We start from the raw sequence: 112520 nt of genomic DNA, 5'->3' as shown, positions 1-112520 counted from the left end.
TTCTAAGTTCTACTAGTCTGTTTATCGATCAATTAAATATAGTTTTACCACAGGAATATAAAGTATTGAATTGAAGAAGCTGGATCTTTAACAGTAGACAAGTATATTATTCTGGTTTCCACCTTTGGATATTAACTATGATACATTATATATTGTATTTGGCTTCATATCACGGGAAATTTTAATGACATGCCTAGCATGCAAAGTGTTTCTTAGTAGTTTCCATGTTTGTTTTCACATCAATTATGCTGTCTATGAACAGTAACTGAGATGGTCTGAATCTCAACCAATTTTCACATTGTAAAAAGCCTCTAAAACCACACTCCTCTATCGATGTCTACGCACAGCTGCATGGTGGTGATGTCCTTCAGTGTGAACATACAGCTCTTTCACGACCAACCCCAGCCCCTCTGTGCCCAGCTCTCGCTCTCTGCCAGATGCCCAGGGAAGGATGTGGTTCCCACGGGGCTGCCAGGACCATCCCAACAGGCCCTGTCTCCTTTGTCCCCTCAGGGACCAGATTCCACCTGCGGAGGTCCCTCCCGTGGGTGCCAGCTGCATGAGCCCTACCCATCCCACCGAGCTCTGCCCATAGCATGGGACCTCCACATCCCTGGTTGAAACCAGCACGGACTCCAGCCCTCAATTACTGAAATTCTTGTCATTCTCGCAAATCACAAATCTGTTTTCTGGACTCCTCTGCCATCCACCATCTCGTGTCAGTGAGGTTTTGTTTCCCAGATAGGTTCTCTGGTATGCAGGAGGGTTTCACAGCCTAGGTAAGCTAAGTGCGACTCTTGACAAATTCACGGACCACACCATGGGAAAGCAAAGCTCAGTGGGAGGGGAAAGCAGCACGAGCCACCACGACGGCATGAGGAGAGTGGGAGGTGCTCAGCACCTGCGGGGTTGGACCATTGGGGAAAGGAATTCTGTTTGCACCCTTGCACCATAATATCACCTAAAGTACATTTATATCCATTAAGATGAATCTGAACCAGTTGCTTCAGTTTGTAAACAGTAAACATTATCACAAAAATGAAACAAAAACGCTGCTCAAAAGTATGAAGAAGCTGGAAAAAGTACAAACATATAAAAAAGAATTAGGACAGCCACAGCCTTTAAAAAAAGTTGCAGGTAAAATGATACTGTTTAATTTAAAAAAAAAAAAAAAAAGAACAACAAAAAAAGAAGAAAACAAAAAATTGAAAAAACAAAACAAGAAACAAACATAAAGAGTACAGAATATATTGGACAAACAAAACTATATAAATTATTGTGACCAAATGTGACACTGGTAGTTTACGAAGTGGATATGTACAGTCAAATTAATCAGTGTTTACCCTTCTGTTCTAATAGTGTTAACATGAAAAATCTATTGCCGTTTTACTATACATTGCATTGATTGAATCTTTAAAAGTCAGGAAAGGTTACCCAAAACAGCACATCCACCGATTGTGTGGGTTCTCGGCCCTCTTCTCCTTGCCAAGTTCATCTCGAGTCCTCGACTCGCTTGCAACAACACTCGACCTCTGGTCCTTGGCTCAATGAAAAGCAAATGCAAACGTCACCTCTCATTTCAGTGAGCTCAGGACTGGGCCTGCATTTCCACGGCTCCCTTTGAACATTTGCTCATACCATACACAAGTACTTTCAGAAAACACATATGCAAAATCCAAAGAATTTCTGAGCGTGTGTGTTGTTGTTGTTGTTGTTTAGCCAGGGAAGGGGTGAGGGGAGAGGGGGCTGGCGTGGAGCCAGAATTAAAGTAGTAGTCCTGTCTCGATCACACTCCAAAGCTTTCCGCCACGCGGGATATGACGGCATCCTGGCTGACAGCGATACAGATCTACAAGACATCATCGCAGGGGGAGGAATGTCACTAACTGAACTGTTCTCCTCAGACTTTTTCTTTTTGTGAGGGGATTTACAGTTTTGTGCTGGGATGTACAGAGGACAGCTGGGAAGGTGGGAATGCAGCTTGAGGGTTTATAGCAGCTAACGGATAAATGCTGTTATGCAAAAGGTCACCGTACGAACTTCCTACAGGTGTTGCTGCGGCTAAGTGTCTATACAGTTGCTGAGAATTTGCAGGGGACGTGAGGAATTGTCTCTGCACCATGAGGGAATGGAGAGCCAAAGGTTGCATTAGTGGGGAGAGCACGGTCTGGTTTTTCAAGTACTGTAAAGGATGGGAATACCCAGGCGGGAGGCGATTGTTCAGCCCTGTGCACAGGGCTCCCGGATACAAGCCTGGGAAGATTGGGGCTGAGAGGGGAAATTTGTGGCTCTCCAGCACGCTGCCCGAATGCAGGCCATGCAGAGACTTGCTGCCTTCCCCCTCTGCATCGGGAACCTTTTCTTTCACCGAGGTCTCCTTTGGTAAGTGCAGAGGAGAGACAGCTCGGACTTTTTTTTCGGAAATGACTTTGTCCAATTCCTCCAGGCCCCGCTTCAACGGCCGAGCAGCCCCGATGTTTTGAGGGCTCATTCTGCGGCCAACGATAGGATGCACCATCCCCTCCATCTTCCTCAGGTTCTCCAGTCTCTGTGCCTGCTGCTTCCCAGACCTGTGGAGCAACTCGCTGTGTTTTTTAGGAGCAGTCATGGCCATGGGGGAGACGCGGCAAGCTTTGGGGTTACAGTCTAGGCTCACTGCCTGGCTGCTTGCAGCCTGGAACAGGGAGATTCCTTTGCCTTCTTGCTGGGCCATAGATGAATGAGAGAGACTGGAGCCAGGGGCCTTTGCAGTCTGTTTGTGTATGCTCTTTGGAAGACTCAAATCTGTTGGCTGATCATCTGAAGAAGCTTCCACTGCTGCCTTTTTTTCGTGCTGATGCAAAGATGGGTGATAATTTAAACTTAGTTTTTCTTGGTGTTTGTGTTGAGTAAAAGTCGAAATATTTTCAGACTCTCTGAACATGTCCCGGGGGAGGTACTTTGATGTCTGTTCATTATTAAGGTGGTGTTCTGTGTGCCTATAAAGGTTGTGCAGATGAGGTGATGAATAAAAATCTGCCAAGAAAGTGGGCACACGGGAGTGCTGCAGTGCCCTTTTCTCACTCATTTTATCTTTGCAGTCCTGGATATCCGTCTTCGGTACGTACGACTCAGCAAGAGAACTGAGGTGGTGTTGTGAAAAATCACAGCGCTGAGGATCTGCTTTGCTTAGCATGTCATGTTTAAAAACATCATTAATTGATTTCCTTTCTTCCTTGGATTTAAAACTCTGCACGTGCTGTATGACCGACGGCCTATTAATTGCTATGGGATCAGAATTAGGGACGTGGGGACCTTGTGACAGGCTTGATGACAGTTCATCTCTACTGTTCAATTTCTTTTTGCTAATCAAAGGTGGAGGAGAACCGTAAGGATAGCTACATGATAAGGTTGCACCACTGACCTGCGACAGCAGCTTTTTCTTTGCCAGGGGTGACATAATGCCTGGATTACCCTTTGAGTAGAGAAGCGGTGTGTAACCAAAAGAGGAATCGTCGCTCATGGACCCGGGCAGCTCCTTTTCTTTGAACATGTCAAAGTTCTGGACCACTAGTACTTTGGGCGTTTGCTTCAGTGCGTTGTGGATATCTTCGTTTCCCAGCTGATCTACTTTCACTGTGCAGTTCGCAATGTAATCCGCCATCTCTGGCAATTTATCGTCCTCCATATCGCTTTGAGTGGGCAGCTGGACTGGGAAAGTCGAGAAGGGCATTTCTGGAGGTTCATTTTCTAAGCTCTCAGTAAAAGCTTTGTGTATCCTTCGTTCTGGCTTTGTGTCTTCCAGGGTATCTGCTGAGGAGTGCAATCGTTTTGTGACAGTGGCATCGAGCATGGCATCTTCATCCGGGGGCACGGGTATACTTGAGAAAGAAGATGAATGAGGAACTTCCTCTTTGGCTTTCTCACTGCTTGAGCTGTTTTCTGTCATGTCTGTCTTTTCCGTAGGCAGTGGCCGAGCTGCCTCTGGCAACAGAGAGGGAGGGCCTTGACTGGGTTGTTTCGTCTCTCCTGCTGTAGGATGTTCTGCGAAATTTTTCTGGTCTGCTGATTCTTGATCCTTCTCTTGTTCTGATGAAACCTAATAAAATGATTCAGCAGGCAGTTAGGAGAGTGCCGTGCATTTTGGCAGACTGTTCAGAACATACACAGTACACTGTTTGCTACTGCTAGAGATATACCTGTCAATCACCTTGTTGGAATGCAAGAGCTCTAATACCAGGTAATGGAGTCAAACAAAGAAACGTACCTCCTAGAAATACACCTTCCCTGCCAGTGTCATATAAAGCATCTCAAAGCAGCAGATGTTTGTAGCCTGACTAGAGGCACCAGTGGCTACACCAGATAGCTAAACACTGAGCTTATAGTCTTTTAAAAATAATTAGGCGAAGGCAGAGGAGCAGATTTCATAACACAAACAATAAGGCTACAAAAATTGTTCTCACTAGCCAACTTCACCTGTGAGAAGTGCACACGCATCCAAATCCTTTTTCTTACATGAAATTGAAAACACATTGTTCTTAAAATTCAGTGAGCACAGAGGAGATCATTCACACCCAGTTCTGCATTAAAGTGTGAAAATGACAGAAATGGCATACCAGGAATCCCCATTGTAGGCAGCAAATCACTGCTGCAGCTTAACTAGGACACACATTTTTTTATTAACGGATTAAAATGAAGTTGTCAACATTCCGTTAAGTGCGTGTGCACGCTATTACAAACATAGCTTTTATACGTTACCGTCAACGGGACTGCAGCTCTTTCTGCTCCACCATTAATACAGCTCGTGAGCACAATTCACACTATTCATCCCATTATGTTGCTGGCTGAACTGTGACCCGCAGAGGTCATCAGAGCGTCCCATCTGCGATCCAGCTGACTGACAGCCTTTCTCAAAGCTGCCGTCGTTCTCTGCTGACATGTCATGGTATAAGGCAGTCATAAAACAGCAGCATTGTGTGAGCCCTTTATTATTATTGTTTTCTTTCTTCCTTAGTTGTAAGGATAAGACACATCAAGAAAGTTATTATCTAAATGCTGCTCTACAGTCTATCACAGGAGTGAAAGACTGGAGAAGGTCTTAACGAATATAATCACCTAAGAGATTTACTTCTTCACAGCTGCTTTTAAATATTCCTGTGTGTTTAGCTGGCCTATTAGTTACAGTGTCCATTAGTCATTGTAACTTCTTCTTTTTAAACTAATAGCTGTCTTCTGCAGTCCAAATACCATCATTAGGTCCTTTACAAAGTACTATCCCTAGTCTCTAGAGCTTATAAAATTACAGGAAAATACCAGACAGATGAGCAAAGCAAAGATGAAAAAAAAAAAAGAAGAGAGAAATGATATTTAATAACTGTACATTCTGCTCTTTGTTTCTGTTAAGCAACATTTTGATTGAAGTTTCAGCTATTGTGGGGAAATGTGTGTTCTAAGGCTAATAGAATTTTGTCTGGTATCTTGTTACAGAGACAATGTCATTGTGATGGCAGGAAAAGAGGGAAGAGCACAAAGGCAATTGCAATCCTAATAAATTTAAGTTATATTCTCTCCCTGCATAGTTCTTGTACAGCATGAGTTGAATGTGCAATGGAGAAGACTGCTATTTTGTAGCTTGGTTATCCTTTAGCCCACAGCTATGGCCTGCTCTGAAGCCACATGCAGGAGTGGTGTAAATGGTGGCTTGGCTGGGGCCATGCCTACACATGGAACCTGTGCTGGGTGAGAGGGACCTGAGGCCTTCAGCCTGCCTGCAGCAGATTGGAGGCTGCTCCACCCTGAAGGACTGGATGGTGCCTTGGGCACAGAGCCCCTTCTGCAGAAGAACACGCACCCAGGGGGGAAGCATCCACCCCTGTGGGCCTCCTCGGCTCTCCAGCTTCATGTAACCATCCTTGCAGTGACATGTGCGAAGGATGCAGCTTTTAACTGCCCACCCTGATGAAACGGGCAGGACACCATCATCCATCCCAGAGATGAGAGATCCATTCTTCTTTAAAAGGTACAATTTTACAGTGGAAAACTGCCACATTTGTGTACTTTTATTGTCTCAGCTCGGCTCCTAGTGCTTCCGATAAGTGCAGCTTTAAGAACTCTTCCTGCAAACCACGTACAAAAATAACTGCAGTTTAAGCAGCAGGAAGTTTGAGATAGGGAACAACAAAAGCAAGGAAATTCAAAGTTAAGGCTGATGCTCTGTTGCTGGCTTGTTATGCTGTACTTAGCTGTGGCAGTACCAACAGTATGTAAGGTATCTTCCTGATCTAAGACCCTACAGTAAACAAGCGGGCACAAAGGAGTGACAGGGGAAGGGAGCACAAGCCTTAGCTTCACATATCCTTGCTTTGGGCAATTTGTGTTGCAATGTTCCAGTGACTTAAGGAGGTTATATGCACTTTAGGTATTTGCAATCAGAAGCAGAAGAGTTTTCCCACAACAGGGTTCTCTGCTTTAAAATTACAGTGCAAGAGAAAATAAAAAATCCCTCTCCGTAGAGTGCTCTTGAATTGACATTAAAAGTGCTGTTGATCAAGGCAATTGAAAACAAATTCTGGTTTGGACAGGAGATGACATTTTTCATTCTAAGCACAACTTAAAGTGGTAGTGGGACATGAAAATCAGAATATTCTGTTCTTGAAACAGTATGCAAAGTCTTGGATGGATCCATGCTTACTGGTTCTGTGATTTTTTTTAAGCAACAGGGAGGAGGGTTGTTGGCAGCTGACTCAATACCAATTTCAAACTGGTTTAGGAACAGGACTTATGTACCTGCCAGACAGCAATGAAGGCAAGGGAGCAGCCACAGTCTGCTGGGCATGCCATGTGTTTCAACATTCTTTAAATACTTACTTTCACTGCAATGCCTTGAAGGCTGCTGTGATCTATTAGACTGAGACAGGAAAGGTAACATCTTGTGTACTGGTTGTGTGTAAGGGGTTTCAATGCCTCACACAAGGTGCAAGGAAGATGCAGTACAGAGTGGCTCAGATGACCAAAAGACATGCTTAAGGATCACTGGAGCAAAATACCCATTGGTTTTATAGCACTGAGCAATGTATGAAACTTACCCTTAATCTGCAGACAAGTATGAATTCCACTGATCTATCACATCATGTGCTGTGAACACAAAACTGGAGCTGTCCTATGAGCACACATAACGTGATTCTAGGTGGAAACCAGGACCTGCCCACGTGAAGCAGGTCAGCAGCATCTCAGCTGAAAACCATCTGTGAGAGACTTCAGTCTCAGTTAAAGCTTGGAAGTAGTTTGCTCAAAAATTGACCTTTGTGTCTAAAGAGAAATTTAGTGTAACATGACACAAATCCTGAGGAGTGATGCTTACTGATGGACACGTGAATACATCTGTAAGAGCAGAAGGGCTGATCCAGAGGTCACCACCATAAAAACCAGCTAAACACAACAGTTACCACAACATTATCAGCAGTATCAGAGGCTCCCGCACCCTATTCTTAAGATTAGGAAATAACTGGGTTATTGTGTGGTTTCCTTTTGGCAGATGCTGATCTTTTCGTGGTGACCACTGCATAACACAATGAGCAGAAATGATACTTGCTTGGTCTTCTGCCATCAGTCCTAAGCAATATGGAGCTACACAGACAGTACCACACCAATTGAATTTCCGCTGCTGAGCGAACTCAAAGGCCAACTGTTTGGAGCTCTCCAGTTTAAATTATGTATTTTATCACTGAATTTTGATTGATTGAAACTGCACATTTTTAATTGGAAAGTTAAAAAGCAGGGAAGCAACCAACCTCAGATGCATCTTGGGGTTTCTGTGCATTATCTTTCTCCTTCTTGCTCCTTTGGTTTTCATTTTTGATGCGTTTTGTTCCAGACACTTTTGTTTTTGCTTCGCCCTCCTGGGAACTGTTATCCTGTTTTCGAGGTTTCACTGGAGGCAGTGGCTTATCTTCCTCTCCTTTAATAAATCTTTCATAGGGTAGGATTAATCTAGGGGATTAAGGAACAAATAATTGATCAGTTTTTGCTTTTCTAGCAAAGAATAAAATGTATCTACTATGAGCAGTTAACTTAATGAATCCATTTTCTTCAGTGGCATAAAAGCACCACTGTAAACCCGGTATCTACAAATCCAACTATGATAAATCAATTTATTTGGCAAGATTACCGTGTGGCACAAATTGAGTGGAGCTGGCACCTATCGGTTGTCAGTTAGGCAGCAGTGGTTCACACGGCCACACCAGTTTGTACAGATGAGGATACGAGCCACTGTGTTTTAGACTGATTAAAAAAAACCCAACACAACCATTTACTTTTATTTTTTCTCCCTACCCTCAAAAGCAAACCCCAGGGAAACACCTCCAAAGCCACAGCCAACCTGATAACAGCTATACAATTTCCAGGCTGGAGGTTCCCCTGGGTGCAAGGATAAATGCCAGAAACTGGGTGGAAGACATCCGAGTGTGGAAACCTGCAACAGCGGGCACAGCACACAGCATGGTGTGCTGCCAGCCCGCCCTGAACCCTCCAAACACACCCACAAAGGGTGACAGGCACTGTGGTCCCTGCCTTCCCAAACAGGTCTTCTCTTTTAAAGAGTTAAAAGAGAGAATTTTGAGCAGTGGAACCTTCCTCCACGAAGCATACAAAATTGCTTTAAAAAAAGAAAGAAACAGAAAATATCCTCCCCCGAAAGCATCAAACACTCTGAGTTTTAATCTGTCTGTTTTCCCTTTGCTATTCTTGATCTGAAAGGAAAAATAACTGATATAATTAAAAGGGATGGATTGCATTACAATCTCAGTTTCAACTTCAGTGATTAAAGTTTTTATAATGCATTTGGTATGATTAATGACTCACTGTGGGATTAATACAAGACTGAGACTTTAAAAATATGAACTTTAATACAGCAAACATAATTTGTTTTTTTTAAAAAAGACAAGTTGACTCTATGAAGAAAATGTACTTTGCTTATAAACAACATAAATCTGTTCAAATACCAGGAATCCTTAATTATCTTTAATCTAGGACTCCAAGGCAGAAACCTCTTTGGTTCAGATATTCGTTTGTTATCCTAGAATCAGCTCCTAAGCATGCAATTTTGATTTACATACTTAGATGTTCAAACACAGTTTGGGCTTAAGAGAGCAGAAATTAGATTGCTTGTGATCATAATATTTTACATTTTAATAAAATACAACATAAATTATGTTAAAATATAAACCTAATTTATGCTATATTAGAAACAAAATTCATTAACTGAGCATGCTCTGACATGGTATGTGCAAAGAGGCGTGAATAATACTTTCTAGCCCTGAATTTGGCAGGGCTCCAGTAATGAAGCTAAGCAGAGCCCACAGGGAATATTCATCTTCAGATCCCATTACAAACTGAGTTTAAACATGTTACAGCTGCTAAAACTGGAAACTGCTCCCTCTATGCAAACTTAGCAAAATAATATGTAGTTGCCAAATACCTGTTTCCCACTGCAATATTACAGTTAATGTTTATATAATAAAAAGCATAACTAAGCAGAATCAGAAAAAAATAATCTTGTTCATACTTGAGGCTGCTGAATTTCACTCACAAAGCACAAATATTCGTGCAAGCACCGGATACCTCCCTGAGCTGCACCCAGCGCTTCGGACTTCACTCGAGGCGAGGCTGGGCTTCACACAGGGCAACACTGATGTCGCTCTGCCATGTGTTAAATATTTAAACTCGCTTTTAATAAAAACACATTTTATGACAATACTTGTTAGCGCTGCGAGGGGACTGTTTGGCTTTGTTTTGTTTCCATAGGAACATGTTGCCCGTTACAAATCCCCACCTCCCCTCAACAGGCCCTCGGAGCGCCCGAGTGCCGTGCAAGCAGGCTGCCATGGCCTGCTGGTGGGCCTTGCTGCAAGGAGGACGCGTGGTCGTGGCTCGCTGGTGGGCCTTGCTGCAAAGATGGCACATGGGGGGGCCCCAGGCACAGGCGAGCACTTGCTTGCCTCCCAGCCCGCCTCCCGGAGCTCCTCCTCCTTGTGGTGCACCTCACCAGAACTCATTAGCTTTGGTGCTAATTAGCAACCGTGGCTTAAAGTTTCCTTTTCTGATCCTGAGTTCATGTGGGAGTACAACATTTTCATTTTAGTTATTTTTCACTGAGCTCAGCAGTTGGCAGTACGACAGCAGTAAAAATACATTTCACATCGCCGGTCAAAGGCCTGGAGCCAGCAGCAGGAAATCTGGAATTAAATGTTTCTTGTATCTGGAAGGAGGCATGACTAAGGTAAAACGGAACCAAAACACAAGGATGGCTTGTTGGAGGAGCTCTCTGCCTCGCTCCCAGCACACCGCCTGGCACTGCAGGTGTGGGGGGCACGTGGGATCCCACGCGGGGCGGCACACGGAGCCCAACCGCACAAGAACGCTCTGCGTGTTGAGACTTCCGCTGGTTACAATTTTCACTGAGTGTTTTTTCAGTTATCCTGTCATGGTACAACACAATTACCCACAGGATATGATCTTATCGTTTGATTATTAGAAGTTTTTATGGCGCAGGAGTAATAAAGCTAAGGCAGCTCTCAGGACGGTTAGAGCTCCGGCTCACATGCCGTTACCGCTCGCTGCACAGCCAAGTTAAGGTCAATATTGCCCAACGCAGGAAGAATGCGATCTGCTATTATCCAAATAGTTTAGCAGAATGTGACATGTCTGAAACGAACACGAGATTTTTGTCAAATATTTGCAGCGCAGGTAAGATTTAATCAATCTTTGCACAGGGAAAGGCAGAGACGGGGCTCACAATAATGCGCCTCAACACCTCGAATGTGCTCCGCTCGGAAACAACACCTGCACTGTCAGCGCTTTGAACGGGGCTGTCTTCAGTGAACGGGGCTGTCTTCAGTGGTGGGGGGGAGTATCAAAGTATTCACGGGGCAGGAAGGGAGGAGGGGGGGGTTCTGCGGTCTGAAGGATATTTACTTGTAAAGCCTGCGAGGAGACCAAATAAAAGGGTCTTTATCACGATCAAGACTCCAATATTAAGATTAATAAAATGTATTATTTATAAGTCAATTAACATAAATAGAATATGTAAGCACTGGTGTATTAAAAAATCTTTCCACAGGCAGCAGATTTTTAGCAGCATGAGGGTTTTTTTTTTTTTTTTTTTTTTCCTTTCCTGGAATAATACAAGAATAACATTTTCCAGCCAAGAGCAGAAACAGTAGGGGAGTCTTTGCTATCACAGAGCTTCTTATTAAATTCAGTCACTGTGAAAAGCGAGTCTTTTTTTTTTTTTTTTAAATAAAGACAACTTAAAATCAATACAAGTTAGATTAACAAATCAGTACTATACTAATCCTGATTTATTACAATCGGCAATATTAAGTTTAATCACGTATAAACTGCTACTCAAAAAAAGATTTTGCTTTACTAAGTACTGAATTAAATAATGGCGCAGAGTGTACTGAGTTCTCAGATCTGCATCATCTGATATTATGAAAAATTCAATGTACTTCTCTGCAGCAGATGTCAGAGGTCAGCAAATCTATTACAGTAATGTAAGTAATCTGGCTTTCTGCCAGCGTTTTTTTAAAAAACACTGAAGCAGATAATTTTATATTTACAAATTCTACAATCCTCCGGGGACTGAATATCTTTCCCAACAAAAAGCAGAAACTTCACATTAGAGAAATGTATTTCACAGTATATCAAACATGTCTTCATCATTAGCATTTCATAAAAAGAAAAAAAAAAGTCCTTAATCTTTATTAGTCAACTTTTTTTTTTTCCCCCAGCTACAGAAATAACAATACAAGGTCTAATCTGAGCCGATAACCACTACATTTTCATGTATCGATTATATAAAATGAATGACTTTTTTGGCCTAACTCGGCTTCACGTAACGCATGAGAGCACGTCTATTTATAGACATGATAAAAAAAAGTAGTTACAATAATGCAAAGGATCTGACCAACCCAGAAAGAGGAAGGAAATTAAATGTTAAGGCTGCCAGTTTCCTCTCTAATTCTCCCCACTGTGCGTGGATATTACGGGGTGCTCAGGCCAGGGAGGAACCATATGCCCACGACACAGCGCTCTGTTCACGGGCTGCATGGGGGGAAGGAGGGCAGGAGGCAGTTCAGCACAACCTCTTCACTATTTTTGTATCGTTTGTCTCAGTGTTTATTTTTGTTTTCTTTCTGGCAGAATAAAATATTCCAACATGCCTCCCATTGACATCATCTTGCTTTCTCAAGGGCTCCGAGCCCAACACAAAACAGTGCGCAAGGGCGCCTCTCAGCCACAGGAATAATCTTGGAAGGACATAAAATACCAGAACCCATTACTTGGGAGAAGCTGCCCCTTTTCCATTCTTGGCAAGAAGGTTAAGGAAGTTGTTTGCAATGGGAATGGAAAAAGACTTAAATCTGTTCTACCGAATGAAGACAACCGTTGGTTAACCCATGGAACTCACTGCCAGTGGTTATCTGGGGGCCAAGGGATTAGTGAGATTACGCAAGGCTTGGATGCTAATGTAAATCATGAGAACAGTAAATGCTCAGATTCAAAAACACTGCGAAGGGACAGGCAACAAATCACCTTGCTGGTAGGAGTTTGGAAAACACTTCCCTCCAGGGCATACTATGCCACAGGTGAGTGGGTCTTGGCTCCTTCCCCTGAAGGCACTGCTGGTGCTGGGGACGAGGTGGCTGTTCTGCCAGGTTCGCTAAGGGACCTCTCCGTCAGGTTCTTAAGAGCAGCAGGGCAGAGCCAGCATCAGCCCTGTGAGCATGGGGCCAGGACAAGCAGCACTGAGCCGGGGCGACTCCAGCGACAGTCCTCATGCTGTCCCCAAGGCAAGGGGCCCCAGACCGATAACCTCAGTTGCAGAAGCTTCATTCTCTCCCTGGAAACCCCAAGGCAAAGCATTTGGTTGTTTTAAGGGACCAGCAGGAACGCCCTAGCTCTGATCCCAAGAGAAGGCTTGTCTTTTTTACACTGATGTTCTTTAAAAGGGACAAATCTTGGAGCAACGCTGTCACAGGAAACAAGTCACCTTCAGCAGCAATCAGCTGGTGGAGACTGGCAGGAGTGTTAGGCAGCTCTCCTGGGCACCAGTGACCAGTTTCCAGCAGAGAAGAGGTAGAAGGAATAACCCAGACTCTAAGATCTCAGCCTGTTTTCTGAAATGGGAATATAAAACACAATGAGGAAATCAAGCCTGATTTCCCTGTGCTGCACTGTACAATCCAGGGGTTATGAAAGCAAGCCTCGCATGCTTTCGTACAGAATACAATAGCAAAAGGATTATTTGCATATGTCTGAAGTATGAAACTGGCATGTATTTTATCAGCAAAGGCAAAATATGTTTGAGTTCGATTTTGTTCCCAAAGAACTTTCCTTCCTTAAAGAAATGGCTCTTTCATCCTTTCATCAACAACTTTCCTCACAGCCCACTGGGAGTGCTGGTGGGTAATGAGAACAGCTCGCTGCTGAAAGGTGGGAACTGCACTGCTGTGAGAGAATTCAAAGACACTTTGTTTTAGGTAAACTAGAAATTAGTGACGTTACAAACACAGCTGTTGATTTAACTGCACTGACAGGCGATGCAAGCTCAGACACTCTCCACCCTATGGCTCAGCGAGGGGAAACAAGCAACCATCCCAGATTTAGTGCACAGGAAAGGGTGACCAGGACACAGAAGCTTCCCTAGGTCACCCCAGAAAAATCCCAAGCCCTGCTGGGGCAGGACCCTGGGTGGAAAGGAAGATACGGCCAGGGAAACAGTTCCCCACAAGGAAGAGAGACCATCAGCCTGCAGCCCCTGGAAAGAGAATACCTGATCGTCTGGTGCGCTCACCCTATGACTGTAGTGCTGGCCACTACGTCTCCTAGGTTGGAAACCCAGACCTGAAGAAATTTTGAAAACACAGTGTGCTCTCAGAAGTTCTGAATGGACAGTTAGGGATCTGTTTTTTAATGGTAAACAATTACATTCCTCTGTCATCTGATACTTTTTAAATTTTGGGGAGGGGGGAAGCTCTCTGAATTTTCAATAGTTCCTTTGTTAAAGCATCTGTTACTCACATAATTGAAAAGATGTTTGTTCAGTGGCATGCTTGAGAGTGCAGTTATTTAATCTTAATGATAAAGCCCTCAGGGCAGAAAATCTCAAGTAGAAACCTCTTGTTATTTATTAAAAAAAAAAAATCCTAGAAAAAAAAAAAACAGGAGAAGAAAAAGAGGACGACGACACCTCATCTATCTTCAGGCTTAAATTCATGTTTGATGGAAAACTATTAAGACAATTTGAAACTTGAAAAGTTTTCTGGGAGTCTCTGAGTAGCTGAAGTGGGAGGGGGGGGGCAGGAAAGTGGGGTGAAGACAAAAAATAAACAATAAAGGCGGTAAAACAAGAAAAAACTACTGCTTGGCAAGTTTTTTGGGTCAAACAAAGAGGTAGCTGTAGTTTACAGGATGACATAACACTTGATTAACTTTTGCCTGAGGATGTTTTCACACTTAGCAATGTAAACCAAAACCTCCTATAAAGTAAAACATATATTAGAAGACTAACAGAAGCATTTTCATGTATATACTCTAAAAGGCTCCTATTTTTTCTCTCAACCTAAAAAAACGGATGCCATTTCCTACAAAACTCCACCAAAATGCTTACACTTTACCAAAATTATCCAAACACTTTAACAAAACCAAGCAGCATTTGTAAGAAATGCAGGACTCTCCTTGCATATTGAATTACTTGACAATATCCTTAGGGTAGAGAAACTTTACGGTTGTTAAAGGGAAACCATATAAGGGACTTATTTTGACCTGCCTTGTGTTTCTGATAATATATAATATTTATGTGAGCGATTAAGACTGAAAACCATCAGAATGGGCTCCAAGCTGGACGCTGCATTTCACTGTTTTCAGTCTGCTGGAAGGGGTCAGATGTGCAGCATCTACTGCAGGTGCCCAGGGGCCACAGACCCTGGGAATCTGTCTCCAAAGCACGGCACAACCACCCTGCAGGGCTGCAAAGCCCCACTGCCCACTGAGTCCCCCCCTCTTAACCACCTGATCCCCACGATGCCCTGGCAGCCATGGCTTTGGAGCACACTGCCCATTTGGCTACCTGAATTTGCAGTGAGGTGAGACCACTTGGGTCTGACCAGAGTAGCCTCAGGGTGGCTGAGGCTCTGGTGGCTCACAAGGGTCACGCTGTGAGCTACCCCAGGGTACAGCAGGGCACAGCACAGCCCAGCTCCTGCACGGCTCTGCAGCGCCCAGAGAAGCCACAGTCCTCAGGGACTCCCCAGCTGCTGGCCGTGGTACCTTCCAACAAAACACACTTGGCCATCGCACAGCTGTGGGGCAACTCACCACACACCAGGTGCCCCAGCCCTGAACATCTGTGTGTAGCTGCTGGACAGGGCTTGCTTCAGAGGAAACCGAGATGAAAAGAAGCCAGGCTCTGCGGCACAAAAAGGCCCCAACATGCAATTGCTCACGTTTCATTTGGAACTTTTTATACCTTGTGAAATAGCAAGTTGTTGGTTTTTTGTGTGGGTTTTTTTTTTTTTTTTTGAGGGGGTGGAGGTGTAATATTTATGAAAAATCCCTAACAGTGACGTCTTCAGCGCTGCAGAAACGCAGCCTATCGTTTACACTGGGTAGTTAAAGCTGACGATCATGTATTCTGTGTAAAAGCGAAAGAAACCTCAACCCCTGCATGTGAAACCCACGTCTGCATTAGGAGGGGAAGGCGGAGGGGAGCAGAGCACTTCGCAGAAGAGCAGCTGCTTCTGAGGGCTTGCTGATAACAGGGAGATGGGGCACTGACAAGGGCTCACACTCCCCAGGAAGGCCCGGGTGAATGCAGCTGACACAGACTGCAAGGGAACCGTCTGCACGGAGCACAAACACTGATGACCAAAACAACAACTCCTCAGCTCTGCACAGCCCGAACCGCGGAGAGAGCAACAGCCCCACGATGGGAAAACATTAATGCTTTTTATATTGGTAATCATCTGTAACATGAGCAATTAAGTACAGTACTAATGGACTATAGCCAAGAGCCTGGTGCTAATATTAAAAACTGAAAGAGATGGATAGGTTTGGAAGGCAAACCAGGCTGACAAAGACATTTTATGAAGTGCTTGGGCCTACCTGAAACAACCCAATCGGAGGCAGGTTCAGACCAGCCATGCCTACAGTGACAATAACACATTCACTGGCATTACGTGATACCTGCTATGCTTTAAATAAAAACACCCATTACTTCTACTCAGCAACCTGCACTTTCATTATTACACTCATTAATAAAACAAAAGTTGCCTAACTAATGCACAAATAATACTGAAACGCAACCTCGCCTCGTTTTGAAATGAAAACAGTTATGGGAAACGCAAACAGTACTGCTTGAAATGAATCAGTTGATAAGACACAGGATCTCCTCTTAGCAGGAAGAACAAGGCCATCACCTCCCCAAGCTGCCTGCCACCCAGGGCCCGGTAGGGGCAGGCGTCACAGCCTCTCCTGCCGTGATGCGTGCCGAGGAGCAGAGTGCTGCATGCCCTCAGACGCACCAGCGCTCCTACACTTCAGCTTGGTTTTAGTGCTTGCCACCTTGGTACAGTTTCTGTCTCTTCTCCCCTCTTTCCTTTGGATCAGATGCCCAGCCTGCAGCGGGGTGCCGGAAGGGGCTGCTGGGCAGCCACGTGGGAGTCACATGCATTATGTTTTTCAGCATCCTAATGCTGTCACTGGAAGGTCACTGCCACTTATGCTCAAGCTTAGTATGCTCAAGCCAGTGCTAACAGCTGGTAGCTTCTCCATCAACTTGAAAAAACCTATTTCCCACAGCACGGCGCCCTTGGCATCTAGTTGTGGAGACGGATGGCAGGGCTGAGGCAAACAGCAGCACCAGTGAGCTGCATGTTCTGCCTCCAGTAAGCAAGGAAAGGCCACTGGGATCCAGAAAGGAAAAATCATGAGGTTTGTTCAACATTTACTTCCCAGCTTAATTCAATTTCCAGTTTAGCTTTACAGCTCACCTTCAAGTTAGAAAATGTATGTGCGCCCTGAATCATTAATGCGTATTCCTGCGCTGCAGTTCTAGCTTTAGATTAAATGTCATCTGAGCACTTTGGCTATAAATGAACATTACATTTACAGGTGCTGTAGTTAGAACTACCAGCTGAAACAAACCATGACAATTTCATTTACTTTTTTCTAAGTCTGAGGCTTAATACAGCTTTCCCGTGGTGGAAAAAGAGGGTCTAATACCAGAAATCTGGAGATGGGACTGGTCACTGAGGTTTTTTCTATATGAGTTTCAGTTTTTCAGACCAGATTTGGTAAAGCAGATTTTATGCCGGCTCAGAACTGATCCTACAAGACCTCCTCTCCAACTGTCATCTTTCAGCAGAGACCTGAACAATAGGTCCTGCCTCGTGTCAGAATTATGTCCTGTCACTGGAACCCAAAGGCTCACACCTGAGCTCTTTGATATCTTTAGACTCATCTCAACCACCTGCTAAAGCTGTCTCCTCCCTCAGACTGGCTCAGGGAAAGCAGAATTGTTTTTGGATAGCCATAAAAGCCTGCTGTATCTTGAAGGCATGGTGAATCTGCTCAGCTTTTCTAGGGAGCACAACAGGCTGTGGTACTTTGTAGTGTATCCCTAAGTAACTGCTGAGTAAGTCACACCAAGGAGTCTCTGTGCATCAACGAGAAAAGCACAATTGCAGGGTTTAGCATGTAGAATGATAAACCTCTGGCATGAAAGAAGGAGAGTGGGGCTCATCATGTATTTGTGAATGGCTCATCTATTTTTCCATAGCTAGAGAGGACCTAGAGGATCTAGTCACTGAGGAATGCTTGTTTCCTGTGTGCCCCAAACCCACTGATCAAACTCTCAGCATGCTTGGATCTCCTCTGACAAGAAAACAGGGCTCTGCAAGGTACGCACGGCCAGGGAAATCCCAGGCTGCCAGCTTCAACCCAACCAGCTGCCCTGGGTGCAAGAGGAAACCCTGAGCCTCTTGGAGCTGTAACGACGGAAGGGGAGAGCTGAGTCCAGACAATCTGATGAGTCAATTAGAGCAATCTATAACATTTGTCAGCAACGCAATGGCACAGAAAAGCCCATCTGACATGTACAGCAACTCACACGATCTGCCCTGCTGCCTGGCTCAGAACTCTGTTACAGTGCATCGGATGGAACTTCTTGGTGCACACAGGCCCTCACGCCAGAGCTGCCTCCTGTACAAGATGGCGGCGAGCCTTTTTCTCCATGGTGAGGGCAGCATCTCCCTCGGCGTGGCCAACACACAAAGCATGAAAAGAGAGTGACAAAATGCCCAGCACGCACAGCCCTGTGCACAGCGAGTCCAGCCTTTTCCTGAGCCCAGAGCTGTAACTTGTTTACACCCAGGAACAAGAGATTGGACTTTCCTTAATTGAGTCTGAAATTACAAAGCCTGTACTAAAATTTTCTTGTCTCCAGAAAAAAAAGTAAAAAAATAAAAAGTAATAAAAAAGAAAAGAGTTGTTTCTAAAAATCTAAGTAAACCAAAAAAACATTCCAGCTCCAGTATTTTATTCAGTGCATGCTGGCTTCACAAGCCCTGGAAGTTATTATCTACATGGGAAGAATAAGAAATCAACAGTTCTGACCAGCAACAATGGCTGCAGAGAAAAGAGTGTTTGGCAGCAGCTCGCAGGCAGGGAGGAGGGAAGGAATGCAGTGAAGAAGAGGAATGCAATGCTCTGCATGACCTACAACATTAACAGCACCCTGCATTGTGGGCCGCCCCATTATTTTGATCACAACCACAATTTGCTTAATTGGTATTCCTAAAAAACAACAGAAGACAAGTGTCTGCATCAATTAGCTGTCGTTTCTCATTTTAACTTGAGTATGTTTTGCTCAATTTTTCAGCTTCTTTACCCGGAAAGCTGTTGTAAAAATTAAGATATGTACCAAAGAAAAACAGATGCTTGTTTTATTTATTTAATCACTGGAGACATTACATTCTGGTTTAAATTACAATGCATTATCTGACTAAACTGTTGGGGGAAAATTTACTATATCTTTAAGAAACCTCTTTCTCTCTCTCTCTCTCCCTCCCTCTCTCTCTTTCTCTGAGTCTTTATAAAACGCTTTGAAGGTTCTCCAAATTAATTTTTTCATTATTAAACAAGCATTTCAGATTCGTTATCTTACCTTTCATAATGTCTGCGAGTACATGTAGCAGCACTTGTGCTTCCAGGGTTACCACCTAATTCATCATAAATATGTTTCCATTGTCGACGAGCTGTTATCTGTAAAAATGGCAATGGAAAATTTAATCTTGCATCTTTACAGATTCTACAGCATTTGAGTTCACAACAACAAATGCATGTGTGACACTTTCAGAACAGCATGTACTACAAGAACAATAAAAGCCCCTACAGAAAATATAGAGTGCACAAAGCTCAGGGTGTTGGGTTTTTTTTTTTGGGTTTTTTTTTTTTTTGGTAAGTTAACACTATGCCTGTTTTCTCTTGCTCTAAAATGGAGTGATCTGACTGATTCATTATCAAGTCACAAGCAATCCAGCCTCACAAAAGAGAATCTCAATCAATATAGGGTCATTAACCATCAGAAGTTATGCAGACAAATCCCACGGTGAATTATGAAAATGAAGCCAGACCCGTACTCAGCACAAATAATGATTACGTAGTTATTTTAACTGAATTAGAGAAAATAAATCTGCTGCAAAACCCAAATCCACCACAGAATTCTGTAAATCCACAAACGCATAGTCTGTAACTCTATAGGTTACAAGCTGTTTATTTTTATCCATTTATGTCAGTGAAATATATAGATCAAATAGTAATGAAATCTTAACATTCTCCAATGTTAATATTTGAGCTATGTACTTTATTGGACTACTCTGATGAAAATAAACATCTTGTAACATATTGAGTTGCATACCATGGTTGTTGGTTGTTTTTTTGTTTGTTTGTTTTTTTGTACAGAAATTAGGATTATACAGAATAACAGATGGAAGACCTGGCAAAAGAATTGTTTCTGAATACCACTTCATTATTTTATATATTCCACTATATTTAAAACAGGAAGAAAAACAGGAATAGGACAAGCATAATAGATCACCCTCCTTTGCCTGCAGCTCGTAAAGAAGGCCAGTGGAAAATTGTGGGGGCAATTTGGGGAGAATTTTGTCATTTTCTGTGGAATGCTGTGGATTTTAATATATTCAGCCCCGGAGGCTTCTTTGGAGTTACCCACAGAGCAGTCAATGGCATTTACTGAGGAGCTAAAGGCAGCAATCAGAAGAAAACAAATATTACAACTTGCAATCTGAGGCCTGTAATTTTAATCTAAACAAGAGGAGATAGCTACTATCATTAAATATTACAGCGTAAGAGATATTTCTTTTTAGCTCTACATAAAAGGAAAATCCTTCCTTTGCAGAAATCATTCTCTGAAGCCAAAAGGCTGGCTGGAGACTCAGCATTTGGTATTGTTACTGTTCCTCCAAGTTCACTGCTTGTGTAGTTCTCAGAAAACAGCAGCACCAGCTCCAACTCACTACCAGTACTTAGCAGTGGAGATAAATTTGGCACAAATGAATTACTGAAATAAAACGCTCATTTGAGGAAAAAGTTAATTTTAAATCTGTTTAAGTCCTTACAATGTCTCTACCCCAAGCTATCCATACGTCAGTCTATTATTTTCACTGAAGCAGTTGAGGAACTAGAATCATAATGAGCCGTAAAGAACATCAACTCATGGGAATATTAAAGGATGCTCCTTCTGCAACCTGAAAGGTCAAAAAGCACTGGAAAAAGTCCCAGGCTGTAAAGGAAAGCTTGGACAGAAAGCTCTCTGCTCCTGCCTCCCACACCTTTGTTATGGGTCATCTGGACAGGTAGAAGAATAAGGCGTGGCCAGAAAGCCCTTTCCTTTTGATAGCTCCCCAGAATCACAGGTCCCCCTGTGGGCCGCTGCAAGGGGCCTTTTATCAGATGTAACCTGGCAGCCTCACAGGCTAAAGGGACAAAGACACTCAAAGCCACACTGGGAGCTGCGCTCTGCCCTCCCAGCAAGCCCAGCCCAGCTGGCTTACAAGGCTTTGGGCCAGGACTTCATCTCTGACTAAGTACGGGGCTGCTGTGGCAGAATCTGTGAATGAACGCATAGGATTAGTCAGCAAGAGGACTACAGCAAGTCCCCTTTTTAAACATGCCTATGTTACTACGAAGCATGGTGTCCATTTTCAAAAGGAACAGAGCAGCCTTAGAGCCAAAGTCTCATTAACTACGAGCTGAATCTGAAGTTGATACTCAAGCTGGAACAGCAGCAAACACAACCTTCCTTAAGGTGAAAAGGGAATCCCTCTGAAGTCACTGGACCTTTATTGGTGTCCGTCTCCTCTAGGCTGTTAAAAATAATAGCATTTACACAAACATTTGCCCACTTTTATCCAGTTCTGCCTCTGCAGAGCATCAGAACTCCTTAGCAATTAGCAGAGTTGTGCCCTCCCACGTTTAAATGTGACATTCCCTGAAGTAACCGTTACTCTAACCAAGCCTACAGATGAGTTTTCCCCTGTGCTGGACAGTTTAGTTCTTACGCTTAATAAACTTCAAACGACTAAAGTAAGTGATAAATTGCATCCTTAAACAGTCTGAACAAAATGCAGTGTTGTGAAACCTCACAACTGCCATGCAGGGTAGCACTGCTCAAGCTGGACGCTCACGCTGGTCACATTCAAATTAAGGACTGCTTTCTGTTCTCACTGAAGTCTCTCCCAGCCACTTTCAGTGGTGATGAACTTCTTGAGGAGCCAGGAAAGGGTAGTGCTTGGCAATGCTTCACTTATTGGTTACTGTTTGTACCAAAATGCCTGCCTGGGTTGCTTTGACGCAGCAGTTTTCTACTCTGAATTGGCTCATACGCGGTCCTTGCTAGTAACACGCCTGTGACTGAGGCACGTGAGAAACAGAAGGGCAGGTAACAGAAAGGTGCGAAAATATTCAAATGTTTTGGTTGGCTGAGAAGGGAATTTCACGTAAACACATTTGCAAGTGTCATTTTTTAGGGGCATGGAGCTTTAGTAAAGTAAGACAGTGAGCATTCTGCAAAAGCTTTAAGAACTATTTCCTAAGCACTTTCATTTCACACTTCTAGTAAATTCACTTTCAGTTTCTTGACTTGAGCTGACCTGCTGCAGTAGACAACATACAGCAGACAACGTTCCTCTACTGCTCTATTTCTCCAATTTGTTTTTCTCTGCTCCCACCAGTATACAGCTCGCCCTTAGTGCCTGCCACAATTCTAGGAGTGCAGGATGCTCCAGGCCCACCTACTAATCAAGGCAATTGCACAGGCCAGTCTAATCTTTGACAACTTTCCACTCCAATGCTGGCTTCAGTTTTCAAGTGGTCTTCTGGTTTGCAGACCCTTCCCACAGTTTGCTCCAACCTATAGCTCCACAGCTCTACACCAGGGCCACTGGGATCCAGGAGCTTTGAAACCCTGAATTCCATCTTTCCCCATCAGCAGACTTTGGAGTTAAGCAAGAGACTGCTCAGTCCAAGGACCTGACAGCAGATTCAGATCCTGTTCCTGAAAGCACAGTATTAGGCTGTGACTGATACTCAAAAGCAACCAAATAAAGGCAATAATCTTATTTATTAAAGTAGAGGACTGTTTATACAAACGCTTTTAGTGGTGTCTCCTGCTTTGAGGAATGTTCTTCACTGCCAATCCCAGCTTCTCGCTAGGAAAAGGCTTCTTGCCCCAAATTGAATGGGGGATTTTCTGGTCATTTTCTACTCCATATTCATAAAGCTCTTCAAAGCAGAGCTCTGGCAGTTAGCAGTTTTGCATTCCATGGAGGTAACAGTTCCTTTGGGCCTGCCTAGACACAGAACTTTTCTATGTATCCATCACTAATTTCTAAAAACTAAAGCAATTTATTGTAGCTTCCAGAAGACAGCAGCTCGATGGGATCTCACTGACCTTCAGTGAAACTTAACCTGATTTTCCTGTTACCCTTTATCTTTCTAAGACATCTGCAGGTTAAGTCCATTCAGCACAACAGCCTTTCACAAATATGCCAAGGCATTCCTCCTGTGTTGGCTCAGAAGGAAAGAAGTCACTTCAGGACTTGCCAAAGACAACTCTTGAAATAATTCCTGGAAGTTTCCCATCTCTGAACATCTGCATCTTTTACTCCCTTGACTTAGGGTGACTGACAGAATTCCAGGCCATGGCTGTTAAATGCCACTGCAGCTGAGCCCCCTGGAATGCGATTTTTCTTCCAAGGATTTGGGGACATTTGAAATCATTCATACTGTGCTTTCCAATGCACTACGAGCAGTAAAGATGCTTATTTCATCTACTTCACTGGAGAGAAACTCCCACCAATTCAAAAGATACAGTTTTTTTTCTGTAAAGGGGTTAAACCAATTTGTATGGGATCCTAATTTTATTAAGGCTGTATTAAGTCCAACGACAAATACATGGGAGTGTGGTATTCCACTGCTATGGAGGACAACTAAGAATTAGTAACCAAACAGATAATGGAGAAATGACTCTCACGAGTAGTCAAACTGGAGAGCCATTAAATAAAAACACGATGATATTAAATATGAAACACAATGATGACTTGGCACTACTAAATGTCCCTGCCACTGGATCCATTCCAGCACCTGATTCATGACAGACAGCCAGTTAAGGAAGTTATTCTCTTTGCTTCAAATGAAATCTCTGGCAAGTTTCATTCACTTTCAGATCCTTAAACAACAGTACATATGCTGCACTGAGAATCTGAGCAGAAGTTAAAAAATATTGTACATAACCTCTGCTTGATTCTCATTTTTAAAATACTCTAAAAGCATCTGTACGTGTACAAGGTGGACAGGGCAGGGGCTGTAACTGAAAATGGGCCAAATAGCATTGTTCTGTCAAACACGAGGATGTAAACTGCTTCAACTAGGGAAGTTTCTACACTTACTTACAAAAAACTTGTCACCTAACCACTCTATGTTTTAATATGTGATTTTAACCAGTCTGTAATTCACTGCCAGCTCAGAAAGCGGCTGTCACACGCTGAAGACAAATACCTACTTCTCAGTATTCTTTTCTTAACAATACTTCCAAGACAAAAAGCTCAACGTGCGAAACAGAAATGTACAACTTTAAAAACAAGGTAAGGTTGATGAAACCATTCTAACAGGCTCATCTCAGCCAGATGGCAAGGTCCATTCCATACACATAAACGTGGTAATCAGGGTAAGCTCCTGTCTCCCTAACACTGATAAAAGCCTTTGCTCTGCACGTAACTTCTCATCAAAAATAGTGCAAATGAGTCACAATCACAATTGTATGTGTGAGTGGTGGAATCTCACTGTTACCGAATTACAGCACTCACATGAAATTTTAAACAGGGGACTACGCAGACCTGCCTAAGATTCTGGAACTAAGACTGAGGTCCATGTCAGCCCAGTCATCTGCTGCCTTGCTGAAAAACAAAACCCAAATTAAACACAAGAGTCTCTCACTGATGCTCACCGTAACAAAATATATACAGACGAATGCAGTTAGGCAAGCTCAATGGATATAAACCAGCCATAAATGAATAATTTAAAAAAATGGGTGTGCACAGGTCTAAGTATTGCAACAGCCAATGGTCTAACATTCACGGAATACAAAGCAAAAATACATCCACGCTGAGGGTGAGACGTTCACGGAAAAGGATGACATCAAACAGCCTCCATGTACAACCCAAATCACATCGGCGTGGTACTCCCAACTTCAGCTCTTTTGCAGAAAGAACACAGAAGCCACTCACAGCTGTAGGAACAGACACTCCCAAACCAAGGCTGGGCTCCCAGATATTTCAGACAGTTTGAGCTCTTATTGCTATTTTCATCAAAAGTGGCAAATGTCCCTAAACAACTGGGAACATGTGTCACCAAGGAAAGGACAGGAGAACTGAGACAAGGCTGGACTGATGCTACCCTGTACGAGTCTCACGTGTGTGATCCTTCCCCACTGATCCTTTCCCATTTCCTCCCTGTCTGCTGTTGTTGGTAAGCCTGGCTCTCTGGCATTTTGTTCACTGAGGTTCACCTTCCTCACCACCTCTAGGACCTCCTGCCCTCTTCTCATTCTGGCACTAGCACTCAGCAATCTCCAGCAAGCCCACACTTTGGCAGCCCTTCTGTCCTCAGTCTCTCCAAGCAGATCTGAAACGCTGCTGCCTTCCTGAGCACTCCAACACCTCATTCTCCTTTCAGCGTCCTCCCAGCCTTCTTTTGGGCTCTGGATCGAGATCAAGCTTTTAGCCCTCGCTTTCATTGCGCTTCACAACTCACAGCAATTATTGTTGGCTCCTAATTTGTGTAATGATGTATCTATGGTAGCTATTCACGCACATATACTCCTTAGCACACCTACGCACACTCCTGTACATAAGTACGGTGTATGCTGGTTAATGAAAGATATAGAAATAACAGAAGCCAAATCAAGCACATATTTTTGTTGAGAATGTCAGATTCCGTGTTTCACAAAATCCCAGCTACACCCATGCTAATAAACTCGGGCTGTTAATTTACAGAACAATATGCTTTATTGTAGGGAAGGAAAACAGTGAATTCTGTATTCTGGTTCAAGTGACTTTCAGTCTTCTGATAGTGCATTTCTACTTGTCAGTTCTCTACAGCACAGATATGTCCCAGATTACTTCGTAAACAAAGCAAAAATAATTTCTTTCATCCAACTGTGGCAGGAACTGAACAACTTAATCTGATCATTGTGTGCAAAGAAAATATTTCCAATGACGACATCTTCCTATGTCAATTGGTTTTTATTACAGATGTCATCTCTATGTGCCATATTAATGCAGCTCTTTCTTCTCATTTCAAGATTTTAATCTAAGTTTGTTGCTCTAATATTTTATTGGTTCAAAATACATGCTGTAAAATCCATGGCCTTCAAATTTTCCCGTGAGCTAAAAATAAACTGCCCTTGTCAGATATGGTTAGCTGATAAAAAGTGTCAGAGACTTTTCTGAATTACTTTGATAACTTCCTGTTTATGTGGTACTGACCCTTGTCTAATAAAGTTCTTTTACACTTGGAATAAGAGAAGATACTGCAGCACACTATTCCTTAATGGACAATGCTGATTACTTTTGAAAGCCTTTAATACATTTCCCATATTAGACATGAACAGATGTCAGGGATGTTGCCAAGTGAAATTTCTTTTATGCAATCTTGGCTTGTTGTACAATAATAGCCCTTTCTCAACATGGGAAAAAATTACAGACCCAACTAATTTCCTTGACAGGGAAGAGTTACATATGTTTTCCACTTGTAGCTTTTACGACAAGTTTACAATTTTGCCAAACCTGGAACTAATTGGGACTGTTTCCAAAAACGGTCCAATAAACCCACAATGTGTACAGCTAGCCTAAAATGCAGCAAATGATTGTTTGCTTTTACATCTTTTTTTTTTTTTTTCCTAACAGGGAAAAGTCAGATTGCACAATTATTTCATTTAAGTTGCTTAAACACTTACTGTTTCATATCCTCCCAGTTTTTGAGCAGCTTGAAACATAGTCCAAAGGTTAACTGTTAGAGGGACAATAAGTATTTAGATAAGCATTGCATTAACCAACATATTTCAAAGAAATGTAAATTAAACAGTTCTTAAAAAAGTAGAAAAAAATAAAAGCTCACAGCCCCTGAAAAAGCTCCTGTGAAACATTTTCCAAAGAGGTATTTACATAATCTGAAATGTAAATATTAGCCCGTACTATATATATATGTTTAATTACATATAAGAGAACATACTTAGATTCCTTAACAGGACTGGAAAAAATACACCGAGACAAAGGTAATGGGCTCATTTGACTTTGCTGATAAGAAGCACAGTACAATGAGACTGCAGCATGTTTCCATAACTTTGATAATAAAAATTACACACTGGGAAGAATGTTGCTTTTAATTATTTGTTTAATACCGACTTCATTAGCGAGCAAGCAAGCAAGCATGAGCCACATCCTAGCTCACAGAGAAAGCCTATCGATTACACAACAATATCCAATATTTACTGCAGCTCAGATAACGGCCTCCATAATCAATAAGCAATAAGCTGTGCTCTAATGGATCCTGTGTAAATGAACCCGAGGGGAGCACAAATGAAAACTGCCATAGTAATTATGGTAAGGGTGGTCATGCCTTGCCCGTGACCGTGGGGTGAAAGGAACAGAGGTAACTCCTTCAGAAGGCATGTTGGGAGATGCTTGTTGCTTCCTGCATTATTTCTCGCCTCTCACATGCTTTTCATGCTGGCCTTATTTTATTTTATTCTATTTTTTTTTGTTGTTTTATGCCAATTGACAACAGAATAACTGATGTCACAGCTTCTTGTAAGTCAGAGCACTGTTCCTTCAGGAAGCAGTGGCTCCCAAAAGACACACTGCTGGCACTTCAGGCCAGACTCAGCAGTAATGCTTCAGAACACAGCGGACAGGATCTCCTCCTCCACGGGGGGATGCTCTGATGCAGTGTACACACTGCTCATTCCCACTAACCTATTTATATTGGCAATGTTTGCGCAAGTCTTGCTGGACAAATACAGAGCCCTGTCCTGCAAACATTTCTGCTCCTCTCAGTGTACTTACTCTTGGCATTTAAGTATTTACTGGATCAGGCCCCTAATTTATAATGAATGACAGGCAACTTTCAGTGTATTTCAGCTAAATGTTAGAAGAGGGCCCTAGCTTGCATGGGGAATTTTAGAAATAATACTTGAGCTCGTCTTTCAAGCCCACCCAGTCCCCGTGTATGAGGGAGCACAGAATAGAAAGGGGGAAAAAAAATCCTCTCTTCAACACAAAACATTCTGAAAGCCTCATTGAACCTTGTATTGCTTCAAAGCTATCAAGAGCTTTGCTTAGGCCTTGATTTAATCTGAATCAATGCATAATGCAACGAAGCTGTTCATAGTACATTAATTTTACTTCCATTTCAAGCAGCCAGTTTTCAGACAAACATTGTAATCATTCGGAGTTATATAAGTTTATAATGGCTGCTGGAGGCCTGTTGCAATCAGTGCCAATTGCTATTAGGTATGTAAATTGTTATGTAAAACACACAGGTTTGACATTCTTCATCAAAATAACACATGGTTTTAATCTGCGAGATAAATTAGAGTAAATAATATTTCAATCCATAAAGTCCTCCTTTTAAGGAAAAAAAGTATCAATCAGCCTATAGCTAAGGAGAAAAAAAATACCCCCTTCTACAGATTTTGTTGGAAACTCTACATTGCACTGCAATATTTATGTAGAATTTAGTTACAACTGTATCTTCTCCACCTACAATTGCTTTACAGACTGTGGCACTACAAACTGTACATGCCAAAGCAATTTTAAACATTGCATTCTGCATTAAACAGATACAGTCTGGTTTTATATTCTCCAAAGTCAGTAATTTATTAACTATAAACACATTTCTGGGCTGAAAAATTTGATCCCTTTTGTGCCTTTCTTGACCACCTTTAAATGTCTTCCTTTAATATTTGTCCTTTCATAGAGAACATCTGGGCACAATAAACATACGTCATGTTATTAACTCAGAAGAAAGGCATTACAGACGCTGCAGATTTACAAAACAGAAAACTAGAGAGTTTTCAGCATGCCTATTTCTAGTCATAATCAGCGGATTTAAGCCTATAAATATCCGGCAGCAACTACCCCAAGAAGGAAGAGAGGCAGATCTAGGCATACGACAGTAAAATGCCTGGACTGGAAAATGTGTAGATTATAAACACGGTCCCCCTGTCCACAAGGCTTTAAAACAGGCTATGTCTGCAAATGCTTTCTTCAGAGAAGCCAAACTGTTCTAAAATGTCAACAAGAAAAGTGAGAAAAAGGATACTTACTCTGCTTAAAACCTAAATAGGGTATTCGTTCAATTGGTGTTTTCCTTTCTTTCATATATTTATAAAGTGCCACAAGGAAAGCCTGCTCATCAGCTCTGCATTCTTCACCTACGGCAATCTTTGCTTTATCCTCACTTGAGCCTTTTTTACAGTTGCTGTTGTTACTCTTGGGTTTGGGCAAAGCTGACTTAGCCTCACATTTTACCTGGGGAAAAAAAAAAAAAAGATGTCATATCAGATCTGGGTAACCTTTAATTTTCACTTAAGGAACAAATACTCTCTCCTAGCGGAATGGATCGCTGAAAAAAAAGGAGGCCAAACCATGCAACTGTGTTTGAGGGGAAACAAAGGAAGCTATTTTTAGAGCTAAATGTCTTGTTCTGAATCTTAGTCACAACATTTTTAAATAGCCACATCTTTAAATCATTATAACCCATTGGTAATGCTCTCCAGATCTGCATTTTTATGACTATACATTGCTATGTCACAGACAGCTCCCATCTCTCACATACACTTGCCATTAGCAAGTCTAATAATAACCTCTGTTCCAGGACTGACACTGAGCATTGTCAACTCCCGCAGACAACCCTTGGAGTTGAGGGTGCTCAGCCCCTTCCAGGAACACTCAGCAGCCAGCTCGGAAAAGACTCATTTTTCTCTCCTTTGGCCCACCAAGAGACGCGGACCTTGGCAGCCTTACCCAGGCAGAACCTTCAAGTGCACACGAGTGGAGGTTCTGCTGTAGCAGAGACAGAAGTCAAAAGGGCATGAGCATCTGCGGGAAGTTAAGCACAGCTCCAGGTATTGAGCAGAAAGAAGGGACTGGTAACAGGAGCCGGTCCCATGAGGCACCTGCAGCCCCAGTGCCATGTGAGTCCCACAGCCCCCACTGGCCTTCCCAGCAGATGTGCCAGTTAGGAAGACAAGAAATTGCAACCAGTTTCACCTCTCATCAGTATTCAAGCCTAGGAACAAGTATAAAGAAAGAATGGCTTCCTCTTGCAGTTTATCTCGAAGATAATCCTCACACTGATTCAATGCAATTACAATCTGAACACTCCCATAATTTATGTGAAGCAAAACCAAAAGAGCAGAACCTTGCAAACCGATGTTTCAAAGACCTCCATTTCCAAGGTGGGACCAATGCATGTCCAGTGAGGAGCTGCCTACTGCAAGGCAATGGAAGTGCTAACAGGCTGTCTTTTGGATTTGCACTGTCCTGTCACTGCTTGCAAGCGCTGTCAAGAACCTTCTGCAGCTCCACACCTGAACCAAGACATGACCTTTGTGCTCCAGAGCGAGCATCACAAGCCAGCACTGGGTGTGCTGGGAGGAGAGCAGAGGGAGCAGCACATCTCCCTGAAGTGCGAGAGGAGTTATGGTCAAGAAAAACACTGGCCCTCCTGCTTCCTGCTTCCAGCAAGGAGCTTCGTGGACACTTCTGGACCTTTTTTGAGGTAAGTGCTATGATCAAACAACAAACATACCATTGGAATGACCATGGTATGCTTATTTTATCTCAATATAGATAACCTGTATTCAGGCTCAAGCAAAATCTTTTCTTCTATACTCCTCCAAGATACTAACTCTGCAAAAGCACTGGTTTGGGGTCAGCTGTCTCCGCAGTTTTCCACAGACACTGGGCAAGGCAATGCTAGAGGGGAGAAGGAGTGAAGGAGTGCCACTTTTCCAAGATACTCAATGCCACTGAAAACTCTCCCTGTAGGACACTGCAGGGTCCAGGCACGCTCTGCCCAGGAAGCACGTCGGGTACTGGAAAGTGGACTTCCTGCAGGGTTTTTCTTCATCCCTTACTCCTGAAGTATGTTTCCTGTATTGCTCAATATTCTCTGGTTCCATGTTACAAAGAGATAATGTCTTCCTGCAGCACAACACACCACACTTTGCCTTCTGGTAACAGATACACTCACTGACTGAACTTCGGTAAAGATCCTGGGTCTCATCCAAAACTCAGAGAAGTTAAGGGGAATTTTTTCCTACCAACCAAACTTTAGATTTCCTCACTCCATGTTTCAGTTCAGAGCTATAATCCCTTAACTTTTTTACTTTGGCTCCTTGCAAAACTGTTTAATAGCTTCCCATATAAAGTTTAGATTATATTGTCAGAATTTTCAGTGCTATATTGAGGACTGAGTTAACACTTCTAGTGCAAACCCATAATTTCATTAAATATAGTATTTTTAATTTGAGCTGCAAGTATGTGCAAGCTAACACTTGGAATAAATTCACTGGACCTGAGAACAGTTTCTCAAGTTTTGAAGCTCTCTTGCTTGGTAAAGTCAGCCATTCAGTCAGTCAGTCTGTCTGTCTGCCAGTCAGTCTCCACCTTTTTAATGGGTTTTAATTTTTGAAACCAGGCAACTCCACTGCGCTTGCAAAGACAGTCTGGGCACAAATGCTAAATCAAATGAAAGCTCACATCTCTAAAAGCGAACTAATGGTAAGGGATGCTACTCCCTAAGAGAGACAAAAGGAAACAAAGAAAGTATCATATAAAAAAGCCACTGGGAGTGAGAAACTCCATGCTACACATAATGTCCTCTTTCCAGCACACAGAGAAGAGAGGTCAAAGCGCCTGTGGACCTCAAAGGTGCCAAAATGCAAGGAAAGGCCACCAAGCCGTGCGAGGTTCAGGAGAGCTTTGATGAAACAGAAACGTTTCACCTGTGGATGTTGGGGGCAAAGCCTCATTTCCGGCACTTCCCCCAGGTGACAGGACACATGAATGAGTGGTGTGACCTGCAATTAATCAGAATCAAAAGGACCAAATGCCATTCTGGATAGCACTGGTGTAAAACCAGTATAAATGCAATACAGCCAGAGCTCTGCTAGATTTGCACCAGGGACCAGAAACCAATTCTCTCTCTCTTCAAATGCAATTCTGAAACTTCCTGGAAGGCAAAGCTGTAGTACAAAAAGTTTTTTTTGGCTTCACATTCATGTCTGGTCTGGTCAGAAAGCAGAATGCACTTGTTTTGAAGAGGGAGCTCCACTTCCAGGAGAGGTAAAGCTCTTCAGCTGCAGCTTCGGTGTGCCGTCACACCCAGAACAAAGCCCAGGGCTAAGGCCCTGTTAAGGCAGTCCAGAACTGCAGCACGGAGGCTGGGGTGTGCTGCACTGCGCTCTGGAAACATCTGGCCACATCTGCCTTCGTGCTCAAGCAGAAGCATGCGAGCCAGGATCAGGCAGCCAGTGAGCATCATGGGTGCAGCGGAGGTTTCTTTTCTCCTGCCAGAGGTCACACACACAGCAGACCACTACAGAGCTGTATTTTAGAGCTTCAATCAGATAAAGTCTGAGGCTCTCAGAATAAATCTTCAGGTCTGAGAGCATGCCAGGCCACCTGTGGCCACAGGAAAAGCAAATCCTGGCAACTTTTAAACTAATTTCCCAGATCTTGCCATATAAATGAAGTGAGAGATTTACTTTAGCATTTGCACTAGGAGATGTAATGAGTAGATTCATTTGGGGACAATTTCCATGTGTAACAAGTTAATCCTTTCAGCTATTCGAAACGCCCGTATCAGCCAGTTTTAAAAGGCCTTCCAGTGTGCTTTTACACACTTTGGGAAGGCTCGTTGGGAGCACCAAGCTTCTTAAAACATCTGCAGGTACAGCGAGGGTCTCGCAGGGGCCCACAGATCACAGAAGCCAGTCCAGCAGTGCTGACACAGGCAGTATGACAGCCTCCAGGTGCCCTCCAGCACAGCCTCAGCAGGTGTACCAGCAAGAGGGAGCTCCCCAGGAACCTCCCCAGTAGGCACAGGGGAAGATGCAGCACCCAGACACCAAGTCACAAGCAAGAAGAGGTGGCACATGACCATGCCAATTTCTGGCAGCACTGGAGGCCCCCGACCACAGGTCTGTCCCCCTGTGGCTCTACTTCCACCAAGCCGCCTGTGATCAGAGCTCCTCCTGTCCAGCCAAGCGCTCTTCTGTGCCAAGTTAACAGTAAAAAGCCTACAAAACAATCTGCTCATGGCTCAAGGTAAACAAGCCTCATGAAACCTAAATCGTACAAATGCATAAAGCTTTCTAGTCAGTGGCAGCTGAGAACACAGAATGGTGCAAGTCACTACGAACATGTGGTCTGTGTCAGTCTCTTTGCCATCTCTGCTCTTTCTCTGCCCAAACCCTACAGTCTTCATCTCACTGTCGGAGCCGTCTGCCCACTGAGCTGAAGTCAGGCTGCAGTCAGATGCTGGATGTCATCAGCTGAGGATGAAAGCCGTACAGCTTCTGGTCGAAAGGGATTTTAGCTGGAACAAGGCCAAGAACATCACCAAAACTTTTTGGCACTGGACACAAGTGGATTTGTCCCACTTAACTCTAGCAGTTTTCAGCTCTGTTTTTAAGGGACCCACTTGTCAGCGTACACCAGAGGTGGAAGAAGGCTAGAGAAGAAAAAACGGATGGTGAAGCTAACGTGGAGCCTAAGCTGATGACTTCACAGCTCAGTGTTCTCACAAGCAGAGGACAGCACGTGAGTCTGCACACCCTGCCCATCCACCTCCTGCCCAAACACATCCGCTGTCCCTAGGAAACCATCATCAGGGTCTCTAAAAGTGCACTGCATCTGCATGGAAGAGTTTTTGATTCACTGCCCCCCCTCTAACTGAAGTTTTTCCACAACCCTGAAACAGATTTATGTGAAGAGCCAGAGTGAAGTCAGTGTGACTACACGCAAGGACATTATATCATGAGCACGTCTATTATTTATAATGAAATTAAGCTGGCCAAGATAATTAATGCTATTAATATCTGCACAATGATGAGCGCAGTATGACTAGATAAATAGGCAGAATTACTTCTTATCTGAAATGTCCTCTCATTTGACTAGCAGGGTGAACCCAAATATAAACAGAGAGGGTAAATAATTTGGTATGAAGCGCTGCTGTTGTTTTTAATTATCTAATACCTATACATCAGGTGTCAAAGAGCAGGGTGCTTTGACAACACAGCACACGGTGCATTTTGCTAGTAATACTTTAACATGAGAAATGGCTGAGGGTGGGGGGAATTAAGGCAAATTGAGACGTTTTCACACTGCAGATTTTGCAAATTCTTCCACAGAGCAAAAGCATTCAGGCAAACTCTACAGCATCTGGCAGGACCCTGTAACTCAGCACACCAGGCTCCATCGCCTTTTACCACGCCTGTCTAACACGACAGTACAGCCTCCAACTGAGCACAATAGGGCACAAAGAGAAGAGAAACAGTGACTTAAGGGCAGAGCTTCATCATGAACTTCAGCCTCTTTTATCGTCATCAACAGAAGGCACAATTTTAACCGAGCTCCTAGGGAGGAGGAGGAGGTGGAATTTAATTTGCCTTCCTATGAGAAACCCAGAGCAGAACACTTCCACTTGACCTCTTTAACCTCCTAATCTCCCAGGACATTCACTGCCTATAACAATACAAACGAAAATGGATCTATAGATTCACTGTATTTCCTATAGAGATGGTCCCAACAATGGGAGCATTTTCCAGATACACATCCATCTAATTTAATGAAACAATGGACTCACAAGGAGTTGGTCGAAACACTCAGGCTATGCAAATACGGTTAGCAAGGGCTCAAAAGTATCACAGTGACAAAGTTCCGACAGAGATAAAAATCAAGAAGCATTGCTCTAAGTAATTTTCCATCTTTGCATCTTACAGTTTCAAATTAAATCATCTTGAAAGGAGCCATTTGTGCTGCTTTTATTTTAAGAGAAAATCAAATTCCTACTTAAAACCACACATACAACAGAGAAAAATAGGACGTAAATTACACTACAGAAACTCAATTTTTAAGTAATTTTAAGTAAAAGGCACAAACCCACAAGTAACTAAGAGATATTAAGAGATATGCCTATTAACACAAAGCAAAGATCCAGTTTTTACTTGCAGCATAGGCTAAGCAAATAAAAGAAGACTCTTTAAAATAAAGCCTGGAATGAATACACAGCTCAACATGAAGTATTAAAGAACCTTTTTTTTTTTTTAGCATTTGTATTGAATTTCTTATTCACTCCCCCCCCCCCCTCCAATCCCCCCCCTTTTTTTTAAGTCAAGATCTTAACATCAGGGTAATCTCATTTGTGCGTGCTTCTTAGAAACCATTATTTAAGCAGCTCTTGTTTCATACTCTGTTTATCTTCAAATTTATATTTAGAAATGCATTGTAACAGGGTGAGCTGCTCCCTGGTTTATTTTTAATTTGAAGATACTGTCACAAACTATGTTTGTGTGTCACAGAATGTGAAAACTAACAGTGGATGCCAAGAAAGCTTAAACACTACCAGTCACCAAGCTGATAGCATTAGGTTGTTAGGCGATTATAGGTACCGGTAACTTCCAACACGGGCAAGATTCAAAGCGAAGAATAAAACTGTTGAAAAAAATTACATTTATCTCCCTGAGAAAATAAATTACATTCTAATTTGGAAACAACATGCTGGGAAACAAAGGCAGGGCTGTACCTAAAAAAGGAGAGTGTACTGAAAGGAATATTATTAAGTGATTTACCTTGGCAACAGCTTTGCTTTCAGAATTATTGTTGGAATCCTTAATGCCATTTAATGAATCTCTTCTCTGTGGGCAAGACTTCTTTTTGCGCGGTCTGCCTTTAAGATTTGGCGCTGAAAATTAATGGAGAACAATTTGAGTACACTGTCTTATACTGGATTCTTAACAGCTGAAAGCATCATAAATAATTCCACCACAATCAGTCACAGAAATGTACACATCTGTCTACAGTAAATGCTTATTATGAGATTCCCGTCCTCCGTGGGTTACATCTTGACACACTATACATTTCTATATCATATTCCCCAAGGCTAATCTATTCTGCTTTCACATAACTAATTAATACAAAGTCTAACACTGGTCTCTGAAGGACCCGGAGAAAGAGCACAAATATTTCTCCACGGTACGAAAAAGAACAAAGTAGAATATTAATAGGTAACTTTGCATTAATGAGCTGCTGCATTTATTACTGTTAATCTTCAAGTAAGAGTACTAACTACAACTTCCAACTTCGGGAAACATCTGTTTTTGGAAATGTTCTGAAATACTGAAATTCCTTGCAGCTCCAAGAAATGTTTATATACTCTGTCATTCTTGTCAAAGTTCTCCTAAAAAAGTTTCTAAAAAAATAAAATTACCCCCGAGTCCTGAAACGGATCAAAAAACATAACTAGCTCTACACGTTGACAAGTACTGAAATAAGTGATTGATTGTTTCATAAGGGTTACATACCGCACGTATAAATTAACATGAATCACTTTCAGTTTTGTCCAATTCTTAAGATAAAACGGCTCTGAAATAACACAGTGACTAAATCCTGGCCACGCTGTGGGAAATGGATCTTTGTAAAAAATACCAGACTCATCTTTCAATAATGATATTATGATATAAATTATGATCACATATAGAAATAGGAGAAGGAGCAGATGTTTGCTCATTATTATGTGTCCTGCCTGCTTTTGGATTTCAAAATCAGCCTCCGACTACTCTGGCAACATTGAAAATGATAAACAATCATTAACTAATGACTGTACTGAAGAAGATAATTTCCCTTAAACCTTTAATTTCTAGGTAACCATTGTTTTCATTACTTAAAGGGACGATTAGAACAACGTCAGAAATCTAACCACCACAAACCTCTTGAGTGCCTCCTAATTGTTTCTAATCTTACATTTGTCACACAGTAAGTCAGTGGTTTCAGGACATTTTACATTTTAATTAGTTTGCAAACACAATGAAGGGTGCTAATTTGATTTTATAGTTCGAATAACAGCGTCCTACTTGGTCTGCTTGGATAAAAACAGAAGCCACGGGTCTAACACCACAAGTCCAAAAGACACGTCCTCTTCCTTCCCCCAGCTCCAACACACAGCGAGTGCAGGTATGTGGATGTGTGCAAGCTCCCATTTGTGTACGTATAAAAACGCCTTTATCGTCCTTCAGAAATATCTCCATCTATCTGCAGCCAAGCACATTCTGCTTACTGAAAAGTACTGCAGAAAGCAATTTGAAAAATGTCATGTGAGGCTAGCACGCAGAATCAAACAAAGAGATGAAGCAGCGATTACCCATTGCGGCCGACAAACATCTGCCCCATTTCTATCTGCCCTCACAAGCACTGCCGTGCCGAGCTGCACCCTGCCCCAGTTCTGCCATCACTCCGGCCCCGCGCCAGCACCAGGGGCACAGGGTGCAGGCTGCCACGTGCTGCCCGAGCCCAGGCCACGCCAACAGTACCAGTCCTAGTGCCGAGCTGGGCAGGGTGCTCAGAAGACAGCTGTGCTTTCTCCATGTGCTACATGGTGGCTCACACACCAGCGGTGCCCGGACTTCAGCTGAATGAGCCCTGACACAGCCCAGCCTTGGCACAGAGGTGCTACAGCAGGGGCCAAACGTGTGTGGACGAGGATTTCTTTTTCTTTCTTTCTTTCTTTCTTCTGTTTTCTTTTATGTAGAGAAACCAGTTCAAGGCCCAGCGCTTTCCAAACACACTTGTTATGCCGAGTTTTGGCACTGTGCTATACCACACTATGAAGCACTGCTCATGTTTTGCTAAAAGCTCTAAAAGGAGAAAGGCATTTGTTACCCAATTCCAGGTACACTGAGCCTGCATACAAACACTGTTTGCGTTGGAGCCTTCGTGGTCCCTCAGTGCCACACTGCAGCACCGTGCCTCACGTCACCATGCCACACCAAGGGCACCAGCACCAAAAACTGCCGCAGGGACCAAGCACCAGAAGAGAAAGCCCTTGCCACTGCCCCATAAGGAGAACATTTGCAATAGCTCCAGTCACACTTGAAACAAATCCATTAACATTTGCTCCCTAAATCATTCTAAATAGATGCATTATTCGAAGATTATTTATATTTCAGTCAGATGCATTTTGTTCTCTTGAGCAAGGGAATATGACAAGGATTGAACGAATAATTCACAACAAGGCACACACTTGTTTTACTTTTTTTTTTTCATTTTTGTTTCATTTGTGACATATTCATGAGCACGCTGCAGATCTCCTGAATTCGTTATTCATAATGATCTTGAAGCAACTTTATGAACATGTCATGGCTTAGTCCCAACCAGTATTCCTGACAGTACTGCATGTTCAACATGGACTGGACAGCAAAGTGAACATGCACTGGTTTCTCCTCCTCCTGGTTGGAGAGGGACTTCTGGCATGAATACCTGAGAACATCTGTAACAACTCAACTTCTTTACATGTTTGTGCATATGGCTTTCAAATTCACTTTCTGAAAGCGCTTGTGCCAGTGAGAACTGATAACTTGTACATTCCCAGAAGGTGAGAACTAAAGCAATGCGAGTTAATGTAAAAAAATTGAATAAATAAGTATAGAAAAACACATGCACTTCTATGCCACCTCTTCAGTGGAAGTGCCTGGAACAGTCCTACAAGGGAGGCAATGCGCTCCCAGTTCAAACGCTACACTTACTCTTCCTGCACAATTGACAACATGCTCCTTTTTGCCAATTTGTGCAGTTTTTCCTTTCTTTCTTTGTGCTTCCTGATGTATCTCACAGAGGAGAAAACTCCAGGGATGATACAAGCTCATTCCGCACTTGCCAGCCACCCCAAAGAGCAGGCTCGTGGAAAATGGCAGCAAGCATGAAGTTATCTTCCTTGCAAAATCTGTAGCTGACTGAGCAACTCAGAGCACAGAAGGGAAAGCCACTTCACTGCAAGCCCTGGCCAACACCCCAGTCACACAAAGTAGGAGCCCACAGTGCTGCAGAGTGCCTGGAGGGGCCCAGTGACCACTATACCACTCCTCCAGCACCCACTCTGTGTCAGTGGGTTGCTTTCCTTCCCAGGCTGGTGGCACTCCACAAGCCTGCTGCTGAGGGCCCACCTCACTGCGGTCCCACAGCACAAATTCAAGGTGATTAAAAAGCTAATTCAACCACAGAGAACCAAAGGTCTGGTCATTAACCAGCATGCATGTGCGCTGGGCTTTGTTTTTCAGCTACCTGGTACAAGGCTTGTGCACCCAATTAAGTGAAAGTGCATGAAATGGATATGCCATGAATATCATCAGCTACATGAGCCATGATGACAGCCACATCTTAACCACTCTTCCCATTTTGCAATACATCTTACTGCCATCTCAAGGAAAATGAAATCATTTATAGGAACCTGCCCAGAGACAGGAATGCTGCTGCTTCTTCTAAGTCTGAAAGGGTCCTGGGTGCTGACTGGGAACAGGTAGTGACCACAAGCCACACAGACTGCTGCGTGCTGTATGACAGAAGGGACGTGGGAAAGCCATGACATGTTAACTGAGCAGGACACAATAGCTGGGGAGGAAGAAATAGAAGAGGGAACAGCTTATGGCTACACAAGTGGAGAGAGAGGGGAGGAGCTGGATATGCTGGTGGTGTGCCACCTGTCCTCCTCACCATGTGCTGAGAGATGCTCTAGCTTCACATTATACTCTTCTTGTGCCTGTGGGCCACTGCTCTTCTGCCACTACTACCTTCATCTCGCCAGCTCTCAGGGATATTTTCTGCACGATGCAGGAAGCAGGAGCATTACCAAGCCTTCTCGACTAGCGCAACTCCCAGCTCTGGGATGGCAAGTTCCAGGCAGGCAGAGAATAAGATCTGTGGGAGCTGCCAAGCTCAGCTGGGACTGAACACTGCCTAAGATGAAAGAGTGTAAACCATCACAAAAAGCCAGCCAATACATTAGCTTTTCTTTCCAGCTCTTCCAGGTAGATGCAAGTGAAGACACCACCTTCCCTGTTATCAAGTCAGCCTTACTTGAGCCACTTCCACGCTGAGAATGTGAAGTATCTTGCATGCATGGACATCCTGGGACGCACAAATAAGCCAAGTGACAGTGACCACCATCTTGAGCTAACCCAGCAGGTTAAGCTCTAGTAGAGCTATCTGGAGCTTTTCTTTTCAGGTATCTGATATTCACTGGAAGTCAAATGAGTTCAGTCTTCTCCATAACCCTCTTCTCTAGATACACAGATTTTGACTGATGTTAAAGAGGTGTTGGTGTTGTTATAGGGAGGGTGTTAAAAAAATAGTGGCCTTCACATAGCTGAGGTCAAGCTATGTTGGCGCTCTGTCAAAACTGGTGGTGTAGCCAAGAGGCTTTAATGAGCTTGGAATGCATTACCTCATTTGTCATACCTGGATCACTTACTCATGCTGAGTCCAAAATAACCTTGGACCTTGCTGGCTGCTCAGCAAACCATGTAAGTAAACAGTCCTGTACTCATGCCTAAAACATGTACCTCTTTCTTGCTCACTACACATTACTTACTCCAGAGAACACCTATGCAATCCTAACAGCTAGGATCAAAGTTCTCACCTTTTCCAAGTCTCTCTGACCTAACAACTATTCCCAGATATAACTTTTGATTCTTCTTTGTTGATTCTTCCCGTTTCTCAGAAACACTTCAGAAGTGAGAGAAAAAGGGAGAGGAAGGGGTCACCGTATTTTGCTGAGCAGTTTACAAGGCTAACTGCTCAGCATTGCTCATGGCCTTAGAGCTTACACTGCCAACCAGATTCTGGCTGCCACTGTTTCTGTGACCACACTTCTCTCCCGTGGAAAGACGAAAGGAAGGAGCACAACTGTTTTCCCAACAGCAAGAGCATGATAGCATGAAAGAAAATGAGTTTGCAAAACTGTTTACAGTCATCAGCAAAGTGCCATGGAAAGATGTGTGCATGCATATAAGGTGGGCCGTACTATCGGATCAGCCCTACGCATGACGGATACAAGTACACCAGAGAGTACACCCTAAGTACATCCTAATCACAGAGCAAAGATAATGGTAGAGCACTGGAGGGTGCAAGGAGAAATTAATAAACAGGGATGCACTGTGATGCTGGTTACAGAAGAGAGGCCTGCTCGTCACAGACCACCCACGGTGTACCTTCTAAATGCACCAATAGTCTTGCTTTCTCTCCTTCTATAATGTGCAGGACACCCAGAAGAATGTGTCCTTGCAAAATCCTTTAGCACAGTGCCAGTCCTTCGTATATCTTGCAGCTCTTGCCCTCTTCTCTCTCCTTTCAGTTGCAAAACCATCAGTAGATACAGAACAGACTAGGAGATTTTCCCACTCAGGCAGGTGGAAACAGCAGGATGTGTCAGATCTCAGAGCTAGTTGTGATTCGAGAGCAGAACAGAAGGAGGAGGTGCCATACAGAGAAGCCTGGCCATCAAAGTCAAGGTGCGAAGAAGGACCCCAAAACTCCAGACCGCCCATGAACCAATCACACGTGCTGGCAGGTGGCAGATAGATGGTTGCTGAGGACTTCCCTAGAGCAGCTTGGCAAAAGTTACTCTTGCCTGAAAAACATGCTTGCATGTTGCACCTTTTAAAAAGTAACGAACAGAAAGTTAACAGTTTTAATGGTTTTAACACTTACCCCTCTAGGGGGCTTCTGGCATTCTGCAATATCTGAAAGTTCAAAAATACATATTGCTACATTTGAGCACCACCTCAAAAACTGTGCAAAGTCTAGTTAATCCCACATACTGCGCTGGATTTCTTCACCTCAGTTCTGTCTCTGTTTTCTTCACCTCAAGCTCTTCCCTGCACTCTGATTTCAGGACCCTGTGTTTCATTCATTTCTCTTTCACCCCTCAAAGTTTATGGAAAAGCTCCTGCTTCCTGGAAACTGCGTCCAAGTCAGAGGGCCTGGAGCATGAATAGCCCAGGTATAGGGAACAAAGGGTGGGAGACGCAAGCTGCAAGCAACCTGCTGCCACGTCGAAGAGTCAAAAATTATAGTGTCTAGAAAATAAAAGTGAAGGATCAGACACCCTAGACCTTTGTTTAGAAAACAATGCTACCAAGTGAGTTTGGAGCAACTCTCTCCTAAATACACCTACTGCAGAGAGCGATCAGCACCTACCAACAGCTAATGTTCTTGCCCTCTGAAACACACGCCTCTTGCCTACTCAAGCTGGACATAAAGCAATTTGAATATTAAACCCATTTTTTCTAAGCCTTTTCTAAACACGCTTCTTTATTCCTTTCCACAATTGATATGCTTTGTGGACTTATAACTGAACATGTCAGACTCAACCTGGAAATGCTGGAGTAATACAACGGCTAACCACGCAAGGAGCACAGAGTATCCACGCCGCTTTCTAACCCACATGCAGAAAAGGAGGACTTGTGGAGCCATTCCTGGAAGTTTTGTTTTGGAAATGAGATAGCCCATGCTCCATGTGGGGAAAATCAATTTGCTACCTCTCTAAAGAAAACATTCCTCATTTGGAAATAACTGAAACAGACACTTCCTTGTGTGGATTAATGTGGAGACATATGACTTGCTGCAGACTGTTGTTTTGACCCCCCTTCTGACCAGACAATCTCTAAAAAAAAGCAAAAAGGTGGTATTTTTCACAGATTATGGGTCAGACCAGTATTGTTTTTAATAGAAAAGTTAGAGGCATTGCAAATACCAGGTTGGCTAATTGTGCCAAAACCAAAATGTTTTTAGTTTCCGTCGAAGACAGTGACAAGATTCAGGACGAGGCTTGGTCTTGTTTTCTTTATTTCAGCATGGCTGGAAGTTAATTAAGACTTCTGCTGTAAGGGCTTTGTTTTGCCCTGCTGACTAATTTAGGTTTTAAAAAAGTCAGAAAAGGGTGCATTTCTTTGCCAAAATTTATGCGTACATTAGCTGCTATGAAATGCAACACAGTGAAAAGATGAAGATTGTAGAGAAAAACCTACGCCTGACGAATGTGTGACACGCAGGTAGTCCTCAGAGCTAATCAAAATCATCATCATAATAATAAAATAATCCATGGTAGGCCTATTACTGGCTACAGATGACAGAATTGTTATTAATGATTCAAAAAGAGGCAGAGGTGTTTGGTAAATATTTGTTCCATATTTGCAGAGAAGCCAGATGATATGCTTGCAAAAGAATATAATTAAAGCGAGTCAACTGCCTCAGTTTTACATAAACCAGATCTTAAAACAACAAAAAAGAAAACAAACAAAGCACCTTATTTTATACTTTGAAACTGCAAACTTGATTAAAGAAAGTAGCAGCATGCAGGGAACTCACCTGCACTTTGGCAAGACAGCTGATTTAATGCTAGATAATACTCTGATTAAAAAATAACACCACATAATTTTACTCAAGCAAATATTAAATAGATTGGAAACTGGCTAAGTGATAGATCTAAGCACAGGCGTCAGTGGGGAATTTCTAACAAAGGAAAATATTCCTGGTAGGATTCCACAGGGGTTGCTGCTAGACTTTATGATGTTCAGCATTTTCTTCAGTGAAATAAATATGAGGTCCCTGACAGTGACATTCACCCTGACACCAGCCAGGCCTGGCACAATGCTAACACAGGGTAACTCACACAAGCAATTCAGTAGGAAAACCAAGCCAAACATAACCAACTCTGCCTAGCACCACTCCAGCATAAGCCTGGAAGCTCAGCCCCAGCTCAGACTTCATGGGCCACCCCAAAATGGAGTCCAGTGTGCCATGGTAGGAGATGCTACAGCACAAAGCCTGCCTCCTGGGGCTGGCCAACGCAGCTCAGCCTGTGCTGTGGTTCAGAGAAATGACTCAGAAATTACTTCACCAGGTAACAGAAGTACTTTGAAGGGGATAAAAGCAGGTACTCAGGAAGCATGAGGCACAGTGAAGTGTACCGAGGCAGTGGCGTTGACACACGCAAGAGCTGAGTCCAGCACACCAGATATGAACACATTTAGCTGCCAGACCTTGCAGGAAGGCCCAGCCAGCCATGTGCTGGTGGGCACAGCAGAAGAGAACTGGGCATGCAGAGGGTTGGAGCTGGGTGCCCACCCTGGCCTGGTCCCAGCGCTGCCAGGACAGCCTTGGCGCTGCAGGAGCTGAGCTGGCTGCGGGAACCACAGTCCAGCTGTCTGGCTGCACTCCCCACTCCAACAGCTGCTTCTCTTCTCCTTTAGAAAAAAGGTGGTGGACTGGATGAAAGCATTCACTGGTAATTTTGGCTGAAGAGCCACTACTTGGTTGATAACAGATCAGATGACTCAGGGTTCATTTGGTGAGAAACTCCCAGATTATAGGAACCAATACAGTAGAGTACTGTGCTGTTCAGGGCAGGGAGCTTGAAGAGCCACAGTCTCGATTCAGCCAAAGCACAGTAAAGCCTGGGAACACGCCAAGACCTCTGATGACCTCACAGGGCTATTCAGGTCTTTGAGATCGACGTGGTGCTACGCACTGAACTCACGGAGCCAGCACGACTCAGTGTGATTGAGAGCAAAACACTGCTCAGGCAGCAACATGGGACTGGCCACGGGTTCCTCGAGGTCTGAAGTACCTCAGAAACCCGTGGTGACATGGTCCTTACCCTAGAAGCCACCTGGGGAGGCTGTGACCAGTGTGTGGAGGGACTGGCTTCTGTAGGAGCTTCACAATGCCCAAGTCTGGGTTAAATAAAATAAAAAAATAATAAAAAAAAAAAGCAAAGAGGGAAAAGTGAGAAGGCACAAGTGGACTGTGCAACAGAAGTGGGCTGTGTAACAGACAAGACAAAAGCAGTACAAAAAAAGCAGCGAGAAGGGAAAGCGCAAAGCAAACCCATGCAAGCTAGGCAGTCTCATCACAACTCAGCAGAACACACAGAGTAGACTTCCCATTAGAGCACATTAGAAAATAGAAAGCAAATAAACGCTCACAGCAAACATTAAGAAGGCTTCCCTAGCAATATTTCCCTTTCTCTCCTGCAAAAGCGAGCGTTTGTTAAATTGCTGTCTAGCAGAGTCAGCAGTACCCAATGGAGACGTGACCTACATACCTTTGGCAATACAATGGCTGTGCAGCCGATCACGTCCATGTACATAGGCAGATGAGATGGGTAACTGACTGGTGGAGGGTGGGCACTGGGGTGAATCCAAACAGGCAGAAATTCAGACAGAAAGCATAAAATGGACGGTTTCCTGAAAGCTTGCTTTGGGGAATGACAACAGCAAGTAGGATGCTATGATCGTCCAATAGCACCAAACATGAAAACGACAAACATATTATTCAAATCTCTTGCACTTCAGATCTGTAGGGGGTTATATCAGAAATGAGTATCACTCTCTTCTTAGCGAAAGAATCCTACAAGATTTTTTCCTTTTGTCTTTGCACTTCATCATCACAATGTAACCATAACTGGTTAGGCATAAACAATCCGCATGAAGATGTTAGCAAAGTGACACGCAGCAACTGCGGAGCCCCCTCCCTCCCTGACATCACAGCTCACCCCAACACAACATGGCTGAGCTGAGCCCCATCCTCGCTCCCAAACACCTCCCGGGGCTGCCACCTCCTCCTCTGGGAGGGCCAGGAGCCGGCTCAGGCTGGGCTGGGCCGCTGCCCACTATGCTGGGCTAGGGGAAAGCGGGCACTTTTCTCCAGTAGGGTGTGGAGGTGGCAATTCCGCTAACTTCACGCCAACAAAAGGGGCATCTCCATGGCCACCAGAGATGGATGCTGGTGGTTGTACTGCCCTGCTGTTCGGCCACGCTGAGTGCGAACCCGGGGAACTTGGTGTAACTGCCACCACACGTGCAGAAGCAAGCCCACCTCCGCTCCGCAGTCCCTGCCGTTCTCCAGCGCTCAGAAAACCCATCCACTGACCCATCAGCAGCTCATCGCCATCGAACAGGCGGGGTCCGCGACACACCCTTATTTGGGCAAAAGCGGCCTTCTGAGCCGCCCCGCCGCACTCTTCCCTCAGGCGGCGGGGAGAGGAGCCCCTCACCGCGGCCGCAGGGCTGCAGCGGCCCGAGCGCAGCCGTCATTGCCCTCTGGCGTCGCCCGCCCGCCCGCCCGGCCCGGCTCGGCTCTGCCCTGCCCGGCGCCGCTCGGCACCCCGCCCGCCGCCCCGCCGCGTTCATTCATGGCTAAAAATAGGCGGGAGCGGCAGCGCGGCGAGCCCGGCGCGGAGCTGCGGGCACCCGGACCCGCGCATTCCCTAATATGGAAGCGAAGCCGACTTTTCCAAAGCGGCGGTTTATTTGTTTCTGGAAATGGACAACATATGTCGGAGATTTTACTATATGGAACCAGGTGTATATATATAGCATAGATCTTTGTATGCGCCCGGTTTCGTTCTATATAAAGGCTTTATGCGGCCTGGAACTATAAATTTAATAATAGATTACTAAATTAAGTCTGCACAATCACTTCATAAAAAAAAAATCATTTCAATTTAAAATACAGCTGTAGGGGCTTGGACAATTTCCTGCGTAATAGAGGCCCATCCCTGCAATGTAAATAACCCCAGCATTAAAACAAGTCGATCAGGCACATCAGGAAAAAAAAAAAAAAAAAAAAAAAAAACCTTCACGAAAACAGAAATGCATTTTGCAGCCTATCCCAAGTCAGGATGCCAAGCCCTCATTTTATTCGAATGCTGCTTTGATAAATCACTCCTGCTTCAGCAGGCTTTTTTTTTTTCCTGCCTTAATGTCCTCTTTTCCTCCTGGCCATCCAGGCCGATTAAGCCTCAGCGTTCTGACTGTACCAAACCAAGAGGGTTTTGCAATAGGAATTATTCACTGCTTTCCTGTGTACCGTCAGCATTCTTAAAATACCGTTACTATAAAACTAAGCAGTGTGCTCTTCAGACACACGTGACGTTGCCTGCTCTGTTTATTTCCAGCTGCAATTGTGCAATTTTAAAATTCTCATCTTTCTCAATGCCTTTTCCCCAAACAAATACCTCTGATAGTTACAAGATTACAGAAACAAGTCCCATTTGGTTCGGAGCCTCACTGGCCACCTGTAATATCACTGACTGATTGCACAGTAAAAACGACAAACATTGCTTCAGTTGCTATATATCCTAAGTCAATTACCAGGCTTTCTCTTCCTAATTTGATGCGAATGAAGTATCACAAGAAGTACATATGGCAATTTAAAACGTATGATCGGGGGGAAAAGCCGAAGCAAGCCTCTGAGAAGACAAGCAGTTGGGTTTGTGCAGCCCGGTACGTGTGACGTGCCACCCTTCCCACTGCAGCAACCACAGAAGCACAGACCTGGAAGGGCTCCATCCCCTCCGTTCTGCACAATCCCCCCGCGTGCTTAGCAGGATTAGGCTGCTGGAAGACTGAGCGAGGCTCAGAAAGCTCAAAAACTTCAGCTCACTGCCTCGTGAAATACGCAGCAAGAATTTTATGGACTAAGCTCAGTCAGTCCCCTCCTCCTGAGAGCATCTGGAGGGGCTTTCACATCACCCAGGCCCCCTCATCCCACTTCCAGCAACAGGACCATCCTGTGCCCATGCTGACTGCAGCGATCTGGGTTTTTTTCCTAGAAGCCTCTCGCACAGATGTGACCTGACTTAGCTTTGTTTAGGAAACCTGATGGAGCGACACGAATGGCCAAAGCTTCTGTATATCTAATTCTAAACAGATAAAGGATCTTCAAGACAAACCAGCACCTCTCAGAGATTTCCAAGTACGCCATTAAGCAGATCTGGGCTTCAGCAGAGGTGAATATGAAGATTCATTGTCCCAAGAGATAAATATTGACTAAGGAGAAGCAAAGGTCAAACTGGTCAATATTTACTCAAGAAACTAAATCTTGATGCAGTGTAGCACACACGCGAATGTCTTCATCAGCTGCCTCTGGAGATCTTTTTGTTGCGACTAAAGATTTCAAAAGCATAGCTCTTTTCCCTCTAAAATTCTTGTTTTAAGAGAATAAGCTCCCACAGACCTCCTGCAGGCAGAAGCTCCTTGTGCCCGCAGCCCTGGCAGAGGGGTCTGTTAGTGAATGCCATCTGACCAGCCTGCACGCCAAAGCTTGGGGTCCCTGAACAATTCGTATTGTTCATGGTTGAACTCTGCAGACATGAACAATATGTATTTTCTGACTCATCACATGATGGTATTCCAGGCTACCATGAACAGGAATGTCTTCCTTGGTGAGGATTAATGTACTCCCTTTTCCCTCTGTCTCAAATATCTGTAATTTAAGGCAGAAATTTTATCTCAGGCTTCTATTTCACATAAGGAATTAGTTTGAGACAATGTCACTCAAGACCTTTGGGGAGTTACAGTACTATTATTTACTGTGGCAAGTATATTAGTCCTATTATTTATCTAAGGTTTCATGTTTACTGCCTCCTTTCTGAAGTTCTTTTACCGTGTTATTTCTGTCTGAAGCCACAGCCCAAGAGACTCTCCACAGTACAGCACTGCAAAATATAAGATTCAAGGTGGTTCACACACCAGGATTTTCCAGAGATGCCCCAGGAAGGCAGACACCCCAACCCAATGGCCTTTCATGAGGCTGTTCCCTGCATCCCCTGGGGACCTTCACATGGCCACTCAGTGGATGGGAAGGTGCCAGCCCTTTTACTTCTCCGTTCCTCCGATCTTGTGACCTGGTGTAGACGCTCCTGTTTCTAACCTTTGTCTCCACAGAACAGCAGAGCACAGCACACATTTGTTGCAATCACCATGGAGATCAGTTGGTTTCAAATTAGGCACAAACTGTTTCCTTTACTATTTTTACTGCGTTTTGAGCCTGTTATGCCATTCCCACTCTGTCCTCTCTTTATACTTACTGGTAGACATGACAGCTCTCCCTCACCAGCTGCCCCAGCCTGGTACACCTCCTTGGCCTTCCCTTGCAGTTGGGTAACCACCACGTCCCATGGGCCAAGCCCGGTGCTCAGCTGAGCCACTGGGCACAGGGGGTGTGGTAAGCCTTGCCTTCTGCCATTTTGTGGTCAGACTTCAGGGGATGGAAGAACTGCGTTTCTTTGTGGCTGCATGTCCTGCCTGCAGTGGCACGGATGATCCACCAAGGGCTGCGGAGGGAAATGGAGTCATGCTGGCACAGACAGGACCTGGGCAGGCCTGGCAGCGAAGTGGACAAGTGGTGAAAGAAGAAGCAGAGATACAGGAGGATGCAAGGAAAAGGGAGAGCAGGAGTCAGGCTCCTGAGCCCTTGGGATTGCAAAAAATAAAAGAGAGCTGGCACCTGCACCAGTGTGTGGCTCCTCCTGGTGGCGGTGGCCGAGTAGCCCCTCGCTGCAGCCAGGCTGCCCCGCACCCCCAAAACCTTACTGCTGCTACTCAGCTCCCAAAGATGCAGAATCTCTTACAGAAGCTCTTTTGGATACACGGAAAAAGACACAACGACTGACAGTGCTGAATGTAGGTTTCCCACAGCCCAAGTCAATTGGCTCCCTGTGCCAAAAATGCAGCAGGCTGGGAGCTGACAGCACCAAAGATGCACATGCCAAATGCAAGGCTTTCCCACAGCTCTGTGACAGGTATGTTATTTCCTTTAGAACACTGCAACATCTCCTCTGAATAAAACCAACACCCTGGTTTGGAATCATATGCAATCCATAATGTGGAACTTAAGTTTAATTCAAAGGCCAATTAAAAAAAAAAATCGATGAAATGCTTTTATGAAACAGGAGATTGATCTGCAGCTTAAAACTTCCAGTAATGTAATATTTTAGAACTTTAATAAATAATGCTTTTATCTTGATTGCAAAATAATACCCTGCCATGAAAACACAGAGCAGAGGTAGGAAACTGTTCAGTAAGAATTAAAATGTCACACTTTGCACAGAACGGAGCATTACAATTATTGGTGAAACACATTTTTCAAACTTGTTAACACAAAATTAACAATTACATACATCACTTAATTCTATAAGTGCATATCTCTCAAAGTACCCATTAGCTAACCTTGCCTAGTTTGGTTTTAATATAGATGCAGGCTTTGCAGCACAGAGGGGATGTAACCATGTGAGTGCTGGCACAGTAAACCCTGAAATGGCAAGAGCTATTAAATTGAGATGCAATCACACTGAAAGGGAAACATTAACAAACAGCAGACAATTGAGAAGAAAATACAGGGCGCTTGTGTTCTAATACATGTGCTTCAAAACCTTATATAACTATTCATTGTCTAGTTCATCTGGCCAGGGGCCCAGTTTGCTCTATGCTATGCTATACTAATTTTATAATAATAAACTGTTACACAAGCTTTACGCAGTCATGCATATGAAGAGGTTGCGGAACACATTATATCTGATTATCTTTCTAGCAAAGACACCATCTTGAAATTAAACATAGCCTGGCAGAAATATACACGAAAAAGAAAATAAAGGGAAGAGGGAAGGGGAGGAAGGGGAAGTGGGGAAGGGGAAAGGGGAAGAGAAGGTTTATGAAGGAAAAAAAAAACAACGACAGAAAAAAACATCCTTTCAAAAAGGAGATGTTAGACTATCTTCCCTCTGTGAACATCACCTGCCCCATTACACGTGATAGATGAATACCACTAATCCCACAACACAGTGCAAGAATCTGCATGTTCCTAGACTATGTTCATCTGAAGACAACTGGTGATTTTGGGAAACATATGATTTTTTTTTCCTCAGCAAACGCATCTTCTTTTTGTAAAAACAAGGCAGAATGGTTTACAAAGCCAAAAGGAACGCGTGAAATAGCTGGGATTTAAAACCCTTTATGTTATTTGTTGCTTTAGCATGAACCAACACGAACCACTGAGATGCTCCAGTTAACTTTTAGCTGTACCACAAAACGTTTTTTAAGACAGCAGTTGGAAAACGTGGGCATGAGAGAGACAGGGCACAAAAGCATATACAGTATGAACCAGATGCAATCCAGAAAAGTCATTTCATATTCCACATTTGTCTATGGAATTGTCTGAGAATTTTCTGCTGAACATTACTTCCAGGTTTATCATAGCAGTTCAAAACTGGCTATATTTAGTCACTGACCAGCGCCAGAAAGCACTACCAGACTATAGGATCATGGCATATTTTAAGTTTGAAATCTCATCTGCCATCAAGGCCAGAAATAAATGCCTTTTATTATCAGAAAGAGTGAAAGCCTCAGACATCCAAGATAAATGTGATTTTTTTTCAGCTCTAAGTCACAAGATAGCAACCTCAAAAATCACATTATTCAGATTACCGTTGTGCGTCTGCTACCTCCCTACTACCCCCTACATATTTTGATTTCAACATTTTAACATCCAATCTAAAAAAAACACTAAAACTAGTGAACCAGTGTTTTATGTGGGGCTCCTGAGGCACTTCCACATGCAAATAACAGCAATACATACCAAAAGCAAAGAGTCAGCAGCCAAGTGGCACACAAGTCATGGAGGGATGGAAAAAAAAACCCCAAAAGCTTCAATGCCATATTCTGAACTAAATGGCATCACCGTGGAGAGCGCGATCTTTCTCTTAACCTTTACCTTTGAAGTAGAGAGGTCAAAAAATATGATTTCTACCTGACAGGAAAATGCCAGAATTTCATCATTTTCATCATGAATGGGGTGTGGAGAAGAGGATGGCCACAGGGTGGGCACACACCAGCACACAACATTGCCACGGTGCTCACCTGCAGCCCTGCTGCTGAGAGAGGTCCCCAAAGAACAAATTTCTGCTCAGCTTAATACCTGAGTTAAGGCACTCCAGCCCCACACCAACCATTTCATTTCAATCTTTTTGATGGGAAAAAAAAAAAAAAAAGGATCAAAATGGAAACAGAAACACGGTGGCTGTGGAAAATTAATGGAGGAAAGGCTTCTATTTAATTAAAATGGCATCTTCCAGAAGAGTGAGAAAAACCTCACGAGACCCAGAAGTTAGTTCAGAAGGGAAAAACTGGGAATCAGGCGGCAGTACCAGGCAAGAGCCAGAGCTAAGTGCTGCACACCAGTGACCTGCATTTAGACCTTGGCCTGGAAATCTCCACCAGGTTAAGTGGGACTCTAGCTGCAGGTGGAGTGCAATACAAGATGGCAAAATTTTCCTCGTCAGTTAATAATTAAGCAGAGTTTGTTTTCTATTATTTATTTTAACCACTTTATCCATGTTTTTTTGGCTCACGCTTCCAAAATGAAAAAAGCCAACAAACTGCATCCCTCCCGTACCTGGCTGCAGGACCATTCCCCTTGCCCCCTCTCTGTCTGGCCAATGTTCCAGCTGGAGCTTGCAATGCTGCTTTGGGGCTGCTCCTCCCCATGGGCACAAGCAGAGCCCCAAGAGGCAGCACAGCCATGTGCCTTCTCTGGCTCACCTGCATGGGAGCCACTGAGGTTCATTCATCTCAGCTCCCTTTGCTCTCCTGAATAGTTCTGAGGGTTGCTAGGCAACTATTGTTGAATACATGCATGAGGCATTAATTGTCTAAGCGCTTTAAAAGAGGAAAATTCTTTAAAACTGAGGACATTGCCATACCAAAAATAGGATATTTCCTTTATAAAGGGCAACACTCGTGGCTGGGAATGTTGATGGCTGCAGCATGTCAGAGGCGAGATGAGTCATGGCGATTACTCACAGTGCAGCACAAAAGCAGCATCTTAGAACTGACTTTTATAATAAAGTTTTATTTTAAATTAAGTGCTTCAGATCTAGTTTTATCTCCTGACTGCTGTCACTGGGATATCATGGTCCATGTTTACACCATGAAATTAATGGTGTTGGGTCCGTTCTCTGTTACACAGCATTACAACTTCCTGAGCATATCAGTTCACTGCCTCCCAAACCCAGAATGGCACTGGCAAACTTTTCTCTTTGCTGCACTTCAAAGAGACACTCCAGTCTCACTGCTGATCCTAAGTGCTCTGTGATCCCTACCCGTAAATGTGGATTTCATTTTATAGGGTCTTTTTTTTTCCAAAATACATTCCAATGTCATGATCAAGTTCTGAAGACAGTAAACACAGACTTCCATAAATTGACTTAAACTTCTAAACTAAACAACTGTTAGGATTTGCAGCTAGGTAATTTTTCCTTTTTTTTGTTTTACAATAAACCCATCTCTATCGTAACTAAACATTCACAACATACATATATTCAGCCTAATTACAGGGTGCCTTTCAAAACCACCAACACCAAAAAAACCCGGAAAGAGACATCTTTTTTTTTTTTTTTGGCAAATTGGTCAAATGATTATGGTTCATTGCAAAATCAGGATGTATAAAGGAATGAGGGCAACTGTACTGCTGAATTTGTACATGGTATGCTGAGCAAATGGGTCCTAAATGCCCCAGGAATAATCTTTACCCTGATTTTCAAACTTGTGCTCATCCTCCATGCAAGCACGTAAAGGACACGGGCCCACCTAAGCAGAGTTCCAAAGTTCGCTTCAGGTTAATAAGCTTTGAAGGAGGAAGTGACTTATTTAATGGATTAAGTGGAAGGAGAATCATCAACACCTCCTGAAAGTAAACAAGGCACTGCATAGCCAAGGCTTGCTTTCATTGTAAGGTCAGCTTCTTCTGCAGTCACACATCCCATGGGAAGCAGGGGTGGGTGATGACAGAGACGGAGGTCGCACCATGCATCCCTGCTGGAGCTGCAGCAGTGTCTGGGAACGTCACTCACGTTAGCAGGATGATCACCATTAGCCTTTTCACACACTCTCTTACCCTTTCTGCGGGCTGAAAACTGCTGTTCAAATGAATTCCTCCTCTTCTATTACTCACTTGTTGCAAACACCTGTTTTTTAATTAACGTGCTCTTTAAAGCTCCTACAGAAAGAGGTAAGGTGACTGAAGATGTCTGTGAAGGACCCATCAGGGAGAACTCTCGGAGCTGGTACTCTTTAAGTCTGTACAAGATCTTGGAGTGGTAACAGCATATTTAAATGAGATGCTATCAAGTTACACTTTCCAGTTACACTTCAGCTGAGGAGCAAGCCCCTGGCAGCAATCATTTAAGTGATCTAAAATGGGGCAGATCCTCCCTGAGCTGAGCTCCCCACAGGAGAACAGGCAGAGCCCCCATGACTGCAGCAAGGATCGGTGCTCTGAGACAGGCACTGCTCGCAGCACGCGGGCTGGTGCCGACAGCAGCGAGCAACTTTAGGAAGGTTTGGTTTATGCTGTAATAATGAATGCGCAACGGTCCAGCACAACCTAGCCTCTGCTGACCCAGATGCTACAAGTGATTTAATATTAATACAGTAATGGTTTTTAAGGCCAGAAGAAAACAGTGGGATATTATTGCCTTGTTTACTTTCTGCCTAGACAACTTGAGAGTGACTACTGGATGAAGACAGTATCTCTTGTTTGAGTAAGGATCATGTCGTTTGGAAAGCAGCCCTGATTTAAAAGCTTGAAGTAATAAAGAATCTACGTTACCTCTAGCTAAGCTGTTCCCCTGGTTAATCACCCCTTGCTGCTAGATAATTGTGCCTTAGTTTCATCATTAATTTACCTGTTCCCTCTGTGCAGCACTGGGTCCTACTCTGTGCCTGATCACCAAATCGGAGAGGCCTCTGCAGTCACAGATCTGGCTGCCCAGAGAAACTGTGGGTCCCCCATCCCCAGAGGTACCCAAGCCAGGCCAGATGGGGCTCTGGGCAGCCTGACGTGGAGGGGTGCAAACACTGCCCAAGGGAGGGAGTTGGAACTGGATGGGCTTTAAGGTCCCTGCCAACCCAAGCCATTCTGTGATTCTATGATGTGCTTGTGGAAGTGCTACCAGGCCACGATCAGGTCCCTTTGTACCCTTTCCTTTCATGCACTGAATGGCTTGACACAATTTGGTCTTTCACTTGGAGACATCCTCGTGCCATGAGCTGTTCTTTGGGTTTTTCCTCAACCCTATCCGGTATTTCAACATGCAAAACATGGGCATCAGATTCAGGAGCAAAGCTGAAGGTGGGAAAAATCTGTCACAAACTCCTGCTCTCTCATGTTTCTCTGCAGCCTGTAGTTCAGAACAATGCACTGGAACATTAGCAGCGCAGTTATCCCATGAAATAGTATCATCCTTTTGCAGAAAGCCATAATCATTTGACTGACTAACCAAAATGTTAGCTGTTAGGGGCTTTGATAATGATTTCCTCTAGTGCTATGAAGCAGCAGTAACACCTCTCTATTTCTTCTCACTGTTCCCCTGCTTATTGAGCTAAGAAGCAGGTTTGCTCTCCTGTTCTAGTCAACTGGCTATCCATCATTGCCCTTCAGTAATTCACGGCATTAAGAGCAACACAGCAGCCTGAGGCACACGGAAATGCTTGTTTGATCACTAAAAGACCAAGACACAACTATGGATATTACTCGGGCCCAAACTTCAGCTGAAATATAAACTCTCGCTGCTTCACTGGCCTTTGCCTGAATGGACAATAAATCCATTAAAAACTGGAGAAGGTGCCACACTTTGCTAAAAGGGGTATGAGCTCATGTGCCCCTTTCATCAAAGTGTGGCACGTTCTCCAGTGGACATGAAAACAGAGGGATTGCTGCAGTCTCTTCAGTTCAGTAGCTCTGAAAATATGAACTAATTCATATATTCTCCACAATCTGTCTCATCACCTTTACAAAGATGCTGACAGGTACCCAGAACTTCCTCCAGCAGCACTGGTCAGCAGAGTGGAAGAAAACCAAAAGACTCCTCCTGATCACCCTTGCCCTCACTCAATTTCACAAAGAGAAAAGCGTAGCAGAACTTTCTAATGCCTTATCTTGCCTCTTTTGTAGCTTAATTTAAAAACAAACAAAAATAAATCCACAGAATATGCAGCCACGTGGAACTTACATTCTGCAGGGATCTCACCCACCAGTAATTACTACTGCAGTGTTTAAAATTTCCAAAGAAAACAAACAAAAAACAAAGAAAACACTATTTTTCAATTAATTTTCTTCCTCTGATTTCACTCCATTCCATCATCTCCCAATTACTGTGATTTTGCTGAGTGTGCCGGTTTCTTAAAGACACAGCTATAAAATGTATGGACTAATTGTTGAGCAGAACTGAAGAGCTATTAAAACTGCAATAGTACAGCACTTCCAGTGGTAGTCTATTATTTCTACATGATTGCTTTTGTACAGTCCAACTCACGCAGCGAAACTCTTAGATAAATTAACTCCTTCGTCTTGACACAAACATCAAAGGGAGAATTAGAGGAGAATGAACGTTACTTTCCGCTGCTGTTTTATACACGATGTTTGTAACCTCCACGCACGTTCCTGGAAGTTGCAAATTGTTTAAACTCAGAAAGCCATTTGCTGTTTTATCAAGTCTGCAATACATAAAATTTGGCTGCAGAATTATCTCGTTTTCCCATTTCACGTTTCCCTGTCATTTACATGGTGGAGCATGTTTACAGAACTTTATAACTATAATATACAATTCAGTCATTTTTAAACAGCTCTATAAGAGTAACACTGAAATGTACACATTTTAAAGATTACTTAGTGAACACCAAACCCTTTCCCAGCTGTTTTAAATTTTGAATTTCCCAATAAACGAGTAACATACTAAAAAAGCAAACAAGATCTGACATTATTTAGTCTGAGTTTCTAAAATGGCATAACATCTGTAGCTAAAAACAATTCTGAATAACTATATTTAACTATAGCAGTATTCTATTATTCCTAGCTCATTTTCCTTACAGACTTGGGGACTTATGTGGTGTTCAAACATTTCAAACATTTCTTCTAATTGTTCAGTCCTTCCAGCAGCCAAACTGCAGCGAAAAGGGGGGAAAAAATCTCCGCTCCTATCTTTTATATATATTCATGTGACCAACCCATGATCTCAGTTAAGTGCCACAACTGTTCATTAACACACATCACAGCCCCACAGTCAGCACTGCAAGCTTTGAAACCGTGCCAGAAGCAGGGGCTCAACAAATGGCACTTTGACCTTTTCACTACTAACTTCAATCTTTATTAAAATCTCCAAGACGTCAGCTCTGTCTCCCTCTTTTACCATCTTTTATCTGCTTCAGAAATACCTAATATTCATTCATTAAACGGGGAAGTTTGCTACAATCTTACGTAATGATAGATCCCCTTTTCACTCGCATCGGCTGCTGAAATGCCTTTGATTAAAAAAGAAAAAGAAAACGCGCCCTCCCCCTGCCAAACAACTCTAAATTCAGATTGCTCACTCATTTCCAGGGAAATAAAGCATGGTGCCTAATATTAAAAAATCCTGCAGTGTCCAGGCAAATTCTGCTCCATTTTATGTCTCTCTTATTAAATTCCAACCCAGTAGCACACAAGATGTTCCCCCTGCTCTTTTCTTCCCATTCTAGTTTCACATTGGCACCCCTGCACTGTCCGTGTGGGGACAGACACTCATTTTTTGCCCAGCAGGGTTTCCATTCCCAAGAATGGAGCCACCAAAAACAGTGGTCCCATGGAGTAAAATGGAACTAGAGACAAACAGAGGCTTTGATCATTTTTATGGTGCTCAAACATACGTGGGGGGAGAGAAATCGTGTCCTTTTTTCTTTTTTTGTGTGTGTGTGTAGTAGTAATTAACTAATTAGATGCTAAAGAGAAAAAAAAACAACAAAAAGTTCACATGAGTCATTCATGTGTTTTCACTCTTTGTAATATTTCTGGCACACCCTGTATGCTTCATTTCTTGTTTTAAATAAGTACTGGAAAATATGCATAGTATTCGGGACCACGGGGAATGACATACTGATTCAAAGTTTGCTTTGTCTAAGTTTGCATTTTCCAGATTTGAAATGCAACTTCAAGGAAACTTAAAACTTGCCTGCAACCTTTAATTTCTACCACCCTTCTCCCACGGATTATCTCTGGAAGTACAAGCTATTCATTTGGGCAGCGCCGCGCAGCATCATCATTAGGTGGCTTAGTTGCCTGGGATACTGCCCCCAGCCCAGCGCTGGGGAACCCGGGAAGCAGGAGCTCAAAGGGGGAAAAGTAAACGAAGTAATGAGTAACAGTTACAGATCCTTAAATGTGTACATTAACCTGGGGATTGGGAAACTGTTTGCTTTCTAGAGGCAGTACTCTCCGTCTGAAATAATGACAAATATTTTGAAAATTCTGTCCGAAGCCAAAATGAAATTACTCAAGTGCACTCCACGAGAACAAAGCTTTTTAGTATACCTTCAAATGAACTCAGGTAAGTTTACAAATGGCCTATACCTAAAAGACCATTAACTAAAATTACATTTGTTTTTATTGAAAGACAGCCTCAAGTGCTGACATGTAATATATGACATGTGATACATAATAATACTCCTAAACCAGTTCTGACATAATATCTCCCAAGGCATAATAACCACAAATGACTGCTTTAGTTAAGAACTAGCCAGAAGCAAAATAGATCCATGTAAAAGTAGCTTTAACCATAAATACCTCAACAATATTTTATGTCACTTTGTAAAAAAGTTAAAGGAGACCCATAATAATTAACAACAAAAACTTCATGTTCTTTACTATTGTATGGTGGTTGTGAAAGGTTATTTCATAGTCCCGCAGCTGCCAATGCTGTAAATTATGCAGGCACCAAGAAGCATTAAGGAGAAATAATAGCAATTTAAACCAAGGCTGACGTAATTCATGATAAACAGTCGTTGGAAAATATTACAATGTTGTCTTTTTTGAGCGGGGGTTTAATCAGAAGAATGTGACCATATTCTGACACAAACCACTTCTCCTCCTGCTCACAGGGCGGGGAGGCGGGCCCACTGCTCCCTATGCAGCCCCGCAGCGCAGAACCGTGGCCCCCTGGGTACTGGGGCACAGGAACACTCACACGAGGATGCTCTTGCGAGTGCTTGTTCAAAATGATCGTCATGAGGAGAGGTTCCAGCAGCGAGGCTGCACACCTCCGACATCACGCTCACGCTTGCGATGAATGTGGCTCAGGTTGCTTTTTGATGTAAGGACTACAAATGATTTTGCTGGGGGAAATGTAAAACTAGCCACGGAGTGGAGGTCTCGGCACAGGAAGAATTAGCCACTGACATCTACCACCAGTCTGTGAATGGCCACCAAGAAAGCAGGCACACGCAACACACAACAAAGCCCACGTGATAGTTTACATCTACCACGCACAGAAGAGCGGCACACTCCCTAGCCCTGCTTTGCTGCGAGGACACATTCATCCTCTGCCAAACTCAGGCTAAGGAAACACGTAAGCCCCACAATACTGTCATGTGTCCACTACTCAACCAAAACACAGAGAAGAGCCTTCCAAGCAAAAGCACTGGACTGCAGGCGGGCGCATCGTTGCTCAGAGGTCTCTTCTCCCTTCCCAAGACCACACTGAGCCATGTCAGAGGGCACGGGTGCCCCAGGCCAAGCCCTGACTTCATCTGGCCCCAGCAGGAGGTGGAGGCAGGAGGAAGGGGCAGCCAGCCTTGCCCAACATCCCATGTCTGCTGCCTGCAGGGATGGAGCAGCACTGAGCACCCAGCTGTGCTGCAGGAGCATGCCATAGAGGAGTTCTGACTCCGGTTTTATGGAGTGAGAAATAGTCTATCTTAGTATTTATCCTGGTTACAGCTGTGGTTGCTAGTGAAAATGCACACAGACACACACACACACACACAAAGTAAAAATAAAACAGCATTTGTTTCTTCTGAAGTTCTAACAGTCAGGAAGGTATTCTATCTTACTTCAACACACATTACTTATGCTCACTTAGCAGCTTGCTGTTAACATTAGGTCAGATTCTGCCCTTGGTTAACTGGTAGAAACCTGAGTAACGTTTGTTGAAGTGGAGAGAGTCATTCTGGATTTACGCCACTCTCAGTGAGACAGAATGTGACCCCTCATCGGTGCCTTTTGCTTTGAGTATACAAATATTTTATGCATTTCAGTGAGTGACAGAATGCAAAACTTGCAAATATTTATTTTTAGATGTATGGGGGAAAAGCAATTAGAGCTAAAAATGTTAAGAATGAAGAAATCACTTAACAGAAGCAATTATGTTGGGCATATAAACAGCTCTGCCTTCAGACATTTTATTCAAATGCTGCAGAGCACACTAGAAAATATCAATTGTTTAAAAAAACTGCAAGTATTTTTTCACAACTGAAAAATCAATCATTATAAACAACATCTGGGGATCATTAATATCTCACTCTACAGTTGAATTAACAAAATAAGAAAGGGATCTGACCAGAATCCAGAACATTTCCAGATTTTCTTTTTCAGGCTAAAAGCTTATGTTTGCAGAGGTGGGGTGTGAGGGGGAGGAAATGTACATTTATCTATCTACATTGTATATAGCACTATTACGCATTAATCACTACTTCCCCTCCAGCTATGTCCTGTTTTTGTTTTCAGAGAGTTAGAATTTGAAATATTAGCTAATCCACGCTACCCAGGGCCTAGGAAAAGTCACGCATGTTTTCCAGACTCCTGGAGATGCCACCGCAAAGCTCCAACTAAGGAGGTTCCAGCATCCCGCTAAGAGAAAGTCTCCATGCTCTTCCCATCACATTTAAATGCTTCAATGTTCCGCTCTTATCAGAGGAGCACCAATAGAGGTCCCACTCTAATACAACTTTTGCGTTAAGACAGCCTGAATGCATCCATCTGAAAACTAAAAAAAAAAATGCCACGGAGGAAAGTGTAGAGGTAAAAAGGGGATTTCACAGCTTTTGAGTGTTGTAAAGGTCGGCGGGACTTTTTCCTCTCGCTGTGAGAAAAAGTAAGCTTCTATTTCCATCACTGCAGTGTGGATGACACACAGGATGAGATCCGGCGCAGTGCCCGACCAGCTTGAGCCATTGCCACATCCCATCTGCCAAGGAGATGCTAAGAGTAGGAGACCCCAAGACCATGCGCAAGGTGTAAAATACTCTAAAAAGGCAGAATTAAAACAGAAAAAAAGGTCTCTTCCATTGTTGAGCTACATGCACAACCTCATGCTGGACACTGATACAGAAAGCTGAGGGACTGATGGCACTCTGATGGTGATCTTGCAGTTAATCACAGCTCATACCAGTTGATTAAATACACCTTTGACTGCATAAGTTACTATAAACCAGAAGAGTGTTAAAACACTCTCTTCCAGTCTTTTCTGGAGACTAGATGTTGAGCTTGCTCCATTCTTATGAAGAATGAAAGCTGGCCACATCAAACACATACCAATTTTGGCTAAATTAACTTGGGACCAATTCTTGATCATTAAAATGTAGTTATGAACTACACTGATAAAGGCGCTCAGCAGAGATTTGAAACAGCAGATGGATACAGACCAAGGAAATCTCGAAGAGGAAAGAACATTAGCGCGCCTACCTTCTGGACAAGTAATCAACTAATGGGATAGCAGAAGATTAGAAGGCCTGAGATTAGAAGACCCAAAATCAGAAGAAGCTCCTACTGCCCTTGCTGAGTTTCAGTGATACACATGACCTCGCAAGTAGCCAAAACTGTCCATAGCATAAATGCTGACATTTTACTTTGGCTGAAAAACATAAAAAACCCCAAACTTCCATTCTGAAGGATGATTTTATTCTAGGGTTGGTTTGAAAACAAACACCAGTTTTGACTCACATGAATAAAGAATGTCAACAGCAGTAAAACTCTGCATTTCATTAGACTGGAAACTTTCTTTTTGTCACTTTCTTTCTTTTTTTTTTTTTCTTAAGTTTCATTCCCAGTTTTGGTTTTGTTTTGTTATCTTTTACCCCTAAACCACGTATTTTAACTATGAGTCACAAACTCATAGCTATGATGCGTAACAAGAACAAGACAAAACTGCAGCTACTCCAGGAGTAAAGGTACCATACTCCCATCCTACACTCTGTTCGTGGCACATGACCTATCCCTAAACAGTCCCCTCTTCTTTGCAGTCCTGTCCCACCATGGTTTCCCTGACCAAGGAGAAGAAAGAAGCTAAGTCCTGAAAATATCCCCAAAAAACCCAGAAGATGGGAAAATTGTTCCTCACTCCAACCCATCCCCTGCTCACCCAGCAATGAGAAGATCTGCTTTCTGTATTGCTCAATAGAGAGATCTGAGCTGGTCAAGGCAAAGTTGCTTTTGCTTTGTTTTGTTCTGAGTGTAGATGGTTTTTTTCCCATGCAAGCAATACGTCAATTTTTTGGGAGGAAGGGGGAGAGAAGGGTAAAGGGGACTGTGACACCTTTATGCATCATTTACATAACAAGAGGTTTCTTTCTGCCTTGCTCTTCTTATGGTAAAATGGAGAAGTTTCATTTTTTCAGAAGAAAAATTTTTATTAATGCCACAGCAGGATGCAGTTTTCTCACTTTTTGGTATGAAATGTTTTACAAAAAATTAGCCTCTGCAGGAAAGAATAAAACTTTTAACCTTCTTTCAGGGGCCAACATGTGTTTACAGCACCTCAGGGACCAAAGAACTTTTTTAATGGCATATTGGACCCAGCTTGTTACAAAAGCAAGCCAGAATGATAGAAAACTACCAAATATATTAAAAATAATAACAAAAATTGAGAAGAAATCAGTTATTCAGTTTTCCCTCACATTCCTGTTGGTAAAACAATCAAACCCAAGCAGACAAAATGGATGACAACCTTCCGGTTCATTCATTGTGGGCAGGAATTACAATATTCCTTCAGCAAAGCACTGTGACAAATCTTCCTGTGTTGGTTTTCACCTGGAGGAGGTGATGGAGCTGCAGAAACCCACCTTCACCTGCCTCTCCTGCTCCCCCAGCACCACACAGCCCTATGACAGTGGAGTCAGTGCCAAGGGACAAAGCTGAGTATGGAAGGGGCTCGTATGCCCTCTGCAATGCAGCCCACAGCTGGCTGAGGAACGAAGCCACCCTCAGCAAGGAGCCCTGCAAGCCTCTCCTTGCAGCAGAGCAGGTACTGTCCGGGGAGAAGGCCAGGTCACCTCATTCAGGTGGGCAAGCCACTGAAAGGATGCATGCTGTTGTAGCAACTACTCTGCATGCTGATTTCTGGCCCAGAGTCCTCAACACATCTTCTGGACACTGCACAGGCAACTGCCTCCAGTTGGATCTCTTCAGTCTACAACAAAAACTATTACAACTCCTATTTTTTCATTCCTGTACTCCTGCAGCATATATGATCACAGAGAAATGCTAGTAAATTAAATGTACTTACTAAAGTTATTCCATAACAGCAACCCCAGAGTCCATTAACTCAAACAATTTTGACGGATGTCTGTAACAATGATGTAGAGTTGAAGAGTAACCACGACTATGCAGATGCCAGCAGAGGCTTCAAGCTGCTGGCCCCCTTGGCAGAAATTTGTGGTGGCAGCCCATGCTGAAAGCAAAGCTGGAGAAAGCTGGAAAGCTCCACAACAGACAGCAGCCATCCACACCGGACGGGCTGCAGCAGCTAGGCCTGGAGCACCACATACATCAATGCCAGCCATGTCTGCAAGAGCTGATGCACAGCACCTACAGACCTTTCCTCTAAGTAGTCAAAAATCTCACACCAAAGCCCCAGAAGTCTCCACCTTAACTACTGTCAACAAAACTTGATCGTTTCCTGCTTTATTTATTTTTTTGTTCACCTCAGAATGGGGAAAAAGGGTGAAGGGATGAGAAGGAATCAGAGCAGAACAAAATGTTTTTGTTAGAAAGGTGTAGTAAAACCAGGGATAATACTTCCTGGAAAAACATTTCTCACCATTAAAACTGCCTAACAAGAACAACAGCTACACGCCATAGTAAATGGGGCTCTTTGTAGAGGTGATTCTGGTGCCTCCCTGGCATTAGCTCTATCTCTTGCCAGTGCTCAGAGGAGGTGCAGCACTTCACCCCGCAGCAGCGTTTCTGATAGAACCCTACATCCTCATCTCAAGTCTTGGGATCTTGCAAAGGTGTTTTTCATCCACACTGCCTCAGATTTTGCCATTCCTTTAGAGTCTGTTGAATTCCAGATGATGGGGAAACGCACATGGTCCCAACTTCGTCTTTCTGCACACTTCTTTCATTTGGAAGTTAAGAAATAGCCAAACTCCTCAAAATTAAATGAGTCTGGATCTCTTTATGAGCACCTTTTAAGAATTCTAGCCACATTTCTGTAATCTGGTCTCCCCCTCAGATTTGACTGATAAATACCAGTGCCTTAGAGTAATTCATTTATCTACTGTACCACCCTGCCACTGTTTAGCTCTAGCAGTCTTCACTTTCCACATGTGACATCAATCTACATGATATCAACATAAACTGTTTGTATAATGAACTGTTGTACATTTTATTGTCCTGCCAGCAAAGAAAGGGATAAAACAGCACTTTGCCTGTTGCCTTCAACAAAGGTAGTATAATTGACACCATATAGTCTGCAATAGAGTGATGGAACCATATACAGGCTATTTTTTGCTTCCTAGCACAGCAGGGCTTGCAAATTTTACCACATCATTATTTGTGTAAAAAATATTTTTTAAAGAACAGCCCATTTTTGACTTTTTAATAGGCATTTAGAAAATCTGCTTCTTAAACCAAACTAAATTTTAAATACACATTATTAATTTCTATGGCAAAGATTTCTGTGGCTCCAGTTTGATAATGAGATAATTGCCTCGCAAAGGTCAGGAGAATGGCATAGTTAGCTTTCAGAGGCTGAACAAAGCACTTGCTATGGTTCACTGAGTGTAGTTTCTGTATCACTCCACATCTCTTTGATTCATCTATTACTAATATTCCATGATACACTTACATTATGGATCCAACTATTTCAACAAACCTGTAATCAAGGAATGACCCTGAATAAAATACTCCGCAGAAAACAGATGGTATGCTCATCAAACGCCTTCAAGCCTAAAATAACCTTTCCTATACGAGAAGGATAGTCAATTAAAACTGAACTTTATATTCTAAGCTAAAGCTTAGAGTAAATAAAACTCAACACAATACTATTGTGTTATTGGACCAAACTTCCTGGATATTTCATTCATTTTTCCTGCCTCCCCATCCTCAAGAGGAACCAACATTTATAATCATAATTCAAAGACTGTAATGTTTGGCGTGACTGTAAGTAGACTTGACAATTTGGACCCAATTTTGCAAAAGCTCATCGCCACAAAATTAAAACTCTTTCCAGTAGCAACGTGCTCCAGTGACAACAGTACAGGACAGCTCTCCTGCCCGCTGGGAGCCGCTCCACGCATGGTGCAGGAGCAGTTCCACACCGACTGAGATGTCTCAGCTCAACCTGCTGAGTTGGTGCTCTTATATGCTACCAAAACAAAGGCCCGGACTGGGCACAAAACCAGCAACCAACGTGCTAGGGTTACGACAAAGGGGGATGTTATTCTGCCATCACAGGCACTGCTGACGACCTCACCTTCCACTGCCATTATCAAACATTAAACACATTTAAAATAATGGTCTGAAAGACCACAAGAACTTCCTCGCAGAGACGTACGGAGCTCCAAGCAAAGGTGCAGCCCACTACCACACAAGCAGATTTTGCTAGCATGAATTGCAGCGCTCATCCATCTAGTGGTAAGGGTAATAAAACTTGATTCTCACAGCGCAGGCATTTTGCTGAAGAAATTACAATGGACCCATTTCTAGAGCTGCCCTGTATGTGTGTGCAGAATACGCATTCTGACACAAGTTCACCAGCACAAATTCTGCACTTGGGTTGACTCAACAGCACAACACAAAGCAAAACAAAACCAAAGAGTTCAATCACCTGGCGGCCACTGGAGTTGCATCTTGCAGCCCCCTACCTCCAGGCTCCCCTGGAGTGGCACAGTATTCTCTCTACCCTTTGAATTAAGAGATCACCTCTCAGAACTGCCTCTGCACGTGGAAAATCAAACTCCTAGCTGAAACCCCTGCTGAAAAAACTCATCTTTCAGGAAGGCCAGAAACGCACAGTTTATAGCTGACATTTGTTTAGGGCCCTTGGAGCAGATGCACGGTTGATGAGCGCTCTGCAGCAGCAATGGGATGCGCAGGGAGTCTTCCTGTTTTGCATTTATTAGCATATTGCACCAACAAAGACTTCAACAAAACAACACACATTGTAAAGCTTCTGTAAAGACTAGGCCACAGGCTAATGGTTAAGGTAGATAAATTTCAAATCCAGACAAGGGATCCTTTCACTCATACTGAGTAACTACTACATGCTCTCTGTCCATGTAACATTATCTTTGATTGTGATAAACTTAAGTGCAAAAGTGAGACCAGTGGTAGCTCGAAGCCTTCAGTCTCAGAGGACAGAGCACATTTGGTACTTAAAATTTCAAACAATAAATAGCATTGATTCACTTCAAAGGAATCACATTTTCCCCTTGGAAATCAGTGGACACCTAAGAAGAAGAAAAATGTCTTTGCGGTGTGAAAAAGAAAACAGCAGTGAGGTGACTTACCAAACTCATCACATATACTTTCATTTTCTATAAGGGTTGGATGATCAAATGTATCTCGACAGTAGAAGATCTGGGGGTTCTTGCTTGTTACTGCAATGCCACCCAGGGCTAAAACAAACTCGTCTGTTAGTATTGAAGAAGGCTTGTCCTGAATGCGCTTTAACATGGAACGATAGCGACAGTACTGTGGGTAGCTGAGAATTAGCAGGTTTGAATCTTCATCATCCTCACCTGGAAGAAGGAGAAAAAAAAAAAAGAGAGAGTTACTCTTATTACATCAGAAAAAATACAGAACAAGGCTGTTAATCAAGCAGCTCAGAAAACCCACAACCCGAAGTTCATTATCTTCTCAAGACATCTTCTCTTTTTTAACATGGTGGTTTTTGAAAGAAAGGTTAAAAATAGAAATATTTTAAAATATTTCTTGAAACAGCTTCTTCTCTGGCTTCCTGTCCAGTTCTGTCATGCTTTCCCACAAGGGACTTCACCTGACTAAGGAAAACTCACTCTGAACATGCTGGCCAATTGCCTGAATCAAAGTGCTCACCATCCTTTGCCAACTTGGCTGCTTTGACAGAAATATTATCTGCCATTTTCACTCAGCTCTCTATACAGCCCCACTGAACTCATGTTGACACTACCTAACACCTTTTAATAATAGTAACACGCGAGCCCCAGATAGCACAGCTACCAACGCTCTCCTGAAGTGCCTGATACTGGCAACCACCAAAGGGCTCCGGACAGGAACAGGGCTGCTCCAAATTGTGCAGAGGTGCAAAGTTGCCCAACAGGTGGAAGCAACTTTCCTCACGTTAACTGCAAATGTGGCGGGACTCAATAAAACACCTACAGAGCACAATGAGCAAGTGAATTTCCAAGCAGCTCGTACTGTCGAAAGGTACGCTCAAAATGTAAAGCAGTCCCGAGCGTGTTTCTTTCCGTTCCCCCAAGTTTTACATGACACTGGGCATAGAGGCAGCGGATGCTGAACTGTCACAATCAAGTTTCATCATATGATAACCAGCAGGAAACCAAACAGCAAAAATCCAGAGATGCAAACACGAGGAATTAGTCATTTGCAGGTATGCAGCCAGTACTTAACAGCACTTCTTTTTATGCTCATTTATCTCCTCAGGTGGGGCAGCTGAACATGCCTTTCCCTGCATGCCAATGAAGACAAAGCAAGAGAGCGCAGCTTACATTTTCTGCTTACCCTGATTACTGAATAACTCAGCTATTTCTTCTGACTGAGACAAAAGGTCTAATATTTAATCCCATTACTAATACTGAAATCATCTTTCTTAGCCTTAAAGTAAAAATCACTTCAGATATTGAAAGAAACGTCAGATCAGCTCTTTCCAGCTAAATACGAAGGCACAGCTCATCTTGATTTGCGTGAGGCTACGGAAATGTTGACACATAAACAGCCACATTTTCAGAAGTCTCTGCAAGCAGATAGATCGTCCAGAATGTCACCACTGCAGACAAACACGACACTGCAAAAACCTCAGCACAGCAGAGGAGCTGGGGAAGCCCTGCTTTTATGGGCACAGCTCCTGAACGCAGAACTTTGCTCACTGCCCTGAGGTAGGTGTGGAGGTCAAACAACTCACGTACCGAAGTAAGAGTAAATGCATCGTGGTAAACAGCATTTACATTACTTTCCTGAGAAAGTGAAATTTCTGGCTCTAACGTCTCTGTCCATCCATAAGGATGTGGCTGTGCTTTGATTTCAGCTAAGTGTCCCACGAGCCTCCAAAACAACGTGACAACTGCTCCTGGGATTAGGTCAGTCTCTTCTTTATTAGCAAACCCTAAAATCAGATCAGGAAAACCGTTCTAGGAATTAAGAAGCACATGATCCATCCTTTAACTCCTCTGAGAGTTTCATATACGCCTGCCTGACCGTTATTACTACTTTACACCTCTGCGTAGATAGCGGAGAGCTGAATCTGTTGATCTGACAGCACTTTTCTCAAGCCAGGATGTGGTCAGCTTTTTAAACAGGGTGCATATAAACCTATGTTCCGTGTGCCTTTGTAGTAAACCATTACTTTCTAGACAAATTGCTCTAAGACCCTGCACAGAATTCTACAAACTTCCCATCCCTGCAGACCAGCATCTCAACTCATACCCACAGCAGAAGTTAAAATCACGCAATTCTTCACTGGATCACTTTTAGCCCTGCTTGTGCAACTCCACTGAGTACTTCATGGTGCATTTTTTCCTCTCCTTGTTCACTCACTCTGTGTTCAATAGAAAGCTCTAAGAATGAATAAGGACTGAATAAACTGAAGATTTGTTTAGTGAAAGACAAACAGCGTTCCTGGAACAAAGACTTTTTTTCTCAGCCACACCCACACAAGAGAAGAGAAATCAGAGTAGACCAATCCCTAATAAAATGCAAGCCCAAAGAAGTGTTTTTTCTTCTAGCACAATCTAACACGTCATTTACCAGTGGGCTCAGTGTATATTGCTGAATATTTTTGGTAAACATGATCAGAAGGAGTTTACTGTTATGAAGACTGAAATGTTGATTGCATTTCATTAACGTCCAGAAAAACAATGTGATTTCTTAAAAACATTTGGCTGAGGTTTTAGAAAAGCAGGGTGCTGTATTTCTGTGTCTCATTCTCTAGCTTCAGTAGAGAAAACAAGGTAAAAGATAATACCTACGGTATACTGCTTGTAAGATTCCACTGAAATGACTCTAATCCTATGCTTATACCATAATTACTTGTTTTAATAACCCCCTCCAATGTCAATTTTTCATTTACTTATACATTTCAGAGCTGAAAACAGAGCAACTGTAATTACAGCGCACGGTTCCGCCCCTGCGTTACAAGCACTGCCTATATATGCACAGATGTAATCCAACAGTTCCCTTTGTGAGGGGTAAAGAGAGCCGGGATTTGGCACAGCCTGGCATTTATGTTGGATTACATGTTCTTCAAGTTGTCTTTGTAAGTAAGAGATGCATGAAATGCCAAACACAATGAATCTATGCAAGAACTGACTTTTCAAATCAGCACAACCATTTTTAATATGTAATGCAAGACAATTAAAAGCCCTGAAAGAAAAAGAGCCTGCTAAAAAAGCATGCATTCCTAACAAATCCATCCAGAGCCAGAACTATTTACAGAAAGAACAGAGAAATACAGAAATGTAACTCCTTTTTGTTTGCTTGTTTGGGAAACATCAGACTACAATGTTATTGCTAACCGCCATAATCTACTCCCAACATCAGCTAGCTTTTTTTTTTCTTTCTTTAAAAAGACCTTCACACCAGGATTTTATAGAGCTTGATGGAAAAACTATGCATGTTCCTTCCTGTACCTAATTACCTCAACTGCAAAATCTGCCAAGTATTTTGCCCTTTAGTTCCTTTAATCGTATTAGTGCAAATGCATTCGGATGCCAACAGAAACAAACATTTAAAGATTTCTGCTTAAAAGGCTCCAAATATGTATTGGGCTGTGTTAGGAAAGCACACGCTCTGCTCCTTCCCAGAAAGCAGAGACTTCTTTCTTCAGAAGAAATATGAATTTGTGCCTCTTGTAAGACTAAATGTCTAGTTTCAACCCAATTTAAGTAAAATAATGTCAATACGAACTGCTCTCACAATGATTTATGCTACCTTCTGTTACTTTATTACATTAGACATTCCTTTCTCGAAGCTTTATACTTTTCGCCGTGCTCCTAGCAACCACATAAAGGCTGAGCAGCAACTTTACGCGCTTGGCACGGCTCCAGGCTCGACTGTTATTGATAATTATATTGAAGTTTCAATTTAATTGCTACTCTGTTGTGACACGGAATATTTTTTGTAATTAGGCATTTCCCATTTTCTGTCCATTCATTTTTTGTGTTACTGAAAATCGTCTCGTTTTGGTTTTTTTTTTCCCCCCAAGAAAAAATCAGCAGAACAATGATGCAGATAAGAGTACGTACATCTGTTACTATCATTACCAACACAGCAGTGTGAAGAAAAAAATTTAGAGAAAAAAAAAATTTGTGAATATAATTTCTCAGAAGGTAATTTTCTTTTCAGTTTAAGTGCTCTTATTCTTCTTCCAGTTACTCAATGATTTCCTGTTCTAATTACGAGACATTATACAGAAAGTCATTTTTAAAAAGGAAATGTACTAGAGCAGGAGACTAAATAGCGTCATTCGCTTGCTATGGTTTGAAATTCCAAACTTCTGCATCTATTTTATAAACCCTCTGCTTCACCCGGTGCGATTTATTCTGCCCCAGATCTACCGTCTCTTCCAAGCAGTTAACACAATTGTATACATCAAAGAGGAAAACACACTTGCAGTTAAACTGCAGGCAAAAGGAAAAAAAAAAAAGAAAAAAAAAGATCTTTTTTTTTTTTTTTCCCTCCTGACTGTAGCTGTTACATTGGAGGCCAGCCAAGCCGAGGAGTGGAAAATATTAAAAAGTAAAAAAAAAAAAAATAGAAGAAAGCTTGTGATTAAAAAGCGAGAGAAGAGATACTCAGTTCTAAATCTAAATGAACAAGCCACAAACTATTTCATAAAAACATACTGTGACGTAAATTACACATCAGCGTTGCAGTGTTGTGGTTATTTTGAGAAATGGCTTGTACTGTAAGTCAGCTGGTAAGGCCCCACCCTTAATGATTTTGTAATTCTCCATACAGCGATCAAGCGGAGCAGTCGTGAAATTGCCAAGAAGGAAAACAGACTGAGCTGCAGAGAGTTTGTAATAAAAAGATAATGTACTTTTAACATAACAGAAGTAGAAGATTGGTTTTATTAACTAAAAAAACTACTTAAAAGGTCCCAGGCTTGCCATTTGTTTTGATAAATGTTAACACAGATCTTCATATGATAAGCAATGGAAGTATCAGGGGAACCAGATAAAATGGGACAATGCTTTGCTGTGTGGGTAGCAAATTGAGCAGGGGAGTTATTTGGAATAGAGAGTGAAAATGAAGGCAGCAGCAGCAGTGCTGTGTCCATCAGCCTTCCTCCTGCTCACAGTATGAGCCGCTCTGCCATCTTCCATTAGCTCCACTACTAAGGGGGCATCCCACAGGATGCACAGATCATAATTAGCTTACCACTGCTTGTATGCATGGAGCTGGCCATACCATCACTATGAAGCAGGTGGGGAGGGAGGGAGGGATGGCGCATCCGGGTTATGTGGAGGCACTGGCACAGCAAGGGCTAGCAGTGCTGCATGAGGACAGCCCGGGCTCCCAAGTGGTCCCCTGCCCACTCGGAGCAGGGCTCACTGCCCCCAAAACGTGACATGAGGCCAGGGTTCAGCTACCCACTGGGGCACACATGAGGGGAAACGCTTCATTCCACGTGGACACTTTTTACTCTGTTACAGAGTTCCAGTGTACAACAAATGTGCAGATCATTGTCAGATAGAACTCTTTACAACCTGCTCTTATTGATAAGGCTCAGATCCTTTCGCTCTCTGGAGTTACTACCACCTCGCCATCAGCGATGACTAGCTCAGTCCAGAGACTGGACCTTCAAATGACTGACATGAATGCCACCAATGCAGCCTGCCCTGTTCAAATGCATGCCTGACCATCCCTTCCCAGCAGATACGCTTGCCACCAAGACATAAAAACATGGAGCTCATCTCAACTTTCACTCTTCTAGCTCTTAAGACCAACCCAATTCTCCTCCTTCCCCTGTTCCACTCCTCTGGCTACAACATTTTGCAGGATGAGCATGAGAACACAAGGAAGATGATATGAAGATCACAGAAATATCGAATCATTTAAGTTGGAAAAGACTTCTAAAATTATCTTGTCTAACCATCAACCCCCATCATCACCATGCGCACTAAACCATGTTCCTAAGTGCCACATGTACCCTTTTCTTGCAAGTCCTCCACCTTCCTTTGCAGCCGGTTTCAATGCATTACCTCTCTCTGAGAATAAATTTTTCCTAATATTCGACCTGTACACAGCTAAAACCACTGGCTGCAGATTGAATGGGAGCATCTCAAGCATGGCTGTTCTACTAATATCCTGAAGGCCACAGCATAGCTTGCTATCAGGCAGAGCAAGCTTACTGCACAACCAGATGGAGAACCTAATCCCCCCAAAAATCCATGAGTAACAGAATCAGCAGAACACTCTAGGAGTACCAGAAGAGGGAAGAAACTGTCTTTATGACCTAAAACCCTTTAGATCTCTGAACAAGAACACCTTCACATATCACCCTTCAACCACAACCAGCTAAATACCCTCTATCATTGCACAGATATTGCAGCTGGCCGAGAAGCAATGCCAACCGTCACCTACTTCTTTGGGTACTCCTCTGAGCGACAGGACTGTTCCCCAATGAAATAACCTCCAAGGGAGCAATATGACAGTCTGCTTGCTTGACCACTTCACACATCTAATCCTCTGCACAGGGGCAAGGCTAAGAGCTGCAGCAGGAATCCATGTCCCCTCACACCAGGCTGCTGGAGCTTGGGTCACCACACCACCACCAAAAAGCCGCTCCTGTATGCTCTGGTGCACTGAGCCCCTCTGTCCCTGGGCATCAGGAGGACTCACCAAGTGCAGCTCCTCCAAGTCACCTGCCTTTTCATTCCTGCAGTCCCAGTTCACCCTAGCAAGGCCACTCAGCACGCCTTGGCTGGCTAATTAGTTACAACATCTAAAAATATCAATCTGAGAATCATATTTCTCTCACAGACAAATGCAAATACAGTAACGGTTTAACCCCATGACACGGGACTGAAAATCTGTGTTTTTAGGTTTAAAACACTTTGAGTAAATTACTGACACAACAGGGATACTGCTTTGTTAGCAGGACCCACTCTCCTTGCTTTGAGAGCCCCCCTCTATTTGAATGCTAATGCAATCAAGAACAAAGGAAACGTGTTGCAGGATATGGAACACAGCGATTACATTTATGTTTACCAGATAATGATGATGTTAACAAGTTGCCTGTAATTCTTATGTGGACGTCTGCCTGCCTTATTTTGCTTTTATACTCATCAAAAGGCAAAAGCTATTTTGCCAATACACAGAATACCACGCATAGCCTTCCTGCGTGTATCAGATATTGCTTCCCTTGTAAGGAGGAGTCAGAGCTAATTCTGAGAATTTTGTGTCACTTCCCCAGCTCTCTGTTTTCTGTCACCAAGCCAGAAGAGCAGCAGTCGTTCACAGAATTCCTAAGATTAGTGTAACATCTGAAAGAGAGGACTTGCAAACCTACTGGAGATTGAAACTGTTTCACCCAACAGCAATAGTCATTAAAAAAAAAAAAAGGCAGCACCATCTCATGCCTATGTAAAGCACATGATTGAAGAACATTTTACACTCAGTGATTCAGACTGGATTTGTACTAGTCCTACGTAGTAGGGACAAAACAGGGCACGTTCATCAATGACTGACAGTAGGTCCACATAATTAAATCTTCCATTGTATTTATCCCATCAAATCACTTTGAGTTAAAACCTTAAGTCTGACTTTGAAGAAGACAAAAGAAACGTAATAAAGTTTCCGGATGGACATTCAGTGTCCTTTTCCATACCCCGGTGCAATACTCAGCTCCGTGTAACCGCGGCTCCTGCTCTGCACTCCCCGGGCCCTCCTGTGCCACAGGAAGCAGGTTTATGAGGTTTATCACCTGCACGGTTTGCTACCCTAGGCTCCAAAGAAGAGTGACTGACAATCGTCATTACCAGCTTTATATAGCCCTTCCATCCACAGCCCTCAGACTGCTTTATGGAGATGAGTAAAAATTATTATCCCCATTACACAGGGAGAGAAATTGAGACAGAGAGAGCTTAAAGGATTTATTCCACAACATCAAGCAACTTAAGAGAGCAATGGGGACAGCAAACAGCCAGCAGAAGTCCTCGCTGGCAGGGATTTCTGGGTAAGCAGAGCTTTCCTAAGTTTCCTCGAAAGGGAAGCGACCATCCCTGCCTCCTGCCTCTCTAGGAGCTGGGCAAGGACTAGGTGAAGCTCTGAGGCATCTCTGTTGCTGCTCCCCTCTGCCCTGCCTGCCCACCCCAGCCACTCCTTCAGGCCAGGAGCATCCTGCCTGGCTGGGATCATCTCTGCACAGAGGTTCATGGCGCGGGGCCACAGGTCAGTGCCATGACAGCAGCTGGAGGAGAAGGGAACAGTGCCAGGGACATGGCTGAGGTGAAGCCCAGCCCTTGAGATCCTCTCTCTTCCTCCTCGCCCAAATTTCCCTCCCTACTTGTTCCTCAGGGCGCAGGAGCAGGCCAGCCTGAGGCCAGACAGACACAGATTGCTATGGAAAATGGCTCTGATGATTTGACACTGCCCTGCTAGCCTTCTAAAGCAGATGGAGAAGGGGGCAGGCGGAGATGGGTTACAGAAGGGAGCACATGCTGCCTGTCCTCTTGAACGTTCTGGATTGTGTGGACCATTCAGGTTGAATGTGCATCAGCTTTAAAACAAGTATTTATCCTGGTTGTCGTGGTTACTGATAAGCAGCTTCAATTCCGCTGATAACAAAAAGAAGAATGAATTAAAAAGGGGAGGGGGGCTCAAACATAATTTGGTAATATGATGAAGCCAAGAAGAGGAGTTAAATCACATTAAACAAGCCAACTGTACTGTAAAGGGCTCTGCCTCCCTATTTGCTTTTAAATCATCGAAGGCTCAAATATGGCAGCTGCTTCAGTTTTAACAAACAAAACAGTAAAAATCCCCTCTAATAACGAAAGGAAATAATGATATACTTTCCTTTAGCTGCATTCAAACATAATTTAATTTTCCTGAGGTGAGATTTGCACAGGGAACAATCAGATAATAAGTGTTATCATTCTCATTGACAAAACTGAACCAGCACTTTGCAATTCAAAGTGCTATTTAATGCACAGTTTTCAGCAATCTCTGAACACCATCCAACATACCACCAAACTACGCTTCAGTACTCCCATGCAAACCTGCTCCTGAAAATACTCTAGAGGGCAAGAGAGAAAGTGTAGTAAGCACAAGTACTGCACTGCTACTGTGGCTGCATCTTCACAACCCTTGAAGTTCTTGTGAGCTGGGTCACAACCAGGGACTTCTTCACCATTCTCCTCATCTTTACTACGACAGCTATGATTATGTGTCTTTGGGCTCCTTTCTTCTGAAGTGTAGCGCTGCGCAGAGAAAACATTGCAGACAGAAAAACGGGCAGCTGGAGCCACTGGCAAAAGAGGCACCCACTGTTTTACAGGGATGCCAATAACCACTGGAACAATGAAACAAAGGCAGGAACAGGTTCCCTAAGCCAGCACCCAAGAAAGGATCTTTCTCTGTGAGGAGATGATGATTTCTAAACTCGTGCTCTGTTCCTTGCTTTCTGAGCCGAGGAGGTGAAGGGGTCTGTGGCAGATCCATCCTTGCTTGGGAAAATGTTAAGGAATGTAAAACTGAAAAACATGTGAGTCCGCTGAGAGTCAAGCTAAGCTCCTGGGCTTAGTATCAGAGTAACAGGTCTCCTGTCATCTCCTCTCCCGTTCTCGTTCACCCATCATTCATATAGAAATGAGAGAAGTGTGCGATGCAGCCCAACTCCCAAGGGACTGTTACACCCTCTCTCCCGCAGGCAGAATCCACTGCCTTCATTTTCCACTGCCCCCAGAGGCACGGGTCAAAAGCCTTATCTCCACGTTCCACGCAGTGCCTTCCACCATCATCCCCCAAACTCAGAGGAGCTCTGCCCTTCTCAGAACAGCAGCAGCAGAAGCTGCCCATCCTAGGGCCGTGACACAGGGGGTGGAGGGTGGAAAGGGTCCGGTGATTTAAAGAGTTCAGCTCTGCTTCTGACATTTATGCCCTCTTTGAAACCCTTAATGAAGTAACAACCCCGTTAATTCTTGCCGGGTATTTAGAACACATAAAAACTGCATTATCTACTATTTACCATGTACTACACACAAGCGGTATCTGGCTCCATATAAAAATAACAAGCTCACTGTAACCCTCTGCTCCCTAACCATACTGCTGATTTCTTTGACACATGGAGAAGTGAGAATAATTACATTTTACTGACTGCGTCTCATTACACTGATTTAAGTAAGATTTCCAAAGCTGCAAAAATGTGCTTTCCAATTTCATTTGTTTCTAGCAATTCCCTCCGAAGATGGTTAGTAAAACCCTCAGAAATCATCATCAATATGGACAAAAATTGTACCCTTCTCATGTGGACATTTGACAGAGGGATAATAGGGTCTAGAAACACCACAGTCAGACGTTTCTTTTCTATTTAATGTTTCCTTCTGTGCCAAACATAATATAACAGACAAGTGTTAGAGAGACGTGCAGGGGGGAGCCTGAATAGCGAGCTTTAAAAGAGGTCTTTAATAGAGAAGCAGTACGCTTAGTCTTCGACAACATTCAATGGCAATTTATTTGCAGCCATTTTCTCACGTAACCTTTCACACTGGAGCAGGTGAGATAGAGCACAAGACAATTTGTCAACTGCCAGATATGAACAATAGAAACCATTTTTAATAAGCTTCAGCAGCCCCTTGTATTTGTTTTGCAACATGTTAATAACTTTTTTGGAAGCCAATCAAAGGCGAGAAGAGCAAAAGAAGTCAAGCTGGGAAACAAAAAAACACAGTTGAAGAATTTTACAGATAAACTTAAGTTATCATCTGCTGTGTAATGATGCTTAAACCCAAGAGCGGCACAGAATTTGAATTAGCATGCTGCTGTTTCTTAGAAAAAAACATGCTGCAGTTACAAAAAATGCTAGCCCCACATATTTTGTCCAAGAATACACTGTCCTTTATCTCATCCCAATGCAGCTGTACCTCTCATCAACGTAACTTTACTTCCATGCAACCAGGGCAGATCAGCACAAGGGTCGATGGTTGGACTAGATGATCTTGTTGGTCCTTTCCAACCTTATGAACCTATGAACCTATAAGGGTCAGCACTGGGAAAGGCTGGTGGGGAGCAGCCCAGCTCCTGGTCTCTGACACAGCCACATCCCCGTGCTCTCCAGCACCTCACACAGCCTCATCTCCCACCTCAGCACCTGCTGACATCGGGCCAAAAAGGTCTCCAACAACGCTCAACAGACATCGCTGGACCAAACGCTCCTGAGAACTCTCAGCCCCATTTCTGAGGAGAACACTGTCTGGTGGTGAGAAGTCAGAGCACCCAAACAGGGAGCTATCGAAATCCCAACACCACAAGCTGCAAAATCTGATGAAGTGTTAAGTAATTTCATTAATGTTATTAAAACACAGAAAATTCCCTTGGAAAATTTCACACAGGTTTTCCCATCTCCTTGCACATTACTCATAGCCTGAGAGACGTGTGAGGAGCAAACAGAGAGAAATTAAGGTTTTCTCAAGTCAATTTGGATGGAGTCCTAGTCTCACTGGAAGAAAGAGAGGGACTGTGGGCTTCAGTGGGAAGAGGGCTGGGCCCTTTGAACTAGGTTATTATGGCATCTGAAAGAGAGGTAGAAAAGTTTATGGTGAGAGAAGATGTGCAAGAGAACAAAAGGAGCTGCCGGTTGGACAAGAACCTCCACGCTCGATGATGGAAAGGCTCCCAGCTGTCAGCAGACACACACCTGCACGGTTTGCTACCCTAGCCCCAAAACACATTCTGATTTTAAGGACTTTGTGGGGCGGGGGAGTCTGTTACCTAGCAGTGGAGGGAAGGAACAGATGAAAAGAAGCATTTGCTCCTCAAGGAGGAACAGCCTCCTGAACAAGTAAAGCAGCCTGCGATATGAACCTGCCAGCCCAGCCCAGCCTGCTCTCCTCCTGGGAACTCACTGCAACCTCTCTTCCTCTCCTGCAGGACCAGGAAGCAACCTGGTGAGGGAGAGAAGCCACGCTACCTGAATTATCAGGAGAGGCCTCAGGTGGAGGCAGGGTGAGAAAGGATTTCAGGACGAGTTGTGCCTATGAGCTGAGCAGAACAAGTACGTACCCTCCCACTCCTTTCTCTCAGCAGACTCTTTCCAAGTTTTCAGCGAGAGCAGAAGTCTCCAGTGAACCTGCCCAGGAAGGACCCGCATGGGGCTGCCAACATTCCCAAAAGCACCAGTGGCTCATGCCCTGCTCCCAACGGGCTCTGGTCCGATACCCAGCAGAGAAGAAGGCTCTAAGTAGGAAACAATCCCAACATACTATCTGCTAGTCTGGAGTGTGCTCTAATAATAGATAGCACTGTCTGTTTCAGAGCTCTTAATGGACGCTAATTAGTCCTCAGGGCATTCCTATGAGGCAGGTAGATAGATAAGTATTATTTCTTCTGTTTTACATATGAAATAACCTCCCCAGAGATGTTCTGACTTGCTTAAGGCCACTGAATGAGTCACAGAGCTTCAGTCTCAGGAGGCCTGGCTCCCAGACCTGGGCTCAGACCGCTCAACAGGGCTCCTTCACCAATGTGAGGGCAAAATCTTCACTTCAAAAGTGGACTGAGGGGAAGGAAGATCAGGGATGGGTGGCGCCCTGGGAAAAAATCTCTCTGGGAAAGGAGCTTCCAGAAACAGCCTGGTATCTACCGAGTGCCAGACATCAAATCTAGGGCGAGGCGAGACAAAAAACACTCTGACATGAAACCGTAAGAGTTTTTGGTACGTACTCTATTCAAGCACTGTGGGCTGTTCGTTGTAACTCGTAACCACCGTTAATGCCAGATAAATGGTTTCAGGCTCTCAGTTTCCAGTGTGGCCATGAGTTAACACAGACAGTGCTCCTGGACGCACAGGATGCATAGAGGTAAGTCCTTGGAAAAGGGAACGCAGCGTGACAGGCACCCACTGCAGTCACTCTTCTCTTCTGCTTAAAAAACCCTTGAGTTTTGCTTCCACGGTGCTCAAGGACCAATCTCCAGCAAATATCAGCTATGCAAAACATTTCTAATTTACCAGAGGGAAAAAAATTATTTATGCGGTGCATTATCAATCTTAAATGGTGATGTTTAAGCACAAGGCTGATGAACTACATGCAGTGTAACGCAGCTGCTTTGCATTTTGATTCCTTTATTTATAGACCACGGCAAATTAATAACTCAAAAATGTTGTTCCAGGCAAAGTAATGGACACACAATAAAACTATTCATTTCCTCAAAGGTCACTCTAGGAGAAGCATACATTGTTTAGAAGCCTACCAACAACGCTATTGTTCTGAAGAAAAGTGAAAATACATAATAAGCAGTTAGCGCATGTATCTGCATTGGAGACCCTAGGCTAATTTAAAGTGCAATCTTAAGGCAATCAATCATACTCTAAAATTACTTCATTTTCCAAACTGTTTACACTTTTTAAGTTACAAATCCACTTTCTGCTATTTCAACTCACGATTTACAGCTCCAGATTTAGCCTGCCTTGGCTTGCTGCCAAGCGCTAGTCATGAGGGAGCTAATGATCTGAACAGATCAGTGTTTTATAATGGAGAAAAGCGCATGTAAATTTCCAGTATGTCTGCAAGTAATCAAGGCATGCTGACTATAAATGAGGCGGCCTGAAATTTATTTTAGGAGAAATATCTTAAAGCCGCACTTTTCATCTGGGCCAAGAAAGAAACAAAAGAAAATCTCTTTTTAAAAGGTACTCCAGGATTATTCAAAATTATTCTAAATGAAACTGCTACGCAAACAATATGTTAAAGAACAGTACAATAGCTAATTTCCTTTAGTGTTTCTATCTCGGCCAGATCGTATCCTTATCACGGCAAGCTGGAACATTAAACTCTCTACTTCATGGAATCAAAACACAAGAGTGCTTCATATTACATTATAGAAAAATGAGCCGTTCCTGACAAACAAGGTCAGATTTCTGGAATGCCAAAGGTCTGCATTCAAACAGAGCTGGGAGGAGGGGAGGCTTTGCCCACTCTGCTCTCTGAAAAGCAGTGGGAAATGAGACCCAGCCATCTAAATGCGTTTTAATAGCCAAAACGCTAGAAAGAGAACAAGAAGTCTCTCGGGAGATGATACTTACATTGAGCATGATCTTTATTGTTTCATTACAGCGGCATAGCCAAATAATGACTTTGTGTTACTGTACAAATAACGCCGGATCCTCATTTTCTAGCGGAAATAATTACTCTATTCTATCATATTCTGTTTACCATCAGCCTCCCCCTTGTAGGCACAGGGCTGTGGTAGCTTTGGGGCCAGACTGAGAAAAGTTTCAGGTTTTTCCCTGCCTTTAAAGGCCGCACCAAGGAGGCATATTCCGACCCAAAAGCGGCTTTAAGAATGGAGCTATAAATATTCTTGCATTGTACTTCGTGAAATTCAATCCATCATGATGGATATTTCGGTTATAACATTATTACATGCCTAAACTCAATTGTATAATTGGATAGGGCCAGAAACAATAAGCTGGCATCGCTTTGTTACAGCATACTACAACTTTAAAATACCTGTAATCATAAATCAACGTAATTATTTGAAGTACTGTCATGAAGCAGAGCAGAAAAAGAAAAATTAAAATAAACTAGCTGGTAGAGACTCTCACTACGCTTTCTATAGACCGGAGGGCTTTGGTGGCCTTGGCTCTCACCACCACTCCAACCAGGTTAGCCTTTCTCTCATGCAGCCTGGACAGGCACCCCAAGCAGCTTTCTGCCCCACAGCCTTCCCACAGCGGCCACTCACAGCATCGAGGCCTTGGATTTTGAGAGGCAAAATCCCTGAAGCCGGCTGTGGCCCTTCTTCCCTCCCAGTACCTGGTGTTACGCAAGGGTTCTCCATATCTCATCTCTGACCCCTGCCAGCCATGCCAAATTTCAGGCGTGCTGGAGGCACTGGGATACAGCTCAACTGAGGTTAATATTAAAACACCGATTCCTCCCACAGTTTCACTGAAAAACACACAATCCTTCCTGTTCTGTTCTGTTCTCCTTGCTACTTCTAATCTCTTGCTCCCTTTATTTTTCTCATGATCTTCACAAACCTCAGACAATGTACTTTATTGCTTTTGATACTTATGTAAAGAATGCAGTCTCTCATAAAGATGCTCCCCTGGCCGACTGCTTCCTGACAAGCAGAGCTCAGCAACACACACGCTTCTATACACACACCTACTCACAACTCCATCACATACTACTGCACGTGCAAGCACACACAATAAATACGACATGGTGACTGGAAGGCGATTAAAAACCTCACTTTGTCAAATACTCAGCTTTCACTCTCACACGCTGGGACATCATGAATGGGAAATGGAGCCGAAAGTAGGAAAGATGTGAATTTCCACAGTAAGAAGAAGAAAACCCCGTTCTTTTTAAATACACCCAGAAGAAGCAAAGAAGAGGGAACAAAAGATCTGGGGGAGGGGGTAAACTAACTCATAAGCTCAGCAAAAACTTCTACAAGAAAAACAAATGTTAACTAAGAAGGAGATATATAAATAAGTGATGTGAACAGTTTTTGAGAACAAGAAAACATTCAGTATCATCAGAGCCGGTATCACAGAGTGGCTATTAAGCAGCATAAACATTCATTTTCAGTCCCACTGAGTCACCCAGAAAAGCTGGCTCTCTAATAATGAGGTTGACGGAGTCTGAGATCCAGCCCTACTTTTCTTTACTCCAACTTGGAATTGTTGTACAGTTACGATACAGAATGTCAGAATACGGTAAACAGAACTGAAAAAGGGAAAGAAAACAATTTTTTCCCTACAAGTCAGGTTCAGTGCTTTTGCCTATTAAAGTAACCAAATATGTTTCTCTCTGAAATCAAAGCCAAAAGGCAGCGTGCCAGACACAGTTAACAGATAAATCAATGTTCCCGAAGGGCGGGCTTTTTTGTTTTGGGGGGTTTCTGCCTGACAACAATCTTGTGGCAAGCAAACAGAACACCCACTGCACATCTTGTCAATCTACACACATGAAACAGGAAAGGAAAAGTGAATACTTTCGAAGATCTACGCACTGTTTGGAAAAACTTCATGTTCTAACCTCTCCGTCAAAGGTCACGGTTTTCATAACTACAAAGTCTGCAGCCATTGTGAAGCCCTCTGCATAAAATGTGCAATTGCAGTTAATTTATCACTAAGGTTATTGTATATTAGCCGGGGAGTTTGTAAACAAGAATGAATCACAGGTTTCATTTCTGTGTCCCTTACAAACTGGAAGACCTAATAGTTTCCTGTTCCAACATTCAAAATAGTATTGCTTCTATAAACTCACTCCAGTCTCCTTGCCAGCAGTTTCCATTTAATTAAACTGACAGCAAAACAGGGCCCTTGCTAATGTGTTCCAGACCAGTTTTCCTTCAATGTAAATTCTCAGGCATGAAATTACATCTGAAACAGACACAATAATCCCTCTATATCTTAGTCAGAAGTTTAATCTATACTAAAATAACATTTTCTTTGTCTATATTGAAGTCTGTTTTAGAATTCAGTGATCTTTTCTTCTTTTCTCAGTTGAAGTTGAGGGAATTATTTAACCTCCATTCACCTTACAGTCAATTCAGAATTTTCTTCCGGCCTGCAATTTATACACTCATTGTTGGTTTCTAGGCCACGGGAAGCAAAATGATCTCGCGTGCAAGAAACCAGACTCAGGACAGACATCAAACTTTCACTTTCTGGTAGTGCAATAGGCTGGTGGCATGAGAAAACCAGTCTACAGCTGCTCGAAGCCAGCTAACTTCTGCAAGCTAGCAACCTGATCTTTCACACGGATCCTCAAGTCAACTAGCTGTAAAGAAGAAAAATGATGAGATTTGTATGTACCTCCAAGAAAATGAAGGTGGGGTTGGTTGGTTATTTAATGGCCCATAACGTTTTTACTCGTCTAGTCAGTCTTGTCAGTACACCATTGATGCACAGATACCCGTGGCACCCAGGGAGAAGGGAGCAGTTGTTTATCTCTAGGGAACTACAGGGTTCATGGTAATCAGCCCAATAAACTGCAGCGCACGTTTATGCCACACCAAAGTGAGATGGGGATCTCTTGAGTTAGGCAGAGCATCCTGCTCCTGGCCCACGTGCTGTCTTTTCCTGTGCTGGCACCAAAACAGACTGGAGACATCACAGCCACCAGCAATTCAAGCCTCAGATAGTAGAGTGCTTTGAGAAGCTGGGAGGGATGGTGTCCAGAGTATAATCTGGAAGAGATGCAATTAGTAGTTGCAAACAACGGTTCTTTACTCGATGAAGGCAGTGTGTGTCACAGAGGGGACCTCACTGAGACTGCCAAGCCACACCTTTCCACTTGATAGGCCAGGGAAGCTTTATCTCTGTCAGTTACAGGGTGACTGTAAAAACACTCTCCCAGGCTTGCCACCTGACCTCGCAGCCAAGTCCACATTACCATACTGCAGAGAAGCTGCTCTGCATGCTGCCCTCAGGGCTTCTGCCACAGGAAGAGCCACCAGCCAACCCCCGCAGGTCTCCGAGCTCAATGGGAATGGTACAGCATTCAGCCAGTAACACCTAAAGCCACATCAGGACATACATACTGTGGCAGGCTGGCTGAGGTTCAGATGGCCTAGCAGTGACCCTCAGCTCAACTTCTTGATCCTGGAAAGGATTCTGGCAATTACGTTCCTTCTGATGCCAGCTACGCTTTCCAAAGGTTGGAAGGTACAACCATCTAAAAGGGCCCGAAGCCATCTCAAACACAGATTTGGAGTGAAGTTTCAGCATCAACAAGTTGTATAGATGAGCTCAGATACAGGTACCTAAGTGCTCTCTTAGTGGCTGAAGTGTCCTTGGAGCACACTTTGCCCTACCTGTGACACTCAGCACGTTGTGTGCCCAGGACTTTGTTTCCTGAAATACGATGGAAATACAATGACCATATGAAGAATAAGCGACAAAACCACTGATAAGAGAAAACTAAACCACATTTTTTTCCAAGTCTTCTTCTTTCCCAACCAAACCTTTGCAAAAGCTTTGTCACATTCCCAACACAAAAAATTTTTCCCTGCTGCCAAAAAAGCGCGTCAGGATTTTAAGTAAGGAATTTGCCATGCACCCAGCATCCATGAACGACACTTTTAGCCAAATGCACTCAAAATGTTTTCGGAGCCCTAACAATATAATTTCCAAGTACTGTTGTCACAATCCTTCTCTTCAAATAAGAAAATTAATTGTGTCGTTTTCCTAAGAAGTAGAAAGTGAACCTCTTGCTTAAGAGAAGTGGCCATACGCTATATGGTCTGACATTCTTGTGAATAAAATTTCAGTAGTGCAGCAGAAGATGACAGTCAGTCATCAGCTTGAGTAGAAACCCTTCTGCCAACTGCCATTCTTCACTTTTCATGAGGGTCTCTTGCTCTAGAGACAACACTCAACATGCATTCTCCAGGTAAAAGCATGTAAGCCATTTGTTACTGCTAGGTTGAATTTGCAAGGTGATAAGGGGGCAAAAGGGTCTAACAGAGTAGCAGTTTTTCTTCATCTCGTGCTTCTCCAGGCTGACAGAGGAAGCCAAGAGATACTGATGCATACAAACACCCTGCACTGCTGGCCAGAAATGAGGGGAAGACTTTTCATATTCATTTATATAGATTTGTCAATACGTGCGTTCAGTTAAAAGTCTGCCAATGAAGCAGAGAAACTACCACTACTGTTTCTGCCACAGCAGCTGAAAAATGCTCCTACTCCATTTGTGCAAATACACCGGACTCGTGTTACCAAACACACCAATTCCTGTCCACTCTCTCTCCTTTTCTCCCGCACTCCCCGCCTCCAAAATAGCAAGGACAAAACTGGCCTCATTTCCTGTAAATTTCATTTAGATCCAAATGTTCTTAAGTATGCTGTCAGGGAATATATTTTAAGGCTGTTATGTTCACATCTGATCTCCTACCCTATGCTTTTAAGATATTAAATAGGCTCTACCCAATAAATCACACGTTGTGTGCCTTGGAACTGCATGGCATCTAAGATCACCAAAGGTAAAATCCTGGGCCACTCACAGTAACTGTATGAAAGTCAGAGGGTCTGGGTCGAAACACAGCAATGCAAAACTGAGCGCACGACCTTCCCCACGCTGCCTCAGGTGATGCTCCCTCGCCTCACCTCTTCTTGTCCCACACAGGCCCACGGCTGGAGACCACAACGGAGTGCTGCCTCTGCACCAAGCCCCTCAGCACTGAGTGGGATGATGATCCCAGAAGCTCCATTCCTGTTGAGGAATATAATAGCCGGGTAGGAGAAACAAAGCAACTCTCTCTGCCCCAAAAATACTCACGAGGACACACACCGTCCTGCCACTCACACTGCTGAGTCTTCCTACTGAGCATCGCGGCAGCAAGCCTAAGCCCAAGGTGCAGCCCTGAATAATGATGCCTAGAAAAAGAAACACTCCTTCAACTCTTCTCCACCTGAGCTGGAAGGCTTCCCTACACAAGCAGGCAGAGGGCATGGAGGCAGCCGGCAGCGGGGCTCCAGGGGCTGAGCATCGCTGCGGGAGCCCACTGCAGCACCAGGAGCCTGCCCCACACACAGCTCAGGACCCCATCTTTCATGTTTTGCAATAGCACACAGACAACAAAGAAAACACATTCGAGAAACACTGTGGGAAACGCGCCAGTGTTTTAACGAACACTCCCTCTGGAAACGAAGCCTTTTTTAGCCAAACCACTATGATTTTGTTTTAGTGACTCATACGAATGGATTCTGGATAAGGTTTAAAAATGGAATATTTTCTCTTCTGCTTCCAGGTTCACCTCAAGACATGTGAATGAAAATATAGCAGCGGGAATATTAGGCTGGACTTACATTCACCAACAGACACTAAATAGGGATCTACTAAATTTGTAAAGCTTAGCTGAAGTTTCAAATATATAATTCTGAAAATACAATTCTTCCTGAAGTCAGGTTGGGCGCAGGTCATAAAACTATAAAAAGATACTTTGTCCCTACAGACCGTGAGAAGCTAATCATTAGCCACCCATTTATAGTGTTTATCTGTTTATTATGATATTTTAATATATTTCTGTTGTAGGAGCCCACTCCATATTTCCACCATATGGGTAAAAAAAAAAGGAAAGATCCACTACCTCCAGGCAAAATATTTTTGAAGACAAAGACATTTGCCAGATTAAAACCAAACATAAAAACAAAGCATACATAAATTTCTGTTTGCCTACTGTTGGGCATCTGGAATGGCACACATTTTCTTTGGAAATATTTTCCTCCACTTTTTGATACAAACGACAGTAAAAGATGCACCCGGCAGCAAACCCAGGGAACTAAATTTAAAATGCATTTTCAGACCACTCTTTCATTTTTGCTTTTTTTTTCTTTTTTAAACTTTCTTTTTCCAGGGCGAGAGAGGAGGGGGGGGGGAGCTCATACTGCTGTTCTGAAGTACTGTAAGTTCTTTTGCCTTTTAACAGAAATATGTAAACAAGGTGTATGACTGTAGGGTAATGTTCTAGTCACAAAGCATTCAAGAGCCAGAGTGAAGCTATTTAAAGAATGGAGTATTCAATTCCTGAGGCCAGATGCTAGTATAAATACGAAACTATGTTCACACTGCAGATTAAATTATTTTTAGTTTCTCCGTTTCAACTGCCAAAATTATTTGGTTGCATTTTGCTTAGGTTTTTTTATACTATACCACAGAAATTATGGGGCCGCTTTTGTCAGTTTCTGAACAAGGGATTAAGAACACAAGCACACAAGGACTTTTTCAGCTATTTTCTCTACGCAACCAAACTGGAAGTGCATGCTGACACATACTGGGTCATATAGGGACTGGGAAAACTAAAAAATGGAGCTGAAACATTTGAGATTCTTGATGTAGACTTTTATAGCACCTTACCATTTAATTTCCATCCCCTAAAGCTTTTAATCTGGAAATACTCTGCGTGAAAGAAAAGTGGAAACTGTGGTTTTAAAGTAATTGAAGAGAAAAACATGCATAAAGACAGCATTACACACTGTCTACTGGGTTTGCCAAGAGAGCTCACCAAGATACTGCTAAGAATAACAAGCTGAAGTCATCAGTAATTAACTAAAACCCAAATAATCAATAATCCCTTGACCCTGCCGCCATAGCAAGAACACGCTTGAGTCCAAGAGGGACAGGCAAGAAAATGAACTGGGGATGCTGGAAGCACACACAGGCTCAGTGAGCAGCTGGATGAGGACCTATCGCTGACACATGCCGCTGCCACACATCACCTCTGGGGCTTACAACGACTCCATCTTGCTCATGACCACCACGCTGTTGTCACATTTTTGGTCCCATAATTATCTTTGATTTGCTTCACCAGCTGGCAAGAGTGGAAAGCCCAGGCTGCATCCCCAGGTCCTGACCCATCTGCTGCTGTCAGGGGGATTAGTGCACCATGACACAGAATGCAGAGCAGGAACTGCGCTGAGGGACATCAGCTGAGCCCCTGCCCACTGCGAGGAGCGCCAGAGAGCTAGGAACACACCTAGGAAGGTCTAGATGCAAGGCTAGAATCATCAGTATGCAAGAAGGATGAGCAGAAACCAAAGCTTGGTCAGTAGAGAGACCTCCTGCAACACTAAGGAATGTGGAATTACTGAGCAGACTCGCTTTGCGCGCATCGAACATGCATATTTTGCCGATGACTTACCAGAAGTCTGAGGCCAGCAACACAACACAGCTGGCTGGAGGAAGGCACGGGGAGGGGAAGGGTCCTGTGGAACAGGGCTGCAGCCGGTCTAATATCAGGATGTGTGAGCCGACACTAAGTACCTGTGGAAGCCCTGTCACCGCCACGGCTCAGGAAGGCAGGGGACAGCAGGCTTTATTACCAACAGGTGATGCGGGACATGCTGAAAGCTGAACATGCTCTTGGAGCTCTGCGTCAGGTCCGGGCCCCACTTCCTAATTAACCACTCTTATCAGCCCTGGATCTGGTATCAGAACAGAGAAGCCTCCTTTTGACAGACGAGGTGACAGTCCCAGCCTTCCTGGGCACGTACAACACACTTTTAAAATGCATCAGCCCACACATTAAAGAAACCTGGGACCGGAACATCTGGGCTTTGGCTGTTCCGTTTCTCAGCAATAAAACGCAGAAAAATGATGCAGCTGTGTTGGAAGTGTTTGGAAACACACTGGCTACCTTGTCGTACTTTACCTGTTTTCCCTTCACCAGTGTTATTCACAGGACCAGAACAGGACACGAGGGACCCGGAGAAAAATGAGAGGGAATGTTTCTGACATTTTTTTCTTTTAATTTCCAATTTGTCCTAGGATCCTTGAACTGTACAGCACAGGGGGATCTATTCCGTTCGTGGCACACATGCATAGCTTCCTCCTGGCACTAGTGGGAATGGCAAACATGCAGAGAGGGAAGAACCGCCCCCTAAAACTGCAGGAGTTCGAACGAGGCTGTAAATACATCTCAAGGTTCTGGTAACATTAGAAACCAGACTAGTATCTTTCTCATGGCTTATTATGATATCACCAAATCCCCTCCATGTATTTATAGCCTTGTAATTCAAAATTATTCTAGGTCCATAAATGTTTTTGGCAACTGAATGTAGAACTGACACTGTTATTTCACATATTATGGTACTGTCCGTGAATGTTAAATTTATTTCAGCAGAGGCTCCTGGAGTTCATTCATCAGATATTTTATGCCACTGTTCTTTTAATGATTCATTTATCCTTAGTAATATTTGTATTCTGAAGAGTGGTGTCTCCAGCCGACAGCACAATGCTCTGCTGAATTATCTTTTTCTCTCCCAGCATAACAAAGTGGAGCACAGTCAAATTGAAGATGGCCTTTAGTACACTGTCAGAACAATACTGCTTACCGAGCATATCCAGACACATTTCTCAAACCACATGTAATGCTCTGGCTGCCAACATGCTCATAAAGTCATTAACCAGCATCTTAAAACGAGGGTGTGATACATATATTTAAATGTTTAGGAAAATCAAATGTGTGCTCTGCTAGCAGCTTCTTTTGAAATTCAGCTTCCACATCTATCAATTATGCAGCAGCGCGCAGATGGAAAAATTCACCTTGATTTTTCACAAGCTGCTAAAATATACTCCTGCTAAAATAATACGCATTATCTATCACTAACAGAAGCTTCTTTACGGTGTTAAGTATTTCTCCTTCACAATGTAACAGAGCAAGAAGAAAGACCCAAGCTCAAGGTTTACAGCGCAGAGAACTCGTTTTTACAAGCAAATTACGATTAGCAATAAAATTAAGGAGGAACTTATTTCACATGGTACAGATTGTACTGAACCAAGTAAATAAAGGTGATGCCACAATGCTTTCCCATGCAAAACCTACCCCAGTTACAACTCATGGCCCCCTTTTTCTCAACACCAGCTCTCTGCCACCCATGCCCACTGAAGTGCACTCCTGTCAACACATGTACTGGGCTTAACCCCTCCCTGCCCAGGAACCCGACCAGCAATCAGTGGCTTCACCCCACACACACTGCCTGGCCAGCACAGGCAAGCAGGAACCAACTTAACCACAAGCACTACGCAGTCACAGTATTGATAGTCTTCAAACTGGGTTTAAGCAGAGCAAGGATGCCAGATCTGTCCTCTTCCCCCACACAGGAAGGAGCTGAATGAAGCCTGGCTGTCCTCCCTCCCCCAGCATGGGATGGGCTCCCAGCATCGCTGGGCATAGCAGCACCTACAGAAGGGACAGAGCCCCTCAGCATGGGCAACAAGTGGAAGCGCTTCAGGGTGAGGTGAGGACAGCTTCCCTTGATGAAGGGGCAGTGCCAAGTCAAGGCGGACACGAGGCTTCACTTCCCTGGCTCTGCCACAACAGAATTACAGCCCAAGAGAAGAGCCAGGAGGGGCGAAGAGGGCGTCCTCTGACCCACCTGACTGTATCAAAGCGCTCTGTAGGTGTTTGGCTTACAAATCTCCACACCCAGACAATGCTGGCTGGCTGCATAGAAGAGATGCAGTGCAGGAAAAGATACCAACGGCCTATGGGGGACCAGCAGTCCAAGCAACAGACATGGCACCAGGAGGAGAGCACCGATCACCTCCCTCCATGGCACTGGGAATGGGACACACAGGGACTTGAACAACGCAAGTCCCAAACTGGGGTCCTCTGGGACCCAGAAACAAAATAGGCAGGGACGGAAATCAGAGAGAAGGCTGGGGAGGAAAAAAGCACCCTCCAAAATCAAAAGTGGGAAAAAAAAAAAAAACCAGCAACAAGAAGGCAGATTTTGAGATACAGTCAGATGCAAAGCACGGCAGCGCTGCACCGAGAGGCACACGTTTCCAGTTACTGGAACAAAACCTCATGGTCAGTAAGAATTAAATGCAAGATCCAACAGTGACTAGAAGGGAAAAAATCCTGGAGAGCAGACACATGTGGGTTATTACACAGCCTGGCAAGGTCAATCTCGGTGCTAAAAACAGACAAAAATAAAAAAAAGCCGTCAAACATTTTTAAAGGGACACTGTCCCACAATGGCTGCCTTTACACTGCCTGTGAACAGCTTTTATTTTTTATCTACTTATTCTGCAGTCGTGTAGGCCACTGCTATTCCAAGGAGAGGCTGCACCAAGCTCTTATTAATGGGGCAAACTGCTGCACCTTTAGCCTCAGCAGAACATGGGGCAGTTCCTCCAGCTCTGCAAGACACCAAAATTTAACTCTTTCCCCCCACTGCCGTCCCACAGCAGTGATTTCTTCCACCCCGCTTCCAAACCAAAGTGCAGCTGCAGATGTCTGTGTTCCACACCACCGACAAAGTGCCCCATCATTCCAATTCATAATTGAAAACGCTGACACAGTGACAGCCACTATCGGCACAGCCCGATAACCATGTCAGCCTGCTCCTGCTGCAGGAAGCGTGGGGTGAGGGCTGCCATGTAGGGGCTACCCAGAGGAAAGTTACATGGGATTCTGCTTTTTCTCGGCACAACTTCTGCATTCCAAAGACCAAAACGCCCACCTCCTCCACTGCCAACCACCCCCTGCCACCCAGCCCCCCTTCTTAGGAGCTCCAGGTCAGGTTAATGTCTGAAAAGAAATTCAAATTTCATCTCTTTGATTAAGCTCACTTGGAGTTTGAGATACATGGGGCCAGAACTCATTTCAGAAGCCACAAATGGATGAGGCTCAACACAAGCCAGTGGTAAAAGAAAAACTTCCACAGCTAGCACCACGTATTGAAATGCTTATGTCACCCCCATACACTTCCCTATAATGAAGCAGGCTGCCCCCAGAGAAGGGAAGGAATGAACAGCACTTGAAACATCCCAGTGTTTCGAGGCAACAGGAGGACCAGATGGCTCAGAAAGGCCCCGAGGACCCCACCAACCCCTTCGAGGGCAGCAGGGGATGATGAGACAGGGAGCGCATGGAGAGGGAGGCCCAAAGGTGCTGCTGGGCCACCCAAAAAGAAAGCGAGCCCTTATCAAGGGACTGCTGGGAGTACACTGTACCTCCCAACAGCAGCACCTGCCAGCATTCAGGAGGCAGCCAGCAGCCTATCAGTTATCTTCATCCAACTGGTTAACAAGTAAAAAATAAACATTTTTCTCACCTTCTTTGTGCAAGGCTGAAGTTGTCTGTCTGCTCAGCACCCCAGGTTATTCCTAATGCCAAATAACACTGAAGGTAAATGTCACTTAAAGTAAAGAGAGACGTATGAGCAGAGGAAGGCCCCCACTCAGCACACCCCTGCCAAGCACTGCCCATAGCCTGCGGGTGCTCTTGGTCCACAGCAGCACTGCTGGCATGTGCCAGGCATGGCCCCTTCCCCAGGAATCATCTTCCTTCACCCAGGCTGTGTGGGGCACAATGCTAAGCCAAGTAATTGCCTCATCTGCAGCAAAAGAGCTCTATCAGTTGGGCTGGTGAAAATGAATGAGAGGTCAGTCTGACCCACGAGAAAAAAGCCAACATACAGTGTGCAAGAGCAAAGGGGGAAAAATGGGACAATGGGACACTTACAGGAACTTGATCAAGTGGGATTCAGCCAGGACAACAGGGGCAAGAAGGCAAAAAGAAGAGGCAAAAAGAGCAGACAAACAAAGAAGGGGCAGGGAAGAGGCTTAGAGGCATGACTTAGGCACCAAATATCCAAAAGCTGTACTTTGAATTATCAACCATCAGCTGATCACAAAATTACTGCACCCAGTTAAGACGGGCAAGTCTGAATTCAGCAGCACGTGACAATGAACAAGGAAATCTCCAGGTAAGTCTGAATGCAGCTCAGCTGCCCATTATCGGTACCAACTATACTACAAACCACCTATATTATGCCCTGACAGTCTTCATCCAGAGAAGATGAGCTGATTACAATGGTAAGTGAAACCAGAGGGTCATGTACTGTTCTCATCGGTTCTCCCTCACTGAACCCAAACTAACGTGTGAAGACTGCAGCAAAACTCCTTCAGTCAACACCAGAATGTGTTCTCGTCCCCATCACTAATGCCACCAGTACAGGAACAGGAGAGCCTACAGCACGGCAATTTCAATCACCCATCCTGGCATCATGAAGAATCAAAGAAGCCGGATGAAGAGAGAGGTAACTGCAGCACAAGGACCAAACCCAGAGCTCTGTCATGACAGAGTCGTGCCCCACAGGAATGCTCAGTGCTGGCTCATGGTGCCACAGCTGGAGCCATGCAGCTCCCACCTCCCCATCCCGCACAGCCACCGCAGCCCAGCCCTCCAGCACTAAATCCAGCCATCTGCCCTCCGTCTCTACTCTCAATTTCAGCTCTGACTCCTCTATCTTTTATTTCTTTTTCTAAAGACACATTTAGAGACGAAACCATTCATAACTGCCTATCCACAGACAGTTTGTGGCAGCATAATTGACAATGAGTCTGCAGCAAAAATGAAAATGCTGTTTTAATAACCTTGGCCTAAAATACATTCTGTTGTATGCCTCAAAGGGTTTCAATGAAAAGTCAACCTGTATAGACATATTTTCTTGGCTTAAACAACAATCCAAAGCGTATAAATGTAGTCCAACTATAATGACATATTTATAGGCCAATAAAGCTTACACTGCAGCTTTCATACTTCACTTAAAGGAAGTCTGTAAGAAGCAGTGTTATATAAAATAATTTGAATTTTTGTCAAACTATAGCCCAAGGAATACAAATATGCAACTTTGCCATATTTAACTGATAGTGTTTACATTGCTTAGTTGCTAAAAATTTTGTAAAATGAAATAATCCCTCACTTGGTACTTCCCACTGGTTTACCAAACATGGGTATACAAGTCCATTTATTACAAAGAAAAATACACTAAATAATTCTGGAGACAAAAATAAATAACTAGCGACCTTAGTAGTGAATGATTTAATCAGACCAATTCTTCTGGAAAAACAGGTTCTCATGTTCATTATGAATAATACATTCCTGAGCAACTCTATTTTTATATGCTGCATTGTTATTCTTTATTTTTCCCAACATTTGAAAGAAATATTCAGAAAGCTATGAATAGACTTAAGACATTAACTGAGAGCATTCAGTATTGACATATTCATAGAAAGGGACAGAATGTATAACATAAATACCCCAAAGTGCAGAAATAATTCTTAAAAATAATTTCTCAGGTTGAAGCTCACAAAATAAAAGCCATTACAGATCTGCTGCATTTGACACAGTCCTACATTCTGCATAATTCACTAGTGGTGAAAACAATGGCATTTTATGAAGAAAAACATCTCTGAAGAAAGAAAAAATAACAAAAAAGAAGGAAGAGAAAAAAGAGGGAAGGAAAAGAGGGAAAAAAGAGGAAAGCGAAAAAGAGACAAGAGGGAAAAAAATGACGAAGAAATAGGGAAAGAAAAGATAAGAGAAAAATTGAGACAGAGCGACATAATTCGAATTAGGGTCACTTTGAGTTATAGGTGCCCAGTTGCTGTGTGTTGTGGATTAACCAGCTGTCACCTTACTTGTGCCTAAGCCAAGTGCCACACAGCATACGGTACGATGCAGAAGCTGCTCGCAGACCGAGGTCCCACTTTGCCTGGTTATTGTGTAAAGCTGCCCTGCTCCCCAGTAACATGTTTAATTAAGTACCTTCACACAGGGCCACTCCCTTGGTTCCGTATCAGTCATGTTTTCATTTCATACAGGTTATTTCACCCTTCACCACTTCTCAGTACTATGTGAAACTCATTTCGTTTCTTGTGTAAAGTTTTTTTAAGACTTTAATAGGGATATAATTTCCTATTACCCTCTACAGCTTGGTCCAAAAACATCTAGTAGGAAAACTTTCAGAATCAACTCACTTTTATGGGATTTTTCTGTAATGGAAACATGCTGTTTCATAGGAAAAAAGAGGTCCAGAAGATCACTTTGTTTATCTAGGACTTTTCAACACCTGGTTCAGCAGCTTCCTTGTCTACAGCCAGGGTTAAACATGGTTGTCACCAGCAGACCTGTGTACGGCCTACCAGACTAGCACAAGAAAGGATCTGATGCCTTCAGACCTTCCATACAAAGCCGCCCCACTGCAGCACTGTGAAGAACCTCTCTGCAAAACACCTACATGGGCACAGCACAGAGCTGGACAAGGAGGGGAACGGAACTGCAGCAGTTAGTGGAAGGTCACTGACATGCAGGAGGTGACCATGCCACTCAGGCTGACTGACTTTGCTAAGGTGACTGTGCTGATGCTCCCACCCTGAGGGACCTTCACACAACAGTGCACCACACTCACTCACGGTCTACAGCACTGCTTTCAGTCAACAGCTACCCCACTGTGTTGTGCAGGAGACCCCCTGCGTAAGTTACTGCTAGTAAAGCTTCGATTGCCGTGGCTCAGCATTGCTCTGTTGGCAAGATGCTCGGTATCAGAAAAGGTCTGTGCCCTAACAGGCAGTAAACCTGCCATTTTGACAGCAGAGAAGATACAACACAGGCAGCTGAAATCCCCATAGCCTGGATGCTGAGCATTATGTTACTGCCTTTACCCTGAGCTGGAGAGATGGCAATCCCCAGAGAGCAGAATCAATCCTACTGACCACTCCGACCACTCATCACTGGTGAGGCAACACCAGAGCTCATGGGCAGCTTTCAGGATGCAGGGCTGCTTCCCAGTGAAGACGACTGTTCCAAGTTTTTCACAGGCTAGATGAGTTATCTGTCAACATGCCTGACACTACAGGTCTTAGTGAACCCTTGGCTTCATTGCTCCCATTAACCAGTGCTGACGAAGAGAACAGTGATCATGGTCAAGCATTAGCCAAAATACTCTCTTCTACTAAGAAAAAAAAAAAAAAAGCCTAACAATACAGCCAGAGCCACTGACCAAAAATAAGCAACAGCAGAACATGGTTTATCAAAATTATAGCATATAGTTTAGATTCCATAAGCATTTTCAGTATAACCCCTACTTTCAAAGGCTTAACATGCAACTATAAGCTTTAGGCTTAAAGATAATTTTCTTTGGCTCCTAGGGTAGATAACAGCAATTTTGCAACTTACCACAAGGGTCTTCTTGTTTGTTAAAGTCAAAACCAAGAAAATATTAACCCACAACAGTTCTGTCTGAGAAACATTAAGTTTCTTTTGACACAACAAACAAACACAAATAAGCGTAGCGTGTAAAGGTGCCAGGACAATAGCAGAGAAAACCACTGCATGTAATTATGAACTAGAAGAAACCACACAGAAAAGCCAAGGAAAAGAGAAAGAATTGCATAGATCTTATTTCTTTTTCCTGGAGAGGTAATGAAAAATAAGATCACTTTCTAATTGTACTTTAATCTTCCAACCTACACATCTAATGGTGAAATGTGAGATCAACAAAATCACTTCACCACTTGGTAAGATCAGAAAAAAAAGATGCAAAAGATAAATCCTCCAAGACACATCTTCAGCACAGTGTAACTTGGCTTTGGTGCCAACACAGTTGTACTATTAAGATACCGAGTGTGGCCCCATATCTCCCATTCACATACTTTTAAAAGCACTTCCTCACATGCAACAGGCTTAACTTTTAATTTCTTACCTTTCAACTCATTGCATCCTAAATTTGTCGTTAAACTTAGAACGTTTGTTAAAAGTTTGGTACAACACAGAAATGCACCTGGGATGACAGCTATTATGCATCCAAAGTCCTAATACCACAAAAAGGCATGTTTACCAAGAGGAAATTCATCTCTATCGAACCCTGGGCCTCCAACACAAATTTCAAAGGTCTGAGCACCTCAGAGATACAAAAGCAGTCTTAGAGCTACAATTCTGCTTACAACCACCCAAAGTATCAGAGGTAACACCGCTTTCCCTACCAACAGACAGGGAAAGAAAACAGTTCTACGTCCAGAGAACATCAGGGCACTTGCAGGAGGCCTAAGCTGTAACATTAAAGCTTACAACAGAACACACTAGACTCACAAGAAAACACACCAGGTTACAGCACAGTCTCCATAAAGAAACTGCAGACATTTCCCTACCAAACCAGACTCAAAGATGATCCTACAGGGACAGGATGAGCTCTAGAAAGAGGTGACAATCCTGAGTTTCAAAAAAATGTGAGACACAAGATCCGAAAGGCGTTTGGTCTCCCCTTCCATGTGGAGAAGGCCTAGTGAAGATGCATCAACTCCTTTCCCCAATATGCACAATTTTCACCCGATCCCAAGGCCTGCACAACCCCAGGGAAAACCCTTGAATCGACTGTGCTTCCATCTTCAGGATTTGAGACTTATGGTTAAGTGATACTTCTACACAGCAGGTACGTAGCACAGAGTTATGCCACGTTCACCTCCAGGAAGCCAAGATGCAATGTGAGCGAGCCTGCAGTGAGCTCACCACTGCTCCTACCCATTCAGCTGGGACATCTCACCACCACACCTCTGCCCCAAGTGCAGCCATACCTTGGGAACTGGCGACAGCTTGGCAGGATTGGGCTCATCTGCCACTGAAACAAGTCAAACACAGGCCCTCACCAGGGCAGAAAGCAAGGGACACTTACCAAGGTCAGCCTTCTCCTTCAGGATGTCTTTGAAGTTCAGGCCGCTATTGAGCGTGGATTGTCTGTATCTCATCAAGGCCTCCTTCTGCCCATTCTTTCCCACATCCATCGGCTTAACCGGCTCAGCCCGGAAACCACACTTCCACTTGGAGAAATCGGACTGGGCCCATTTTGCCAAGTCTTCAAGCTTCACAGTGACTTTCTCTGAAACAGCAATAACTTCATCCTGCAAGAAGCAGTCAAATAAGAATACAACATGTCACGCAAGGCTCCACAGTGGCTGATAAACTCGTAACGTCAACCACCCCCAACAGGCTGCTGGAAAAGTTTGTCCTGTTGTTGGCAGACTGATTTTCCTGTGATGCAGAATATCTAAAATACTTCATTTATTCCCCCTATCGCCCAGTAGGAAATATTAGTTGTTTACTTGAAGCAAATACAATCTAAAGAGAATTTCTAAGACCAGGGCAGTGATCCTAAAAGGCATTTGAAATGCAGGTTGCCAAATCACATTCTGTGTAACCGAAAGCCTTGAGGGAAGGTTTGTTTTTTAGGTGCAATTAGCTGCAAATGTAAAAATTCATGGCTGGATGACTAATGGTTATAGCTAGTCCTGAAATAAATGGACTAAGTAAATCTCAGATTCTTGGAACTCTGACTCACCAGAAAATTCCTGTGTTTATGGTACATTTTCCCTTGGCTTATACACAAATATTGAATTTAACTTTTGTCCTAAAAATTAAATAAAACTGTGATGTAATCCCAAAAGAAATACTACATAAATGTTATGTGTTTCCCACCAAAAGAAACTTGCACATTCTCATGTTTCTGAAAACCTTTTTCAAGATCAGAAGAGAACTGTAATTTTTTTCCCTTCTTAAACATACATTCTAAGAAAAGCACTTAAACCTAGTTTAGCCTCCAGAACATATACTTGAATTAAACAGCTCTAATTGCTGAATTTTATCCTTCCAGGAAACAATCAACTCCTCTCAGTTGCAATGAATAAGCAGAATGTTTTATGGCTGACTGTAGTAAGCACGGGCTCCAGAAATCCTCAAAAAATAAACAAACATGCACACATAAATATCCAGGAAGATACACTCCAGATTTTTGTAGTTAAAATAGCAGAAATAATTTACGTTGTAATGAGAGCTGGCTGCCCACCACACCTTGCACGCTGCACATTTCTACTGCTAAATAAGGTTACAGGTTCTTGAAATAAATAAACCAGAATCCAATTTTCCCCCCCAAATAAACAGAAGTATTTGCAAAGGGGAGAGAAATTCTTTGAGCTATTAAACAAAGAGAAAAGCACGACTGATTCTCTTTTGTGTGTATGTTTGTTTTCCCCAATGAACAAATTCCTCAGGAAATAAAATACTGTTCAATAGAAAAAAGAAATAATAAAGGAAGAACAACAACAACAAAAAAAGCTGTATTGTGATAAGTTACACCAACAGGAAACATGAAGGATCTCTTAAAAAAGCAGATCTGATATTCCACTCTCCCTCATATAATACCAAATTGCTTCATAAGCAGGCGCCTTCATTACATTTAGTGCAGTAACATGTATTTGGTCAGAAACGAAAGGCATGCTAAGCAAGCTTGTAATAAAATCTTTCCCTTTTATCATTGCGCAGCATAAGAGCTTCCCCAGAACAACAAACAACAGCGGTGATGCTTTAAATCTCTGTTTATGACAGACGTCAATACTTTGTAAACAAGCGTTGTGTACTACAAAGTACAGTTTCAATGGATGGTTTCACCCAATTTCATTACACCATTCCCTTGAAATTAAAGCTAAAAAATAATAAAAAAAAAAATCTGTAGCTGCTATGTATTTTATAGCTATTACATGGTGACTAGTAAATGTCAGGATGAAAAACATCCGTATGTGCCTCTCAGCCTGCCTGCAGTTGGCCCGGGCAGCCCTCCTTCAGGACGCTGAGCACCGACACCGCACCACGCCTAATGCTCAGCACCAGGGGCATCTACGGAACAGCACTTGTAATAAAAACCTGACTTGGAGATCAGACATGGTTTTGGTTTAAATATTATTTTCCAAATAGCTCTCGTGATCGAATGATTATGATTTCAATTACTAGTTTCTTCATATCCTTTCCAAGAACTGGTGTGACTAATTCTGGCTGGCATACAAAGTAAGCTGAGCAGACAATTTATTAACCAAAAGAAAAGTACAATCACTATTACATCATCAATGAATAAACTTGTTTTTGAGAATACAACCTTCACACGCACGACGTGTGCATGGGGGGCAAATAAAAAGGAGAAAAAAGAAGTCCTACTGTACCAGCACTGATGGGTGCTGCGGTGGCCACCCTTCACAAAATGGCACCGGGTGTGTGCACAACATGACCCGCCGTGTCCCCTCATACTATCCCACGTGAACCACCATGCACCCACCCCTGCAGCCCGGCTACAGGAACCCTCTCAGTGAGATGACAAAGGAATACAGATGTTGAATAAATACAAACCGGGTACGCGGTGACACATGACTAACAAACCTTTAGAAGATTAAAGAAATCTGCCGTATAGCCTTCATGTCATTCATAATTATATCTCAGTGTAAACATGAAGAACCACCCACGTCGCACACAGTGCATATATATATGTATCTAAACAAAAATCAACTTGTCGTGTATTAGCTGTGCTCTGAAGTGATATGTTTATGAGGTCTCTATTGCATGGAAAGTCTTTAGCTGGACTTTTTTTTCTGCCACACCTACATGAGGTTTACTAGAGGAAACGGCAACTGGTTATTCAGATCTGCTCAGGAGAGGGACTTGTCTCAGATGCCCCTTATGGACGCTGGCGGTCAATGGGAACGCTGTTCCCAGCCACATAGCTGTTTAATCTTGAAATGAACACTCACTACAAAAATAGGGACTTTTCCCTCTGTTTCCATAAAAGTGGGAATCTAGTCAGCCTGTCATTGCAGCACATCTTATAGGCCTCCTGAGCAAAGCAGAATACTTCCACCTCTCCAGTGGAAAATGGGGCCATGGTCAAGAAAAGGTGGTAATGGCCTCCTCTTCCTTCTCTAGTTTCTAAACGATGCAATCAGATTGGCATTTTCTGAGAAGAAATTCAGGGAGAAAGGGACAGTATCTTCTCGAGAGCCGTTATGCTTAAATATTATGTCACTGTTGTCTAAGCAACCATCACGGCCTCCTGCAAGCAGAGACCGCTGTATTGCCTGACTCAGCAGATGGCTGGAATACTTACATTCAATGAAAGAGGTCAGGTAGTTAGAAGAGCTTAAAGCGGATAATTATTTTTTAGAAGAAATATTAACTCTTACAAGGCAGGGAGTCACAGGGCACCACAGGGGGGTTGCACGTCTCGACCCCACACCCGCATATGCTACATCACAACTTCTCACTCACTGCCAGTAACGAGGCAAGATTTGTACTTTAGAGATGCCAAAGCAGCCTTAAAAGAATTACGGCAACTGAGATATCTCAAAATTTTGACGTGCTGAGACTGTTTTCACTCCAGCGCTTCCAGAGGTCATTTAAGGAATTCTGGAGGGCAAGAGCGATCTGAACACCTGCTTGGCTGTCTCCTAACATCAAATACGTGGCCTGGAGAGAAAGGGGAGACGCACTGTAGAAACTCTTGCCAATAATTACAGGACACACTGCGTGTCATTTATCTGATCAGTATGATTTGCTTTAGAAAACACCCTCAGCCTTTTTACTGAAACCTTTAGCACAGCAGATAGCTGGGGATGCATATTTCACAACCCAGTACATTGCTGATGAAAACACATTCGTCCACAGAAGCAAAAAATACAGTGTGACTCTTACAGGCTGCATTCACTGCAGATAACAGAACTGCATATTTCATTAGGACATAAAGGCCCCTATCATTTCAGGCTTTTTTTTTTAATAAGTTTTCCATAATTTAGGTGGAAACATCCTTTATGTAACCTGCACAACACCGCTGCTTGCCTCAGGAGCCTGGCACCGTGCTTTCTGCCAGGCACAAACCACTGTTCCCATTCCACGGATGGGATCACTAAGTCACAGAAAGGTGCATGGGAGGATCCCACACGTGGCTTGCACAGGTTAAACTTTTCATCCCCTTTCCCTGCTCCACGTGCCTCGGGCAGTAATGCATCCCCACGCTTAGGGTAGATGGAGGTGTCCTGCAGAATGCAGAGCTAGCAGCTCTGGAGGTACCATTGTGGGAGGGACCCATGGTGACCAGCACTCCCCACCCACAGACCCCAGGGAGAGCCAGAAAAGGGAGGTGTTCCCAGCCCAGGAATCCAACTGGCACACAGAAGACTTTGGAAGAGGCCAAAGCAGAACCTCTTGTCTGTTAATCTTCTGCTAATTACTTTAAAGGGCTGTAATGATCTCATTAAACACAGGTGACAGGTATTTCTCCAGCCTCCTGCACTGTTTCTCCAGACTGTGACCAGCCTGAGGAGGCTGCCTGGAGATCCCACTGATGATGAATAATGGGTCCCACCCACCGGTGTTCAAGACCAAACAGAAGAGACCAAAACTGTGGGCCCAGGTGAAGCCCCACAAGCTGCAATTCGCTCTATGTTTGTGTATCTCAGTTATTTCCAAAGTGAGACCTGCAGACTGTGCTGGGACAGGGCACGCTTCACAGCAGAGCGATGTGCTGAGCGATCCTGGTCCACCTGGTCCAGGAACCAGGTGGTGATGGAGTCCTCAGGGGGATGGGCTGCGAGCAGCCAGACCAGGCATTTCCACTGCCTGCCTCCTCCTCTATTTTTTCTTCCTTCCCTCCTGCTGCTCCTGAGCAGAGGTTCAAATTGAATTTATATCTGTCACTGCAGATAGAAGTCCTGACCAAAGAGAGAATAGGCTTCAGTCAAAATGTTTTCCCATCAGATAGCTTGTGGACCTCGAAGAGTTGTTTCAGTTCAGGCAAGTTGACAAGCAATTCATTCCTAATTTTGCCTGCTACAGTTACAGTATGAAGAGCTTTCCTTGTAGATTACATAATTATATTTTTCTTAACAGGGAGTACATTGCATTAGCAGGTTTAAATTATGCAAGCTTATTCTTTTGTCTTTTGTTATATTGTGTTCTATTGTGCTGGTAAAACAATATGTGCTTTAATTAGCAAATATCTGTAAATAATTTACTTGCTTTTCATGCAGCAGAACAATGGAGCCAATTTTCACATACATCCACTGAGCATGTCCAGTAGGTTTCTTGCCAGAATCTTCCATTGTTCCCTATCTGTATCAATCTGCCCATCATTAGCAGCTAACGCTCAACAACTCTGAAAGAAATCAAAGTTTCAGCCCCCCGGGAGCACTCCCCAGCCCCCGAAACTCAGGCTGCACTTTGCAAAGGAAGATTAGAATATCTAGTAAATGAAAACAAACTATTTTATTATCTGCATAACCCTGGCACCTTCACGTAGAAACATGGCCGCCTGCCAAGCACTAAGGTCACTGGATTAATGCCATCAAATGCTGATGTTCATCTGACCTCCCGACTGCTTTTTAGCTCCAAATAAAAACTCGACTTGGTGCGACGCTACGCATCCGGCCTCAGCAGGGTTAAATCTGGGCGTGAACCCACACACACACACACACACACACACACACAAAGCAAAAAGCTCTTAAATCAAGAGTGGATGACTGTTCTGAGACTTAAGGCATTGTTATTTTGAATGCGAATGAAAGGGCCAGAACAAGCACTGCAAGAATATTTCAATTATGTATTTCCCAGAACTGCATCTCTGAGCAACTGATGCAAATACTGCTCCCATAACAGCAGAACTTCTTCCTGCAGAGGCGTAGGGCGCGTGAATCAGAGGGTACTTCTATATTGTACGCATACTGCTGGAATATTATTAAAAATGCAGAATATATGTATGTGTGGCTCTCCTGAGCAATACAGTAATTATGATTAAGGGACAAGCGGCACAAAAAGAGCCGATTTATCTTACTTGTGCTTAGGAATACTACAGTGTAACTAAGCAACTAAAGACAAAATATAGTCTAATTAATTCACTCCTATGCTTATTTAAAAGACACAATTAGAACATTTTTATTTTCCAGCCTGCGCACTATCTCAACACGCTTGAGGGTTTACCACGTGAGGCCCATTACTCTCCAGAGACGAGACTTTAATGTTCAGTGCCACCGATCGGACTGGGCACAGCCACTCCAGGGAGCAGCACTTCCACAGCCCCAACTGGGAAACGAAGGCAGGAACACAACACCGTGCTAGGAGGGCTCTGCCTCGAGTGGCTCATCGCTCCCAGCTGTGGATAAGGGCGAGCAACATGTGCTCCTCTGTGACATTGCTGCCCTCTTTCCCAGCCAGCACATGCTGCTGGTGGTGAGAGGTAAAAACATGCACAGTGGATGTGCAGTAACCGTACAGTACTCTATGACAAATACCATTTCTCCAGCACTGCTATGACGCTGTGCCCGATTTTTCAAAGCTGAATTAATCCAAGCAAGTGTACAGCAGAGACTGACGATGCAAGCATGATTTCCAGGGCACCCTTTAATGGCCGTGAGCTGTGAGACACATCGTCACCGCCGTGCTGGCAGGGACAAGCACACAGGGCACACACGGGGACCGGGCAGCTCCCACCCAGCATATGCAGTCCTGCTGAGCCCCCCCCAACGCAGGGAGGGGTGTGAGGATGAACCTGCAGCACCACTGCTCCCTGGGAGAATCCCTCCTGCAGTTCTAGATGGCATGCATGCACGGAGTGACTTCTCCCTATCTCCCCCCCCCTCCCCCCAATTAGTCTGAAAATGCAAAATACTGCGAGGGAAATAATTACAGGAAACCAGCTCTCTCTCCTCTCCTCCGCATGAGCAATGCTTGCTCATGTAAATTACTTGCATGAGTAAGGATTATTCGCAAGGCGAAAAGCATTGCATCAGAGCCCGGTTTGGGAGCGCAGCTGAGACCGACACGAGCTCGTAGTAAACTCGGGCCCTGATGAATGGGCGCCGGGCGGGCTCCCGCGGGCGGCCCAGCGGGGCGGGGGCAGCGGCAGTGACGGCGCGGGGCGACGCAGAGCGTCACATGGCACCAAGAGCACCGGGCCAGCGCCGGTTGGGGCTTTTTAGGAACTGCTCCTCGCAGCCAACACCGCCCCGGGTTTGATGAGAACCGGCGTCAATATGTATTTTCAGCCCTGCCTAATGAATGCCAACATCTGGTTACAATACAACGCAAAACGTGACGGGGCACTTGGCCCTGGCAGCGCTTCTGCCGCGGGGTCCATCCCTCTGCGGCCCCGCGCTGCCCTCGGGACAGGGGGGGGCTCTGGGCCGGGGCCCCCGACCCCCAGCATCCTCGGGACCTTTAAACGGCGGCGAAGTTCGCACCGCGGCAGCTGAGCCCTCCCGCAGGTCACTCCGCGGTGGGACGGGCATCGCGGTGGCACCGCGGCCGCGCAGCACGTGCGGCCCTACCCCAGAGCCGTGCCCGGTGTCGGCGGCCGCGCTTAAATCCGGGCAGCCCTCACGTCCACGCGCCTAACGGTGCCATCGGACGTTCCCGAGCAGCGGCGGCCCCACGGCAGCGCACATCCCAACCCGAACCCGCACCCTCCACCCGTCCTCGCGGCTCGGTGCTGTCACACCGCGGGCAGCGGCCGCCCCGGCGCGCACGGACGCGGGGAGCGGGGCGCTCGGTTGCCCCCTCCAGGCCCGGCCCCGCCGCAGCGCTCCGGTCCGCTCGCGGACGGGGGCGCGGGGCCGGGACAACGTCGCGCAAAGTTTCTGCCCCGCTCCGCGTCCGGCGCGACCCCGGGAGCACGGGGCGCGGGTCTGCCCGGTGCCGCGTTCCGACTGCGCGAGGCTGAGCGCTGCGCGTGCCACCGGCCCGAGCCCGGCGTCACCGGCGGCGTTTGCACGTACCGACGCGCACAGCCGCGCTCCCGCACCGCCCCGCGGGGACCCATCCCGGGACGCTCCCACCGCGCGGCGCGTGACAGCCGCGCGCCCCAAACCTCACGCACACGCGCAGCCCCAGGCACCCCGTCCCCCGCCGCCCCCCGTCCCGTCCCGTCCCGTCCCGTAGCCCCGCACGCAGGTGGGCTGGGGCCGGTGCCGCGGTTCCCACCTCTCCGTGGTCGCTGGTCCGGCCCTGCGGGGTGTCCTCGGGGAGAAAGTAAAGTTTGGCGCTGGAGAGAAGTTGCCGGCTGGTGCGCTCCTCCCAGAGCAGCTGCAGCTCCGCGATGCAGGCGGGCTCCTCCGCGCGGCACCGCACGAAGAAGAAGTCGCCGAGAGAGAGGACCCGCGCCCGGCCGCCGCCGCGGCGCTGGAAGCGGAACGCCCGGTAGAAGACGTAGGGGCCGTGCGAGCCGCACGGGGCGCCGACCCACTGCGGGGAACAACAACACGGCGGCGGCATCAGCGCCGGCTCCGCGCCGCGCAGCGCCGCGCGGGGGGGGGGCGCGCGGGGGCGGGCGCGGGGGGCGCGGGCGGGCGGGGGGCGCGCAGCGGCGCGGAGCCTCCGCGGCGGCAGCGGCGGCGGTGAGCGCGGGGCGGGGGCGGGGCGGGGCCGCGCGGGGCTGCGCGGCGAAGGCGGCGGCGGGGCCGCGCGGTACCTGCAGTGCGCTGCGCTCCATCGCGGCTCCGGCGCGATTGAACTCAACATTCTCCCAAACTTGTTGGCGTGAATGGAGCCCGGCAGGTCCTGGCAGGGCGAAGCCGGCCCCGCCGCCCGCCACCCCCCGCCGCCGCCGCCCCCGCGCCGCCCCGCCGCCGCCGCCGCCCCCCGCTCCGCCGCGCGCCCCGCGCCGCCCCCCCGCCGCGCGCCCCCCGCCCCGCCGCCCCTCCGCCGCCCCGCCGCGCCCCGCCGGCGCCGCCGCCCCGCGCCGCCCGGCCCCCGCCGCCCGCTCCGCGCCGACAAAAAATGCGGGGGGGCGGCGGCGAGGAGCGGGTGGGGGCACGGGGACGGCGGCGCGGAGAGAGGGGCGGCGGCGGCGCCCCTCGATTTTTGGGGGCCCGAAAGGACGGGCGGGAGCGCTGCGGATCTGACAGGACCTGCGCGTATATGTCTAATATAAAGCCCATTTCCTGCGGCGCGAGGGGCGCTGCTCGGCCCGGCGGGGCGGCCCGCTACGGGCGCGGGGTGCGGGACCGGGTTCTGCGCTCCCCCTTACCCCCCTCCCTCCACCCTTCAGCCCTTCCCCCCCCCCCCCCCCCGATGCGGGATGCGCGGGGTCCCGGGAGGGCGGCGGCGGGGGGGCGGTTATGTAAACAGCCGCGCGGTGATGCTCCCGCACCGGGAGGGAACGCAGCAAAAAAGCGGAGAACATCGCGGGGGGGTCCGGAGCCGCCCCGGCCCCAACGCCGCAAAACGCCGAGGGGAGAGGGAGGGGGGAGAAGCTGTACATAAATCAAATAAATAAATGGGTGAATAAATGAATGGGTAAATAAATAAATAATCAGTGCCCCGTAATGACGGCAGCGTTGACGTCAGCACCGCGCGGGGCAGCAACAAGTGCGGGGCGGGGCGGCACCGCGGGGCCACACGGGTGTGCGGTGCGGCGCGCCGATGTCTTGGGCACGCGCGGGTTTCTATCTGATTAATCATTTGCGCTATCTCCGGTGGGTAGGGCCGCTCCTGCCCACAGCCCGCACGCCGGCAGCAGTTCCCATCTCCTCCCGCACCCGCACCCCTCCGCTCCTGCCCCACACCGCGGGTGACGTGTGCCGCGCACGGGGACGCAGCGGTCGCACGGTGCGGGGCAGCACCGCCTCTGTCACTGCTCTGCCGTCGGCTCTACGCGAGTTCCGACCCCGACCCCGATCCGAAATAAGCTAAATCCTCGGCTTGTTTATAGCAGAAATCGAAATTCCACATATAATCAAAAGTTGGATTTTGTCCTGCGGGCACTGGCTGGATAACTTCATATGAATATTTTCTAACCTTCCCCCAGCCAAGAGAAATGTGCAAAATGCTGTCATGTTTCTGTGCTCCCCTCAGATCATACCTTGTGCTGAAGCTCCTCGTAAAGGGCTGTTTTCAGCGGGGAGAGGGAAGAAGGCACCCGGCGTGCAGGGTCAGCGAGCAGCATGCGGCCAAAACGCAGCACCCATGGCAGCAGCACACTGTGGGTTACAGAGGAAACAGGATCGGGATCAGACAGAGCAGGAGTTGGAAATGAATACATAAAAACCAAAATAAGACTGTTCCTAATCAACAAAGCTGAACCCAAAAGCATTTAAAGCGCTAATTTATTAAATAACTCCATTTTCGTGCCTTACAATTAAAAATACTTGTGGTTAAGAATGTTGGGAGACATTAAGCAATTTGAACCAAAGTCTTCTAAACCCATTTTCATACTTGGAACAGAACCCAACTGTGATCCAATCGCAAACCTCACGTTTGCATGCACAGGGGCCGGGGTGGGCAGCGGCAATTGCTCTGTGTTTGCTGCTCAGGGCTCTCCCCACCAGGCTTTGCAGTGGTTGTGGGCACCGTGGGTGCTGGGGCTGCTCAGGGCTGGCTCCGCACAGAGCAGGGGTCGTGTGGCTGGGGCAGTGCTGTGGTGTGTGCCTGGCTGCTGGAGGAGATGTACCTCTCAGATGTCGTTTGTTGAGTCTGATGAATTTGGCTCCGGAGGGACCTATTACAGCGAGAACACAAGTGACATCAGAGCCATAACTCGTACAAATCAAGTCCCTGAATTACATCTGAAGGCAATATGAAAATGCATGTGGGACTGCAGACGGTGTCAAATAACTCTGTCATACCTTATTAATACCAGCGAGCTAACAGAAACAGCCATGTTATCGCCCTAATGACATTACATGAGTGTAACGCACACGGGCTGCGCCACCACAATGCCATCACTCCGCTCACAGCCTGAGGAGCGCAGTGAGGGAGCTCTCTCTCAGGTCGGACAGACACTGTAATGCTGCACTGCAGGCAGAACTGGGCTGCAGGGCTCATGCATCCCATGGCCAGACACCCCAGTGCCCACCCTGAGTCCTCACTGCAGTCCTGCAGCAAGGTGTCAGTCCATCTGCCAGTAAATTTGCCATTGCACAAATCCTGAATAGCATCTCTCTGGTGGAACCCAACTGTTTATTTTTTAATCGTAAAGCTCGGAAAGGAACGTTGTCTGTGAGGGCTTCAGTTGTGCTGTGCTTTATAATGCTGCGCGGGTCATGCGTACACATCCAACATCCATCTCCTGTCAGATCATTTACCTCGACTGCTTTCAGTGAGAATACGCTACACGCACACACATCCTCACGCAGGGGAGCTGCCGTTGTAAATACTGTCCAGGTAATGCCAGCCCACAGCAGCCCAAGCAAGTTGTGGCTCTCAGCGTGCCAGACTTAGATAGATCTCAAGATGTGAGCTGACCTCCTTCCACTCACCAGGCCTCAGCCAGCACGGCGTGTCTTCTGACTTCAGTTGTAATGAACTGTCACACTGCAGAGGAGGGCACGCAGCCCCCAGTGCTGGGGGAGCTGGGCAGGGAGACCACGGCCCATGCCAGGTGAGGGACACATGAGGCTCACGTCTTCCTGCCCTCCTCGATTTTGAAGTTCCTGCCAGGACATCTTTGCTCTGCCCAGTGCCCAGCAGCCCCAAGGAGAACGTGCTGGGCCGTCCAAGGGTGGCTTCCAAAGAGTGCAGCTATCTGCCATAGCAGAGTCTTCACCTCACCTCCAGCTCCTCCTTTCCCTGCTCAAGTGAGCCCTGCACGCACTGCTGAAGAAGTACAAGCATCCCCAAGGTTTAACTGTGATGGATCCAGGCCTCTGGGCATGAGATTTTTTTTTTTTTTCAAATCCTCTTGAGAAACAGATGCTTTGGCTCATCTTCATTATACCTACTCTGATTTATTTTAATTGCTCTGGGTATCCGGAATACTATGATTGCATAATCTCATGCATATGCCTTTAAAAGGAAGCTTGGCTGCAATACCGAGCAGGCAATGTTACATACCGAACAAGTACTATGCAAAATCTAATTTATTTTGGAAATCATTGGAAAGAGTTCTACTGAAAATTCACGGGAAAACATACGCCACGTTTGAGTGATGATTTTGAGAGGTGCTTTACCTAGCTTTTCGATAGAAAGGGCTCTGAAAATTGCATTCCTCCAAAATCTTCTGCCCTCCACACCCAGAACGGCAATGCAGTCGGTGGCAGCGTCGCGCAGTGCTGCTATGGCCCCTGGGGGCAGCTGCTGACGGCTGTAACAGGGCTGCAGGGAGGTACCTGAGTGCCATCCCCTGCTCTTCTGATCCGATGCCATTCACGAGACGCCAAGTATTGTCTGCTTGTAAAAAAAACCCTGCACAGACTTCCTTCCAATTAAGAAAATTAATTAAATAAATAAGGTACTTAATAGTTCTACCTAGAGGAAAAAGAGTTTATTCTGTAGTTATGTCAGTATGCATTATCTGTTATTAACGCAGTGCTTTTCTGGAGAGAGATCCATATCTTACAGACAGCTTTCTGTGAGTTTTTTAAATATCTCTCTTTGAACAAATTAATACCTGCCATAAATACTGTCCCTGATGCCAGTGGAAGGGAACTAAGAAGGACTTCAACCAAAAACTAGGAGAAGAAAAAAAAAAAAAGACAAAAAATACCTTTGACATATTGATATGCTTTCCTGTCATACAGGGAAAGGAAATGCCATGGATTTGGTAGGCTACCTAACACTGTATTCTTATTTAAAACCACGGAGCTGAAGTTTTATCTTGCAGGAAATACATTAGATCCATCCCCAACAGCCCTGGTGTCTGCAGAGAAATGTATCTGTGTGACCTGTGCCTCTGGATGTGCAAGGGGAACCACGGGGGGGTGTTCAACTAAACGGGCTTTGCACAACACTGAGATAAGTAAGCCCAATAAATTTCACTGGCGAAGGAGGATATCCCTAATCATATCTTATCTTCTCTGGTCTTTAACGGGAACCACGAGCACTTTTCCCTTCATTTCACTTGTATCATTTGTGTGGGAACAAACTGGATTCATGTTTATAGAAAAGGACAGACCCTGAACTGCAGCCAGCACTACTGAAAGGAGAGGTGCTTTGACAGGGGACGTGGAAGGCATCCATGCTATCATTGCTAATTTTTCCAGAACAACCAAGTTTATGGCTGCTTGGCACAGCTGGGTCGTGGGGACCTCGAGGAGACCAGGGCTGCTGCCCTTGCAGTGTGCTGCAGAGCTCTGAACAGTGGGTTCTGACCAGTGAGCTTCTGAGCCCCCCACTGTTGGACTCCTGAGAAACCACCACAAGCAGCAATGGGATGTGCTATGAACAGGCAGCAACGCCACCATTCAAGGCTACACCTCTAAATGCCTACAGATTTACTTCAGGTTCAGAGGCTGTAATGAGATTCTAGCAGGGAGAACGAGCCCACGGAGACTATCAGGAATATTAATGTTATCACAGAAGTTTATTAGTGCCTGCATGTCTAGAAGTGGGTAAGGAAGCCCTTTGGGTTTTGTTGTGCTATCAGCAATTATCATGCAAAAAGTATATGTATATATTTTTTCCTATTCCTCCCTCTGATTTGGTTTCAGAAAAGAGGCTCCGAGATTTAACTTTGTGTTTTGGTTTATCGGTGGAGCAGATGCTTTTTCTGTTGCCTTCTGTGTACCTCAGTTTCTGAATCAAGAGCTGAGGACTTCCCGTCTCCTCACTTCTCATACATGTGCTGCTTCTAGCTCAGCTGCCTCATGCTCAGGAAGTCTGTTGGTGCTTCTGCCACTGCACAGAACTACAGCAGCCTTTCAGAGGTGGGTTTGCACACTGTCTACTTCCAAACCAAGCCAGAGCCCATTGCTTTGCTCCTTTTTTGTTCCAGCTCTCATTTCTGCTGGTGGAAGGTATTGCCACTGCTTGATTTACAGTGGGAGCAATGCAGTCCTGTTGTTTATTCAGATGCCAAGAAGAAATCAGAGATTGGCTTTGTAAGGAAAAAGCCAACAAGATGTGAGCACAGGCTCCGGAAATGTGTCCCTGACACGCCAGAAATCCTTCCTGTCCCTTCTCTTCTTTTTCTTTTTTATGGGTTAAGGGCTATAAAATCTTGTGCCTGTTATCTGTGCTGAGATCTAATGCCTTGATCAGTCTTTCTGAAAGGTTTGCATTCTTTTAAGTTCCTCATATGTTTAGAGGGGAAAAAAAAGTCACAGTCATACTGACTGGTGGGACTGGAACCTCTAAGCAAAACTCTCAGTACTGCATGCTGAGCTGGCAGTGCTGCAGAACTGACGGGCTTGGTGTTGGAGGCTCAAGGAGAGGAGCATGCCCAGAAGGACATCCATCTCCCCTGCAAGTGTGATGCAGCAGGCCATGCAGAAGTCAAAACGGGCTTTTATGATTCCATGATTTTCTGATTCCAGAAGGAGCCCACCTTCCTTGGTTCCAAAGGAGCAGCAGCATGGGTGCAAAATTTTACCCCTATTTACATTTTGAAAGAAAATACTGAATGCTTGCTTGCTCCCAGAATGACCCGACCCGGGATGTGGGCTCCACAGTGGCCATCCATGCCCAGGGGAGGAAGGCCCTGCCTTTAGGAAGCAGCACCAGCACCCACTCATTCTCACAGGCAGTAGAGGTGCACCCGGAGCTGCACAGTGCTGTCTGCCAGGCAGCACGTTCCCTCATCACAGTGGTGCCATGAGCATCTCCCCTGACACAAGCTTATCAGCAGACCTCTCCCAGCTATGGCAAGGCCTCAGTTTGGTCTTGGTTAAACTCCTGCTGCTCTTTGTGCTTTGAAAAGTGGGGCATATTGCTGATGGAGGAGCTCTTGGCTGTTACATTTAATTAAGGATTCTGCTGAAAGTTCTGCTTAAAATAACAAAGCTTGCTGTTTAGAAAAGCGTAGGTGATTCCCCCAGAGGCCTGGCCAGCATTCCTCCTCCTATTGTATAACATTATTGATTAATCAAAACTAATGCTCACAGCTGTTGCCTGATGGATAATGTCTTTGGTGTTTGCCTGCATATAATTATTTACTACTTTATTGATGTTATTTATTTCTTCATTAAGTATTGTTGGCTGTTTAATTATGTGAAACACAACGGCAAGTGTCGCTGCTAAAAGCCATGGGAAGGACTGCCCAGAGCTGAAATCTTTCGACCATAAACCATAAAAATAAATCTAAAGATAAAAATATTTCAGCCAACATTTTGAATGAAGACCATCAAACCGCAACTGCGCTACGTGCGATCTGAAGACCAGTGCCAGCGTGCCACGTTCAGAGAGATTTGCAATACTGATTTGATTGCACATGGCAAAGGACCTTTCAGACTTGCATGTTTTAGTAGAACTCCAAAACACATAGGAAAGGTCCCTGTCTGTTATTCTTGGTAGCTGAATGCTTGAAATAATTCAAGAGGAAACTGATTTCCAGGGTCTCACACCTGAGAGATGCTTAACAAAGCCCCTTCCAAAACACAAATCCCATGCCAAAGTTCTGAGGACCTCCCACCCCACACGTGGCCCTGTTCAGCATTCCTGGAGAAAAGCTGGGGACCCTCTCAGAGCTCCCTCCATGGTGCCCCTTTTGCCTCTTCACTCTCTACAAGGGACGCAGGCTCCGTGCCCACGCCCCAGCATGCCTCT

General features: G+C 44.6%; 1 protein-coding gene across 3 annotated transcripts; it reads right to left on the bottom strand.

The window, feature by feature from the left end:
- Positions 1 to 1906: 1906 nt before the first annotated feature.
- ARID5B (AT-rich interaction domain 5B) lies at positions 1907 to 105582 on the bottom strand. Of its 3 annotated transcripts, XM_065746752.1 has the most exons (10): positions 105511 to 105582; positions 105024 to 105284; positions 96913 to 97138; positions 66059 to 66289; positions 35480 to 35592; positions 28946 to 29150; positions 26576 to 26628; positions 19205 to 19302; positions 7770 to 7968; positions 1907 to 4078 (listed from the first exon to the last, which is right to left on the bottom strand). In XM_065746752.1, the coding sequence occupies exons 1-10, from the start codon at positions 105529 to 105531 to the stop codon at positions 1928 to 1930; spliced, it is 3558 nt and encodes a 1185-aa protein (XP_065602824.1). In that variant the 5' UTR covers positions 105532 to 105582; the 3' UTR covers positions 1907 to 1927. The 3 variants fall into 3 exon arrangements, with proteins under 3 accessions (XP_065602824.1, XP_065602823.1, XP_065602825.1); XM_065746751.1 differs by lacking the exon at positions 105511 to 105582 and having other exon boundaries at positions 105024 to 105314; XM_065746753.1 differs by lacking the exons at positions 105024 to 105284; positions 105511 to 105582 and adding an exon at positions 99916 to 99954.
- Between the last annotated feature and the right edge of the window lie 6938 nt (positions 105583 to 112520).

This window comes from Cyrtonyx montezumae, unplaced genomic scaffold, assembly GCF_038088225.1.
Source record: "Cyrtonyx montezumae isolate F1298 unplaced genomic scaffold, pur_monq_1.0 scaffold_4, whole genome shotgun sequence".
NCBI lineage: Eukaryota > Metazoa > Chordata > Aves > Galliformes > Odontophoridae > Cyrtonyx > Cyrtonyx montezumae.
This window is presented reverse-complemented; position numbering and strand designations above follow the sequence as displayed.

What these genes read in the sequence shown, in the direction of transcription:
- ARID5B (XM_065746751.1), bottom strand. Translation starts at nt 105,314, where the DNA reads ATGCCGCCGCCGTGTTGTTGTTCCCCGCAGTGGGTCGGCGCCCCGTGC. An exon ending in GAAGGAGAAGGCTGACCTTG is followed by an intron (nt 66,290 to 96,912) that starts GTAAGTGTCCCT and finishes TCCTTCTTCCAG; the next exon opens with GTGAGGATGATGAAGATTCA. An exon ending in AACCCCAAGATGCATCTGAG is followed by an intron (nt 4,079 to 7,769) that starts GTTGGTTGCTTC and finishes TCATTTTATTAG; the next exon opens with GTTTCATCAGAACAAGAGAA.